Source organism: Oncorhynchus mykiss, chromosome 14 (assembly GCF_013265735.2).
Source record: "Oncorhynchus mykiss isolate Arlee chromosome 14, USDA_OmykA_1.1, whole genome shotgun sequence".
NCBI classification, from domain to species: Eukaryota; Metazoa; Chordata; class Actinopteri; order Salmoniformes; family Salmonidae; genus Oncorhynchus; species Oncorhynchus mykiss.
Window position 1 is genome coordinate 11020497 of NC_048578.1, and position 129504 is coordinate 11150000.

Sequence of the window (129504 nt, forward strand, 5' to 3'; positions counted from 1 at the left end):
CTGTCTGGGAATGTTTTGAGTGGGGAAGGGAAGTTTAAATTAGCTGTTATAGGCAGAAAGGTTTGGAATTCGATTGGTCTATTAACCAATTTACCACATGGTGACATCACCATAGAAGGCCAAAACTCCCTCCCACCAAAAATGGCTGTCATTTCAGGCAGTCTGAAAAACAGCTCTTACACTAAAAGTGCATTATAATTTTCACAGCATTATTCCAACCTCAGTGTGGAAATGTTTATAAAAACACAGGGGGGGGAAAAAAAAATCACGTTTGACTGCACTGGGCCTTTAAGGCTCACCTCTACAAAAAAATGTGGGGCAATCTCAAAATGTAGTTTGACAGATGATTACAGAAACAGCAGCTATTCTGTTTTGAGTTAATCCCTGATCCTAAACTAGCCTCCAAATACATTCAGACATGGAAAACATCACGCACTGTAACCACGTCAATATTAGACATGCACAGCATTGGATCTTATGCAGTAACTAAGGATTGGTTATGTTGGGTTGCAATTAATACTCACAATATCGACATCCCTTTGAGTTGTCATGGCTCTGAAGCTGCTCTGAACAGAGCCGACTGGGCAGTTAGTGTTGCGCTTTGCTGATGGAGACTGGGCCAAACCCCTGGCACAAAGAACACTGTGTGCGTTTCACTACTCTCACCCCCCCACCCCCCTCCTTTCTCTGCTTTCCACAGCCTGGCACCAACTCAAGCGCTCTGACCAACGTGAAACATAAAATTGGTTACAAGATTCGCCTGTTGATGTGATATCTGCGAACGATGGTGGCTAGGTGTCAAGCGTATGTATCAATCAACCACTGCCTAGCAATCATACACTGTCAGACGGAAGCTATTTACTTACATAGCATTTGGCTACACATTAGCTAGTTAGCTAGCTAGCTTCAGTAGCTTGCCAACACTAACGTTACTTAGTTAACAACAGATGGCTATAAACTCGTTGCTTTAACCTCGACAGATTAACTCAAAATCATCCGTATTGCCTGACAAGATCTCCTAACGCTGGCTTGTAACTAGTAGCATGGTTGGCTAGCAAGGAGATGACACCCGAAGAAACGTTAGGTAGCTGTGTTAATTTACAAGGAAGGTAACTAATTTATGTAGGTAGGTAGCTACGTTGCTAAAATGTAACTAAAGTGAACATATGACTGCGGCAGAAAAGAGGAACTGTGGGAGCACAGAAAAGACAACCCGCGATATCACTACCGTTAATCTTACCAACAAAAAAAACCTCACATCTCTAAAGACCGTAACGGTATAAAACAAATACTTAAATATATAAGCATCCCAATGGTTAAACGTATCCCACGTTTGGGTGTCTCTTTCCGTCAAATAACATCGAACCTAACTGCTGCTTGTCGAAGAATAATGGCAGGACATTTAAAGACACCGGAAATCAGCTGTTTGTCAACATAGGAAACGAAAAGTATTTCTGGGAGTTGCAGTCTTGCCATACGATTCCATTTTGATTGAACAAGTGATGAAAGTCGGACACGAAGGAAATCAACAGAAATTGGGATAATTTGCATTTGTTTCAAGCCACCTTGTAAAGTAAAAAAAAACAACAAAAAAAATATATATATTCAGTAAGTCACAAAGACAGTTTATTGGAGGATTCAAATTTACTTAAAAAAAAAACAAACATTGATTATATACAGTCATTTCTCTTGACACATTTACAGATAGTACATGTACTGTTATACTATGCTTTAAAATCAGTAAGCGTACAAATGGACATGAAACAGTTAGTACAACACAATTGTTATTTTCTCAAATACTGTTCTGATGACCAAGGTAGTTTGTAAACATCCTAGTATTGTAACTCACTCCACAAAACCTTGTATGAGACACTGATGTAATGTGCAATACTTTTCTTTGCAACATGATTCTGTAACAAGCTTTGAGCCCCCTGGAAGCATAAAAGAAAATACAAAAATACCATATTGTAGACTTTTACTCACAGCTATTTGTAGTGTGTTTAGGCCATTTTTACACAAGACTGGCCAGTCTTGATCTTAAAATGGTCATTTAAATCGCAATAATATGAAGGGATACCAATTTGTATTGATTATCTGTGATGTGACCATTTCCACATCTCGTAAATAGGCATAGAATACAAATAACAGTTACATACATACCCTTGAAGTGAGCAAATAAATTGAGGCACATAGTTAAAACAGAAAAAAACACAAGTTGATTTGAACACCACAGCAAAGTGTCTAGAAACAAAATTTGACTGAGGCTGGTGGGGTTTTCAGTTCATGTTATTAATACATTCAGTTAGACACTCAGAGTTAAGAGATTAAAACCCAGGCCCATCTATCAATGACACAATTATATACAAAACAGTTATGTACAAACTTATACATGGAATCAATCATGTAAGTAACATGTACCACGAGATTAAGACCTTAAAACAGGAATGAAACCTGTAAGCCTTTTCATACTAGGCTAGTGTATTGTAATCCTTTCTCTGCCTTTCAGTAGTGCCCGTTTTGGGCTCCAAGGAATATCAGCATTTTTTTCAGTGTACCTTCCTATAGACATCTCTCTATTTGGTAGAGTTTGTCGATCATCATGGTACAAAAATAAGTTATTTCTCTCGTCACACAATCTCTACAGTTAAGAGCACAATTTTAAATTGAATAATTATTTGGGCAGCTCTTCCAATATTTAACAAATATAGCATACATATCTATGTATAAATATGAAAACAAAATTCAATGAATGATTGTTAAAAAAATATTCTCTATTCTAAATGATAAATTCTTAAAAAATTACAAATATTACCATCTTTTGGGTAAGGACCAAGTTTTACAAAATTTAATTTCATTGTCAAGCATCTCTCTAAAGTGCAGACAGTGAGTTCTGGGGTGGTTTGACCCTCTCCTTGGTATTGCCTGTCCCCAAAGAACACAAATAATGCCATAGTAATTTACCTATATGGACAGGAGGACACACGACATACCCTGTTGATGTGCTTACTGTACCCAGCAGTAACTCACAGGGCAAAGACAGTGGATATCAGACACCATTTTGGGGGAAATGGCTGAATTCAGGCAGAAACAACCAGGCACTAGAATAACACATTAAAAATGGAGGAACTTTGTGTCATGCCATTTGTACCACCTAAATGACATATTTAATACAAAAAACCCTTTCAAATGGTTAGATATGCAGAATTTTGGCAAGTTCATGTTGATCGAGTATACACTGAGCGTACAAAACGTTAAGAACACCTTCCTAATATTAAGTTGCACGCACCCCTCCCTTTTGCCGTCAGGGCATGGACTCTACAAGGTGTCGAAAGAATTCCACATGGATGCTGGCCCATGTTGACTCTAATGCTTCCCATAGTTGTTTCAAGTTGGCTAGGTGTTCTTTGGGTGGTGGATCATTTTTGTTACACATAGAAACCTGTTGAGCATGAAAAACCCAGCAGTGTGCCTCTTACCTACTACCATAACCTGTTCGAAAGGCACATAAATCTTGTCTTGTCCATTCACCCTCTGAATGGCACACATAGACAATGTCTCAATGCTTAAGAATCCTTCTTTAACCTGTATCCTCCCCTTCATCTACACTGATTGCAGTGTATTTAACAAGTGACATCAATAAGGGACTGTAGCTTTCACCAGGTCAGACTGTCATGGAAATCACAGGTGTTCTTAATGTTTTGTACAATCAGTGTATATCTCAGTGCACATACAGTACCAGTCAAAAGTTAATACACACCTACTCATTCAAGGTTCTTTATTTTTTACTTTGTAGAATAATAGTGAAGGTATCAAAACTATGAAATAACACATGGAATCATGTAGTAACCCAAAAAAGTGTTAGATCAAAATATATTATATATTTGAGATTTTTCAAAGTAGCCAGCCTTTGCCTTGAGGACAGCTTTGCACACTCTCAACCAGCTTCACCTGGAATGCTTTTCCAACAGTCATGAAGGAGTTCCCACATATGCTGAGCACTTGTTGGTTGCTTTTCCTTCAACTGCAGTCTTAACTCATCCCAAACCATCTCAAATTGGGTTAGGTTGGGTGATTGTGGAGGCCAGGTCATCTGATGCAGCACTCCATCACTCTCCTTATTGGTCAAATAGCCCTTACACAGCCTGGAGGTGTGTTTTGGGTCATTGTCCTGTTGAAAAACAAATGATAGTGGGACTAAGCGCAAACCAGATGAGATGGCGTATCGCTGCAGAATGCTGTGGTAGCCATGCTGGTTAAGTGTGCCATGAATTCTAAATAAATCACTGACAGTGCACCAGCAAAGCACCCCCACACCTCCATGCTTCACAGTGGGAACCACAGATCATCCACTCACCTACTCTGCATCTCACAAAGACACGTGGGTTGGAATCAAAAATCTCAAATTTTGATTCATCAGACCAAAGGACAGATTTCCACCGGTCTAATGTCTACAACTCATTTTTCTTAGCCCAAGCAAGTCTCTTCTTATTATAGGTGTCCTTCAGTAGTGTTTTTTGTTATTGCAGTAATTCAACCATGAAGGCATGATTCATGCAGTCTCCTCTGAACAGTTGTTGTTGAGATGTGTCTGTTACCTGAACTCTGAAGCATTTATTTGGGCTGCAGTTTCTGAGGCTGGTAACGGTAATGAACTTATCCTCTGCACCGGAGGTAACTCTGGGTCTTCCTTTCCTGTGGCGGTCCTCATGAGAGCCAGTTTCATCATAGCGCTTGATGTTTTTTGCGACTGCACTTGAAGAAACTTCCAAAGTTCTTGACATTTCCCAGATTGACTGACCTTCATGTCTTAAAGTAATGATGGACCGTCGTTTCATTTAGCTTCTTTTAGCTGTTCTTGACATAATATGGACTTGGTCTTTAACTAAATAGGGCTATATTCTGTATACCACCCCTACCTTATCATAACACAAGTGATTGGCTTAACCACATTAAGAAGGAAAGAAATTCCACAAATTAACTTTTAACAAGGCACACCTGTTAAATGAAATGCATTCCAGGTGAATACCTCATGAAGCTATTTGAGAGAATGCCATAGGTGTGCAAAGCTGTCATCAATGCAAAGGGTGGTTCCATGTGTGTTTTCCATAGGTGTGATGTATTCACTATTATTCTACTATGTAGAAAATAATACAAATAAAGAAAAACCCTTGAATGAGTAGATGTCCAAACTTTTGACTGATAGTGTACATCCAAAATCCATTTAGCATGTGAGGGTCTCTCTACATTATAGGAATGACCAAATATCAACAAAGGAGAAGACAGTCGGTTGTAGCACAATGCTCCGACAGTTGAAAATGAACACGATGAGACTGTGCACCTGTTCGTCTTGCGTGTTATGTTGTTGGGGCGTTCACCATCTACTCCACCACTATTCTCCTCTAAGGTGTCATCCCTTCCACCTCACTGTCATCCTCTGCCAGGTAGATGGGACTCTTTGATCGGAGGACTGTCTCAAATTTACCACGGTTGGGTGTGGCCTCTGAGCTGTTCTTAATCCCATAACCAAAGTAGATGAGAAAACCTAGGAGAAAGAGAAGGAAGAAAAATTGATTTAAACAGTGAAACTGCAGCATGTCAAAGGTGAACCTCACTGAGACACTGTACTTGTGCCCCCGCACCTCTCGGATTCAGAGGGGCTGGGTTAAATGCGGAAGACACATTTCCGTTGAATGCTTTCATTCAATTGTACAACTGACTACGTATCCCCCTTTCCTTTCTTTGAGAAACACAACATTGAGTAATAATACAGATCGGCACAAGAGCAAGAGGCAAAGCAAAAATAAGGGGTGGGGATCTCACTAACCAATAGTCATCCACACTGCAAAGCGACACCATGTTGGCCCATCCAGCTGCATCATGAGGTAAATGTTGACAAAGATACTGACCAATGGCAGCACTGGGAGCAGGGGTACCTGAGGGGATTCACATTTTTTTGTTTCGTTTCGACATTAACCACAATTAGCAAACACTGGACATAATCAAGACTAACAAGTACAACATCTAATGTTAATTTGCTTTTTTAAAGCTAAGAGCTGATGATTCAATGGAAACAAGTACAGACAGTGGTTTCTAGGAGAACGCGGAAACCTACAGTAAATAGGAAATGGTTTCTCAGGATGGATGAAACAACAATGTGAACTGAGTCATGTGATTGACAACTCCCATCATACTTTAAAGGTGAGTGCCTGTCTGCTCGGGGGCTGTCTCCAGATGATGGCCACACACAGGAAGGCGAAGAAGGCCAGTATGGCACATATGGTGACCCACAGGGGGTGGCCACTCACCACCTCTGCCCCCCACACAGCCAGCACTACGCACAGCAGGGTGAATACCACAGCTACAGAGAAAAAGAGAGATTGTGAACTTCAGCATGTATAGTGGAATCTTAATTATACTTTACAGTTCTTGGTCATACATAATGCAAATGAGAGAATGCATTGAAATTATCAGACAGCTGCTTCCATTTCTAACCAGTATGCCAAACTTATCAAAAAAAGTCTCACTTAAATATGTGGAGCTATTCTGGTACACCCAAAACAGCTTTAAACGTCATCAACACGTCACCCTGACAAAAGGGGGAGACTCACAGATGACAGCGGTAGTCATGTACACGATAAGTCCGGAGGTCTTGGTGGGGACGTCACAGCTGGGCACCAGCAGCATCTTGAGGGTGAACCTCTCCCTGAGGGGCCTGGTCTCCCCCTCCTGGTCAAACTCGTCTCCACTGTCCCCCTCCGCCATGGTTGCCCTCTGCAGACCCACCAGCTCCACCAGCTTCTCACTGGCACCGCTGAGGCCCAGGGTACCCGGCTGGTACCTGAGAACAAATACACATAAAGAGTCAACCCTACGTTGACTGAGAACTCTTTTTAGCCAAGATCCTCTGCACTAACCTGAGGATAAGCACACACACTGCCACTAGTGTGTATGCCAGGAGAGTTCCTATCGACATCAGGTCTACCAGGGCTGCCAGATCAAACAGGAATGCCATCAGCGCTGCAGAGAGAAAGAATCCATTTCAATTCTAAGAAACATAGAGTAGCTGCTAAACAGTTGACAGAAAACTAAGTGTTGGTGCACAGTAAAGCAAGGGCTAAGCTTACCTGCTACAATACCCGACACGATGGTGGCTAACAGGGGGGTCTTGGTTTTTATGTTCATCTTTGAGAGGAAGCGGAAGAGCAGACCGTCCTCAGCCATGGCATAGATTACACGGGGCATGGGGAACATTGAGCCCAGTAAACTGGACAGAGAAAAGACAGAGGGACTCAGACACAGGCAAAGTCATCGCCATCGCACAGAAGTCAGCCATGTCTCTGGACAGTCCACAAACACTGACTGGCCATCAACATTTAACACAAGAAACAAAAAAAGTTTGGTTCATATATTCCACATCATAATTGGTTATTTGCAGGCAAATAACAAACAACAACAAAAAGGAACTGAAAGCACAGCATATGATAAGAAACATCTGTTCAGACACAAAAATAAATGAACTAAAAATAGCCTGCCATCTGGGTGCCTTTCTACCTTTGCTAGAAGTGCACACAAGGCCATGAGAAGTCTCTATGGGAAACGGTCTGTGCCAGTCACCTGGTGGAGAGGGCACAGAGGGAGCCCACAGCCACGATGTAGCGGGCAGGGTCCCAGTGCACATAACTGAAGGCCTCTGGCAGTGGGCTCTCTCTGTTCAGCAGGTAGTAGGGCATCATAAGGGTGAGAGCCGCAGACACCCCGAAGTAGGCAAAGAAACAGATGAGCAGAGAAGCCACGATACCGATGGGGATGGAACGCATAGGGTTCTTGGCCTCTTCACCTGTGTAGATAGAGATGGTTTAAATATGACAGTTGTCAACCACAGAAAAAAAAAATACTCTGGTGTCAAGAGACAAGAAGAAATGGCCTACTTGTTGTTGCGATGCAGTCGAACCCCACAAAGGCGTAGAAGCAGGTTGCTGCCCCAGACAGGACTCCACTGAAGCCAAATGGCGCAAAACCCCCGGTGCCAAACTTCTCTTTAATTATCCTGGACAAAGATAGAGAACTTGAAAATACAGAAAAATGCCCAAGAGAAAGAGTAATCGTTTCACATTTACTCTTCAAGAAGAGAACTGCTACCCCTGATGGCTGCAAAAGCTTTGATCCATTTTTGCACACATACTTTCGTACCCTCTCAATTACTGCATAGGGCCCATTTTAAAACACTACCATTCCTGCCTAATAAAGTACTTTTTCAGAGCTCCCCTGCCCGTCTTGTCTTTGGTGACTCACTCTGGATCAGTGATGTTGGTTGTGTTGACAAAGTCCTCCACAGTGAGGTTCCAGTTGGTACGGTCTCCCTTCACCAGGCCTGAGATGATGACGAAGCCCAGCACCACCAGGTTGACCCCCGTGAAGATCTTGTTCACCAGGGCCGACTCGCTAACGCCAAACGCCAGCAGGCCTGTGTGGGTGTTATCAAAGTGTCAGAGCCACAGATGTGGGCAGCGACCAAGCGCGGCCAATCATAATGGTGCACTGAATGGGCACTCTGCCCTTGCTCTAGGGCAGCAATGAAGAGGCAGCCATAGAAACCTCTCTTTAGCAGCTGTAGTTTCGCTGAGGTTGTGTATAATGCTTTCAAATGTGTTCTGAGTTATGTTAATGAGATGTGAGCCACACCAGTGAGCAGCAAGATCAGGATGAAGGCGAAGAGGTCTGGGTATTCAGCAAGAATCTTCCCAGGGACCTTGATGGACATGGAGGCTCTGAAGAAGTCTGAGATCTTCTGTTCAACCAGGTTGTCAAAGGTGGAGCTCCAGGCCCGAGCAACACTGGCTGTGCCTGAAAGAGGGGGAGAGACTTACAATAAGAGGTTGGAGTCATACATTCAAGGGCTCTTCTGTCACGAGGCAATCCTTCTGAAGGACCAGGCACTTGCTCTGCCTGTAAAACCTCTTCAGCTCACGTCCTCGTCAGAATCTTAATCATTCAGTTTAATTATTCAGCTACTCATAATTGCTGATTATCTCAAATGACTGGCTGGGTATAGCAGTAATATCACTGCAGTTTAAGGAGCTTGGAGTTGTGTGCAGTCACATAGATTTATGTTATCCTTGAACCTCATATCCTGCTTTTACCTTTAAAAACATGTTTTTTGCAACTTTACACAACAACAAAAAAATCAAACATTTCCTGACCATTTTTTAAAATCACTTTGGTTCTTAATTTCAAAAATCACTCATTTTTACTAACCCACTTCTGACTTACCTATGACATAGGAGAGGATGAGGTTCCAGCCAGTGATGAAGGCCCAGATTTCCCCCACAGTCACATAGCTGTACATGTAGGCTGAACCAGTCTTGGGTACACGAGCACCAAACTCAGCATAACACAGACCAGCAAGGACGGAGGAGAGCGCTGCGATGAGGAAGCAGAGCACAATGGCTGGGCCGGCCTTCTCCCTGGCCACCTCTCCAGCCAGCACATAGACACCGGCCCCCAGAGTGGCACCCACCCCCAGGGCAATAAGGTCCAGCGTGGTCAGGCAGCGGGCGAAGTGGCTCTCTTCCTGGTTACAGTCCAGCGCCCGTCGCCGGAGCAGCATCTTACCGAAGGACGCTAGCTTTTCAGCCATGATAGGACAGGTCACCAAATCAAGAGGAGGAGATGGAGGATCTTCTTACAGCCAACTGAGGAAGAGGACAATCTACTGTCAAATGAGAGCGAAGAGTGGTTTGGAGGGACAAGTCCAGACACTACAATCATTATTTTGTAATCGACTACTTTCTCAGAAGCGAGGTATCATATAATCAAATGGGGAGTGAAATGTCAGTCAGAAAAACGCTTCTTCACACATGTAGAGTCGATGCCAAAACTGTATCATAATTCTCTGAGGGTCATTCTGTTTGAATTCAGTCACTTTTTGACCACATGCCTTTTGATTTGAACAAAACTTTCTAAACATATTTGCCCATGGTAGAAGTGGTCAAAAAGTGACTGTGGACATGAATGCGGCAGGGTAGCCTAGTGGTTAGAGCGTTGGACTAGTAACCGCAAGGTTGCAAGTTCAAACCCCCGAGCTGACAAGGTACAAATCTGTCGTTCTGCCCCTGAACAGGCAGTTAACCCACTGTTCCGTCATTGAAAATAAGAATTTGTTCTTAACTGACTTGCCTAGTTAAATAAAGGTAAAATAAAAAAATGCCAAAACATTTAGAAGACAGATGTGCTCAAAGTTGACCAATTTTGCATAACACACCCTACCATAAAGACACCCATGTCTTCATCACTGGATAAGATAAACAGTTGAGTTTGATATCACTAAAAAGCTTACAAACTGGGTTTACACATTTTTTAAAAATAAAAATGGTCATTTTTTATTGTAAGTTAGACCCTATTTTACATCATCTGAAGTGTAGGTAAGCACGACATCCCCAATTGCAACATTAGAGATATGCATCCTTCGTCAATCCCCAATCTCTCTGCTGATCTAACACTGACACTACGTTAACAGTGCTGGGCAATCCAACAGTAACAGAATTGCGCTGAGACTCAGATTTTTCACTTAAAATGTATTCCAAACAAAAACCATTGATTTCAAAGTTAAACAAACCATACAACTCCATGCACAATGACTGCTTTTAACAATTTACACAGAACAGTTTACAGAAACATTTACTGGAAGAACTGTGCATATGCAAAGTTTGGTAACAACATTTCGGTAAAATATTACTCAGTTATTAAATATCTGCAAAGAATTAAGATTCAAAGATGTCTGCCAACAGAATGGTATGTCAGCTGTCACAAGGCATCGTGACTCTGAAAAAAATATATTTTGGAACTACAGTAAGTGAAGTGGATTTACACCCGGTGACAATTGCGATTATGGAATTCCATCATGGGTGCCTGATCTGTACTACACAAAAATGCATAACTATGGATATGAATGTCATTCTCTTCATGGTGATGTATCCCCAAGTGGTACACAAAAGGTATAAATATCCTCATTTGCATATTTGGGTATTATTCTACACACTTGCTATTATTTTAACGAGCTCCACCGCCAAACTTGGTTTGGGCTAGACCGGACCAAACCTGAAGCAATCGTATTTGTCTATGTTTCACAATTTTGGATATTAAAGTACAGCACAGTAGAGTACAGTACTGCACAGAACAGTAGAGTTCAGTAAGGGATAGTTCAGTACATTAGCGTACTAAACTCGTGTACAGCACTCTCCTATATGGTACTGTACTGTGCTGTCCAAACTTGTGAAACATAGACGACTATGATTGGTTCAGATTTGGTCCGGTCCAAACCTGAAACAATTATGGACGTCTATAAAAAATGTAAGAAAAAAATAGTGATTTCGTGATATCTAAATTGGTAGTTACAGTCTTGTCCCATTGCTGCAACTCCTACGGACTTGGGACAGGCGAAGGTCGAGCGCCATGCGTCCTCCGAGACACGACCCTGCCAAGCCGCACTGCTATCTTAACCCGGAAGCCAGCTGCACCAATGTGTCAGAGGAAACACCATCCAGCTGGCGACCGACATCAGCTTGCAGGCGCCCAGCCCGCCACAAGGAGTCGCTAGAGCATGATGGGACAAGGAAATCCCGTCCGGTCAAACCCTCCTTCTCAGACGACACTGGGCCATGGACGTCTATGTTTGGGCCAAATGAAGGCCGTACCAGACGTCTGTGGACGTTGAAATCAAGGTCAGGCTGGACCAAATTCCAACTACTTTTCATCATTCATGGACGTCCGGTGTCAGTTGGTGCTCAGTGGGAGAGGATGCTGATTACAGTAAAATGGGAAGAGAGGGGGCTCATGGGTAGGTGTCAATAAGAGCTGGGAGAGGTGACATTAATTGGAGAGACTTTTCACACTCTTGCTTTGACCACCAGACTACAGAAAACGTATCAGATCAACATGACAGTATGCCAGCAGAAGGGAGGACAGTAGCAGGGGACCCAACTGTGGTTTGTGACAACTATGATTTCCCCATTGTAGCCAATTCAATTGCAGAACTTCTGTTACCAATTCACTTAATTCATAAACAAAACTGATATCAGTAAAACACTACAACTAATTGATGTCTACCTTTACTTGTTCTGTGAGCAGTCATTATCCTTCCTCCTCATGAGGGAGAGAAATGAGAAAATATCTCAAGAGATTCTGCAGTTTTGTATACTTTTTTTGCCACTAGTTCTTAAAGTTGTGCTCACAAGCCAAAAGTGGTCCCCGAAAATTGCTACTGTCACATATGTGCAGATATGTACACCACGTCATTGCATGTGCATCTTGCTAGTCTTCACTGAAATGGCGAGGGGTTGAAGCTCATTGGCTAGAACTCAAATTGCTAGGGGGCTGGCCCATGTGGGGGCCAAATGGTGCAGTACAGCTTCCAGAAAACAAGTTGATTTCAAACTAGGGACTTTGTGGTCAATGTAGGTAATTCTGCTCATAGATTATGCATGTATGAAATACACCGACAAATCTAGCCTAAAGCGGAAGGTTTAAAAAATACTTAGTAGTCGCCAAAGGTCCGGATCATGTCTAATGATGTGGGGTTTTGGTAATGGAATTCCAAGGCACGATTTCTTGAACTTACAGAATGCTGACTTTTTCCTCTTATAAACTAAATATATATATAAAAAAGTGTTGATATTAGTTGGCAGGGGTCTTCACTTCAACATTGTTTTTTGGTATATTTCTAACACCTTTTAAGACTTTCTGGTAGATGTTTTCTAAGACCCCTTTTCCATCTGTTTGACAAGAAATCATAGCGTTTGCTTATTCCACATTTTTAGGATGGAAAATGGTTGAAAAATGTATATATGCCTTAATTTCTCAAAAATAGAAACTCTTAGCTTTCATTTGACATGCTCATATGAACTTCAGATGTTGGTGCTCGTAGGTCCTTTTACATGGAATTTACCTGCTTCTAAAAGGCAGTCTGACTGAATAGTGAATCATGTCAGGCAGCCATTTAGGCCCCGATCACTGGCTGGTAGCCGCTCGAGGAAAGAAAGCCCTGCAGTAGTGCATAGTGCTGACCAGTACCCTGACCTTGGCAGAGACCCATATTGAATCTGAAAGACTGAAAGGGAGGGAGTCAACAACCCCATTAATGTGCAGCCAGAAAAACAAAAATAGGAGAATGAAGAAAATAAATGAAAAGAGAACAGGGTGAAAGGGGGGAATAGCAGGAATGGTAGCATAGTTGGCAAATAAAGCTTGGGAGAGAGAGGGGAATGGAAAAACATGATGAAAGGCCTCTGACTTGACACACCAGACCGATTAAATTTTCAAGAAGCAGACAGATGATCCCAATACAAAGCTGGGTAAGAACTAGAATTGCCCTATCCAACTGTGCCCAAAAAAGGAACTATTCAACAGGAAAAAAATTGCTGTCCAAGCCCACCGTGTGGGCACCATGGTTGGACATAAAGCTCTCCTGTCTGGCAATGGGTCCAGGTCGAAGGGTTGATCCTGGCACACACACACACACACACACCGGAGAGGCCATGCAAGTTTAATCAGGCCAGGTCTGGGCAACACACCTCATCAGGAGGGAGAGAGCATCCATGTTAACTCTGTTTGGCTGACAGGAGACCATGTCTACAGGGGACACAGGCAACTGCATTTCCTACACCCAGATATCATACCCTTGTGGCCCTTGTTCTTAAATCTAGTGTACACACTATAGGCCAGGGCTATTCAACCTGCGGCCAGCAGGCCAGATCTGGCCCGTATATTAATTTATACCGGCCCTTAGATAAATTCTGAACAAAAGATCTGAAAAAAAATCCCTGCCCAAATCTGACATTCAGTGCCAAAAAGACAAGCACTATGGTGGCTGTCTATAGTGTGGTTTCTAGCGCCTATGTGGCATGTTGATTATTAAATCTTCATACGAACTTCTCTCTAGCGTTTGAATGGTTTAAGCTATGACCACATTCCTGAAAGCTACGACTCTCAGGAACACGCATGTGCCTTCCATTTCACTCTCTGATGCTCACAAGAAGGGTGTGACAAACATCTAAAGACTGAGAAAAATTCATTCAAAGAATTCTTCCTTCAGACTGGAATTTGGCATATCTTTGTCTTATTTATTGAGATGCTTAATTAAGCTTTTAATTAGTTACTTTTAATTAAGAAGCTTTTAATGGTTGTTTAAATAAAACAAAAATTATGGTGAGCGAGCATTGCGCCTTTTCCTTTCAATGATGATCAATTGTTTTGGTTGCACCTTAACTGGTGTTGGCTGAGCACACTCCAAAGTGCTATATTGGTGGTAATGCATTGCTTTTTTTTAAAATACAGTTCTTCTGAAGAATAATTGCATGTGCAAAACGTCTGGCATCCGTGCAATTAACTTTTTTACATCTGTCCATGTAAGAGTAAGTTGAATGGCCCTGCTATAGGCTATGAGTTCAACAAACAGGCATCTCAGTCACGAGTTACTACACCCACGGCACTTTCAATTTCCTAACAATTTGACCAGTAACATTTCGCTGACTTTAGGCTGATAGAGATGCAGTCAAAATGGGATTGCAAGGTCTGCCTGGCTTCATGCTGTCATCTACTCGGCGCAGTAGACTGACATACTAGCCAGGCTAAGTTGGGACAATCCAGACTCTGGAATAACAACTATATCAAGCACAGTTGGCCTTTCTCCTCCATTAAGAGGATAATCAACAGTGTTGCATAAGCCTGCTAACCTTCTTAGAGGTGAACAAATAATTAGTCATGATTACGTTTGTGTAGCCTAGCATGACCATGGTGAAATGTGTGGGCTAAACTTCACCACAAAGTCTTTGCAATATGATGTGGGAAATTAATTGCATGTTCTGGTAATTTCTAAGAAGTATTAAAAAATAGAACTGTTTTGGGCCCCCGAGTGGCGCAGCTGTATTTTTATGTTTAACTGTAAAGAGGGCCTCAAGTTAACATTTTGGTCCACCAGCCACTGTATATTAAAACAAATGAGCATGCTTTGTAATGTTCCTAAAACAATACATGCATTACTAGTAAGAAATAAATGTGGTATTTTGTTTCATTTCATTAAATTTGGGGGGGGGGACAAATTTTCACTTGCCCCTTTAACATGCTCCTGAGTGGCGCAGCGGTCTAAGGCACCGCATCTCAGTGCTAGAGGCGTCACTACAGACAACCTGGCTCGAATCAAGACTGTATCACAACCGGACGTGATTGGGAGTCCCATAGGGCGGCGCACAATAGGTCCAGCGTCGTCCGGGTTTGGCCAGTGTAGGCCGTCATTGTAAATTTGTTTCTTGTTGTTTGTTCTTAACTGACTTGCCTAGTTAAATAAAAGTGATACAAAAAAATGACAGGAGATTACAGTCACAGACAGAACAATGAGACAGATATATAAATGTGAAGCATCGGATTGGCATTTGGTAGTGATGAGTGGAAAGCCCAGTGGCCGGTGGTGGGAGAAGATGGAACAAGATAGCAGAATGTCGGCCAAAATCAAATTCTCTCATCAATTAAACATTTGAGTGGACAAAGTTTTGTAGACTTCACCAAAGTTGTATTTTTTATATTTAAATGGAGTGCAAAATGTAGTTACTGCACACTCGCACTTCAGAGTAGGCATTCCCTAACCGAAATATGCAAATATGTGCTAGAACGCACCAATAGGATCTCGCTAGCTCGTGCTTGGCTCTGCCCACCTCCTTGCTTGTTCTGCCCACTATGACTAATTTGTTCCAATGTAAAAAAAAAAAAAAAAGGACAAGCTCTGGTCTATCTTGGTTAGGTAATAAAAATCTTTGTTAGTGGTAAGGCGACTCGAGTCATGTTTGTGCTTGTGAGAATGAGTCTGACTAGTAGCCGTGTTGTCTTCTTTTCCCTAGCATTTGAAACTCAAAACATTGTTCACAAGCTGTTTTTCAATGTAAATAGCCTAGAAACAGTGACAAAGTCTCACTTCAGTAGACTTTCGTTTCAACTAAATTAGACCATTATGCCTATGCTCAGCACTTCAAAAAATAATCCTTCACTCAGCTCTTCACGTGCGCACAGCAGCGCGAGGTGGGATAGGCTATAGTATATAATTCGTAGTTCTTTGACTTTGTGCGTTTACCAGCTATGAAACAACACGGCAGAAATACTCTGAAAACAGCTCCTGCAGAATTGATTTAGCTATTAATGTGATCATACTTCGTATTCACAAATGCGAGTGAAATGCTCGCACTGTGGAGCCCTGACCACTCGCCAATGTGGCAGGTGAAATAGTAGACCTCTAACCTGCAAAATTTAAATCCCGACTGTAAACATAGAAGAACCATTGTAAAGCAGAACTTATGACACAGGAAATATGACCTGGGTGCCAGGACATTTCGGAATTCAACAACGCAATACTGCTGTCTTGCCAAACATGACTACAACTAGAACAAGCTGTTCCATGCTCAGAAGTTCTACATTTCAAGAAAAACAAAGGTTCTACTCCCACTCATTGTTATTGTTTGGAAAAACAACAAAAGGGGAACAATGTGGCCTCCATCAAAGTGAGTGAGTGCTCAGGTTTAGTTTGTACAGCTAAATTAAAAAGGTTCATGATTCAGTTCCAACAATTCAAGGAAACAGGCCTCATTCAGAAGACCTGTCATATCATTTGACAATGGAATGAATCATTGCCAACTTTGGCTAAGGAATGAGACACAGGGCATAATGCTCAATTTGTGGGTGTTTCCATGGTTAATTTCACCAAAAGGCTGAAAGGAGTACTGGAGTGCCATGCTATACTTGGAGGTTATATCTCACAGTATATGACATATTTGATTACACAACATGTCCTCCCAGAGAGCTGTTTGCCTCATCACCCACCATACTCTCAGCCCGGGGGCACTCACAGGTCTCAAGCAGATAATGCACTTGCACAGCCTGTGACTGTCTCCTTGGGTGACACGCCTTCAGGCGGGGTTATTAACTTTCCAGTTACCATAAATTACTGAACACTCAAACGATCCTTGGAACCCTGAAAAAAGCTAGGTGTGGTAGTTCGATTGTTGATTACGTTTTTTGGCTGAAAAAAAAAGCCACAGAAATGTGTAACACCTGGAAAAGACAAGCCTCAGCAGGTACTTGAACATAGTTATACAACATCAAACATACATAGACCCAAGCCTTCCACAATAGAAAGTGTCAGTACTCACTTAGCTGATTAAGTAGCAATGGAATATGCACTCTCTTTTATTGAATATATCAGTTAGAGACATTCAGACTGGTCTCATAGACTAGATGTAACATAGTAAACGTAAATCTGGGAAACAAATTAGTATGATATGCTATGGTGACATAAATTGGTATGTTACATAAGACAGGTAATGTCAGGAAAAAAGGAAAAGGAGGTGGAAATTATAGGCAATTAGCAAGACACCACCAATTAAGGAGTGGTTCTGCAGGTGGTGACCTCTCAGTTCCTATGCTTCCTGGCTGATGTTTTGGTCACTTTTGAATGCTGGCGGTGCTTTCACTCTAGTGGTAGCATGAGACGGAGTCTACAATGGCACATCAATGCGAGCTGTGGCAAGAAGGTTTGCTGTGTCTGTCAGCGTAGTGTCCAGAGCATGGAGGCGCTACCAGGAGACAGGCCAGTACATCAGGAGACGTGGAGGAGGCCAACAACCCAGCAGCAGGACCGCTACCTCCGCCTTTGTGCAAGGAGGAGCAGGAGGAGCACTGCCAGAGCCCTGCAAAATGACCCCCAGCAGGCCACAAATGTGCATGTGTCTGCTCAAACGGTCAGAAACAGACTCCATGAGGGTGGTATGAGGGCCCGACGTCCACAGGTGGGGGTTGTGCTTACAGCCCAACACCGTGCAGAACGTTTGGCATTTGCCAGAGAACACCAAGATTGGCAAATTTGCCACTGGCGCACTGTGCTCTTCACAGATGAAAGCAGGTTCACACTGAGCATGTGACAGACGTGACAGAGTCTGGAGACGCCGTGGAGAACGTTCTGCTGCCTGCAACATCCTCCAGCATGACCGGTTTGGCTGGGGTCAGTCATGGTGTGGGGTGGCATTTCTTTGGGGGCCGCACAGACCTCCATGTGCTCGCCAGAGGTAACCTGATTGCCATTAGGTACCGAGATGAGATCCTCAGACCCCTTGTGAGACCATATGCTGGTGCAGTTGGCCCTGGGTTCCTCCTAATGCAAGACAATGCTAGACCTCATGTGGCTGGAGTGTGTCAGCAGTTCCTGCAAGAGGAAGGCATTGATGCTATGGACTGGCCCGCCCGTTCCCCAGACCTGAATCCAATTGAGCACACCTGGGACATCATGTCTCGCTCCATCCACCAACACCACAGACTGTCCAGGAGTTGGCGGATGCTTCAGTCCAGGTCTGGGAGGAGATCCCTCAAGAGACGCCACTTCATCAGGAGCATGCCCAGGCGTTGTAGGGAGGTCATACAGGCACGTGGAGGCCACACACACTACTGAGCCTCATTTTGACTTGTTTTAAAGGACATTACATCAGCCTGTAGTGTGGTTTTCCACTTTAATTTTGAGTGCGACTCCAAATCCAGACCTCCATGGGTTGATAAATTTGATTTCCATTGATAATTTGTGTGTGATTTTGTTGTCAGCACATTCAACTATGTAAAGAAAAAAGTATTTAATAAGAATATTTCATTCATTCAGATCTAGGAAGTGTTATTTTAGTGTTCCCTTTATTTTTTGAGCAGTGTATAAAAACAACATGCAACAATTTAAGTTTACGGAGTTACAATTCATGTAAGGAAATAAGTAAATTGAAATAAATGATTTAGTCCCTAATCTATGGATTTCACATGACTGGGCACAGGTGCACCCACTGGGGAGCCAGGCCTAGCCAATCAGAAGAAAAAAATGTTTTGCACCAAAGGGCTTTATTACATACAGAATTCCCCCCCAGACGATCCCTCAGGTGATGAAGCCGGATGTGGCCCTGGGCTGGCGTAGTTACATGTAGTCTGCGGTTGTGAGGCCAGTTGGACACACAGCCAAATTCTCTAAAATGATGTTGGGGGCTTATGATAGAGAAATTAACATTCAATTCACTGGCAACAGCTCTGGTGGACATTCCTGCAGCAAGCATGCAAATTGCACACTCCCTCAAAACCATGCTGTTTAATGAGCTTCTTGATATGCCACACCTGTCAGGTGGATGGATTTTCTTGATAAATGAGAAATGCTTACTTACAGGGATGCAAACAAATTTGTGCACAAAATTTTAGAGAAATAAGCTTTCTGTGCACTTGGAAAATTTCAGGGATTTTTTTTCAGCTCATGAAACATGGGACAAACACTTTACATGTTGCACTTGCATTTTTGTTCAGCATTTTAACCATTTAACCCAAAGTAACCCCTAGCCTAGCTAACGTTAGCTAGCATTAGCTATAGGTGGCTAACGTTAATGTTTTCCACAACAAAATGGAATTCGTAACATGATAGATTTAGCAAGTGCATAACATATGGTACGAATTTGAATTCGTAAAATATCATACAAAATGGATGATTGACATCCACAAATCAATATACTATATTAAATGTGTACCACATTTATATACAGAATAATACGATATGCTATGAGACCAGGTTGTATTAACTAGCCAGCTAAAATTATTAATACATTTAAAATGGAGAGCTGCAGGCTTGCACACAACAGTCCGTGTTGGACAAGGAAGAAAAATAAACACCAACCGGATTACAAGAGTACATTGATAACGTTAGATCAAATAGAGAAGGAATGTTCGACACGAATTTAGGTTTACATAATTAGGTTTAGGTTTACATTATCGACACGCTCATGGTTTACATTATTACTAAACTCGTTTACGTTTGGCGAGGTTGGTAAACTAGCTAGCTACCTGATTTACAGCAAGATTAAGTAGACGGTCCATTCACGTGCCAGCCAAAATACCTAACGTTAGCAGTCAAGCCCTATGGTTGAGGGAGACTTGCTAAAACCAAAGAACCGACAGCTGAATTGTCTGAAAAGCTAGCTAGATCCAAACACTCCAGCATGTCTGCCAGACTACGCTAGATAGCTACAAAGAGTCTCGTTAATTCATGCTGGGCATCGCGAAAACGTTGTCCAGCTGACCAACTAGTACTGCCACATTCGATTCAGGTGTTGTTATTCACTATAAATCGCCATACATTGAATTACGTTGAGTTAATTAATTCCTATCGATGAGCACTCGCTTTGGTTCAGACACTTTCTTGGAACATATCGCTAGCAAATACAATCTTCATTCGATGTCTTTTGTATAACAAACATTAGTTAGCTACATACCTGAGGAATTGATCGGCCCCAAAATAAATTGCGATCAGCAAGATGAAAACTATCTGTCTTCCGATTGAACTTTACAGTCCGAAAAAAAGGTGTGACTTGTCGGTCTAAAAACTTGATACAACACACGCTAATATACCGTACCAGTCAAAAGTTTGGACACACCTACTGAGTCAATATTTTTTCTATTTTCTACATTGTAGAATAATAGTGAAGACATCAACACTATGTAATAACACATATGGAATCACGGAACCAAATAAAGTGTTAAACAAATCAAAATATAATTTTAGATTCTTCAAAGTAGCCACCCTTTGCCTTTGACAGCTTTGCACACTCTTGACATTCTCTCAACCAGCTTCACCTGGAATGCTTTTCCAATATTCTTGAAGGAGTTCCCACATATGCTGAGCACTTGTTATTTTTCTCCACTCTGCGGTCCAACTCATCCCAAACCATCTCAATTGGGTTGAGGTCAGGTGACTGTGGAGGCCAGGTCATCTGATGCAGCATTCAATCACTCTCCTGCTTGGTCAAATAACCTTTACACAGCCTGGAGGTTGGTTTTGGGTCATAGTCCTGTTGAAAAACAAATGATCGTCCCACTAAGCGCAAACCAGATTGGTTGGCGTATTGCTACAGAATGCTATGGTAGCCATGCTGGTTAAGTGTGCATTGTATTCTAAATAATTCACAAACTGTGCCACCAGCAAAGCACCATCACACCTCCTCCAAGACACTGCCGTGTCTTTGTGAGACGCAAAGTAGGTGAACGAATGTTCTCCAGATGTGTGGTTCCCACCGTGAAGGTGGGAACCACACATCTGGAGAACATTCGTTCACCTACTCTGCGTCTCACAAAGACACGGCAGTTGGAACAAAAAATCTCAAATTTAGACTCATCCACCAGTCTAATGTCCATTGCTTGTGTTTCTTGGCCCAAGCAAGTCTTCTTATTATATGTCCTTTCGTAGTGGTTTCTTTGCAGGATTCGCATAGTCTCTGAACAGTTCATGTCGAGATGTGTTTGTTACTTTAACTCTGTTACTTTTACCCATTTATTTAGGTTGCAATTTCTGAGGCTGGTAACTAATGAACTTATCCTCTGCAACAGAGGTAACTCTGTGTCTTCCTTTCCTGTGACGGTCCTCATGAGAGCCAGTTTCATTATAGCGCTTGATGGTTTTTGCGACTGTACTTGAAGAAACCTTTAAAGTTCTTGAAATATTCCAAATTGACTGACCTTCATGTCTTGAAGTAATGATGGAATTTCCTTTCTCTTAGCTTATTTGAGCTGTTCTTGCCATAATATGGACTTGGTCTTTTACAAAATAGGGCTATCTTTTGTATACCACCCTTACATTGTCACAACACTACTGACTGGCTCAAACGCATTAAGAAGGAAAGAAATTCTACAAATTAACTTTTAACAAGGCACACCTGCTAATTAAAATGCATTCCAGGTGACTACCTCATGAAGCTGGATGAGAGAATACCAAGAGTGTGCAAAGCTGTCATCAAGGCATAGGGTAGCTTCTTTGAAGAATCTGAAATATATTTTTATTTGTTTAACACTTTTTGGGTTATTACATGATTCCATGTGTGTTATTTCATTGTTTTGATGTATTCACTATTAAAGAAGAAAATAGTAAAAAGAAAGAAAAACCCTTGAATGAGTAGGTGTGTCCAAACTTGTGACTGGTACTGGTATCGTCCGGATACTGTTGTGTTGTTCAGAGGAGCTAGCCAACAACACAGCTAACACAATCACTTCAAATTGAAGCTGAAAAGAATGCAAACTAGCTGCACTTCGTTTCGATTTACCTGTATTCTATTGATAGTTTTTTGTATATATCCATAAAATGAAGATGATTCATGATTGTGACTGGCAGAGAAAAGCTGCCTACCTGTCTTCATTAGTATGGGACAGCTGGAGATTGAATTTGAATATTGAAACAACGTTGCAAATGTCAGAGACTGACAGTAAGGTTTATACAAATCAGCGCTGTTGAAAACAAATTGTTAGTCTAAAAGAAATGTGAGATAATGTCTAGATGCTTTTTATAGTGGAGATAAAGTTTATAAATTGCCTGGCTGGGCTGATGAGACAGTGGATTGGCACAGTGAGATGGAACAGAGTAAATAGGCATTTTAATGTCATAGATTTAGCTGGTGGTAACTTGTGGAATAGACACTGGCTGGAATGCGATTTTAACCAATCAGCATTCAGAACTAGACCCACCCGTTGTATAAATGAAAATAATGTGCAGTAGATTCTCTCAATTCCGTAAAAAAACATGGTGAACTTTACTTGAATGTATCTTTAACAAATGGGATATCTGTCTTTATCTCCTACATTGTAATAGTAGTAGTAGTAGTAATATTCCAAATCTTGAATGCTATTACACCAGGTAATCTTTAATCTCTCTTTTCTAGCCCAATATTAAATACATTTTTTTCATGAATAAAGACATTCCATAGTGACAGCATGCAAGATAAGTCATTGTACAATGCCTGTACCTGCTTGCAGCATGTTTCCCACCACATCTGAAGCTACATCTATAATCAGTACACTGTTTCAATTGGATAATCACAGTTTGTGTCGCTGAGCAGAAAACAAGCAACTATTAAATCCAGTTTTTAGATGCTACCCCCTCCCCAAATAAAATGTAATATGGATGGCAATGTTTTGTTCTAGCATTTGCACACGTTTCTTCTACTTCCCATCCGGGGCAGCATGGTGCCCTCATTGGATGGCTGATTACCTAGATAAACAGGTGTGCATGCAAAGTGAGAATACAACATGGAACCCATGTTTGATTGGGGGAGGTAGCATCTAAAAACTGGATTTAATGGGCGCGTTCAACATTGCAGCCGACTTTAAAAACAAGTCAAAACTGACTTATCTATAAATCACCCTGCATCATAAATAACTACTCAGTATTATTTATTGATCAGTCAGCCATCATTTTCCCATGATACATCACCATTTTGATGCTCTTGAACACAGCTAATAGTTTCTTGGTCACTGCTCAGCGAAGCAAACAGTGATTCTCTAATCAGAACAGTCTACTGATTATGAATGTAGCTTGGGACCCGGTACACATGCTGTTAGCAGGTTGTTATTGGACCATGTCACATTCACATGCTAATAGGAACTCAGACATGTCTAACTTGCTGATTCGTTGAATGTGGCACGTGTGTATAAGTTTCCTAGTTCCGACTAGCATGTGAACGCAGCATTAAGTTTACCATATGCTTCCCAGTCTAAACAGTTCTGGCATATATTTGGATAGAATTTGGCAACATTTTTGTTCATTTTAGTCTTCGCTGTTGGTGCACATATTTTTTCTTGAGGTAAGTCGAGTTTGGTAGTGGAAGTCTACACCCCTTCATTGGTGATTGGTCATAAATTCTACTCCTAATAAGACTGAGAAATAGTGTTTGTTGTCCTTCAATGAGAGACGACTAGTTTTCATGCAGTTTTCACTTAAGAAATACTGCACCAAAGATCTGAGGTAGATGTAAAATTGCTCGACTAAGACCTCAGCAAAAATGTAAAAATGAATGACAGATTTCTTGTTTCTGACTATGTTGTTACTACGGTGGCTCAAGATGAACAAACAATAATATTGCCGCTTTTTCCTTGTTTTTCAAATTAAAAGGTTTTTAGGGAGTATAAACACAGACGTTTGCCTAGCCTAGATCTGCCAGGAGCAAACCTAACCTATGTATGCAAACGTCTTTAGACTTTGTCTCATTCATTTAATAATTAGTCAGAGGTTGCATTTACACAGGAAACCCAAGTCTGGATTTTTTCCCACTAATTGGTATTTTGACCAATTACATCAGATCTTAACTCTGCCATATTGGGCTAGGCTCTTTCCCTCCAGTCTGGTCGCTTCCTTGCTTGATAATTGAAAGACTACTAATTGGGGAAAGTCAAATGAGAAAACCAGTGTTGATATATTTTCATAATGGTTTAATAAACTAACATTACACTGTGGCCAATAACGTTAATAAAAAAAAAACAATAAGCAACAATCAGCCTTTATGTATTTGAATGTCGGGAAAATACACATGAACATATAAAACCCCAATTAAATGTTTGGCGAGTAGCCATTCGTTTTGTTGAGGTGAGGCAGAGGATGTCAGAGGAAGGCACAGTACAATCACAGGGCAGCAGGGACTGTCTTTGTTGCTTGATTACCAAAAATGTCCGGCTGCATCAGTGAAAAAAATTGTTGCTCGCTAAATCCAGCAAGAACTAGGACCAGGAAAAAAAAGTTTGCCTGGAGCTTTTCTGAGCGGTTGGCTATGCATGTACATTTAATGCTGATTGGTTTTGGTTTGCCCACTATAGTGCTGTCAGGGTAGATGTTCAGGCCCATACTGAGCACTTGTCTTGTCACCAACACACAGCTGTTTCCATTAGAGATAGTTCTTTATGGTTGTGTGGTTAGGTTCAATGGATGAGCAACACCTTTAAGATAGAACATAATGTGGGAGTCTGTCATTACCATAGATAGATGGACTCATCTCTGTTAGTGTCTTCTGTCACAGCATGGGCAGTTCCATTGAGGCGATCTCCATTTTGAAGATGTCAATTTTCTTCACAATTTAGCTGATCACTCGAGGACCCGGTAAGACATGACTCCAGCAAAGTTACCAAGAGGGATCAGCAAATGAAGTTGGAAGTCCCACCCAATTGACTACATTAAAATGATGGAAGCCCTCAATGGAGCTGCCCATGCGGCCTTTTGGCCACTAGAGGCCCCTATAATTCTGTATAGACATTAGGCAATACTTGCTTCTTCTCGCATCCAAGCGCCGATTGGTTGGATAAACAGTGGTGTGAAGGGTGATTGTCAGGGCTGCAGGGCAATCAGACTGAGAGGGCCGATCTTTGTACAATCAGCCTCACCCCACACATTCAACAGATCAGAGTGAACAGTTTCACCAAAACACTGCATACATTTCCTTCTGAGACACAACCCTGGATCAGCAAGTGTAAAAATATGTATCCTGCTGGACATTCTTTTTTGCCATCGATCAACCTTTATTTCACAAAAAAAAAACTACAATAGTGTTGCAGTAGAGAAGAGATGTTTAGAACGATTATGTGGCCACGGTGGTGAGAAGCTAGGTTGGGAGTTTTCCCAAGAAGATCGGGGTTAACATCCCTGCTATTGCAGCAAGTGCCATGGAAATATTTGATGACAATTGAGATTGTATGAATATTTGTACCCGAAAACTCAATCATAATTCTTCGCAAAAATACAATTCTAGTGTGGAATCATTCCTCAATCAAGATTCACTAATGAATTGTCAAGTACATATACATGAATAAAATAGTATTTTAATGGAACGTAATATAATTGTTTTCTTTGTGTTTGGCAAGTCAGGTGGGCCAGATTTCCCTTTGAAAATCTAGAGATCAATCTCTATAACTAAGAAAAACTAGGGGCTCTCGAATAAGTATTCAGAGCCATTGTCATTTTCACATGAGAAATTTACACCAAATGCTACTTCACCAAGCAAAATTCATGAGTTAGGAAGCAAACTTCTGTTACTGAAACAACGCAGTATTCTCTAATTTGGTGTTAACTATTACTAATCCTTAGCCTTAATGACTCAAGTAGAAAATATGTTCTTGTTTCAAAAGGTAGCTTACTAACTCACTCGTTTCATGAATTCACCTTCTCCACCCTCAAACATCTGCTACAAGTTAAATGCTCTGTATGTAAGTATCCTGACAGCTTCCCCAGACATAGATTACAAATAAGATATGTATATATGTACATCATATTTACATAGCGTTCCAACACAGATGCAGGTGTTAAGGAGGATGTGAGGGTAGGCCCCCTGTGGAAGAGGCAACGTGAGCTCTAGTGATAAAGCCAAACAGCCAGGGGATGTAGGGGTGGGGGGGGGGGGGGGGCTGGGCTGAGTAGATCATCATTTTCATCCCCGGGCTGCTATAGAAAGGAAAACAATTCACAGGTAATTCATGGCCTCATTAGAATCTGAACATTAGCTGCCATTTCTACAGTTACCTTTATAGCCTTGCTACACTTTGTAGACCAAGTCTTTAAAAAGTCTAAACAAAAAAAAGGCACATAGGCTTTACTTGTTGAACAGTAATGTTCTATAACATAGTAGCTACTAGGAAGAGAGAAAAAACAAAAGAGTAGGGTCGGTGTGTGTAGGTTAGTTTTGGGCTCCAATGCTATGGCTGGGTTAACAATCTATCAAAGAAAAATAAGTGATATGATTTTAGGGGTATGTTCCATTTGACCCATTAATGACGAAGTATTGGCCGTTTGAAATCAATACTTAAAAAGAAAAATCACGATTGAAAAACTAGTCAGTGATTCATAGGCTGTATCACAACTGGCCGTGATTGGGAGTCCCATAGGGCGGTGCACAATTGGCCCAGCATCGTCCGGGTTAGGGTTTGGCCAGGATAGGTCGTCATTGTGAATAAGAATGTGTTCTTAACCGACTTGCCTAGTTAAAGATAAAATAGAGCAATTGCGTTACCAGTATCGGTGTACTGTATTAGACGCAGACTTTAGGGTGCTTGAGATAAAAAAAAAAAAAAATATGGGTGAGATACCAACCATGGTTAGCAAAACAATGAAAAGGCCTGCATGATATACAGTATGTTAGATACCGCCCTCTATGTCTCACTTAGTGCCCCCTTGAAAGCTTGCATGACTGGTTTGAGTCAAAAGGGGAAGTAACTAAGTTCTCTACTAAAGATGAATTGTGAAGATCACCCCATGCATGCAACCAGATCATGCCAACAGTTACACTTGCATTTACGCAGAGAAAATGAACAAAGGAGAACATTGGACAGGTGCTGATTGAGAAAGTAGAGGTGAAGCAAAGACAGATACAGTGGGGCAAAAAAGTATTTAGTCAGCCACCAATTGTGCAGGTTCTTCCACTTAAAAAGATGAGGCCTGTAATTTTCATCATAGGTACACTTCAACTATAACAGACAAAATGAGAAGGAAAAAAAATCCAGAAAATCACATTGTAGGATTTTTAATTAATTTATTTGCAAATTATGGTGGAAAATAAGTATTTGGTCAATAACAAAAAAGTTTCTCAATACTTTGTTATATACCCTTTGTTGGCAATGACAGAGGGCAAACATTTTCTGTAAGTCTTCACAAGGTTTTCACACACCGTTTCTGGTATTTTGGCCCATTCCTCCATGCAGATCTCCTCTAGAGCAGTGATGTTTTGGGGCTGTTGCTGGGCAACACGGACTTTCAACTCCCTCCAAAGATTTTCTATGGGGTTGAGATCTGGAGACTGGCTAGGCCACTCCAGGACCTTGAAATGCTTCTTACGAAGCCACTCCTTCGTTGCCCGGGCGATGTGTTTGGGATCATTGTCATGCTGAAAGACCTAGCCACGTTTCATCTTCAATGCCCTTGCTGATGGAAGGAGGTTTTCACTCAAAATCTCACGATACATGGCCCCATTCATTCTTTCCTTTACACGGATCAGTCGTTCTGGTCCCTTTGCAGAGAAACAGCCCCAAAGCATGATGTTTCCACCCCCATGCTTCACAGTAGGTATGTTGTTCTTTGGATGCAACTCAGCATTCTTTGTCCTCCAAACATGACGAGTTGAGTTGTTACCAAAAAGTTATATTTTGGTTTCATCTGACCGGATGACATTCTCTCAGTCTTCTTCTGGATCATCCAACTGCTCTCTAGCAAACTTCAGATGGGCCTGGACATGTACTGGCTTAAGCAGGGGGACACGTCTGGCACTGCAGGATTTGAGTCCCTGGCGGCGTAGTGTGTTACTGATGGTAGGCTTTGTTAATTTGGTCCCAGCTCTCTGCAGGTCATTCACTAGGCCCCCCGTGTGGTTCTGGGATTTTTGCTCACCGTTCTTGTGATCATTTTGACCCCACGGGGTGAGATCTTGCGGGGAGCCCCAGATCCAGGCAGATTATCAGTGGTCTTATATGTCTTCCATTTCCTAATAATTGCTCCCACAGTTGATTTCTTCAAACCAAGCTGCTTACCTATTGCAGATTCAGTCTTCCCAGCCTGGTGCAGGTCTACAATTTTGTTTCTGGTGTCCTTTGACAGCTCTTTGGTCTTGGCCATAGTGGAGTTTGGAGTGTGACTGTTTGAGGTTGTGGACAGGTGTCTTTTATACTGATAAGTTCAAACAGGTGCCATTAATAGAGGTAACGAGTGGAGGACAGAGGAGCCTCTTAAAGAAGAAGTTACAGGTTTGTGAGAGCCAGAAATCTTGCTTGTTTGTAGGTGACCAAATACTTATTTTCCACCCATAATTTGCAAATAAATTCATTAAAAATCCTACAATGTGATTTTCTGGATATTTTTTCTAATGTTGTCTGTCATAGTTGAAGTGTACCTATGATGATTACAGGCCTCTCTCATCCTTTTAAGTGGGAGAACTTGCACAATTGGTGGCTGACTAAATACTTTTGTCCCACTGTATGTGCGTGTAGATAAATGGATGTATTATTGGTAACCCGCTATACCAAATCTGAGTTTTTTGTTTTTTTTTTGGGGGGGGGGGGGGGGGGGGATTATCACAATGGTATTAGTACGAATAAAAAGCAACCTTACCTTATTCACACCTAAGAAAAGGGGAAAGACATTGTAAGACACAAAAACGTGTGACACAGAACAGTGATTTCAGGTACCTTAAACCACTGAAAAATGTAATCTCTGACATTTCAGAACAACCCTTTCATCCCCCTGCTAAATACAGTATTCCTTAATTTTTACATTTAAAATTGATGAAACAAATCACACACATATACACAAGAAATATCATGCAGGTATGTTATGCATAATTATCATATAATTCTACACATTTACACACACACACAAAAGTATGTGGACAACCCTTCAAATGAGTGGATTTGGCTATTTCAGCCACACCGGTTGCTGACAGGTGTATAAAATCAGCATGACAATGCCCCCGTGCACAAACTGAGGTCCATACAGAAATGTTTTGTCAAGATCAGTGTAGAAGAATTTGACTAGCCTGCACAGAGCCCTGGTCTCAACCCCATCAAACAACTCTGCAATGAATTGGAACACCGACTGCGAGCCTGGCCTAATCACCCAACATCAGTACCAGACCTCACTAATGCTCTTGTGGCTAAATGGAAGCAAGTCCCTGCAGCAATGTTGAAAAATCTAGTGGAAAGTCTTCCCAGAAGAGTGGAGGCTGTTACAGCAGCAAAGGGGGGACCGACTCCATATTAATGCCCATGTTCGACAAGCAGGTGTCCACATACTTTTGTATAGATAGATATGTATATACACACATACACTACCGTTCAAAAGTCTGGGGTCACTTAGAAATATCCTTGTTCTCCATTAAAACATACATGAAATTAGTTTCAAAATGTACAGGAAATATAGTCGAGACGTTGACATGGTTATAAATTATTATTTTTAATTTAAATAATAATTGTGTCCTTCAAACTTTGCTTTCGTCAAAGAATTCTCAATTTGCAGCAATTACAGCCTTGCAGACCTTTGGCATTCTAGTTGTCAATTTGTGGAGAGAAGCTTCCTGAAGCACCTCCCACAAGTTGGATTGGCTTGATGGGCACGTCATACGTACCATACGGTCAAGCTGCTCCCACAACAGCTCAATAGGGTTGAGATCCGGTGACTGTGCTGGCCACTCCATGATACAGAATACCAACTGACTGCTTCTTCCCGAAAAAGTTATTGCATAGTTGAGCTGTCATTGTCCTGGTCATTGTCCTGTTGTAGGAGGAAATTGGCTCCAATTAAGCGCCGTCCACAGGGTATGGCATGGCATTGCAAAATGGAGTGATAGCCTTCCTTCTTCAAGATCCCTTTTACCCTGTACAAATCTCCCACTTCACCACCCAAAGACCATCACATTGCCTCCACCATGCTTGACAGATGGCGTCCAGCACTCCTCCAGCATCTTTTCATTTTTTCTGTGTCTCACAAATGTTCTTATTTGTGATCTGAACACCTCAAACTTAGATTTGTCTGTCCATAACACTTTTTTCCCCAATCGTCCTCTGTCCAGTGTCTGTTATTTTGCCCATCTTAATCTTTTATTTTTATTGGCCAGTCTGAGATATGGCTTTTTCTTTGCAACTCCGCCTAGAAGGCCAGCATCCAGGAGTCGCCTTTTTAAATCAAATTTTATAAGTCACATGTGCCGAACACAACAGTGAAATGCTTACTTACGAGCCCCTAACCAACAACGCAGTTCACGGTTGACATTGTGACTGCTGTTTTGTGGGTACTATTTAATGAAGCTGCCAGTTCAGGACTTGTGAGGCGTCCGTTTCTCAAACTAGACACTAATGTACTTGTCCTCTTGCTCAGTTGTGCACCGGGGCCCCCCACTCCTATTCTGGTTAGAGCCAGTTTGCGCTGTTCTGTGAAGGGAGTAGTACACGCCGTTGTACGAGATCTTCAGTTTCTTGGCAATTTCTCAAATGGAACAGCCTTCATTTCTCAGAACAAGAATAGACTGACGAGTTTCAGAAGAAAGGTCTTGTTTCTGGCCATTTTGAGTCTGGAATCGAACCAAATGCTGATGCTCCAGATACTCAACTAGTCTAAAGAAGGACAGTTTTATTTATTCTTTAATGAGAACAGTTTTCAACTGACCTAAGAAAACTGCAAAAGGGTTTTCTAATGATCAATTAGCCTTTTAAAATTATAAACTTGGATTAGCTAACAACATGCCATTGGAACACAGGAGTGATGGTTGCTGATAAATGGGCCTCTCTGTACATCTATGTAGATGTTCCATTAAAAATAAGCGGTTTCCAGCTACAATAGTCATTTACAAGATTAACAATGTCTACGCAATATTTCCGACAAACTTGATATTATTTCAATGGATAATTGTTTTTGCTTTTCTTTTAAAAACTAAGACATTTCTAAGTGACCCCAAACTTATGAACTGTAGTGTAAATACAGTGCCTTGCGAAAGTATTCGGCCCCCTTGAACTTTGCGACCTTTTGCCACATTTCAGGCTTCAAACATAAAGATATAAAACTGTATTTTTTTTAGAATCAACAACAAGTGGGACACAATCATGAAGTGGAACGACATTTATTGGATATTTCAAACTTTTTTAACAAATCAAAAACTGAAAAATTGGGCGTGCAAAATTATTCAGCCCCCTTAAGTTAATACTTTGTAGCGCCACCTTTTGCTGCGATTACAGCTGTAAGTCGCTTGGGGTATGTCTATCAGTTTTGCACATCGAGAGACTGACATTTTTTCCCATTCCTCCTTGCAAAACAGCTCGAGCTCAGTGAGGTTGGATGGAGAGCATTTGTGGGGATGGTGTGTTCAGGGTGATGAGCTGTGTTGCTTTTACGCCAAACATAACGTTTTGCATTGCTGCCAAAAAGTTCAATTTTGGTTTCATCTGACCAGAGCACCTTCTTCCACATGTTTGGTGTGTCTCCCAGGTGGCTTGTGGCAAACTTTAAACAACACTTTTTATGGATATCTTTAAGAAATGGCTTTCTTCTTGCCACTCTTGCATAAAGGCCAGATTTGTGCAATATACGACTGATTGTTGTCCTATGGACAGAGTCTCCCACCTCAGCTGTAGATCTCTGCAGTTCATCCAGAGTGATCATGGGCCTCTTGGCTGCATCTCTGATCAGTCTTCTCCTTGTATGAGCTGAAAGTTTAGAGGGACGGCCAGGTCTTGGTAGATTTGCAGTGGTCTGATACTCCTTCCATTTCAATATTATCGCTTGCACAGTGCTCCTTGGGATGTTTAAAGCTTGGGAAATATTTTTGTATCCAAATCCGGCTTTAAACTTCTTCACAACAGTATCTCGGACCTGCCTGGTGTGTTCCTTGTTCTTCATGATGCTCTCTGCGCTTTTAACGGACCTCTGAGACTATCACAGTGCAGGTGCATTTATACGGAGACTTGATTACACACAGGTGGATTGTATTTATCATCATTAGTCATTTAGGTCAACATTGGATCATTCAGAGATCCTCACTGAACTTCTGGAGAGAGTTTGCTGCACTGAAAGTAAAGGGGCTGAATAATTTTGCACGCCCAATTTCAGTTTTTGATTTGTTAAAAAAGTTTGAAATATCCAATAAATGTCGTTCCACTTCATGATTGTGTCCCACTTGTTGTTGATTCTTCACAAAAAAAATACAGTTTTATATCTTTATGTTTGAAGCCTGAAATGTGGCAAAAGGTCGCAAAGTTCAAGGGGGCCGAATACTTTCGCAAGGCACTGTACATATACTCTGCATTTGGAAAGTATTCAGACCCCTTGACTTTTTTCACATTTTGTTACATCATAGTCTAATTCTATAATTGATTAAATTGTTTTTTCCTTCTTCCTCAATGTACACACAATACCCCATAATGACAAAGCAAAAATGTTGTATATGTTGGCTAATTTATTATAAATAAACTGAAATCACATTTACATAAGTATTCAGACTTTTTACTCAGTACTTTGACGCACCTTTGGCAGCCTCGAGTCTTCTTGGGTATAACGCTACAAGCTTGACACACCTGTATTTGGGGAGTTTCTTCCATTCTTCTCTGCAGATCCTCAAGATCTGTCAGGTTGGATGGGGAGCGTTGCTGCACAGCTATTTTCAGGCCTCTCCAGAGGTTTGATCGGGTTCAAGTCCAGGCTCTGGCAGGGCCACTCAAGGACATTGAGACTTGTCCCATTGCCACTTCTGCGTTGTCTTGGCTGTGTGCTTAGGGTCGTTGTCCTATTGGAAGGTGAACCTTCCTGAGCAGGTTTTCATCAAGGATCTCTCTGTACTTTGCTCCGTTCATCTTCCCCTCGATCCCAGCTAGTCTCCTAGTCCCCGCCACTGAAAAACATGCCCACAGCATGATGTTGCCACCACCATACTTCACCATAGGGATGGTGCCAGGTTTCCTCCAGACGTGACGCTTGGCATTCAGGCCAAATAGTTCAATCTTGGTTTCATCAGACCAGAGAATCTTGTTTCTCATGGTCGGAGACCTTTAGGTGCCTTTAGGCAAACTCCAAGCGGGCTATCATGTGCCTTTTACTGAAGAGTGGCTTCCATCTGGCCACTACCACGAAGGCCTGATTAGTGGAGTGCTGCAGAGATGGTTGTCCTTCTGGAAGGTTCTTCTCCAGAGGAAATCTGGAGCTCTGTCAGTGACCATCGGGTTCTTGGTAACCTCCCTGACCATGGCCCTTCTCCCCTGATTGTTCAGTTTGGCTGGGCGCCCAGCTCTACAAAGAGTCTTAATGGTTCCAAACTTATTCCATTTAAGAATGACGCCACTGTTCTTGGGGACCTTTAATGCTGCAGACATTTTTTGGTACCCTTCTCCAGATCTGTGTCTTTACACAATCCTGTCTCGGAGCTCTACGGACAATTCCTTTGACCTCATGGCTTGTTTTTTACTCTGACATGCATTGCTAACTGTGGGACCTTATATAGACAGATGTGTGCCTTTCCAAATCATGTCCAATCAATTGAATTTAACACAGGTGGACTCCAATAAAGTTGTAGAAACATCTTAAGGATGATCAATGGAAAGAGGATGCACCGGAGCTCAATTTCGAGTCTCAAAGGAAAGAGTATAAATAACTATGTAAATAAGGTATACGTTTTTTTTAATACATCTGCAAAAATGTCTAAAAACCTTTTTTCGATTTGTCATTATGGGCTATTGTCTAAAGATCAATAAGGTTACAATTTTTTTAAATCCATTTTAGAATAAGGCGGTAACTTAACAAAATTTGGAAAAAGTCAAGGGGTCTGAATACTTTTTTTTACATACATATACACACAGTATTTATATTCTTTAATATAAAAAATAAAATGCTATTCCCTTGCCGGGAGAGATTGATAGAAACCGTTAAGGATCAGCCAGTCCCTCCCACCAGCCTCTTCACCACACCCACCCAGTCAGAACCCCAACCATGCTCATCCTACTTGCGTACTTTTCCAGGAATATAGTTCCGGTCAATGGACTCATCTTGAAGGAACATGTGAAGACAGCGCTCATTCTGGGCCAGGGGATGACCTGCAAGTCTGGTGATAGAGGAGAGAGTAGCAGGTTTCAGTTAAATAGCAATCATAGTTGATTATTAGAGGAGTCAAAGGATGGGAGTTAATTTGATAATGGGCTGGGAGTTAATTTGATAATGACCTGAAATGGAGACACAGCGATACAGAGAGAAATAATATAGACAGAAACGATACACACCTGTTGATGAACTGCTCCAAGCCTACCCTCCGCTCCTCAATGAAGGACTCCTCAAAGATACCCTCATCTCCTCGGAAGGGCAGCTGTCTTTTTAAAGCTTTCCCAGGGAGAGGGGGCACCACAATCTTTAGAAAGCACACAACTTATCAGTAACTTAGTCACATACAAACTTTTAATGTATGTACATATGTACATTTGTTTAGATTAGTATTATACCGGTCCGACATGCAAGCAATTAGTTATGCAGTGTGTAACTACCTTACTGTCTCTCTCCAGCTCATTCTTCAGCCACTCAAAATCACTGTACCTTCTCCGCACAACAGAGTCCTTAAGTTTGAAGATGGGAAGATTTGTCTGCATGTGAAAAAGATGTATATTAAATCACTACATTAAATGACAGAAATCCAGGAGTAAATTCAGTACAGAATTCACAGTGACACGGTCAGACATCAGTGCTTACACCAGAACCCTTCACCGATGAATCATTTGATCAGCATCTTGTCTCTGAATCTGTGAAAAACACTTCAGTTTTGTGACACTGGTGTGTGGTGCTGTGTCTAGTGATAATGGATGGTTTATAATGCAACCACATCTTTAGAGTAGGAAAACACAGAGAGATTGTTGCATTAATATGTTGAGATTTGTAGTAGTAAGTAAGGGTATACAGTAGATATTTTTATTTATTTTACTAGGCAAGTCAGTTATGAACAAATTGTTATTTACAATGACGGCCTACACCGGCGAAACCCAGACGACACTGTGCGCCGCACTACAGGACTCCCAATCACGGCCGGCTGTGATACAGCCTGGATTCGAACCAGGTGACACCTCAAGCACTGAGATGCAGTGCCTTAGACCGCTGTGCCATTCGGGAGCCCAGTACACACTGTGCAAATTGTGTCTATCCCTCAGCACATGTAGCCTCTGTTCAGCATGCCCTAGATCTGGGATTTAAGACGAAGCCCATGTACAAACAGATCTTTCTAATACCATGAAGGTTTAACACCCTAGTGGCTAGTTGCCTATCTCATAACTAGAGCGTTAGCTGGCCCAGTATTCTCCAATCTTGGTCCTGGGGATTCCAAGGGTGTGCAGGCTTTTATTCTGGGTTGGAGAAAAAGCTTATATATCCTACAGAAATCAACAGAGTTTAATAAAAGAGCTATAGCACATGCTAGTCACTATGTTATCTGGCAGAAGCACTGCTACCAAACTAACACAGTTATTTCACATGCTGGCTATTTGATGTTGGTGGTAGCCATCTTAGTAACGACTGCATCAGGAATTTGTATATAACGATTATTTCAAATGACAAAGAAGTGAAAGACTAAGCATTTGAACAGCAAAAAACCGTCCCACCCATGTTCCCTCATCATACTAGCGTCACCTAAACCAGGCCCTACTAAAATCACCGGCCCCGATTTCAATACTGCAAGCTAGTACAAACCTAGAACACTCACCCGCATTCGCACTTCATAGGTGGTGAATCTGTTCCGGCCAACTCCAATTGTTTGTGGGTCATAAACGTCGATTTCAAGAAAATTGCTTGGGGGGCCATACGCATCTGTGAGATCCTGTGGTTTAGAGTTTAATCGGCGAGTATCTGCAACAGTGGGGTCCGACATGTTCGGCTTCAGCTGCGGCTGATCTCAAGACGATACAATTGCGAAGGTTCTTGTTCCGCAGCCAATCGAAACAGAGGAAACGCATTCCTCTTTCCCCAAGTATTTACCGGCGTTAACCTTGACCAATTGCAGAAGAGAATGAAACAATTGTGCCAAAATTAAACGAGTGTAAAACAATAATCATACAGACAAAATGTGATTAAAATATTATCAATGAAGAGAACGACTGTTTATAATTTTAAAGTCTTACAAATTTATAGGACGGCCTATTCTGTTGTAAAATAAATAAATAATTGTTTCCAAAATAAAAACATTCAGGAGTTAAATTCAGACCAGATGTATATTTTTGTTGTACATAGGTCTAGCTCTACTGTGTATTATTATTCTGCTTACATCACGCGCTGCATTCGATAAACACTCCCCAAACAAAGTTATACTCTGAAATACACTGGGAATTGTAGTTCTTGTGCACACTGACAGATTATTGTTTAAATAAACACACCGTACCATGCTGATTTAGGCTGATCTTAAAAAAATCAAATGAAACGTGTTGCATAGAACACATCGAACATGCCTATGCTTTTCTAGGTTGGTACCGATATTCTTGAAAAAATAATATCACACTGAAATGAATCATCTTCACAGATCTTTCTGGACACAAATCATTATTTTTGAATGTCACTGTACAACAATGGCAATTTTAAAGTAACCTGACTACGACCTACTTTTTTATGACAGTATACCGATAGACTGGGACTATTGGTGAAAATTTGAGTGTCAAATGAAAGAGGGACGCATGTGCTTCAAGACTAGATTGGAGCTGAATAGATCTGTAGCCTAGAAGTCTGGGCTACTTGGGCAATTGAAATATGATTGACCATTGTTGGGTAATTTTCCAGATTTGGTTTAGGTGTGTAGGTGGAGTGTGTACACTTTAGGAAATGTTACACAATCCTGATTTAGGTATTTTAGCTCTACAGCCGTTCGTTGTTTACGTTCGTGCTTAAGAAGTCACATGACTGACTGCATTTCCCAGCAGTCCTCACCACGCATGCGCAGTACACGTTTTCTGGCAGTGGTAAACAGACGTCAGAAGGGAGTCTTCGCTTCGAGTAAAAAATAAACAAAAAAAGATATACGATGAATGAATATTTGGACATCCAGAATAGCCACAAGTTAAGCGAAACTAACGAATGAAAGGGGGAGAATTCCAAAGGAAGGTACTGAAGCCTTTTTTCCGACTTTTGAAAGGATTTTAAACTCCGAAATAACTGTTAGCCAGCAGCTAACTTTAAGTGGCTATCACGCTATTTTAAAAACTACGTTTGGTGTGTGGAGTCGAGCCGAGGTGGGAGAGCCTAAACTCCAAGAACCCGTGGATTACGAACCGTGCTTTAAATTGGCCACAAGACGCGGACTGATCCAATTTTAGGCACACTCTGAAGGTTTGTGCTCGCGCGAGCATCGTGTGCTGCTGCGTGTCAAGAAACATGGCAGATGGTGACACGCGCTTGCCCGCAATGTGGAGGAGCGTGAAAACTTGAATCAGAAAACCACGGACTTTCTGATCCATTTGTTTCTTCTAATTTTGTTTTGCAGACCACCATGATCAAACTGTTCAGTAAGGTTTTGCGCTCAACATTTTATTTTTGTCAGTCGACTAAAATTACTTAGTACTGTAGCCAAAGAAGCGACAGCCAGCATAACATTACTGTTTTGACATCAGAAGTAAACGTGTCATTGCTTAGATAATCAAATATTGCAGATTTTTTTTTACTTTGAGTATTTTATTGCAAGCTCCATTAATCCAGATTTTGTGTTCACTCTAAGTAATGTTGTTTCACGGGAGCAGTGACAGTTAGATAGATGTATGTTGAAATCAAAAAGTTGTTGTTTACTAAATTGCTTTGAATTTTGATATCAATGTTCAAACTAATATTATATCAACTCCAGTATTCTATTAAAGCGGGAGGTTATTTCTACGTGCGAAGGAGCGAGACAGCACGTTGTTTACAAGTGCAGACGGGGGCACCGCAAACCTAGTCGGCTCTTTTGTAACAGAGACCCACTGGTAATCCTCATTTGTGGGTTATTTGAAAAGTATATGTGTTTGAGGGTAACTTTTATGTTATAATGTTAAAGCTAAAAGCAAGACGCGAAATAAGTCAGTTCAATTTATAGTGTTGTGAGAGCAATACATTTTATAGCTAACGTTACTTTTACCTTCATAAACATCGAATATATTTACATTTTCCACAACAAACTACCGAGACAAACGTTTATATATATATATATATATATATATATATTATTTTTTTTCAAAGTATATACCCCACAGTAACACGTTATGTGGGCCATAAATTGTATTGGTCTCTGATTTCAATCCAGATGTTTTGGTGTGCATTCCTCCCCGAGTTCTCTTTGTTCTTTTATACAAACAAAGGAACCGTCATCCCAGCCCTCCTCTGCTCCATGTAAATCGGAAGGTTTATGATAGTTACTATTAAAGGGATTATTTGGGTCCCCTAATCTCCAATCTCAGGATTAACACCGCTATACTGGTGTATCCAGATTATTGTTTCTCTCTTCTACTAGTCCCCTTAATAGAGAATGGAACATAGCGTTTTTGTGTAGATAGTTGAAGTTTATATAGAACTTTTGGTTATACAATAATTACATTAGACAATATAGTCTAATTTTGAACATAGACCCCTTCTTAGATAAGAATAGGCCTACATTTTGGTGTGCCTATTACAAAAACATGTCCCCAGATTACATTTTACATTAGTCATTTAGCGGATGCACTTATCCAGAGCGGTTTAGAGGAGCAACTAGGGTTAAGTGCCTTGCTCAAGGGCACATCAAAAGATTGTTCACATAGTCGTCTCAGGGATTCAAGCCTTCAGTTACTTGCCCAACGCTCTTCACCACTAGGCTACCTGCGACCCTACAAAAATACAATATTGTTATTTAGATTTTTAAAAACATTTTGTTTCAATATCTGTCTCACTATTATTTACCTTGACAATTTATTTTATGTATCATCTCTTAGTTGTCTACATTTAGGATAGTTGTAGCAAACAAAACTTTACAATGGAGGGTTTGACGGTACCCACGATTGACCCAGATTTTGAGCCGCAAAGCAGACCTAGGTCGTGCACATGGCCGCTCCCCAGACCCGACATCTCAGCTGTCAAACCGGAGGGGGCGGACGGCCCTGAATCTTCTGCGGGAACCCCGCCCGCCGACGACGATAAGCAGGAGCAACAGCAAATCATATCCGAGCCTGAGAAAGTTGTGGTCACAGAGGGAGGAGTCCTAGCCGGAGTAGGTGGAGCCACACCCCGAAAGGGATCATCCCGGCGCAATGCATGGGGGAACCAGTCTTACGCGGACCTGATTAGTCAGGCTATTGAGAACTCTCCAGAGAAGCGTCTAACCTTGGCACAGATATATGACTGGATGGTGAAAACTGTGCCTTACTTCAAAGATAAAGGAGATAGCAACAGCTCAGCAGGGTGGAAGGTAAAAAAACATGCTAATCATTATTGTTATTCACATTGTTAGAACCATGTTATACAGCCAATTTGCTGTGAACACATGATACATTATTACACTGCATTAATTAGTGAATAATGGAAGTTATTGCTTGAAATCTATCGTCAAACCAAGTTGAATGTTTTCTGAAAATTTAACAAGGCACCAATCTTAAAACCCCTTTTCTTGCTCCCACCCTTTCTTCTAACTCAGAATTCAATTCGCCACAACTTATCACTCCACAACAAGTTCCTGCGAGTTCACAATGAGTCCACAGGCAAGAGTTCTTGGTGGATGCTCAACCCAGAGGGGGGCAAGACTGGGAAAGCCCCCCGTCGCCGTGCTGCCTCCATGGACAACAGCAGCAAACTGCTGAAAAGCCGGATGCGAGCCAAGCAGACCAAGAAGGCAGCAGCAGGCCTGGGCGGGACCACTGGGGGAGATGGCGACGGGGGCGCAGACAGTCCCAACTCCTCCCAGCAGTTCCCCAAATGGGGAGTAAACAGCGGCAGCCCCTCATCCCGTGGTAGCCTAGACGAACCTGACATGTGGACCAGCTTCCGTCCACGCACCAGCTCCAATGCCAGCACCCTGAGTGGCCGGCTGTCCCCCATCGGCCCCGGGCAGGAGGATGAGGATGACCTGCCTGAGGAAGGTCTACTGGGCTACTCCACGGGCAACCTGCCCCCCACCCTCACTGAGACACTAATGGAGGAGCTGGACCTGATCGATGGCCTGACACTGATGACCGAGCAGCAGGGAGGGGCTAGTCCCAGCACAGCCCCACCGGCTCCCCCCACCCCTCTGCCCTCTGCCTCAACACTGCTTCCCCGGGGCTCCGGGTTCCCCTCCTTCCGTCAGCTACAGCCATCCAACATCTCCCAGGCCCCCAACCAGACTGGGGGACAGTCCTCAGGCACACAATGTGGCAACAATAACAACTCCAAACCATTAAACTATGGTAACTCTCTCTTTAACCCCATGCCCAGCCCTGGCTCCCGTGTGACTGGTCTCTATGGCACTCATGTTCCCTCCAGCTTGGAGGCGTTGCTCACCTCGGACTCCCCGCCTCCCAGTGATTTCATGATGACCCAGGTGGACCCCCTTATGCCCAGTCCTGGTGTAGTGGGGATGATGGGCATGGGGGGGCCCATGGTGGGAGGGCGGCCCAAACCAAACCAGCTGTTGCTGGGGAAGGGTCTTGAGCCAAACACTGTGGCATCCATGAGGATGCAGTCCCAGCTCCAACAGCAGCACTCTCAGCTGAGCCTGGGCATGATCCTGTCAGGCATGGCCCAAGACTCTCCACAGATCTCAGCTCTCAAAGCTCAGCATGCACAGCTGCCAGGTTTGGGGCCTCACCACGGAGGGGGCCTATCCAATATAGGAGGAGGTCTGCCAGGGATGGGCCAGTTCGGAACGCCGAGCTCCTTCCTACCAAGTCAAGACCGCTTGCCCACCGACTTGGACATTGAGATGTTCACAGAGAACTTGGACTGTGACGTGGACTACATCATCAACAGTGACCTCATGGATGGAGAGGGCATTGATTTCAACTTTGACCCCATAGTACCAGGTGGGCAAAGCTACTCTGGCCCTGCAACTACGCAGAGCGCCGCCCACAACTGGGTACCCAGCTAACTTCTCAGCAACCTTGCAGTGTTAGCCAGGTATGCTGAAATTATACTTTCAGATTCTAACCTCTCAGTAGTTTTGCACTCCACAACTAAACCACCCTTTTCTTTACCCATTGCTTTCTTTATCCTCTTCATGATTACCCTTGTTTCCCTCTCACCCTCACTCACTTCCTGAATCCGCTGCTTTGTTCTGGAGATTAATCAAGGACATCATGAACTACAATTTGAACATTTGTCTTTTACTTGTTGTTGCAGGTAAGGATCCCCAATCACACACAAACTCAACGACACCTTCAACAAAAAACACACCTGGTGCATTCATTCCTAATCCTCATCTCCCTATTGGCTGAAGATCCAATTCCGAAGCAATTTTTTAACTTTTGTGCTTGTACTTTTGATGAAACCAGACCTCAGACATCCATGTCACGGGCCATCCATGTCCCTCCCCCTAGTAACAGTTGCAACTTTTGGGGACTTTGCCGTATTTTTATGAGTATTTGAGAAAAGTATGACAGAATTTATTTGGAGTGAAAAGATGAAGCACAACTAACAACTCTTAAGTTAATATCACAATGACTATTATTACTATACCAAAGTAGTTTTAGGATTGATATGGTACACTTCCCTGATGTCTTTGATATTGAAGGTGAAATGGACAGTGCACACAGGAAGAAATTGCCAGTTTTCATATAAATTGTAGGTGGTTAACTATTACCGCCAACTTGGACATGAAATGACGCTGCTGCATCTTTATCTATGGAGGGAATGAAGTTCCAACACACTCCTCTGGACTTTCCTCAATTCAAGTATTGAGAAGATGACACGAGCAAAGGCTGATGATGTTAAGTCATTGGATGAGACCAAGTTGAAGATATATGATTTCACATTGGACTCCGCATGTTGACCCAACGTAGTCTAACATTTGGTCGCTTGGTGGTACGAAACATGTGCTTCTGTTTCTTTTTCATTGACGAGACCGGAGCTGCAAAGTAACTACGAGTTATGTCAGTAGTCATTTAACAGTACAGGGTATGTGATATGCATTTACCGCTTGGCATTCATGGCTCCGCTCAGTGTGTGCTAAAGGGCAGGGTAGAAAACACTTTGGTGGAGTTTTTTATTTTCTTGATGTGCAGTTACACTAACAATGTGAAGAAAAGTGATTTGTGAGCTTTTTACAGGGGGCATTCAAAGGTAATTGTATTTGCCAACAAATGATTTGGTTGACAAAGTGTTATATCATTGAAAGCAGTTTTTCTCCACTGCTTTAAGGGCCGTTTGAAGGTTTTGCGGAACTGGGTTGTGTTCCAAGGCACTTGGGAGTATTCTTGTCATGTGGCTCCTGTACTCTAATGGCAAAATAAGAGACTAAACCAAGTTCGGTTGAATCATTTCATTAAAGAGAAGAGGCAAGGTTGTATACATGCTATGTAAATAGACATGTCATGCTATGCAGATCAATCAGGAGAATTCAAAAGAAATCTTGAAGGAAATTGTTAAGATCTCCTCTTGAAGGGTTTTGCATGGAATGTTTTCCTGCAATGTTCTATCCCTTAAAGTAAGGGAAACTGGGGCTTCACGTGGAAATAGTTTCTCACTGATAACTTTGTTATACATCTTTTTTTTCATTAAATTAATACAACATGTGAGAAGTAAAATATTTGACTATTTTAATATACAATTTAGATGGAGGTTATATGTGAAATATTAACATATATGAATATATTTCTATTACTAATCGGACGTTATGGAGAAAAACAATTTCAGATCATTTTGAACGGTCATTTTCTATATATTCTTTTATTTTTTGTAAAAGATGAGATGCATGTAGATTTTATACATAACCAAAAGAACACTAATAATTACATGGCAGATAGGGGGTGCTTGGGACAAAAAAAAAACATTTTAGTGTAGATAAGCTTCGCAAGTGGAGCCAAAGAAAGAAAGAAAGAATAATAACTTGATTTTCCAAATTGACTTGCCACTTAGTTAATTTGACTTGATTATTGTGAAATTTAAATCCAAGTGAAAACCTGCACATGTTATTTACACAATGGAGGACATTTTGCTTACAGCAGTGATGCTGAATTCACATCTCAAATGATGTGGCGATCAAATCTCAGGGTCATTCAAAAATAATAATAATGGAAACATCTTCCTTAAGTGAGTCATCAGATAATCATCAGAATTACATTTATTTTAGGTGAATTTATATGTTAAAATACAAGACTGGAAACCAACAGCCCCTCGTGTTTTGCCATTTTCTTGATCGCGAGGCATCCTTGACACAAGGGTCTTTGAACCATACCACTCGCAATTTAACACTTAAAAATATAAATTTGAATTTTACTTTCTAAGATGGAAATAAACAAGATATCTTTAGTCATGCATATCATAACAATAGTCTTGTTTGAGGTTGTTAAACTGCCAATATTGAACACTATAGCATGTTATTCAATAGCAAGATGCACCATGTCATTTTTCATGTTTTTTTTCCTTTTGAAGATGAGTTTTGTGTTAAGAGGAAGTTTGTATTTAAATACTTGATCACGACAGAAGAAAAGGTTTCATTTATTGTAAATGTGTTTTGTGTTGACCAGTTTTTCATCTGAAATGCATCCTAGATGGAGTTTGACATCCATTATTGATAATTTCACTGTAACCATGTGAATACTTTAGCTTTTCATTTGTATAAAGCACTCTCTTTCTCACAGATTTTTCTATTGACCGGTGCTAGTTGTCATTTATGACATACCCTAAGAGGGCCATAATGCAATGGGTGCATATTTAGATTATTTCAGGGCCTTGAATCATTTGTATGCAGCACAAGGATATTTTGAGTGAGGATGTGATTAGTTAAATCTGAAATATGTAACTTTTTGGGTGACCTGACAAAATTGTCGTCATTGTCATTGTAAGCAAGTCTAAGAAGCGGTAGATCTGTTCTATGTGCACTATTTCTATGCTTCTTGTTTTTAAGTTTAATTTTTGTCTTTTACTTTTGATTTTATACACCATCTGAAAATATAATTTTTGGTTATGGAAAATATATTTCACAGTGGTTTAGATGGTACAATAATTCTCTACACTATGCGTGATTGTTTTGTCACATAAACTGAAATTAGGCAAGCTATTAGAATTTTAGCAACCAGGAAATGGCGGAGCGATTTCTGCATAGTGCATCTTTCAAGAAACAAACCTTTTATTTTTCTGTATTGTGATCCCCAAACGTTGTCACTTACAAATAGTTTTGAAATTAAAGTGAATACCATGTAGTTTGAGATATTTTAGTAATGATGTATGAAATGTAAGCAAAAGGCAATTAATTTACTGGTCCCATTGATGTACAACAAATCAACTTGGTTGCTGTGATGGATTCCACAGGGTCATACTATTGTTACCATTATCGTCCGAGTCTTTTGAGACATGTCTTCTGCTTATGCATCTTAGGATGGGTGTGTGTTTGATAGGACTGTATGAAAGTGAATGTGTCAGTGTTGGACAGTAGTGTAACTTGTGTGTTGGTGGCTGTTTGTAAAAGCACAGGGTATAGAGGACATCCTTCTCATAGACTTTATTTGCTCGGTCATGCCTTGAGTAATCTGCTGGAGTTTCAGCCACTGTCACCTACAATTTATGGGCTTTTTACTTTGTATCCCCTAGTCCCTGTAATATTTCCTCTCAACATGTTTCTTACATTTCTTTAATACTAATTTTCTTATAATAAAAGTAGCAGTTAGTAATTTTCTTATTTCTTATAAAAAATGGCCCCACTTTTTGATAGTACAGCATTTTAGTATGTGGACAGGGTTGAGTAAGTATTTTCTTTTTAAGGGGGGGGAAGGGGGTCAGGGGTTGATAAGTTGTGCAAAGCCAATATGGGTTGATTTACTTTGATTAGTTTTGGTCTTATCACTACAGGAGGACATTTGAATAAAATGTTTTTAAAAATCCCATATGTTGATCACAAATGATTTATCTCATGATCACTACATAACAAAAGTTGTTTTGTCGAGATCACGAGATAATCAAAAGTACCACACATCATCCATTCCTTTGTTCAGATGCACGATAACCACCATTGAGGAGCCCTGTGGCTGCATTTAAGCCCTGAACGATGTCTGACAGGCAGCACTGTCTCTAGGCTGCGTGCCACCTCCAAGACCACAGCCAATCGCATGCAAGGAACAACACGGCTAACTTGGCCAGTCTTGTGAGCTAGCTAAGTAGTCTTATTAGCTAGCTAGCTTGTTATCTATGCAGGTTGTTAGCATGCATAACTGATGTGTATCATTTTAAAGGACACATTTACAGTGGGTGAGCTCCATTCCTAACAGGCTGATCAGATGCAATTTCAGCCTCAGAGGCTGATAAGTCAGGATGCTGCCTTGTAGGCTGTTTCATAGGTAAAGCTCCTTGCAGGCAGATTAGCTATCAAGGTGCTTTATAGGCAAATTAATATCTGATCCAGGGGCTGAGCTCTATTCCTGGCAGGCTGATGAGATTCAATAGCAGCCTTAGAGGCTGATAAAACAAGATGTTGCCTTGTAGGCTGTTTCAAAGGAAGGCTCCTTGCAGACAGCCAACAAGGCAGCATCCTGATTTATCACTCTCTGAGGCTGCTATTGAATCTGATCAAGCTCTGAGGCTGAAATTAAATCTGATCAGCCTGTCAGGAATGGAGCTCACCCACTGTAAATGCTTATTATCCATAAAACATGAAGTGTCCCTTTACAATTATACACATCAGTTACGCAAGCTAACAATCAGCATAGATTATTTTTATTTTTTATGAGCTAGCTGGCTCGCTCACAATACTAGCAAAGTTCAGGGCTTAAATGCCCTAAGAAAACTTAAAGGAAAATTCCACCTAAAAACTATATTTTGGTATTTGTTTCATTAGTCCATTGTGGACATAGTCCAAAATGTTTTGCTTGTCAGCAATCGTTTTAAGATATGTAACTTTCAAAATAGAGAAATCATTACATTTTGCATCATACAGGATGATTTCTGCATTTTGAAAGTTACATCTTGAAAATTTCATTGCTGAGAAGCAAAACATTTTTGGGTGTAGTTTTCCTTTAAAACATATGCGCTGATCCACCGTGGGCTCTGCCGCTTCAACCATACTGTCAATCATTAATAGGTCCACTCCTATTTATAGAGTTTCTCGTGATCTCGACAAAACAACCTTTGTTATGTCATGATCATGAGATAAATATGTTGTGATCTCAACATAACGAGGGGAAAAAAATTAATTATTGATATGTCTGCTCTCTGGACATCCATATATTTCTCTCCCAATCGTACTTTACATGTTGTAAAGTCAGCCAGAGATAACGTTGGAACACGGTTCTGGAAAGTGGAAATAAACTTTAAACTCTGTTTAACTCATTTAGCCAATTAATTATTTTATTTCAACATGTCATTGGTTCACTAATATTCACATGTATATTGTTCATGAACTTAATGGTATCAAAGAACATAACATTGGGATGTAATTTTTAAAACGTTTTAACATTGATTCACAATGCTTAATATCTGCCACTAGAGGGAGTACGTGTATAGAAAAAGGATTCTCAGACGCAAGTCCAACACTTCTGTGAGACTAATGGATTAACATATGTTATCCAATAGCAGCTACCATGTTTTAATCATGTCACGAGGGAGGGAGGCCTTTCAAAGTAATTACAGATGTATGTAGGACATTACCTTATGAATTAATTCAGGCCTCTGTTGCAACCTGTTGGCCTATGTCCTAAGAATTAGAGAATGGGAGCAAGTGAGGACTGGTGGGACTGGAATGGAGAATAAGAACAAAAGCTGAACCCAATTCCTTCATCTTTCATGCTGTCATTTATCATAGCTGGAATCAGTTAGCCCCTTAAAATAAATCATACTGACTGTGCTCTATTTTAGTGACAATTTAAATGAAATCAAAGTATTTTTGCCAACTATTAGCAATATGCATGAGCACAACTGCTTGTTTGTTTCATATTGCACAACAACATGATAGGTTAAATGTGGATTTCTCAGTAAAGTGATCACGGGGGTGAGGGATAAGAAGGGAACTTGGCCTACGGTCAGGGATCCGTGATGAGTTGATTGCAGACATGCTCAAATCACCCTGCCATCTGTCTTCGGTCTCAGATGCTGTTATGGATCCAGGCTAGCCTCACCCTTACTCTGCCTCAATGACATAAGACAACCATCTTTTTAACTGCAAGGACCTTCTCCTCCCTTTATTTCATATGTTTGTAAATGTGCTTCAATGATATACAGTGAGTATACAAAATATTAAGAACAGCTGCTATTTCCATGACATAGACTGACCAGGTCAAAGCTATGAACCCTTATTGACATCACTTGTTAAATCCACTTCAAATCAGTGTAGATGAATGGGAGGAGAAAGGTCCCAAGGATTTTTAAGCCTTGAGACATGGACTGTGTATGTGTGCCATTCAGAGGGTGAATGAGCAAGATAAAATATTTAAGTTCCTTTGAACGGGATATGGTAGTAGGTGCCCGGCTCGCCGGTTTGTGTCAAGAACTGTGGATTTTTCACAGTCAACAGTTTCCTGTGTATCAAGAATGGTCCACCACCCAAAACAACATCTTGGGCCAGAATTGCTGTGGGACATTTGACACCACGTAGAGTCCATGCCCTGACTAATTGAGGCTGTTCTGTAGGGAGGGGGGTGCAACTCAATATTAGAAAGGTGTATACTCAGTGTATAATATGTTTCTGAATTGCACTTATTCCAATAGTACTGTGAATGGTTCAACTAAACTGGTTTGCTTGAGAAGGAGTCCCTTAGTTGTACACACTGACAAATTGATTTGGAAATGACTACAGCATATGGCAAATGTGAAAGCACTATTAGGCAACCACAGTAAATAAAACAGTGGAAACACTCACTTGATAGAACATCTTTATAGAAAAAAATAAGTCTTCACATTTCCAAAAAACATATTTTTTTGCTTTTTTTCCACTTACATTTGACATTTTTATTTTATTATATTGTCCATTCATTTACGTGGTAAATATTGAACAACTAACATCCAACTTTGTGTCAGTGGCTCAATCGTTTAGTTCCTTGGCCAGGTGGTCAGAAGCTTCAGACAGACAGGAACACAAAACTCTTTCGCTCCTGCATTTGGAGCCATAACGATGTCATAGAGGTGTTGACAAGGAGCCAATGAGGACTGTAAGTACTTCCAAGTAGAGTAACCGTCCATGTGTCCAGCGGTGATGGCACAGGGAGTTCTATATGGGCCACAGAACACTGTTCCAGAGGAACCAGAGTGGCAGTCTGCTCGAATGAGGCCCACACTCAACCCAGAGTAGACTAGCCTGTCCACTCAAGCACCAGTCCAGTTTGGCCTCAAGGCACCTGCACTAGAAAGCGCTTCTTTTGCATCTATTGATATGCACTTCCTTCTTTCTTAATTTCCCTCTGTCATTTAAAACGGTCGAGCCCATTAAGAGTCGTCAACCTCACTACCTCTGAAATATTCAGGGTGCAGCACAACAGGCAGGATATAGCAGCGAACCCAGCAACTGAACAAAGGGCTCAACAATCATAGTACTGTGATGCAAATATTACAAAAAGTGTCAAAAAAAAAAATTCAATAAGGTAAAAATCTAGTTTTTAGTACCCATATTGTTCTGCTCTGCAAATTTTACCATGCATCAGCATCTTTATTTTAGGTCATAAAGCTCACCAAATAAATAATTGAAAGACAAAACCTACTTTTCACATGCACAAGATCATACACAGACCACTGATAACATTTGATCTGTAGTCTACATCTTCTGTAGCATAGTAGAGTATGTTTAACAGCAATTCAAAACCCAGTGCAGGTCACTTTTGGGGACTTTTTTGGTTGCAATATTCCAGTTCAGAGTGCTGCTGACCAATGCAGTTTTAGGGATGGTTGAAGTTTCCTTGAAATGGAGATTCCTTCATTTGATCTATGCCAGAGCACATCAATATAACAACTGACAGTCATACGGCTGAGCGTCACTCTACAAAACATTACTTTGGCCACCCCTGTGTATATTAAAGTTAAAATCCGTTTTTAAATAGTTGTAGCGATTTCAGATTTATCTAAGATACTGAAGTGAATTGTGATCTCCTTCAGGTCTGGGGCCATGGCCTCTGTTAGGACCCTGTGTAGCCCTGCACTACTCCACCTACACAAGAATGCTCTGGGACTATGTAGTGACTGTAGGAATGGAGATCAGCTGATCTAACTACAGAGAGACCCAAGAAGGATCCTTTCTATCAGACGCCATATATACACACACACACACACACACAAATAAAGTGCTTTTAAAATAAACTATAGTTGTGTGATATCGTCTTGCAGTGTCTTGGTTTTGTTCTTGACCTTACAGTACTAACGCAAAATGTTAAGAGAGCTACAATGAACAACTGTCCATCACCCTCACCAACTACCTACACCAACACTGGCAGGGACTAACAAGACAAATTATGGCAATATCTCCAAAACATCCACTCAATCCAATAAGGATAAACAATTTGTTTAGAACAAATGTAAAGTTCTAAAGACTAATCACAAACCAAGAAATGGGTTATTGTGTTGGCCATGGGTACGTATCTCTTTGCTACAATGCAGAACCAACCGTCTGCTTTCATCCCAGAATTGAGACAAACATGAATAAAAATGAAAATAATTCATATCTATTGTAATAATAGTAATATAATTGCACATTAACCATCAAGAGCAGAGACATTTTGTAAGAGGAAAACACATTAAATGAGAAGTGGACAGACCACCCTTGCACAGTGGAAAATGAGCAGGCAGAGTGAAGGGAAGAGAGGAATTGCGTTGCGTGTTTTGACTTTGGAAAATAGTTTTCCACTAGATCTTAAATGATTGCATTATATTTTTTGTCCCATTTTTAACTGAGAAATAGGACAGATAGTTGCACAACGCTTCCTCCTCAGAATTGCCAGTCTCTTCCCCATATCCCTGCCTGCTGTAAGGGGGTTCCCACCCTGCAGCCTTCTAGCTTGGTCTTTCTGTACCGTTGGTGATGAACTTTGTGCCTCCCTCCCGCCAACCGACCTAAGCTATCATGTACTGGGTGATGGCTCTCAGAGCATACAGAAGCTCAGCCTGTAACCGAGCCTCCATTATAAGCAAGTTCACATGGATCTAAGAGAAGAGAGGAAAAAAAAGGAAAAAAAAAAGAGGATGATATCATAAGAGAGCAAGAGATGGAATGGGGTTGAGGGGGAAACAGAACACAAATGACCACTTTGCATCCCATTTGACCACATTAATTGGACAAAACTATTATTCTCCAGTAGATTTAGTTCCAGTATATAGTTCAGCTTTATATGGATGCAGTATGTATTGGTATGAGGTGGGGTGCGTACCCTCTCGGAAGGTTTGAGCGGTGCCCAGGGCAGGGGACACATCGGGGTCTTGGTGGCGTCAGGGTAGCAGGCCACAGACTTGATATAAAGCTTCATCTCCCTCTCCAGCAACTGGTTTACCTCTCCGTAGTCATAATCGTCGTACCTGCAGACCCACACCACAAGTGTCACATGTCATGCAAACATGAACGCTATCCAAGCGGGGCCTTTGCAGCGAATCCCAAGCGTTGAATCATAGGACTAACCTGGCTGCAATGCATCACGATAGCATCTCACTTTATAAGAACTCAAACTATGTACCCAGTGTTCATACGATTTGTGCTGGTTCCTGTGTATGTATACGTGTGTGTGTGTGTGTGTTTGTGTACAGACCAATAGAATGACCTCACCTAATTCCCAACATACAGTGGATGTAGTTCCAGATGGCTCTCTTCAGGTCAGGACCATGGGACGAGGGGAGCGTCGTGACGCTGCGGAAACGGTCGTCCAGCAGGTGCCCGATGTCCGAGTACAGCCGGTTGACCAGGGAGAAGCCGTGGTCCTCCCAGGAGTAGTCCTGCCCAGACAGACCGCACAAACAAACCTGAAATACTCGCATGGTTCCTGTAACACCTCAGCTAACTATATGCCCACAGACATACGATGCAGCATATGCTACTCACATTCTACAAATCTGATGTATTACTTTACTGACATGGACTCCGGTCACGTATTCCAACATGAACGTAAACCATGTCCTTACCTGCACCCGGAATACTTGGAAGTGGTCTTCCTCCCTGCGGGCAAACTCCTGGTAGCCGAACTCAGGGTCTGTTATGAAACGAGAGGGGTCTGCTGAGTAGATCATCTCCTCCTCATCTTCCACATCTGAGAGGAAACAGTGAGAGGATAAATAAATATAGTCGATCCGTCACTCAACGTTCACGCCAGTGGAGGCTGGTGGGAGGAGCTATAGGAGGACGGGCTCATTGTAAAGGCTGGAATAGAATCAATGGAACAGAGTCAAACATGTGGTTTACATATTTTTGTTATACCGTTCCATTGATTCCATTCCAGCAATTACAAAGGGCCTGTCCTCCTATAGCTCCTCCCACCAGCCTCCACTGGTTCACACATGAGGATAAGTTTAGCCCTCGCAGCTTCACAATGTCAGGTGTGAATGTGAGCGGGGACAGCTGTGTCTGTGTGTGTACCTGTGTGCTGGAGTGTCTGGGTGTGTAGGACGCACTCCCCCCTCTCTTTCTCCTCCTGGGATTTCTGTATCCTCTCTTTCAGACACACCATCTCACAACTGGAGTCCAGAGACTGCCAAGACAGATGAAATGATAAAAGACGTGAAGTTGAACAACATGAAACAATCTGTTGTGGAATAGCGCCGATGTCATATTCAGTCTGATACAGCACACAACCCTTACCCGTCGTCGTGTGGTGTGCTCCGAGGGTGTGGTGAGAGGCGGAGGTGCGCTGACATTGCCGTTGGCAGCGTCACAGAGGCAGTAGCCCGGGGGGGTGCCGTTGGGGGCTATGTGGAGGGGGACGGGGACGGGGTCGGGGTCGACGTCAGTGCCAGAGCCAAACACAAAGCTAGAAAGGGAGTGGCAGTGGGCCAGCAGCACCACAGCCTGAACCAGCTCAGCCAGAGACCAGCACTGCTCCCCCGTCTTCAGCAACGCCTGGTGGGGGAAGGACACAGCAGAGAGTGGGCCTCATGGTGGAGATTAGACAGGGGTGGAGAACTCTACTGATCAGGGATATGACCCTCTAAACCAGCGGTTCCCAAACTTTTTTCACTCAGGTCCCCCTTCCAACATTGGGGAATGTCCCGCTGTTCACACCCCCTCTTGTTGGTGGAGGGAACATTTTGCAGGTTTAAAGTACATTTCCTGCAATTATACACATTTTGTCATGGGTTGCAGAGAAAATGTTGCCGTTTTAAAGCTAATTTTCTTGCAATTCTATACATTTGGCCATATCTGATGTGTATTAATGTGATATTACTACAACATCTAAGGGCTAAAAAAACATTAGCTGACATGGGCTAGTTGATCTGCAACGTCAGCAAGTTATAAATTGCTCTCTAGGTCTGAAATGACAAGAGGAAAACTGATGCACTTCCCAATTTCAAAATTGCACCTTGTGCAATTCTACCATTACGACTTTCAAGAGTAAGCTGAAATCCAGACTGAGTTCCTTACAAAAAGGGGGAACCACTGTTCTAAACCGCAAAGATAAGAATCAATCTAAATCCAAATTTAGGCATCAAAACATTATTTTTTGGCACATTAGATATTTTTATAAGAGCCCATAACTTTTTCAAGGAGCTGGTTCTTGTGGTACCTGTATGTGTGAGCGGGCGGTGAGCCAGGGTTGGTGGGCCAGAACCTTGTTGAGTTGGTCAAGGTGTTGCAGGCGAGGGGGAACGGCCTCCAGCCCCTGTAGCCACAGCGGGTCGCCCCCCACCCTGAGGAACTGGGCCGAGTGCAGAGACACCAGGTAGCCACAGTGATGCTGCGCTGCAGCCTGGGAGAGATGGAGGGAGGGACAGAGACACACACTTCAATACAAGTAGGCTTGACTCCAGGATGTTGACCACGTTTGTGTCAATGTGCGTGGGTGGGTTGTGGCGAGTTTGTGTCAGTGTAAATGTTTATGTACATGAAAGTGGGGTCAGTGCAAGTGTACGCAACTGTGAGTGGGTGATTGGTGCAAATACAATACGCATTTCTGTGCATCGTGCAGTGCGTGTGTGTAACGTGTGTCCAGTGGCCTCACCATAATGGCGATGTAGTGGCGGTACTGCAGGGGCAGGGGGCCGTCCATGTGGAGGATGTAGTGCTGGGTACGGAGGAAGCTCTCCAGGTACTGGGGGTGAGAGGCCATCTGCTGGGACACGGCGTCCACACCCCCCCTGCTGGCCAAAGCCTTCATGCACCGCAGCGACACCCGCTCCTTCTCAGCGTTCACCTTCGTCACCTGGACAGGACCAGAGGAAGAGGATGGTGAGACAGGTGGCAGAGACAATATGTCACTGACAATGCACACAGCAACTAGGTCTATGCAATGATTCATCGCAGGTGAAAATCAATGTTCTATAACAAAATGGGGAATAAATTAAATGCCAGTTTTTCCACAAGCCTTATTTAGTGAGGATTGCTTATGGTAGCAGATATGCTGACAGATAGCCTCTGTTTTGATGGTCCCTGTGGTGTCAGCCTACAGTGAGATCAGTATGTGAATTGCAGGCAGGTCAGGACTGTGGGTTTTGAACCAACCGTCGACAGGAGACTTCTTATAACCGCAGCAGAGATATTTTACCACTACACATTCCTCACAATATTCCCCTGCAAAACACAAACAAGGCCGCTCTGCACACTTTTCAGGCAGAGAGACTTGCTGGTAGGGAAAAGAGCTCAGCATCCAACACATTCACAGTACCAGAGAGTATCAACCAAAAGACAAAACAGATCAATAGTCATAGGAGGATGCAATGAGACTACCCTGAATTAACTGCTCAAAGTCCTCCACTTTACTATGATAGAATGAGTAGAGCAGATACATGTAGAGGAACTTGGGTGCATGGGGGATTGTGAGGCTGGACCTGAATGAGGCCTCATTGAGGGAAGAACCACAGTAAAGAAGTAGAAAAGTCCAAACTGACAGGGAGAAGCTGGCTGGGGAGGAGGAGAGTCACAGGCCAAGAGAAACATGGACTCAGAGAGAAACTGTCTGGGGAAGAGGAGAGCCACAGGCCAAGAGAAACTTGGACTCAGAGAGAGACTGGTCTTCTAAAGGCTAAAGGGATTTATTACCTCACTCTCAACGGCTTCTAGGAAAAGGTGTTGGCACCGGGCTGGAGAGAGCGGGTCTTGACTCAGTTCCCCAGTGTGTGAAATGTGAGAGGCCAGGGCAGCTTACCTAGGATCCAAGTGGCTAAGCAGCCTCTGTTGGCAGAGCCTGGTGTTCTCAGTTAAGGCTAGGGCTGTTGTGGTGAACTTATTACCGCCGCACCGGCGGTCACGAGTGATGAAGCCAGTCAAATTCCACATGACCATTTAAGTCGGGGTAATTAGGCTTCTCCAAGCTCTGATGCTGCTGCTGGTCATTAGTAGCCTACTAAACTTGACAACTGCCTGGTCCTCAGCACTCTATTGTCCCTGTAATCACTCTGATATCAATGCAAATGTATTCGAAAACCTAAATCAGACCCTTCACGAGAGCCCATGAACTCATGTTGCGCAACATTTCTATAGGCTTTGCAAATGCAGGAGAAAACAGAGTGATGGCCTCTATTACAAATATAAGGATCCCACCAGCTTTCTATAGGCTCAGCCTACAAGATCTATTTCTCAACTTTCCTAATATTAAGCACATTGCTTCTTTACAACAGGGGTATAGCCTCACTGGCTGGCATGAAAATAAACCACAGGGAAAAACATCCTCCATTCGCTATTTAAGTACATAGATGACATGTATTTCTTCATGCTCACCCCGTTTTCGACACAGGTGCATGATAATGGTCCATTCTAAATCAAAACAAAATGTCACATTATTTAGTATATGTAAAGACAAGATTAAATCAAGAAGAGTGTGATGGGTGACAATATTAGCTTATCACTTGTGAATTATATATTATCCCTTGTGAATGATGCCCAGCATAAGAAACAATGTGACTCATGTAGCCTAGCCCATAGGCCTATATGTTTTGACAAGGTTTGTTTCACAACTAAAGTGGACAAATAACTTCTTAAAATTAAGTACATTAATCCGCTTTACAAAGGGTGTAGAGCCTAACTGAGCAGCACGTGACTTTCAAGTTTGGGAAAGATCATTTTCACCATAAAAAAATGCCCCTTTATAATAAAAGCATTACATGCATAATCGCATTTGCGGTCACTTGATAATGGTGTTTTCCACTAATGGAACATTTGCACTTATACACCATAATTTGCAAATAAATAAATTACAAATCATACAATGTGATTTTCTGGATTTTTTCTCTCACATTTTGTCTGTCATAGTTGAAGTGTACCTATGATGAAAATTACAGGCCTCTCATCTTTTTAAGTGGGAGAACTTGCACAATTGGTGGCTGACTAAATACTTTTTTGCCCCACTGTAGCCTACCTACTACCATGTATGCATTGCTGCGCTTATGTGAAGAAATGGCCATTTTAAGCTAAACATTCTGATTTGTTGCATCAGCCACATTGCATAAAACATGTTTTGATGCTAGTGGTTGTATTCATTTTGGATCTATCACATCCCACAACTGTCCTAGACTATGTTTGGAATATTTAGTTTACCTATTCTGTGTGAGAAATAATGTACTATGGGGGATAGTAGATTGACATAGGCTAGTGCTTTTGCTGTTTGTTAGGCCTTCTCATCTTGTTGGCTGACGAAAAGTAAACGTGAACAGTTCTTCCAACATGCACCTCTGAATTGGATAAGGACAGAGAGCCATGTGAGTGAGAGGGCACAGCACACTCAGGGAGAAAGGCACAACGCAGCACTCCAGGATGCAAAAAGGCATAGATTCTTTAGGGTGCATTACGGCCACAAAGGGGATGCCACCATGAAATGCAAGGCATTATCAAGTGCTTATCAAATTGTGAATGAGAGACTATTGGAGTGTGTACAAAAGCAGAGCTCATGACTTTATAATCTAATAACGCAGCCTTACAATGTATAAAAATATAAACACATAGGCCAACTTTTGTATAACAATTAAAGTTACATACACTCTTAATTAAGCATACAGGAGTACCCATTTCTTTGTTAACCGCTCAAAACAGAATAGGTGCAGGTGCACACTCCCTCAAATCGCTTGGAGACAATATTTATATTTTATTCAGCCTTGTTCAAATTGTATTCTTCATACTCTAAAAATAATGCCACGGAATTATAAGCAAATCTTGTCTGTTAAATGAAATAGTGTAACCCACAGCCATTTGGCATAACCACATCCGGACAACTCAGAGTACACTATTCTTCTCTTCTGAAATAGACCACATTTTCTTCATGTCATGCTTCTTTAGACCTGTCTAAAATAAATCATGGATTTATTGTGAAGGTGTAGGCTATATTAAATGTAGGCTATATTACATGGACTTTAAAAAAATGGCTTGTATGCTATATGTGGAAGCCAGGAGATCCTAAATGTGTTTTGGTCAATTACCATGAGACTGACAGTTATTTGCTTGACAATCCCCAGCTGACAATTTCGTGACTGCCACAGCCACTAGTTATGGCTCCCCTCATACCAAAGGTATATCTATATCAGCGGGTGTGTGGCAGCGATGGTGATTTGCGATGATCGTTATGTAGCTCTAACACCTCACGTAATAGCTCCGTGGCATTTAGCCACATGTTAGCATATCTCACTGGCTTCTCTGTGGCTCAAAAACGATTCACTTCACACCTTACCCAGCAGGTGGCGCTGCTCTTCCTCCAACATTAGGTACAAAGACTTTCCAATATTAAAATGAGTACACATCTCCTCCAACATTTTGGTGGATGTCAAGAAGGGGAACAGGATAGGCCTAGGGGGTTTAACCACTCAGCTGACAGCCCATGGAATTCATTGCCTAAATGTGACATTTTATTTCTATGGCCTTCCAATACACGAGTCCTCATTCACAATGACTTAAGTCCTTTTTTAAATCACCATGCAACAGCTATCGACTGCAATGTGTCAATGTCATGGTAATCCTATTTTGAGCATGTATGGTCAGGTGTGGCCTTTGGAGAAAAACATGTAAGTGGTTCAGTGACCGAGACCGCAGCAAACAGGAGAGAAAGCTCTAGCCATGCAGACTTGGATCCTGACCCACTTGTCTACTTTCTAGGAACACGGGAGCTCAACTCTACGACACGGGCCTCATTGGTCTAGCATCAAGGTCTTTGACACTGGCATACGTCACTCACACAACCCTACATGTATGCCCCCACAACTCTGTGCCTGCTGACTTGTGGCCCCACATTTTCCATGTTGGAGAGCAATCAAAGTCCCACTCTCCAGGAACTCGGTCTAACCAAGCCTCCATGGGTGTTTTGAGAAACTTTCTGGGAATCAAGATCCATACAAGCGAATTAAACACAAGTTTAAATTTCAGTCAGGGCTCAGTCAGGCTTTAAAGGCTGTATCATAAACATCCTGCTGTGGCCATGACACCACATTATTAGTGTGTGTTATTAACGTGTCAGACCGATGCGTTAAAGCTGGAATGCCAACGCTCCAGACCAGTCAGCCAGATGGTACCCTATTCCCAACCAGGATGCTAAAAGCCTCAGAGGCCATGTCCCACTCGCCCTGTAAATATATAGTAGTTCATCAGGGCCCGATAACCAAGCCCGATGGAAAACAGGCTCAGAGTGGCAGTAAAATACAGACGTGTTCTGCACCTCTCAACAGGCCAGTCACCATTTACCTGATAGCGCTGTAGGGCAACAGAATCAAGCATGCTAGCAGATAGCATAGACCTCCAGTCATAGTGATAACGCTAGTTAACAATGGCTTGCAAAACTACCATTACTTCCTTCATACTAGACAGAAATATGGTATCCACAACTGAATCTGACTCTGGGGAAGAAGATAAAGGGCCTCATTGCCAAAATCCATAAGTATCCCTTTAAGTGACAGTATGAGAGAACCTGTATGGAAGGCGTCACTGGCACACTTACAGGTAGGGTGAGTGACCTGCTTAAGACATGGAACTAGTCATTCTGTTCACCGTTGTTGCAATTGTTCACTAATAATTCAAACCAGACAAGAAAATGTCACACACACTTTAAACTATCACAACGACATACATTTTCTATACGGTACAATTAGTTTCCCCAGACATCTTGACATGCTCAAATAGGGAAATTAATCTCCAACATGTTCCATTATAAGAAGTAGTCTAGTCAAACTAAAACAGGAACCAACATCCTTTCTTCAGTCCCAGGCAGGAAATGACACAATGAGTCACATCAATTCTGCTGACTCTTAACACATTTGTATTTGTGTACGTATAGCCCAACTAACAAGTTGGCACAAAATAAAAATACGTAGCTAATGTACAAACTATAATTTTTTTAAAACAATATAAAACGCAACATGTAAAGTGCTGGTCCCATGTTTCATGAGTTGAAATAAAAGATCCCAGAAAATCAATAGAAATCAGCCAAGACCTCAGAAAAGAAAATTGTACACCTCCACAAGTCTGGTTCATCCTTGGGAGCAATTTCCAAATGCCTAAAGGTACCACGTTCATCTGTAAAAACAATAGTACGCAAGTATAAACACCATGGGACCACGCAGCCGTCACACCGCTCAGGAAGTCTCCTAGAGATGAACGTACCTTGGTGCGAAAAGTGCAAATCAATCCCAGAACAACAGCAAAGGACCCTGTGAAGATGCTGGAGGAAACAGGTACAAAAGTATCGATATCCACAGTAAAACAAGTCCTATATCAACATAACCTGAAAGGCCTCTCAGCAAGGAAGAGGCCACTGCTCCAAAACTGCCATAATAATGCCAGACAACGGTTTGCAACTGCACATGGGGACAAAGACCATACTTTTTGGAGAAATGTCCTCTGGTCTGATGAAACAAAAATAGAACTGTTTGGCTATAATGACCACTGTTATGTTTTGAGGGAAAAGGGGGAGGCTTGCAAGCCGAAGAACACCATCCCAACCGTAAAGCATGGGGTTGGCAGCATCATGTTGTGTGGGTGCTTTGCTGCAGGAGGGACTGGTGCACTTCACAAAATAGATGGCATCATGAGGGAGGAAAAAGGACATGGATATATTGAAGCAAGATCTCAATACATCAGTCAGGAAGTTAAAGCTTGGTACCAAATGGACAATGACCCCAAGCATACTTCCAAAGTTGTGGCAAAATGGCTTAAGGACAACAAAGTCAAGGTATTGGAGCGGCACACACAAAGCCCCGACCTCCAGCCTATCGAACATTTGTGGGCAGAACTGAAAAAGCGTGTGCAAGCAAGGACTACAAACCTGACTCAGTTACACCAGCTCCGTTAGGAGGAATGGGCCAAAATTCACCCAACTTATTGTGGGAAGCTTGTGGAAGGCTACCCGCAACATTAGACCCAAGTTAAAGAATTTAAAGGCAATGCTACCAAATACTAATTGAGTGTATGTCAACTTTTGACCCACTGGGAATGTGATGAAAGAAATAAAAGCTGAAATAAATCACTCGCTACTATTATTCTGACATTTCACATTCTTAAAATAAAAGTGGTGATTCTAACTGACCTAAAACAGGACATTTTTACTAGGATTAAATGTCAGGAATTGAGAAAAACTGAGTTTAAATGTATTTGGCTAAGGTGTATGTAAACTTCCGACTTCAACTGTAGGCCTATATAGAGACATGCATACTGATTGCAGCAGCATATAATATCAAAGTGTAAAGGCTGAGACTAATAACATGCACAGGGATTACTGAGAGTGTTTCCAAGAGCAGACTGCTATATTGTATTAAGTGAGGAAGGTTGAGAGGCTGTAAATCAGCTGAAAGCCTTTCAATAAAGTATTGTCCTGACGAAGGCCTGTAACTCCCTGGGTCTCGGCAGAGGTTAACATGATTTGAAATGCAAAAGCACCATTGATTTACCACATCATCCACCCTGACCCTGGTCCCTGCCTCTCTGCTGCACAGGGAAACTAATTTGTTTATTGATCCGAGAACGTCACAAGGTAAAAACGAGATGCAAAGGATAGTGGCAGTGGTGAGGGAAGGGAAAGAGGGGTAGAAGAAACAAATCAACCCTGAATGCTGATTGGCTGACAGCTATGGTATTCCAGACCGTATACCACGGGTATGACATACTCATTTATTTTTACTGCTCCAATTACATTGGTAACTAGTTTATAATAGCAATAAGGCACCTCGTGGGTTTGTGGTATATGGCCAATATTCCACTGCTAAGGGCTGTATCCAGGCACACTGCGTTGCATCGTGCGTAAGAACAGCCCTTAGACGTGGTATTTTGGCAATACACCACAAACCTCTGAGGTGCCTTATTGCTTAAATAGACAATGGCCTATAAATTGTGGAGTATAAAATAAGAAATGGGAAGTATGCAGAGATGACCAAGCAAAGGAGAACAAAGACTAGAAAAATGATGCAAGTAGTGGTTCAACGGGTAAATGTGACAGGGAGGGAACGAGCGGATAAGGTAGTGCAGGGGGCTGCAAGGGAGGGGGTTAGCTGCAGATGAAGGAGGAGATAAAGGGATATTCTATCTGCATTCCAAGTGAGCCTGAAGGGGTCTGTCCTTGTCATTAGCTGCTCTGCTAGTGTCGAGTCCCGTCTGCGTACCATTAACACACTCGTCCCTCTTCATCGGAAACAAACAGCAAGCTTTGTTTTTGGCTCTGCAAGGGAGGTGTGCTAAACAACCAGCTGCAGCCCACATCAGGGGTAGGGGGTGGGGAGCTGGGCAGGACAGCAGCCATAGACGACCCACACAAACATACCATGCTACATATGGAGACATGCAAACATGCATGTATAACACAACAAAAAAACATGACAGGCAGGTAGAACCAGATTATATGGTGACATGAGACAGACAGCTGAGCATAGACAAGAAGTGCTAATGCACACAAGGTGTTTCAGAATTCAGGTTACATTATTTGCTTGATCCAGTCATCTTTTGTAACCTGGTTAGTTATATTCACAATACCCCCTTTTCAAACTTCTCTGACTCTTTTTCAAACTAGAAGCATGCCTAATATGCTGACTACACCAGCCACAGACAGATGCGCCATCGCGGTGATTGCACGTATGTTGATTTTGTCCATACACACCAGTCTAGAGATCATGACACGCGGGTTAAAATATCAGAACCAACTTTAATCATTTGGGGGCAGGTCGAAACACAAATGATACATTCATGGACATTCAGATAGCTAGTTAGTCTTGGGAGATAAACATTGGGTTGTTATTTTACCCATCATGCACACGGTCCTCTTGTTTGTTGGTTCTTTCGCAGAATTTTGACCCAGTCATACAAAATCGTATGTTTCTACGCCAATTAGATTTGAGCTTCCTTTAATCTCTCCTCCTTTGTCTTTCAAGCATCCAGGGTTTGTAGCTTCCTGATATTCAATCATCAAATAAAACTATTTTTCACATGCGCCGAATACAACAGGAAGGGACTTTCCGTGCATTGCGTGTATCAAAGAGAACCAAGTTCTATTTTAGCGCTGTCCTACGCAGACGTGATCGAGCGGTACAGGTGAAATGATTGAAACACTTGTGTACATTTATTTTGCAACACTCACACACACAACATGTGTGTATGTAAGAATTGCTAATTCATATCAATGCCTGCAGATAAACAACTGACATTTATCTATGGCACTTTTATTGACAGGATATACAGTGGTAAGGGAGCAATAGTCTAGGAGGGGACCCTACTTTGGGTTCTGCACAAAGAACACACAAAAGCATGATGCAACAATATGTCTGTTTTCTAACCAGAGCTGCAACAAATGTCCAAAACTGTAAACCTCAGAAAGGATCTTCTTTATTCAAATTAAAAATATACATCCCATGCTTCTGTCTAGTCAAATCTGCAAACGCCTGGTGCAAATCTTATAAGGATGGCTATTCACATTTATATGTATGACAGGTTTGGTGCAGGCAATAAATGTGACATCTGACATACATAGCATTGAAGAAAGCCTAGGTCTAAACCCCTATATGCAAGTGCAGGTACAAGTCAAATATAATTTTACATCAAATATTAAGGAATGCATGTCACTGACCACATTCCTCTATTGTTCTAGCTACTTCTTTCTGAATATTGAATCGCAGTAAACAAGTTATCCTATCCGCACTGCCCCCTCTCGGCTGTACATTGAAAAACAGCACAGAAATGAGAAAAACAACTTTGATTGGCAGTGCACCCAGCATCACTGCACACAAGGTCTAAATCTTAGTGAAAAAATACACACAAAACAAATATCTTTATCAAACGTTTGACATTATGACAGAGGACAATGCATTAGGCCGACTGAAACAGAACAGGAAAACTGCTCCTTGAACTCTGATTGTCAACGACTGTCTTTGTTCGTTAGCAAGCCAACTAGATTCTTTGCAGCTGGTCAGAACACACTGAGACTGCCAAAATGATGGAATGACATTGCATTAGCAGACACTTTTTCTGTACGTGCAAATCGCTAGAGATGATGTCATTATTGCCTTCTACCACAAAAAGAGAAAATAGTAGGCGGCTGATGGCCATCAAACCTAGGCTGCAAATATAGCTAAAATCATAATGCAAATACATCACGAAGAAAAGTATAGCCTAGTTTGCAGATTAACACGTTCATTTTTAATATCCAGTTAACGTTAGCTAGTTGTCAATCCATTATGGAAACATTCTAGGACTAGGTTACCATTCAACACCGTTAGTTTAGTTGAATAGATGTCTAAACCATTTTTCAACAACAGCAAATGTTCATTCATTGACTGACTGACAAATCAAAATTATTGACAGCTTGTTACCGTCCCTTCAAGAAGCCCCTAGCTATATAAATTAAATGACAATCAATGACAATCGATGACCATTGGCATTGCTTTGTTGGTACTTTGGCTAGTTAGTTAACGTGATTTACCTAGCTATTTCAGAGATGACAAACAATAGTTAGCTAACGTTAGCTGGCCATTTATTTGACCATTTGGCTCAGAATAATCGTTAGATAGCTAGCTAACGTTACTTGCCTTGGCTAGTAAACAAGCTAGCTTGTTAGCTAACTTAATAGCCACCTGTTAGTTAACTTAGCTGCTCACCTGCCCCTTGTCAACTGTCATCTAACGTTAGCTAGCTGGTTATCAAGTCAGTTGTCTGAATGAGTTACCAAGGCAGTTACCGTTAGTTACCTAGCCATTAGAGGGCGACAAACTAGCTCGGACATTAAATTAGTTAGCTAGCTAAAGCAAATCTCGAGACAAAAACAAAACAAAAAACACCATTATCAAGGGATAGAAGTATAAGTAGTTAACGTAGTTCTGGAGCTAACAGTTTCGTGAGAGACAAAACCTGCCACACATTTTTCAGGACAAAATGAATGAACGACAGTCGATGGAACTTTATTAGTAGCCAGCTAACGTTAATCATAAATTGGAACGTTGACTGGCTTTTTAGTAGTTAAGTCAAGACAAATACCTGGTTCTGGACGCGCTGACATTGGTTTCTGAGAGGGAAATCCATTTCTTTCATAAAGATTATCATTTTCCAACTAATTAGTGCATGGATACGGCTCTGTCTCTCCTGATGTCCACCTGACAAAGCGGAGCCACTACAAGTCTGGGCATTTAGCTAGAGGTGAAAAAAACTCGCAGTGGACTGACAGCTCCAGTAACAGTGTGCCCAATCAAATCATAAAGGGGTGGAGTAAAGAGTAGGGGCCGTGCAAATGCTAAAGACCAATCAACTTACAGAGATGGCATTTAAGGCTTCAACTCTTTCACTGAAAGGCTGATATGAAATTCTATTACTGCTAGCTATGGTCTGGTGGGGAAAAAGCCATTTGATCCATTCAACGTTGAGATCAATTTGCAGTGTGTTTTTCTTTATTTTTCCCACAGTCCACAGAGAGGAAAGCCATACAACAAAATGACCTCTTACAGGACTTACTCCAGTACCTACTGGGCCCAAAATACATTTTTCTCATATAGGGCCCTAAAAAAAAAGAAACGCAAGTGATTATGGGTATATTCTTAGCCAAGTGTTTGTAGGTGGGTGCAGTGGTAAAAAAAAGTACCCAATGGTCATACTTGAGTAAAAGTAAAGATACCTTAATTGAAAAATGTCCATCCTGATACTTGATTACTAGTAATTCATCAGAAAAAAATTGTGTCTGTAGGAAACAAAATAGAGGAACAGAAGATTGTACTAAAAAAGGAACATATGCATGCATCAGATAATGTCATACGGAACGATTCCCTGACACTTCTGAGGAAAAGGAAAGCAAACAAGTTATAATCACCAAGTTATAAACACAAGCTCTCCGCTGCATCTGTAACATGTTAACTTGCCTAAATCTGGTTTTAATTTTTCTACAAATTAATATGGAACTATTCAATCATAAGACACATGTCCTTCAAATGTGGATATTTGGTTGTGTTGACAATCAAACACAATTCAATATCAATACATTTGAAATCATCCTGTCACACCCTGATCTGTTCATCTGTCTTTGTGCTTGTATCCACCTCACTCCAAGTGTCACCCATCATTCCTATTATCCCCTGTGTATTTATACCTGAGTTCTCTGTTTGTCTGTTGCCAGTTTGTTTTGTTTTTGAAACATACCAGCATGTTGTTCCCCTGCATGGTTCTTGTTCCTAGTCCTTTGTGGTTTTGAACCTTCGGACTGCCCTGAGCCTGCCTACCGTGTTTGTACCTTACCCCCACCTAACTGGATTATTGACCCGACTGCCTGCCGTTCTGGACCCTTTACACCCTCTCTGGATTATTGACCCCTGCTTGCCTTTGACCTGTCATTTGCCTGCCCCTGTTTTGGAAATAAACTTTTGTTTTTTGGATACTGTTTGCATCTGGGTCATACCTGAAACGTGATACATCCAGAGCTTGAAACCTTAGGCCTATAGTATTGCCTATTTTTAAGTTGCAAATGCTATATAGGCCTGACTAGCATTAATGATATGTTAAATAAAAAGTATGGTCACATTTCATTTGCTCTGTTAAACCTACCCTTTTGAAATGACTTTGATAGCAACAGTGTATATTTGGTTTTTAAGTGGCGAGCTCTCAACAATCATTCTCACGATAGCACATTGGTAATAGTCAGTGACAAATATCAAAGCTGGGCTTGGTTAAAACCCTGATGGGAGACCAAAGGGTAGCTGTAGATAAATCAACTCTCCAGTAGGAGGTGCTGCCTAGACTATTTTTACCCCGACATACATAACTGTGAAGAACTGACATTGTTTCAAAGGTACACATTTTTTATATTTTATACAAGGTTTGTCTGAAATTTGGTTACCATGCTGACATAATCCTGTGGGTGAAATATCACCCTTAAAACAACAGTTGACTTTTTTCAAACCAAAACTATTTTCCACGTCACAGAAACAGACAATGAGCAACACAAAAGTGGTTAAAAAGCAGTAATGAAACACATCTGAGATTGCACTTGTGACAATAGGATATACAGTAACTTGAAAACTACAAGATTCTGATGCTTCAACGTCTAACAGGTTCATTGGTGGTATTTTATTTGGGCAAAGGACCAGGGAACAATGTTACTCTTGTGGGGAATCTGATACCAAACCCCTTTTGCTTGGCTGGAAATCTTATAGACTAATATTGTCTGTAGAAGTTGCCTCATACACACTGACTCAATACAAATGCGCCAGGAAGATCATTATTTATCCTCCTACACAATTTCATATATTCGCGCTATAGAAAAATAACAAACAATCTAACTGACGGTAGAATAGCCTTCATCTGAGGAAACATACAGTATACAATGTACAGAAGCTGAAACATGAAATGGTTCACTCTTGCCCAGAACTCCATAATGGCTGGCATAATTCAAACTCCCAGGAAATGCCTGGAGAAACAAAACAGGCTGAGAAAACAATAGACAGGGTAATCCATTTATTTATTATATTAAGTTATTTCATAAAATCTCACCATTTCATAGCACTGTCAGCAGGGCCCCAGGCGGGACTCAAGCCAAGGAGTGCTCTTTCCTGTCTGTATTTAGTATGTTTGTCTCAGAGCCCAACGTGCTCTCCAACCTGGAGAAAACCAATATCTCAGAGCATCAGTGGGATTATACTATTTGGTCAGACAATAAATTATATCAGTCCCTTAAAAAGAGCCAATCTTTGTCAAACTAGATCAAGATTCTACAGCAGCAAGGTCCTCAATCCATTTAACTGAATGTGAGGCCTAGTATAAAGTGGTTGTTGTGTAAAACAAATCTATGTATATTTACTGTTCAAGTAAACACATTTGAGAGAGAGTGGACCAAGATTCTGGCATATGTCATCAGAGCCACAGAGCTAACACTGACTTAGAACACTTTTTCCCTGCCTCTTCAACTTGGCCAGGAAGTGGGGGAGCCCCATCTGTAAATGCCAGGTTAAATCACAGCCATTCCATTGTTCCCTGCAGTTGGTGTCTGGAAATAAACAAGTATCATTGCTTTCTCCCCAAACATGTGATATCAACTAATGACTATTGCGTTCTGATTTAATTATTATTTTATTGACCTTCTGCCCCCCTGTTGCTTTCAGCTTGGACTAACTCAGTCCACACACAGGTCTTGAATGAATAGTGCTTTTGTCCTAAAACAGTAATCTGGCCATCATTCAATCATGTCCTGCTAAAATGTACAATGTTTTCGTTCCCAAAAGACACCCATTTGTCAGACATACACATGCCCTCCTAATGCACTACCTTCTGTAACATTTGCTGTTGATAAAATACTCTTCCTATTAGATTTCCACAGGCTTAAAGAAAAAGGTGGGCCTTTGAGACAAAAAAAAAGACTACAATTGAGTTTTTGTTTTCTGTTACTGCAATGTTGAAAGGAGAGCTTGCAAGTATGTCATTGTCGCATTTTATTGTACCTTTTACACCTGCTGTATCCTGTGCATAAAAGGAATAAACTCTGATTTAGGTAAATGTAATTCCATCTAAAGATTTTATATGTGGTTTGTTCTATTGCCAAAAGTAGCTTCTCACACTCTTGGCCTCCCTCAGGAGCACTACGTCATAATCAACAAGGCTGAAATAGAGAGGTGAGGTGAGAGACCTACAGGGAGTGTGAGTGTGAAAGGCAACCGTTTACTTCCAAGGGAACATCCAAGGTCTGAATATTTTCCAGGTATGTCACTGCAAGTCATTAGAAATTGTAGTTAGCCCTTTGTTTGGTTTATGTTCTGGAAGGATGAGGCCACCCCATTTCACTGGACCTCTGTTTAACTGTAATTTGTTCATTAGCTGTTACATTAAGGCCTATATTAATTATCCCATAAGGGAACCGATATCAATATCATCAGCGTCCGTCCGCCTGTTTTTCTAGAACAAGGAGTTGATTAAGATCTAGGGCCTTATATAATATTGCCATGGACTGAGTCATCTGTTCAGGGAGTCAATCAAGTGCCAGTGAATGGCAAGGGAGACAGTACCCAATATCCACCCCCATTAATGATGACAGCTTACAGTCATTGTGGCCCCAGTTCCACTGGGAGAGGGGACTGGTGTACAAGCATTATCATTCTACAGCTGGTAAAAACACAAAACAAGCTCAGAGCAATGACAAGTCAGCCTTGTCAGCACACCCCTTAGAGCTATGGTCTGCTGGTTACTGAAATTGCAACAGCCTGAAACATTTATTTCACCTCGCACATGTAAATACCATGACATATTTTATATGGCTTTACTTTTAAAAGTTTGAATATCCTATGAATGTGCTAGATATAACAGTTGTAATTGTTGGAGAAACTCGAGAGGAGAAAAACTGAGCTGCTAGAATCTAACTCCTGAATACATACTAGATTAACACACAGTTATGTCCACAAAAACATCATGTGACAGCCATTTTGGCAGACATGCAAGACCAGTCTGAACCAGATAACTCTAATCTAAATAATCAGAATAAAGCGCAACCTTTCCACAATTGAACTGGAGGGGCAATTTCATATATATTTTTTAAACGTTAGAACATTCCATGATTGGTCAAGTCTAAATGATTGTGATGTGAAAGGGCTGCATAAAGCTGTCATGTGGTCTCAACAAATCTGATAGGAACCTGATCAAGCTGTTTTGCAGCAAAGGGCAAAGACTTTTAAAACTTCTTGGAATAGTTAATAACCCCATGATCTCATCTCCTAAATTCATGAAGTGATGTAACTATTACATGGCATGCTAAATCATGATTTCATACACAATGTTCTGATTTACTATAGCAAGAAAGTAGGCTAATGGAAATATTGAATGGAGATTTGCTGGATAAAAAGTGAAATAGCATATACATTGAGTGTACAAAACATTAAGAACACCTGCTCTTCCATGACATACTGACAAGGTGAATCCACGTGAATCCATGTCACTTATTAAATCCACTTCAAATCTGTGTAGATGAAGGGGAGGAGACAGGTTAAATAAGGATGTTTAAGCCATGAGATATGGATTGTGTATGTGTGCCATTCAGATGGTGAATGAGCAAGACAAGATATATAGTGCCTTTGAATGGGGTATGGTAGTAGGTGCCAGGCGCACCGGTTTGAGTGTGTCAAGAACTGCAACGAGGCTGGGTTTTTCACAGTCAACAGTTCCAGTGTGTATCAAGAATGGTCCACCACCAAAAGGACATCCAGCCAACTTGACACAACTGTGGGAAGCATTGGAGTCAACATGGGCCAGCATCCCTGTGGAATACTTTCAACATCTTGTAGAGTCTATGCCGTAATGAATTGCGGCTGTTCTGAGGGCAAAAGGGGGTGCTCAATATGTTTTTTTTTTTACAATCAGTGTATACTGCTCGTTCTTTTATATACAGTGTAGATGTTCTAGAGATTGGGTAAATCAAATCTCAATCAAAGAGAAGAATCACACAGCAAGCATTCCGAATTAGATAATGGCATGGAAAATTTATTTTTTATGTTGCATTCCACTTTCTAAATGATGTCTAGATTCTCAATGTAACCTTTTACAAGAACAGCTCAGCTGTTTCTCTTTCTTCCCTATTTTCTTCACAGTATTTAGCAAGTGGTTAGGCCATCTGCAAGACACCGTTGTATGGCCTGACACAGTGGCCCTATTCAAATACTTATAACATGCCTCCTTCTTCCTTTTCTTGAGGTAATCACTTTGGAAAGGACCAAACAAGTACGGTACTTGTTTCAGTTTGGGTAAAAACCAGTTGAATGAAATGAAAACTAAACTTCAAATGGAACTTCATCACAAAATCCCGAAGGCCTTTGTTCCTCAAACGTTATTAGGCCTCCCACAGACATACATTAAGAAAATAATCCAGTGATTCTAGGAAGGGAAGTTATCTGTTATTAAAACCATCTGACCCAGGCCTTGTACATAATTTAGAAGATGGTACACCACAAACACTGGGAGGAACCACCTGCTGGCATTTAACCCACAACTTCCTGTTTCAAAGTGCCAGGCCACCCACCAGAGGTGGCTAAATAAACCTTCAGAAAAGAGAATAGAACACTGTCACACCCCTCATTCAGTCCCTCTGGCAGATAGCCCCAACATACCACCCCTAATTTAAGATCCCTCACTGGTCAAGGGAAATTAATTTCAAGATAAATGAAATTCTGATAAAGCCTTCAAAAGTCAATTGTGCATGTTGAACATATTGCAAGACACATAATTATTGCAACAACACCTCAACACCTGTTGAGCAAAGCAAGATTAAAAGACAACATAACATAACTCTTACTCTTGGAAAATAAACACTGATGTCAGAGCTTCAGTCACGATTTCGCACCCTTTCTAAATATATTTATCCCAATTCAGTCATTTCCATCCAATTTTCCCAACTGGTAAAGCTTGGTAAGGAACAGGTATTCATACCCACCAATCACAGAAGCAGAAGGTGACATCATCTATCGCTTAACTTCAAGGGACCATGTTAAAACTCTCTTCCTTTCAGAACATAAAGTGTATTAGACATGGGAGCGTAGCAATTGTATAACAGATTTCTATTTTGATCTACCGTATTATTCAACACTAATGACCATTGGCTGGCGTAGACTTAGATAGATTCAGTGTCCACTTTATTACATTTCAAAATGTATATGCACATCAATTATTGTAAAATTGATAGGTTCTTTCAGTTCCTGCTCCTCCTGCCTCCAGTCCGGCGATTGGAGGGTTCATCATCAGGGGTGTCCATATGTACCGCACGACCCCGGCCCTTAGCCTGTGGGACACAGTACAAAAGTTGGAAATCTTCTAATACTTCTATTTGTCCAAATAATTGGTGGAGTGCACACACACACACACACACACACACACACACACACACACACACACACACACACACACACACACAAACACAAAGCACACACACAGCACACATACTCACGGTTTGTGTGGGTTGGGTCTGAGAGGGCGCCTCCGTGGCTCTGCGGTCCTCCTGAGAGCGGAGCTGTCTGAGACGAGCCCTCTCCAGGCTGTCAGTCTGTGTCTGCAGAGTCTCTGATACACATACAAACAGGAACAACATATGTACACACGCTAAGACAATGGGTAAACAAATCAATCCTCCAGAAGACACACATTAAATACTTTATCTGAATGCACACACATAATTAACAAGCAGAGTTTATTGTTACCCAGAAATGCAGGGTCTGGGTTGGCCACTAAGGGGGTGATGGAAATATAGGCACCATCCTTTGGGTTTCCTGAGAAGATAAACATAAACTTCAAAACAAAGAAGAGCCATGTATAGAAACGTATTTTTGGTAACTAGGAATAGTTTCATAGAGGCCTTGTCCACTCCATTGGTTCGACTTCTATTATGTATAGAACTCACGATTCACAATGCAGAATGTGAGGGAGCAGCGGGGAGGAAGTAGTCGGCTGGCACACTCCTGAGGCTGCTGGGACAGGAAGAGAAGCTTCAGAGCCCCACGGTCATCACACAGATCCACCAGCTCTGAAACACGCACACACACACAAACACACACATTTAAGACAAATCTATCTGTATGTAGAGAAAGAGCCAAAACTGGTTGAATATGTAGCATAACATAAAGATGGCTGATGAGGGGCAGAGCCAGAGTGCAGGATTTACTACTGATAGTCTTGCGGTAGTCAAACCCACTCATCAGCAAGCCCCATTAATCTCAGTGCTAATGAGAGTGGTAATGATAGATAGCTTCATTAGTGCATGGCGCTTGTTCTGGGCTTAGCGGCAACACAGTGGTAAGTGTGGCAGGACCCAGCAGGTGTAAGCAGACACCCTTCGAGTTGAGCAGTGTGAAATATTTAACACCAGCCGGTGAACTCCCACTCACATGCCGCTGGCCCCCCCAACCAAATCCCTGACTCTCACATCAGCGCTCCCCATCCACATTCCCTGCTTTAGTTACAGCAGTGAAACTAAATTTAGGATATACTCAAGACCCCCCTAGTCTGTAAGAGACGATCGGCACAGCAGCATTTCAATCAGGAAGCTGTCATCATCATTAAGGCCCCCCCCCCCCCCCCCCCGAACTCCCACCTGTCTCCGGCAGGCCCATCTTAGCTCTCATGTACTGCAGCAGGAGAACCACAGGGCAGTTGGTGTTGGCCAGAAACTGCTCATTGTCTGTGAGGAGATAGGATGAGAATAAAGAAATGGTGTGAAATACAGTTTCTAACACTGCAAACATCAAATGTGACACTAGCGGAATGCATTTTATAACTTTGGCCTTACCTCCATGTTTAATACAGATGAACATCACTCAGGAAGCTGAGGAACCGGAGTCCCTTGCGATAATGAGAAGCCTAAAGTCACGAAAGCTTTTTGAGAAACATTCCATGGATTGGAATCATTGGATACATGGTTATGAAGTCATAATATGAATTGTGATTTCACAGGAGTGCTCTCTTCTCTTGTTGGCTTCACAACTTTGATCCCATAATTTTGGAGGCTGCTTTCTCCATCTCTGCTAATCTCCATCTGAACAGGATGTGGTGTTTGTTTTCATGTCAGAGTGCAACCCCACTGTTGTCTATGCCAGCCTTATTACAGTGTGCTGACCAGTGTCACGAGGAGTGAAGGAGAAGCTTAATTACACTTCAGACAACAACAACAGTATAATCGAGACAACAGCATATATGAACAGCACACCAAACAGCACACCAAATTATACATATTTTTAAGTTGTTCTGTTCATAACAAATCATAGAAATGAGAGTTACAATACACTGTATCTACATCCGTGAGTGTCTTTCCTATCATTTCAAGTTGAAAACATATCCCTTCCACCATTAAAAAGTCAGCATCTAATGCCTAATCAGCCTGTCTTCAACTAGATGAAATAGAACATGGCCAGACCTTTTAACAGATTCTTAATCTTAAAGTCTTGCATAGACTGACGTCGCATTCTGGCGTTTGCTCTGCATGCTGATAGGAGAACCTAGAAGCCGGGCACATGGGGCCCAGGCTTCCCTCTGTCCAACCCCACCGCCAGTTCATCTCAAAGATGAGGAGAGTTTCAGAGTGCAAACATCTCCAGAGACCATAAAAGAACACAGAGTCGACCTCAGATATTTCCCTGCGCTGGAATCATTGAACACCAAGGGCCTTGTCCAGGAAATTGGCAAAATGATTTGGTTGTCTAGGTAAGAAGGGTGAGAGAACCGAAAGGTCCATCGTCCTCAAGGTCTCAGTGAGATTGCTGTGAAATTTGAGACAAAATGAGATTTATAAGTTGACCCAATGAATTTCAATCAGTTTGACAACTCTGGGACTTCATTAGCAGAAATGTACAATATGTTAGATTGACAAAGTGTGAGTCTCCATGATTAAGTTGCACATGAGGATTTACACTGACCTGGCAGTGAAGTACAGTAGGTCTTGGTGTAGCTGTCTGGCCAGCTCTAGCTGGTGAATGTCCATAAGTTTGCCATTGAACACCACTAACAGTGGCTTGCCTGCACCAAGGGTCTCCAGACAACTACCTTCCCCTGAGAATACAAGAAGAGGCATTTCATTATTATAAATTATCAACACCAGCAAAACTGTTTGGTAGTTTAGCTTTTTATTTCTTCGGACATTGTACATAACAGCATGGCTGATATCCAGGTCGGCACATTTGACATCTTCAGCGGTGGAATCCTTGAATTTAAAGGCCTCTAACGTGAGCTTGTGACAGCTGTCTGAATCTGGGAAGATGGAGCTTCGTCCAACCTGCAGGACCAAATGTTGATAGCCGCGGGCTTTCAAGAAAGATAAGGAAACATTACTATAAATAGAACAATGAAAAGGTATGGCACATCTACACAACTTATCCTTGTCTAGTTTTTGAGGCCAGCTGGCTAGCTCGAGCTCATGAACCCAAGTTGGGTATACCTAGTTTACAACCGGCCCTCCCTTGGGTTCTCAGCGGATGTTACTGATCACAGCTGGCTCCCAAGTGAACTACAAACGCGATGCTATGTTTAATCCCAAAGCTCTGTCTAAACAGAAATACTCCTAATTCGCGATACAGTTTTGCAAACCTTTGGAGCTTAACTTTCATATAAGCGTGAAATAATTTTAAAAATACAAAAAGATGCACTTGCTTGCATCCGGCGGTTTTCACACGCCGCCTTGGCTAAGACACATCCTCTTACGTTGCACTCGCATTTCCACTGGACCATTCCATCCCACATTTCCTGTGTTTCTCTCAAAATACAACTGGGTGCAACTTTCCTAAACTGCTTACAGTAAGTATATTTTGTATTTGAACAAGTATTTCTCACTTATATTAAAGTTAAATTACAATTGTTTCCTAAACTGTATCGTGTGCAGAGTAGAGTGTATTTGTGTTGAGTCAGAGTATTAGAGCCAGTGGTGTAAAGTATTTAAGTTAAAATACTTTAAAGCACTAATTAAGTAGTTGTTTAGGGTATCTGTACTTTACTTGACTATATATATTTTTGACAACTTATATTCCTAAAGAAAATAATGTACTTTTTACTACATACATTTTCCCTGACACCCAAAATGACTTGTTACATTTTGAATGCTTAGCAGGACAGGAAAATTGTCAAATTCATGCAATTATCAAGAGAACATCCATCCCTGGTCATCCCTACTACCTCTGATCTGGTCGAACTCACTAAACATAAATGCTTCATTTGTAAATGATGTCTGAGTGCTGAAAGTGTGCCCCTGGCTATTTGTAAAAAATAAAATAAAAATGATGCCATCTGGTTTGCTAAGCAATTTGAAATGATTTCTACTTTTACAACTTAAGTATATTTTTGCAATTACATTTACTTTTGATATTTAAGTATATTTAACACATTTTCTATAAAGGTATCTTTACTTTTACTCATTTATGACAATTGGGTACTTGGCCGTAGTATATCAAACCATATAGCATGGGTATGAGAAAACATTTATTTTTACTGCTCTAATTACTTTGGTAACCAGTTTATAATAGCAATAAGGCACCTCAGGGGTTTGTGATATATGGCCAATATACCACGGTTATATCCTGGCACTCCACGTTGCGTCGTGCGTTAGAGAAGCACTTAGCTGTAGTATATTGGCCATATACCACACCACCTCGGTCCTTATTGCTTAAATAACATTTACCGTCTATTTGAACGGGCTAGCTTATGTAGCCATTTTCACAGATCATACTCACTTGAACAGCTTCAGGGGAAGTAACACGTTCAAATAGGTCATCAAAGCTCGTTGTTCCTACAGTAACAAATACCCTCTTCATGGTTACGCATGTAACTAATGTTATCAAATGTTACAGTACTTGTACCAAAATATATCGATTGTTTGTTTACATCTGTCAGTAGATTGACGTCACGTTCGCATTTTTTTTATTTACTCACAATAATACATCACTCTGCCACCTAAAGGAGATTTGGAGATTTACCTGCAGCCTCGACATTTTCTCCGCCGAGTAAGAAGTGTGGTATTATTGAAATACTGTAGAAACAGTGGTAGTATCCCTCTGACAATTTAGAAAACTACGCTAGTGATGTGAAAATACTTAAATCGGTTAGACACCTCAAATGCTGAAGAATCTACTATGATGAACATCTGCTTTCAAATAAGATAATGCTGCCCCCTCGTGGCTGATTGTGTGACAGTACTTGGCCTTACTGTGTGTAACACATATAACGTTGTAGATAGAAATACAGTATATTATAGAGAGCTGCCACTATTCTTTCTACATGATAGAAAATCATAACCGTCCTACACCATATTCTAAACGAATATTGAGCAAAGTAAAAGTAAGTAGCCTCGTCTCAGCCAAAATGGCCCAACCTTAAGGCCACTTGAGTGGTTTAATCTGAATATTAAACCAAGTTTCACATTGTAATGCCACGTACACAAGTACAGTGAAATGGCTTTCTTGAAAGCTCTAACCCCAACGATGTAGTAATCCAATAACAAAGTAATACTAAAAATAACATAACGTAGAACAAAAAACAATACAAATAAGAACATGAGAAAGTACTGTAAGTAAGCATAACATACTGTAACGACCCTGGGTTTCTAAGCACGGATATCAACTCTGATGCTTGAGCATGCTCTTGGGACACACCGATGGCGCGCTGGACTTCGGGCTAGAAGGTCGAGGGTTCGAGGCCTGCTCCCTGCCTGTTTCATTACAATACTATATAAAAGGTCAGTTCCAGTGCCATATTTACAATGTGGAGGGATGGTAAATATCCCCCTAGAATCGATGTCCATGCCCCCATCAAAATCGAATTAGCATAATACAAAAGTCCCAATTAAAATTAGTCTGTTTAAGCAGCGTTTTTCAGACAATGAGACATCCTAAAATTCAGTCTTCTCAAGAAATTGTCTGTACTGCCCGAACAGTTCGGCTTACTTACTCTAAGACACTCACCAGCCTCACAAGACTCTTCTGAAGGTAGCCTTGTGCCAGTTGAAACCCCAAAACAGTACCAGTCAAAAGTTTGGACACACCTACTCATTCAAGCGGTTATTATTTGACTATTTTCAACATTGTAGAATAATTGTTGGAAAAGCATTCCAGGTGAAGCTGGTTGAGAGAATGCTAAGCGTGTGCAAAGCTGTCATCAAGGCTACGTTGAAGAGTCTCAAATATTTTTTTGATTTGTTTAACACTTTTTTGGTTACTACATGATTCCACAGTTGATGTCTTCACTATTATTCTTCAATGTAGGAAATAAAAAAAAATAACAACCCTTGAATGAGTAGGTGTCCAACCTTTTGACTGGTACAGTAGATCAGCTGTAATAATGTAACAGTCTAAACCAGAAATGTAAGCGCACGTCCTTACCAATAGTGATTCAGGACACCAAACATGTGACCACTTGATCAGAGGTATCCTTCAGCGAGGTAACCAGTCATGTAAAAATACCTTAGTCAGGTACATTTCTTCATTTTGATTTCAGCACAAATGAAAATGTGTCAGACTTTCCAATCCATTGAGGTTTCAGCAGTCTCAATGAAGAGTTTGGCGTTCGACTAACCACGTGCGACATGCAGTTACGAGCCTGCTAGTTATATCCACTGTCTTAGATGAAGCTGGAATGTGAGGCTTACTGAAGCTGGTTAGCTTTAGAAAACCCTGAGTAGATCTAGCTTGCTTCTTAGGATACCCCTCTGGCCAATGTTCTTCAATCTTGGTATCAGATTTGTACTACATGATGGCAGTAATTACATTGAAAAGTTGTAAGTAAGACAATAACCACACAGAAACCAATGTAAGACTGAAATCATTTAAGGCTCTTAATTCTCATCTTCAAAAACAACACACTGTAAAGTCACAAAAGCAAACCCAAAAGCAAGTATATAAAAAAAAAAAAGTTGATAATTGGCTAACAAAGCAATTAGATATTTTAATAAATATGTTATGAGAAAAGCAAAAATAAAAGTAACAATGTAAGTTAGATCATTTAGGGCAGGGGTGTCAAACTCATTCCATGGAGGGCCTAGTGTGTGCAGGTTTTTCCTTTCAATTAAGACCAAGGCAACCAGTTGAGTGGAGTTCCTTAATAATCATTGACCTTAATTCATCAATAAAGTACAAGAGTGGCATAAAAACCTGCAGACACTGCCCTCAGCACATCGTGTTTGACATGTGGTTCAGGGCAAGTTAGATTGTTTAGGGTCAGAATTTGATCAAACCATGTAACATATTAGTCATTTGCATGACTAAGAGGAAACTGTATCTCCTGTCTTTAAAGCAAACCACACAGCGGCAACCAGAAAACAAACATGCATAGTGCTCAACGTGAATGTCTCATGCTTGGAGACCTGGCTCGACCATGCCCATCGAAAAAAAGAAAGTTGAAGGGTGGTCTGCTTTATAACCACCATACAGTTGGTTGTAGGCCCTATAAACCACAGCAATCATACATTTACCACGGTTTGAATAAATTCTGACCCGAGTCCTCAACCCGCATGTCCATTATTACTTTAAAATTAGATACCAGATTTAATAAATAGATACAAGTAAAAAGTAAAACCAGGGGAACTAATGACGGAGCAGCTTCAAAAAGCTTTGCTGTGGTCCTGAACAGATCGCTGCTCATTGCCCCAGCACTCCCCAACCCCAAATGAGAAAATAGAAATCCATAGACAATCCTTCATCCTCATAAAGGTTATCCTCTACACATTGAAAAGTGGGTCTTCCCTGGGCCGGGTCATCATGAAGGCCAGTGAGTCTGTAGGTGAATGTGTTCCACAGTCAAGATATCAAAGGTTGGGCAGGCTCAAGACTCACTTGAATTGGATTATGGACAGACAAGAATCTGCTCTCTGGTACTGTAGGTAACACTGCCAGCTGGAGAGGTCAAAAGGTGTGATCGAGCTCAAGTTGTTCCTGGGTCATCAAAGCAGGAGCCAGTTGGGAGAGATCCTGCCAAATAATGATGATGGAGAACAAAAAAAGTACTATTTTACTTACTGACAGAGTAAAGGAAAGACTGAAGACACCACTAGGTGTTGAGACAGTATGAAGATATTCATATTTGTGTAATTAAGACCTTTACACAGTTAAGGAAATTAGCATTTCATCAATATGTAAACTGTGAAACCCAGTTAAAAACAACCAATACCTCAATGTGTATGTGTGTCTGCAGTTTGTGTGGGGAAGGCAGGGGGTAGTTCTCACACAGTGCAGAAAATCTGCTTCCTGTTTTGAAACATCAATTTATATTCAGGATGCTGCGTTTTCCTTTGTCTGGGACCTACCCTCTCTGTGGCTCATAAGTCTAGTCCCTCTGCCTTTACACTGCCAGCCTCTTCTCTTACTCTTCTTTACTGCCCTTGTGCTCACTGCTCAGACAGTTGGGTTCTTCACGCCACATTCTTCATCTGATCTAATGATAACAGGCAATCTGAGAAGCAAACCCCCTTCCCTGTCTGCTTTATCAAACAGCTGTAATTTTGTTCCACCCCTGATCCTCTCATCTCCCTTCTTCCGCAAGTACATTTTTTGTACACCCATTATGAACTCTACACTTCTGCTACCCATGTCCATACATCTTTTCACAACCTGTGAATTCTTGCCCGTTGTCAGTGACAAGCCTATTGTGCATTTACACTTCTTTGTCCTACTGTGTGTGTGTGTGTGTGTGTGTGTGGAGGGTAAAGTGTAGTGCTTCAGTCTCTTACCTGGGAGAGAGGTGTAGAGGGGACAGTGTCCCCTACTTCCTCACTGCACCACACAGGCCGTGCAGCACTGCTCCTGTTTCTCTGGCAGCGTGGCATAGTTCATCTGACGGACGATCTCAGCAAACAGCTCGTCCACCATGGTCTTGCTCTTGGCTGAGGTCTCGATGAAGGGGCAGCCCCACTCCTGGGCCAGGGCCCGACCGTCTGCACCCGCCACCTCCCTCTCAGACTCCAGGTCCACCTTGTTCCCCACCAGGATCAGTGGCACCTTCTCAAAGCGCTTGACCCGCACGATCTGGTCTCGCATCGGCCTGATGTCCTGGGGAGCAAAGGGGGGAGGAATTTAGGGATGGATATAAGGATATTCTCTGGAACTGTGGGGAAATGTTTGCGCAACAGTTATTGCTGCCTAGCTCTTCAATGTATATCAATGGGTTAAGTAGCAGCCCTTTAACCTGTTGATCTTAAACTTTCAGTGTGTAGAGGACAGACTTATGGAAATAGGGTAGAAGAGAGGTTTATGGTTTTATATTGTAGAGATTAGGCTGACAACAATGTTTTTTAGGAATGATGCACTCAGAATGATATGAATACAATAGGCATTGCTCAGTAGGCCCATTTAAAACATGGCTACAACTCTATCAAGAGGTTGCAGGCTCCTTGACATGTTGGCAGGTAACACCAGATAAAGGCCCTTTACCTGAAATGACTGTTGATTGACGAGACTGTAGACAAGTATGAAACCTTGGCCGTTCTTGATGTACAGGTCCCTCATGGAGGCGAACTGTTCTGTCCCTGCCGTGTCAAGGATCTCCAGCACCGAAGGCGACGAGTCCACTTCAATCTCTTTCCGATAGAAGTCCTCAATTGTAGGGTCATATTTCTCGATGAATGTGCCCGTGACAAACTGGACAGTCAGCGCGGACTTGCCGACGCCGCCGCTTCCCAGCACAACCACTTTGTACTCCTTCATTAGGGGCACGAGTTTGACCCGGGTTACTTAGCTAACGTTAGCTAGCTGGATTGCTATAGCCCGTGACAACATTAATCAAGTAAACCTTGACAACACAACTCTGTAAACCCGCACAAATCAACCTCCCAGTTAAAATGTTAACATGTATGCGTTTAGTTAAATTTTTTAAAATCTAGTTAAAAGCAGAAGTGTTGCACTGAGCTAACTAGCAAAGTTGGCTAAATCCACAACGCCCCTCCATGCTCGCTCTCGATAAGGAGCCTTCTTATGACAAATCCTTCAGACAGTAAACATAACTACGTTACCTTGACATGAATATGGGCTGTTGCTTCTATCAGTAATCTGCCCCAAAACTGTGCATTACCGGAGTTGGTGGCTAGCTAGTTAAGATGCACAATATTATAATGACTTTTATTGTCTCCATTTTTGGAGAACATGTGAATGTGGCTCGCTCACACCACATCATAAAGCATACCGGTGTCGCAAAAGCCCAATGCCAGCGTCTGCCACTTCCAACACGGCTGGTCCCTGGCCTTATCACGGGCAAGCTGCACTTCAGCAGCCAGATAGCGTTTAGGAACCTCGGGTTGGAGTTCCAATGCTGTCCACAGTACACTGCTTGGTTGCTGTTTAGTACGAGACAGGGAAAGACCTCCCACTCCCTTCCTTAATTTCGTCCTCACGGCCTCTCCCTAGTATCCGTACTGTCTCATCCTCGCGACCACTACTGGGCTGCAATGTCCTGTGGAACCTAGTAAGTAACCAGCTCTTATTTTCTTTCAAAAATCTAATCAAATGACGAGGACCAAATTTGCTAGTGCAAATACTAATATATTTAAGTCCTCAGCAGGGACATTGAATCGCTACATGGTTGTCCAAAATGCAGGCCATATGTCAAAGAAGGACCATCGTGAAAAATCTGCAATGTAATTGGTCACCTTGAATATTTATTGTCATTCCCATTGGTTCAAATATAACTTCAGGCGGGACAGTTGGGCGCAACGTATAGAACGTTGCACATAGAAATATGCTGCATAGAATGGAATTTACAGGATTCAGTTAGCTGCAAGCTGAGGATGGTAATTAAATGAAAACATTCATCTTTATAATGGCTGATAATCGAAGTGTGAACATTAAGTGAGCTATTTACAGAAACTATGTTATAGATTGTTATAGGCAATAAATCATTTGTCTGATTTGTCCTATATTTGTGTGTGTTTTAAGTGTGCTTCAGCTTTTCCATAGCAAGATAAATAGGAGATTCCAAACAAAAGCACTGATGTGAATTTGTGTTTTTTCCCCAGCTTTTTTGGACCTCATATTCTTGTGGATAATTTTTGTTCATATATATCTGATTTGCCATTTATAAATTAAAGCACTTCATAGAGATAGTCCCCCCATTTGAAGATGTAATACGTATTTGGACAAATTTAATTTATAGTTATAGGGTACTGAAGTAGTCAAAAATGTAGTATTTGGTCCCATGTTCCAAGCACACAATGACTACATCAAGCATGTGACTTTTAAAAACTCATTGGATGTATTTGCAGTTTGTTTTGGATGTATTTTGGGTTGTATTTTGTCCAATAGGAACTGAATGGTGAATGATGACTGGAGTAATTCTATTTCTAAGTGAGTAGACAAGATGCTTCTGAAAATTTCAAAATCAATCCATATAATGCCATGATTAAGAAAAATCATGAATGAATCATGAATAGTGATGAGTGAGAAAGTTACAGAGAAAGTTAAATGTTATTTTGGCATTAATATGTGTCACATATTAGTTTGCAAACAATGTAAAAAACAAACAAACATTGAGTTAATAAAGACACATACGAAAATTGTCTCTTTTTTAGTTTTCTTGAGTAAGACAGCTCCAAAAGGAAGGTGTTTCAGCCTAGCTCAGTGCTTTATGTGGTGGTGGGGCAAGCCAGCAGAAAATACGGAGCGTTGTGCCGTGATTTTCTCAGTGTTCTGTCACTCACGGGGACACTACGTCACCGCCAAGTCTAAGGGTAGACCTAGAAAATTCTAACCCTTTGGATGCTGCCATAGAGTTACATTAGAAATGCCCATCCATGAAGGCCCAAGGTCATTGGCCACAGGTAAAATGACGTCAAATTACGTTATATGTACATTAGCTTTGATTGGACTGATCATGTCAACATCATACTTCCAAAATCTTAGCTAGCAGTCATCATCATGAATCAAGTTGACAATCTACTGGCAAATCCTTTTTAATCCTTGTCACATGAAGAGAAATAATGAAAAGAAATGATAGATAAAACATATCGGTGCTCATCGGCCATTGGACATTAACATTACACAGCAAGTTAGAAATCGCAAATTCAACATTGAGTGGTTTGGAAGGAATCAATGACAGTGGCTGTGTGGTCCCAAATCTGGGATAAAGGGGCTCTTTTTCAAGTTTAAAATGATAAACATTCAACATTGGCCATGCTGTCAATGAAGCATGATTTGTACCGCACTCAAAACAACTGTTAACTCGGAATTGCAAAAACTTGACTTCAGTGAGTTCAAGACAACTGGGATGTCGGGAATAAACAAGCTCCGACTAGGAAAATACGTTTTGAACGGTCATCCAACTCGGAATTGTAAATCCGGCCTCTTTCTAGAGCTACGACCTGAAGATCAATGACGTCATCATGATTTGACCTTGTTTTTTTTCAGAGTTCCCAGTTGTTTTGAAAGCACCATAAATCCAGAGAGTGCCAGACTTCGATGACAAAATTTGCCCACGAAACCCGCTGTGCCACCTTCCTGTTCAAGTGAGCACAGCACATCAAGGTGAGTCCAAAAACGTCTTGTATGCTGCTGCATAAATTATGTTATATGCCAGGGAGATATGTATACTGTAACTAAGAAAATAATACTAAGTGTACGTAGCTGTTAGTAGCACATGTGCCTTACCCTAATCATTTGTTCTATTTACCCCTCTTAATTTTTCCTACTGTTCTGACTTGGTGGTGCACATGTAGCCTATAACCTGTTTTAGAGAAATGTAATCATTGAATATTGTAAGGGCTTATATGCCCTTTTTATTTATCCTACGGTCTGACTTGCTGTACATGGAGAACACTGTAACAACTGCCCATGTTCTGAATTCTGTCACTGTACATTTCAAAAGTGCTAAACAAATAGTAGCTCACTCATTAATGTCTTAATCGAAATTACGGGTTGCCTCTAATCCCTTATGCCATAGTTTGTACATCTTAATTGTCAAGCAATTCAGCCATATCAGCTATGTTTTTTTTAAAGGCATTAAATGAGGCTGAATGAACTGTTTTGCTGCCAGACAAGGCTCCACTGATAACCAGGTGTAGAAGTGGATGTTGGGACTGCTGTTGGGATAGCTTGATGTAGGCCCTAACAGTTTGTGGGTACCATTTGTCACCGTTATAGTGCAATTAATGTATTGTATAATGTCGTGTTGTGTACTGGCTTTGCTGGCATGCATTCAACCTTTATTTTTTTTGCCCACCAAGAATCCCATGCTAAAATCGCCAGTGCTCAGGAGGCTTCGCAAATGGGTCACACCCTCCATACGTAACCTCCAACAACATTTTAGGATCAAGCTTAAACAGGCTCTTAGGCATGCCGGTAGGCAATGCGCTGGTAGCCGTTAATAACATTTTTGGCTAAATAGTGTTTTCTACTCTGTACTGCCATTTGTTTTGAGTTTCAGACATATTGCTAAAGCAGTGTTTTATTAGGATTACTTACCATTCGCCATTGACTTGCTTTGGCATTGTATTCTTTTGCAATTATAACACCTTCGTGTACTGCGTTACTGTTCAGTTTCACCACTAGATGGGGAGACCTGCCTATGATAGGATAAATGGAGAGACTGATGAGTAGTGGCAAGTAAGGAGTAAAAAGGACATGCAGCTCATTCAATATAGTCTGCGTGGGTTTCTCGTTTTAACAGTGACATTTTCATTTAAAACGTATATATTATTGCTTTAGGGAACGAATAGAAATACAGGGCATTTTCTATGAAAAACATTTACTTCACTAATTGAATTTCAGTTGCCTAATTTCTCTGAATAGACTTGAAATGAAATGGATGGAATTGAACTATGTCTCTCCTCAGATTTCCATGGGGAGTGCAGGGGCAGCTTGACACAGCAGCTGGGTCACACACACACACACACACACACACATTATCTACTTTGCTTAGTGAAATGTTGTGTTTTTCCATCTCTGACTGAGCTTGCATAGTCAGTCAGTCTGCACTGCAGGTGTATTTAAGAAGGCAAGGAAGGTTCTCTCACAGTCTCTTATACTCTCTCCCTCTTTCTCTCCCCTCTCTCTCTCTACCCCCCCCCCCCCCCTCTCTCTCTCTCTCTCTCTTTCTCTCTCTCTCTCTCTCTCTTCCCCTCTGTCTCTGGGGTATGGGTATGACCGGCTGAGTTTGCTGAGTGGCCTACACGTACATACAGTTAGCAGCAATGCAGTAACAGTTACTAAAATCCACACACGCACACACACTGTAATTCCCCAGAGGTAAGTTGGGGGAGTGCTGCTTCTGAGGTAGACTTTATTATTGCTGTGTAATTAATAAGAAAAACATACCATTAATGTGTTTCTCTCTCTATGTTCTCCCCCTCTTTCTCCCCCTTGCTCCCTCATTCCCTCTCTCTCCCACAGGAGCCATTAACCACAGAGACCCTAAGCTGTGTACTGTGGGAGATATCCTCCTCAGCCTCTGGCCCTCTCCACTCCATCACCCTTTCACTCCTTCTTTCCTTCACTTCCCTTTCTCTCTCTTTTCATTTCTCGGTGGTTTTGTGTGTGCTTGCACGTGCATGTGTGTCTTGATACAGGGCCATAGTGAGTAGGGCAACAGTAAGCATTTAGGGGAGAACCAACCTGAACCCCTCTCTCTCTCTCTCGCTCTCTCGCTCTCTCTCTCTCTCTCTCTCTCTCTCTCTCTCTCTCTCTCTGGGACTGTATTATGTCATGTCTCTGACGGTCCCCCCATCCCTGGTGTTTGTGTGTTTATGTATACATGTGTCAAATCAAATTGTATTTGTCACATCCACATTGTTAGCCGGTGTTATTGCGAGTGTAGCGGAATGTGTATGTGTGTGTGCGTGTGAATGTGTGTGTGTGTGTGCACACGCACATTTGTGTATGAATCAACTGTCGAGGTCACACACTCACTTTCTCATAAACGATTGACAGCCTTCCTCCAGCTGGATGTTGTTAGGTGAGAATGTCAGGGGCTTGTCTCATATGTGACACCATTTTCATATAGAGACAAAGTAGTCGCAGTTCAACGGCTCAGACATGAGAGGTATGTGGCAGGGTCTACAGTCAATCACAGACTACAAAAGAAAAACCAGCTCCGTCGCGGACCACGATGCCCTGCTCCCAGACAAACTAAACAACTTGTTGAAAACAATGTGATTTTCTGGATTTTTTTTCTCATTTTGTCTGTCATAGTTTAAGTGTACCTATGATGAACATTTACAGGCCTCTCTCATCTTTTTAAGTGGGAGAACTTGCACAATTGGTGGCCGACTAAATACTTTTTTGCCCCACTGTCTATGTTGTGGCAGGACTTGAAACGAGCAGTTCATGCTTGAAAACCCACAAATGTCGCTGAGTTAAAGCAGTTCTGCATGGAAGAGTGGGCCAAAATTCCTCCACAGTGACGTGAGAGACTTTCCAACAACTAGAGGAAGTGTTTGTTTGGAGTCATTGTAGCTAACAGTGACACAACCAGTTATTGAGTGTAAGGGGGCAGTTACTTTTTCACACAGGGTAATTGGGTGTTGCATGACTTTGTTTATTAAATACATTAAATATGTAATTTTTGTGTTATTTATTCACTCAAGTTTCCTTTATCTAATATTTGGTTTTGGTTGAAGATCTGATAACATTCATTATCAAAAATATGCAAAAGTGGAAAAAATTAGAAAGGGGGCAACTACTTTTTTATATCACTGTACATCATTCAAGTACAGGAGGACAGACTGTAGGCTCTGATTGCCAAAGATGCGCTCCATTAGGTGCTGAAACATTCCTGGGTCATAACATAGCCCAAATGGCATACGATTGAACTCAAAGATCCCAAATGGGAATCAGAAGGCGGTCTTTGCCTTGTACTTTTTTTTGCCATAGGGACTTGGTGATAACGAATAGCTAAGTCTATGGTGGAAAAACAATGTGCACCTGTGAGGGCATCAAGAAATTCCTCGATGTGGGGTAAGCAGTATGCATTCTTCCTAGTTTTCGAGTTCAGGTGCAGGTAAATGTTTATCTTTTTCACTATGATGATTGACGAGGCATAGGGCTTACTACTCTCCCGGATAACCTTGTTGTTTAACATATTGAGAGGGGGGCGCCTATAGCTTTGTCTTACTGGGACCTCGTCAAGTGAAGGGATCTCATGTGACAATTTTTTTATTTCACCTTTATTTAACTAGGCAAATCTATCAAATTTATTTAACTAGGCAAATCAGTTAAAAAAAATCTTATTTACAATGACAGCCTAGGAACAGTGGGTTAACTGCCTTGTTCATGGGCAGAATGACAGATTTCTATTTCGATGTCAGCTCAGGGATTTGATTTAGCAACCTTCCAGTTACTGGACAAATGCTCTAACCACTAGGCTAACTGCCGTGGTATGGAGATAATACTTGGGATGTGACAATGGTAGGTTCGGGAATGGGGTTCGCCAGAGTTGGATTAGAATAGGTTCTCGTACACGGGGTCTGGGTTCTAAAATAATTCTGCCCACAAATTTCCTAGGGGATTGAGGTCAGGGCTTTGTTATGGCCACTCTGATACCTTGACTTTGTTGTTCTTAAGCCATTTTGCCACAACTTTGGAAGAATACTTGGGGTCATTGTCCATTTGGAAGACCCATTTGCAACCAAGCTTTAACTTCATGACTGATGTAATGAGTTGTTGCTTCAGTATATCCACATAATTTTCCTGCCTCATGATGCCATCTATTTTGTGAAGTGCACCAGTCCCTCCTGCAGCGAAGCACCCCCACAACATGATGCTGTGCTTCACGGTTGGGATGGTGTTCTTCGTCTTGCAAGCCTCACCCTTTTTCCTCAAAACATAACAATGGGCATTATGGCCAAACAGTTCTATTTTTGTTTCATCAGACCAGAGGACATTTCTCCAAAAAGTATGATCTTTGTCTCCATGTGCAGTTGCAAACCGTAGTCTGGCTTTTTTATGGCGGTTTTGGAGCAGTGGTTCTTCCTTGCTGAGCGGCCTTTCAGGTTATGTTGATATAGGACTTGTTTTACTGTGGATATAGATACTTTTGTATCTGTTTCCTCCAGCATCTTCACAAGGTCCTTTGCTGTTGTTCTGGGATTGATTTGCACTTTTCGCACCAAAGTACAGTCATCTCTAGAAGACAGAACGCGTCTCCTTCCTGAGCGGTATGACCGCTACGTGGTCACATGGTGTTTATACTTGCGTACTATTGTTTGTAAAGATGAACATGGTACCTTGAGGCGTTTGGAAATTGCTCCCAAGGATGAACCAGACTTGTGGAGGTCTACAATTTTTTTTAATGAGGTCTTGGCTGATTTCTTTAGATTTTTCCATGATGTCAAGCAAAGAGGCACTGAGTTTGAAGGTAGGCCTTGAAACACATCCACAGGTCCCCCTCCAATTGACTTAAATTATGTCAATTATCCTATCAGAAGCTTCTAAAGCCATGACATAATTTTCTGGAATTGTCCAAGCTGTTTAAAGGCACAGTCAACTTAGTGCATGTAAACTTCTGACCCACTGGAATTGTGATACAGTTAATTATAAGTGAAATAATCTGTCTGTAAACAATTGTTGGAAAAATGACTTGTGTCATGCACAAAGTAGAAAACTATAGTTTGTTAACAAGAAATTTGTGTAGTGGTTGAAAAATTAGTTTGAATGACTCCAACCTACGTGTATGTAAACTTCCGACTTCAACTGTACATGTAGGCAAGGATTAGGAGAAAGTGACTGGTATCGGGATAAGTAATAGGATTTATAGAAGGTAGTGCGTACGGCCCAGTACATCATTGGAGCCAAGCTTCCTGACATCAGAGGAAGCCCCCCCTGTTTTTATACTGTATAAACAAGGGGGGGGGGGGGGGGGGGGCTTCCTCCTCTTTTGTTAACTCTATTTCTTGAACTGCATTGTTGGTTAAGGGCTTGTAAGTAAGCATTTCACGGTAAGTTCTACACCTGTTGTATTCGGCGCATGTGACAAATACAATTTGATTTGATTTGAAACAACAGAGGTAGTTACTCATACACAGTTTGCAGTAAGCCATCATTGTCATGTAAACTGGATGAACAAGTCCAACTTGGTGATGGAGGCAGAGTATGTCACATTGATAAAAGATTTGTTCCGTACAGTCACATTTTTATCAGTGTTCCACACTCATAAGAGGAAGAATATGGAGAGTTTAGAAGAGGACAGAGAGGGTGAAAGACTGCACAAGTAAGAGAGAGAGAGAGAGAGAGATTTTGTGTGTGTGTGTGTGTGTGTGTGTGGCTAGGCACTTGTTTTGTAATTTGAGTTTTCCTGTTTTAAACCCTATCCTAAACCTCAACCCTAACCTTAACCACTCACAATTAATTCCTAAATTTAACCCTAATCCCTAAATTGAACCAACATATCTGAAATAATGCCTAAACTTAACCATCAAGGTTATTCTGAGTTGTTAAGGTTAGAGTTGAGGTTTAGGATAGGGGGTTAAAACAGGATAACTCAAAGCCAACGTACAGTGAAACATGTTATATGAGTTATAACAGCAACACACTTCATAATCTACAGAAGGCATCACACTCCATATAGTCCTTAGTCTAAATGTCACATATTTGTCCACTTTGTGGTGGCAAAGTCTAATGATGATTGTCATTAGGGTCCATGTCTGTGCGTTATATTTTGGTATGATATCCACGTATTGAAGGTAGCTAAATGTTATACGTTATATGTTATGACCCCTATGCTGTTAGCTGGGCCAATAGGATTGAGGGTATGAAATGAAATGTAGTATTATCAGGGAAACAATCTTCTCAAACCTAAGTTAATTTGATATGTTATTAACTTCATAATCTAACACAAATGAAGGTATGAAACAATTTGAATGGTAATGGCATCTCTATGGGCCCACCTTGGGGGGTGGGGGGGTCAAAGGCCATACATGTATGCATTTTGGGGAAAATCGAGCCAGAATGGTGAGTATTAGGATGTGCTCTATTATCTCATGGTACCCTAGATGATACCTACACCAAATTTCACACAGAATTAGGAAACCCATTGGGGAAGTTTCTGTTTGTTTGTTGCTACAGTATACAGAGTCATCATAGATTCTGTCTATATTCATTCCTAGCATCCATTAACTTCAATGTGGCGGAACTGCATTGATTTTGCATGGGCATAACTGAATAAATAATTGGTGTAATAAGACCAATAATGGATTAAAATGTGTGTTACAATGAGGAAAACACAAAACGATGGGACGTCAGTTATATCTATTTAGCTAAATATTACCGGAATAGTGGTCAAATGTAATACATTTGAAGTAGTTTGAAATGTATTACATTAAAACAATTAAAACAATTGCATGTTTGAGGAGCATTCACTGATGTCTATTGATTAAAATAGATATGCAATATTCTATAAATTGTGTAAACATTATTTACATTTTAGCAGACACCTATCCAGAGCGACTTACAATAGTGAGTGCATTCATTTTCGTACTCGTTCCCCGTGGGAATCAAACCCACAACCCTGCAATGCTCGACCAACTGAGCCACACATTATAAAACGTGACATGAAATACATTGCGCCCTATATGAAATCCCATAGGAATGCATTACACCCAGAGGTAAAGGTAATTTTATAAAATGCTTTCCACCAAACTTTCATAAAGCTAGGGAAGTCTAAACAATAATGCATTACTATTATTGATGTAGGGTACACAAATTGTATTCTCCAATATGGCCGCCAACCAGTTCCATTGGTTTAAATTAGATTGGGCTGACATGGCCACAACTCTTTCAATAATAGGTGGAATATTCCTAGTGATAACTAAAGAAGTATCATGAACTCAGCAAAAAAAGAAACGTCCTCTCACTGTCAACTGCGTTTATTTTCAGCAAACTTAACATGTGTAAATATTTGTATGAACATAACAAGATTCGACAACTGAGACATAAACTGAACAAGTTCCACAGACATGTGACTAACAGAAATGGAATGTGTCCCTGAACAAAGGGGTTGTCAAAATCAAAAGTAACATTCAGTATCTGGTGTGGCCACCAGCTGCATTAAGTACTGCAGTGTATCTCCTCCCATGGACTGCACCAGATTCGCCAGTTATTGCTGAGATGTTACCCCACTCTTCCACCAAGGCACCTGCAAGTTCCCGGACATTTCTGGGGGGAATGGCTCTAGTCCTCACCCTCCGATTCAACAGGTCCCAGACGTGCTCAATGGGATTGAGATCCGGGATCTTCGCTGGCCATGGCAGAACACTGACATTCCTGTCTTGCAGGAAATCACACACAGAACGAGCAGTATGGCTGGTGGCATTGTCATGCTGGAGGGTCATGTCAGGATGAGCCTGCAAGAAGGGTACCACATGAGGGAGGAGGATGTCTTCCCTGTAACGCACAGCGTTGAGATTGCCTGCAATGACAACAAGCTCAGTCCGATGATGCTGTGACACATCGCCCCAGACCATGACGGACCCTCCACCTCCAAATCGACCCCGCTCCAGAGTACAGGCCTCGGTGTAACGCTCATTCCTTCGACGATAAATTAGAATCCGACCATAACCCATGGTGAGACAAAACCGCGACTCGTCAGTGAAGAGCACTTTTTGCCAGTTCTGTCTGGTCCTTCGACCCTGGGCGTCTTTCTTTTGGTGTTTTTCAGAATCAGTCTAAAGGCCTCTTTAATGTCCTAAGTTTTCATTACTGTGACTTTAATTGCCTACCATATGTAAGCTGTTAGTCTCTTAATGACAGTTCCACAGGTGCATGTTCATTAATTGTTTATGGTTCATTGAACAAGCATGGGAAACAGTGTTTAAACCCTTTACAATGAAGATCTGTGAAGTTAATTGGATTTTTATGAATTATCTGTGAAAGACAGGGTCCTGAAAAGGGGACGCTTCTTTTTTTGCTGAGTTTAGTTAAACAGAGAACACAACCAATTTAGACAGGTTTGCAATATATATATTACTTGTAAAATATTAGCATCATTGTTCCAGAAGTGTACCAAAAACACTATTCATTCAACTGTTTTTGGTCAGCATGCCATCTGCATGCACCGTCAAAACTTGAGACATCTGTGGCATTGTGTTGCTTGACAAACTGACCATTTTAGTGGCCTTTTATTGTCCCCAGCACAAGGCGCACCTGTGTAATGATCATGCTGTTTAATCAGTTTCTTGATATGTCACACCTGTCAGGTGGATGAGTAGGATAGGTCTCGTCAATAGGTGTTTGGTTTCCAAGGGGATGTGGATCATTCTGTTCAACTGGCGTGACCACATCACAAAGAAACTTGATCTACTAGTCTGTTAGCAAGTCCTGTAGTTATAGGGATACAGAGGGTGGTTTCTGGTAAGCTACTCAGTGACAGGATGGGCTGATCCCCACCCCCCTTTTTTATTTTACCTTTATTTAACCAGGTAAGTCAGTTAAGAACAAATTCTTATTTACAATGATGGCCTAGGAACAGTGGGTTAACTGCCTTGTTCAGGGGCAGAACAACAGATGTTTACCTAGTCAGCTCATGGATTCAATCTAGCATCCCTTAAGTTACTGGCCCAATGCTCTAAACACTAGACTACCTGCCGCCCTTCACCCCATTGATGCATACTATATAGCTTAGTATTTGTATTATATATTTTACAGTCCGTATTATATATTTTACAGTTTGCTGACCTTTATCAAGGGTGCCAATAATTTAGTTATTTCTAACATTGTTGTTTCAATGATAAGACAGTTTAAGTAAATAATTTCATCTGATGGCCAAAATTAACCAAATATCATGTTTTTTAAGATGCGATCCACCCAATAGAATATTCCATTGCTGTTTGATACAGTCATTTTTAAAAATGTATGTTGTATTTTATCCCCTTTTCTCCTCAATTTGGATTTTGTCTCATTGCTGCAACTCCCCAACGAGTCAGGAGGCGAAGGTTGAGTCATGCGTCCTACAAAACATGACCCGTCAAACTGCATTTTTTAACACCCACCCACTTAACCCGGAAGCCAGCCACACCAATGTGTCAGAAACACTGTTCAACTGACAATCAAGGTCAGCCTGCAGGTGCCTAGCCCACCACAGGGAGTTGCTAGAGCACAATGAGCAAGTAAAGCCCACCCGGCCAAACCCTCCCCTAACCCGAACAATGCTGGGCCAATTGTGCGGCACCCTATGAGACTCCCGATCACGGCTGGTTGTGATACAGCCTGGGATTGAACCCAGGTCTAGTTATGATGCCTTAGACCACTGCGCCACTTGGGAGGCCCAATACAGTCATTTTCAATGGGCCTGTGAACATTCCAACTTGTCTCAACATTCCTTAAGCAGCCTGCGAACATTCTATTGCATATATCCCATACAACAACACATAAAGATGTGAAGCTACTTTTTTGGAGAGGGAATCATATATCAATTTGATCAGAGGAATAGGATAAGATAAGACTATTAAACATTTGCCACCACAAAGTGGAGACATTTTTCCACTGGCATAAAAGAGCAAGACATGCCATATCTCTGAATCCTGCAGTTAAGGCCACTTCGGTCATTTTCTTTGGAGGTTGAGTCAACTCATGTCTTTCGGTGTGGCAATTTTTTTTACCAGTTCAAAATAACTGATAATAGCCTGCCCTTGATTCAGTATAACTGTAATGACAGCACTAAGTCATAAATGCATGAGTGAAAGAAGGTCCAGAACCTCTTGTAGAATTCTCAAATTAAACAGTGGATTAGTTATGCACAGTGTAATGTTTGACTGTAGTCCACACCAAAAAAAACAGCTATTTTTAATGTAAGAGTCATAAGAGAGAGAACAATAGCAATGCATTGCAATAACACTGAACTAGCTCCACCAACCATAAGAACACAGAAACATTCCTGCCATTCCTGTAGTTGGCAGATAACAGGCTGACAGTCAGGCTGCACCCGTGATACTTGAGTAACCCTCTCAATTGCATGGCCAACAACAACATAATGGAACGTCCATAAAAACAGGGCCAATACATTTACGAGGGTTGCTACAATACTTACACATTATAAGAACTTTATAGATACTTATGACAAGTCTTAATGCATTGTAACCACATCATAATGCATTTTAAGGTGTATGTCTTATGTCTTAAGTAAAGAGTTAGCCAACACAACACCATAGGCCTACATGATATGAAACATGACACCATACAAAAGGAATGACAAGAAGTCATGTGGTTTCTACAGTATGAAGGAGATAACATTCGGCAAAGAGAAACATTTACAGGGACTTTGTTTTTAACAAGTTCAAGCTTATTTTTTTATTTTTTATTTTTTACTTACCTAGGGTGTTTTTGTTTAATTCAAACAGTTGTTCTTCGTTATATTTAGCAATGCATCTACCATAGAGCATGTTTTGAACTAGCTAAATAATGTTTTGTTGTAAATTAAGAGCAGTTGGTTACACTTCACATGGGGATGCTATAAGACCCTGTCAAATAAAATGCAAATGAATATTCTTAAAATAAACAAACAATATCATTTTTTTACACTCATTATATAGTGTAAAATAGAATTTGAACATATATAAAGTGAATGTGGCTCCTTAAATGAAGACACGCAGGGACGGTTGGGGTCATTGGCAACCCTAGCAGTGATAATCCTACTCATAATGCTACTTTTCCAGCAGTGTGGACCATGGTGCAGAGTGCGGGTTACAGTCAACACTGAAGAAACGTAAGTCTTGATTGCGAGATTTGTGGTGCTAAACGGCTACCTGTCATAATAATGTTAACTGGTCTTGTTCTACTTCATTAGATGCCTGTGAACTCACACTGGACCCAAACACAGCTCACAGAAAGCTCATTCTGTTTGAGGGGAACAGAAAAGTGAGACGAGCGGAAGAGGAACAGTTGTATTCTGATCACCCAGAGAGATTTGAAAAATGGTCACAAGTGCTGTGTAGAGAGGGCCTGTCTGGGCGCTGTTACTGGGAGGTAGAGTGGACTGGGCAAGAGATTCGTATAGGAGTGACATATAAAGGAATCTGCAGGAGAGGATTAGGGTATGAGTGTGGAATTGGACATAATGACATGTCCTGGAGTCTCAGTTGTTATGATGACTACTTCAACGCCAGGCACAACAAGGAGAACATTACCGTACCTGCACCCTCCTCTCGCTCTCACAGAGTAGGAGTGTTTCTGGACTGGCCTGCCGGCACTCTGTCCTTCTACAGTGTCTCCTCTGACACACTGACCCACCTGCATACTTTCCACAACACATTCACCGAGCCCCTCTACCCAGGGTTTAGGATGTGGTATCGTGGGTCTTCAGTTTCCCTGTGCAAGACAACTGCTGGGGAGTGCTGAATACCAGATGTTGTTAGGACCATCAGCATGTATAAATGCTTCTCTTTTTTTAAACAAGTGGGGGTTACAGGCAGAATACAACACAGACACAAAGACAGGCTCTGGCATACACTTATTAAGTGTAACTCAGAGTTTATATTGGTGAGGAATGCCCTTGACTTCCATGTGAGGCTCTTGTAGATGTGTCAGGTGTATACATTTATCTTTACAGTGATAGAAAATGTCAAGTGAGCAATTTCCTTTATATTTCTGAAAATGAAAACATATTGAAAATGTTGTATGCCATGGAATCCTAACTGGTGGTAAATAAAAAAGCATCGCTACAACATTTGATATCAACTGTCTCATTTTCTATGTTCCGTCCTCAAAGTATAAACTGTGAAACACTAGTGCAGTTTCCAACTCTGCCAAGCAGAGCTCAACTTTACCGCCCCAACTAGTAAAGGCAGCCAGTAAACAAGGGTTGTGACCTCGCCCGACTCTAATATGTACAGACAGACTTGTTGTACAGGTTAAACAAGTTCAACCAAAGAATGCTAGGAGCAGTGATGTACGTCACATTAGAGAATTGTTTAGTACATTGGAAAAACAACCACTCTTCTACACCCATCAGAGGAACAAGATGGACAGTTCAGAGGACAAAGGGGAAGAAACACAGCACAAGTAAGAAATTACTCTGTGTGTGTGTGTGTGTGTGTGTGTGTGTGTGTGTGTGTGTGTGTGTGTGTGTGTGTGTGTGTGTGTGTGTGTGTGTGTGTGTGTGTGTGTGTGTGTGTGTGTGTGTGTGTGTGTGTGTGTGTGTGTGTGTGTGTGTGTGTGCATCTGAATATGTACGTCTACATTTTTACATAGGTGCATAGAAATTAAGCTTGTTAGGTTTAGAGTTATTTAAGTGTCTGAAAAGAATAAACAAATTCATTTCCTGGATCGTTAAAATCGCATTGGTGTAATATATTATGGCAGCAGGAAGCCTAGCGGTTAGAGCGTTGGGCCAGTAACCGAACGGCTGCTAGATCATATCCCTGAGCTGACAAGGTAAAAATCTGTTGTTCTGCCCCTGTTCCTAGGCCATCATTGTAAATAAGAATTTGTTCTAAACTGACTTGCCTAGGAAAATAAAACCATATGTATTTTACATGAAGGTGTAGGGGGATACAGTTGGTAACCTTCAGGTAGGACATTTTACAAAGATCCCCATATTAGTTACACTGAAATGTCTCAATTACACTACATTTAACCTTTCTAAATCCACCCTGAATCCCCCCTTCTGATGGGATCAATATCCTCATTTTTGTGGCATTAAAACAATCCTATCGCTACCTCATAAAACCAATTCCAAAATTGATTACCAAATCCAAACTTGAATGATCTTTTGATCTCAAATGATTGTCTTCCTGCTTTGAGATACCAATTTCACCCTAGCACTGTTGCAACGCATTATACACTAGATATACAAAAATATGTGGACACCCCTTCAAATTCAGTGGATTCGGCTATTTCAGAGATGGCGTCTAATGGTAGATTAAGAGACTTGGTAACCCTAAAAGACTAGTTGGAAATACCATTAAGATTTAGAGACATCCCATTTCCTCAAAGGTGAGAATGTCTGTCAGCTCCTATAATCATCCCAAGATGTTTTGTAATTATCACAAATAAAAAATAAGCTCAACTACTGCATTTCTATACAATTTCAATATTCTATAACACAAAACACCCAAAAACGTGTACATGGCACACACAAACGCCTGTAACATATTTCCATTTAAAAATATATATTATTATGAATGTGTACCTGGAAGGGGGGAAATACGATAAATGATTCATCACAGCACCAGCTCCAGTCAGCCTACGCACATGTTACATATTTTGGATACGAAAAGGAGACAAAAATATTCCTGACCTGCGCTGTACTGCAAAGTGTCAAGATGACTGTGAACTGATCAAATCAAATTTGAACAAATCTAATTTTATTTACACATGCGCCAAATACAACAGGTGTAGACCATACAGTGAAATGCTTACTTACGAGCCCCTAACCAACAATGCTTGTTTAAAAAAATACAAATAAGAATAAGAAATAGAAGTAGCAAGTAATTAAAGAGCAGCAGTAAAATAACAATAGCTAGACTACATATAGGGGGTACCGGTACAGAGTCAATGTGCGGGGGAACTGGTTAGTCGAGGTAATTGAGGTAATATGTACACTATCAGTCAAAAGTTTTAGAACACCTACCCATTCAAGGGTTTTTCTTCATTTGTACTATTTTATACATTGTAGAATAATGATGAAGACATCAACACTGTGAAATAACACATGGAATCATGTAGTAACCAAAAAAGTGTTAAACAAATCAAAATATTTTTTACATTTGAGATTCTTCAAATAGCCACCCTTTGCCTTGATGACAGACGTGCACACTCTTGGCATTATCTCAACCAGCTTCATGAGGTAGTCACCTGGAATGCATTTCAATTAACAGGTGTGCCTTCTTAAAAGTTAATTTGTTAGAATTTCTTTCCTTCTTTCCTTCAGTTGTGTTGTGACATGGTAGGGGTGGTATACAGAAAATAGCCTTATTTGGTAAAAGACCAAGTCCATATTATGGCAAGAACAGCTCAAATAAGCGATGAGAAATAACAGTTCATCATTACTTTACATGAAGGTCAGTCTATCGCGAAAATGTCAAGAACTTTGAAAGTCTCTTCAAGTGCAGTCACAAAAAACATCAAGCGCTATGATGAAACTGGCTCTCATGAGGACCACCACAGGAATGGAAGACCCAGAGTTACCTCTGCTGCAGAGGATAAGTTCATTAGAATTACCAGCCTCAGAAATTGCAGCCCAAATAAATGCTTCACAAAGTTCAAGTAACAGACACATCTCAACATCAACTGTTCAGAGGAGACTGTGTGAATCAGGTCTTCACGGTCTAATTGCTACAAAAAACACAACTGATGGACACCAATAATAAGAAGAGACTTGCTTTGGCCAAGAAACATGAGCAATGGACATTAGACCAGTGGAAATGTATCGTTTGGTCTGGAGTCCAAATTGGAGACTTTTATTTCCAACCGCCGTGTCTTTGTGTGGGTAAACGGATGATATCTGCATGTGTATTTCCCACCGTAAAGCATGGAGGAGGAGGTGTGATGGTGTGGGGTTGCTTTGCTGGTGACACTGTCTGTGATTTATTTAGAATTCAAGGCACACTTAACCAGCATGGTTACCACAGCATTCTGCAGTGATACGCCATCCCATCTGGTTTGGGCTTAGTGGTACTATCATTTGTTTTTCAACAGGACAATGATCCAAAACACCTCCAGGCTGTGGAAGGGCTATTTACCAAGAAGGAGAGTGATGGAGTGCTGCATCAGATGACCTGCCCTCCACAATCCCCTGACCTCAACCAAATTGAGATGGTTCGGGATGAGTTGGACCACAGAGTGAAGGAAAAGCCACCAACAAGTGCTAAGCATATGTGGGAACTCCTTCAAGACTGTTGGAAAGCATTCCAGGTGAAGCTGGTTGAGAGAATGCCAAGAGTGTGCAAAGCTGACATCAAGGCAAAGGATGGCTATTTGAAGAATCTCAAATATAAAATATATTTTGATTTAACACTTTTTTGGTTACTACATGATTCCATATGTGCTATTTCATAGTTTTGATGTCTTCACTATTATTCTACAATGTAGAACATAGTCAAAATAAATAAAGACCCTTGAATGAGTTGGTGTCCTAAAACTTTTTACCGGTAGTGTACATGTAGGTAGAGTTATTAAAGTGACTACGCTTAGATAACAACAGAGAGTAGCAGTGGAGTAAAAGAGAGGGGGAGGGGAGGGGGGCAAATGGTCTGAGGGTCTGGGTAGCAATTTGATTAGATGTGTAAGAGTCTTATAGCTTGGCGGTAGAAGCTGTTTAGAAGCCTCTTGGACCTAGACATGGCGCTCGGGTACCGCTTGCCGTGCAGTAGTAGAGAGAACAGTCTATGACTAGGGTGGCTGGAGTGTTTGACCATTTTTAGGGCCTTCCTCTGACACAGCCTTGTATAGAGGTCTTGGATGGCAGGAAGCTTGGCCCCAGTGATGTACTGGACCGTACGCACCACCCTCTGTAGTGCCTTGCGGTCGGAGGCTGAGCAGTTGCCATACCAGGCAGTGATACAACCAGTCAGGATTGACAGATTGACTGGGAAATGATATTTCATCTCAGAGATTGGCTGTAATGTGGTGTTGCCAGGCGGATTAGATATGAGTGTGGCGCAGCAGTAGTTTCACGGTCTCCCTAACACAAGTGGTAAGGGATCAAATCTCACCCCACCTATGACTTTTATGCTGTATCTCCCCCTATAACCCCTTTCAAAATATCAAAATAAATTGAAAGGGAAAATAGACAGAAACAGGGTAACGTTTCCCCCTTTTTATCAAGCATGTAGTGTTCCAAACTTGTTTAGAAATAACAAAGTATTCTTAGTAACTGTTATATCTGTGTGTTAAAGCCCAGTCCACCAGGAGAGAACAGACTCACCTGTACCCAGCTGTACGTCCATGCAGAGTGATCATTCTATGGAATTTCCATTACAATTTAGAGACTTCCCAACTGCTCAAAGGTAAGAATGTCTGACAGCTCCTATAATCCACCCTCCATCTTTCCCACCCCCCACATCTAAACTTTGGAAATGATTTAAGACTCCTCTCTGTCTATGGAATCACAAAGCACACAACTTGGATACTTTTTATCTGAACAAATTGTTGCTGTTGATATTATGCTAATTGTATGAATTAGGAAGTAATTATCAACTATTTCCTCTAGAAAGTTACGCTCTCATTTATTTTTTGTGTCTGTCTGTTTACAATGTCAGGTTGTAATATTCTCTATAGTTTTTTAACCATTAGAAGCATATATGCATGACACACACAATCAATTGGTCTGGAAATTAAAAACAATAGGTCAGTTCCACGTAACTCATGTAACCTATCATATTATGTTATTTTAGTGTTTACAAACTCCATTGGTCAGTGTAACATACAGTCACAATCTATTGGTTGGTCTTTCTACAACTGATTGACCAATCACCCTCAGCAAATCACCAGGGAGTTACATTTGAATCCCTTTTCCCATTCACTGTGTTGGTGGTGCTCATAAAATTGAGTAGTAGCAGCGCACCCACTCTGGAAATGTGATGTACTTGTCGTAAAAGGATATCTCTAAAAATGAACAAACTCAAAATGGGTACTTTGTTTAATGAATAAATTCATGTGAATTTTTGTATTTCAGAATGTAGGCATACTTCATATTTTATAGCACATAATAGGGAGATTAATGATACCAAGATGTTGAGCAATGGACATTGGGTCTTACAGGAGGTATATACCTTATATACTGTACCTTATAGGTCTAAAAAGGGCCTAAAATGGTTTGTGATAAAAATGTCAAAAGCCTATCAAACATCCTTCCTCCCAATGAAGTTTATATGTAAGAATTGGCAGATCCATTTTTGGGCCTTTCTGGCGTGGAATTGCCCAGGAGATTTACTAGGGCGTCGAGAAAACAGTAGGGTTTTTACATGCTACGACACTGGAAGCCTAAGTCTTTGCTGGTGTGAGCAGAGTACAAGCCCCTGTTCTACTTTACTCTATACCTTTCAGACCATCAGTACGGTTGAAAGTATGAATTATAGTTTATCACAACATCATCTAGCGGCAACCAGAGGTTACTGACGTAACCCCGGTTCTATGAACCAGACACACATTTTCTCTTGCCACCCCTAGTTCGGGAAACCCTGGTTTGGATACAAGCATTATGAAACCTCTAACACAATAAATTAATTTGACTTGGTGTTTTATTCTGTCAGACTGCCAGCTTTAATTTGAGGGTATTTTCCTCCATATCGGGTGAACCGTTTAGAAATTACAGCACTTTCTGTACATAGCCCCCCCCCCCCCCCCCCCCCCCCCCATTTTAGGGGACTACAAGTATTTAGACAAATTCACTTCTGTGTATTAAAGTACTCAAAAGTTGAGTATTTGTTCACATATTCCGAGCACAAAATGATTATACCAAGCTTGTGACTACAAGCTTGTTGGATGCTTTTGCTGTTTGTTTTGGTTGTGTTAGGGATTATTTCGACCCAATAGAAATGAATGGTAAATAATGTACTGTGTCATTCTGGAGTCAATTTGATTGTGAATAAGAATATGTTTCTAAGTACTTCTACATGAATGTGGATGATAACAGGATTACGGATAATGCTTAATGAATCATGAATAATGATGAGTGAGAAAGTTACTGTAATGGTGAGAGGGTGGCATGTCTGGTGTGATATTTGTGCATCTATAACTTTCTCACTCGTCATTATCCAAGGTTAATTCAGGACTATTTTAACACTCATATAAGTGAATTTGGCCCAATACTTTTGGTCCCCTAAAATGGGGGGACTGTGTGCAAAAAGTGCTGTAATTTTAAAATGGTTCACCATATATGGATGAATACACCCTCAAATTAAAGATGACAGCCTGGACATTAACCTCATAGTCTTTGTATCATTTCAAATCCCAAGCGCAGGAGGACAGAGCCAAAACAACAACGACAAATCCTCACTGTCCCAATACTTTTGGAGCTCACTGTATTTGGTGAAATTATTCATTTTGTGTGTGGTTTCCTTTAAACAAGGGTGGCCCAACTTAGCCCTTTGGCTCAATTTACTCCAATCTCCCTGCGCCTAGTTTCATTGAAATTCTTTGGCACGTATCATGCTCTTTGTGTCCGGCATAGTTTGTCAAAATGAACGTAATGTTTTTCTTCCAGATATCAACAGGAGAGATTAAAGTCAGAGATTCCCAGTTATCAGAGTCAAACAGATCTGTCCTTCATATTTAAGGTGAGTTGGCTTCTTTCTTTGCACATACTGTGGTGGTTCCAACTCCTGTCATCTCTGATATTAAATCTTGGTTGGGAGTTGTCGTGACGTGACTATCATTAATGTAATGAATGCTATTCATCGAATAATTACCTACTACATTTAATTATTACTCTATTAAATGAATCATGTGACAATGAACTCATTAGGAATTTGGGGCACCACAGGAAGAGTTTATTCAATGAGTTACTTTTTCCCGAATTAACTCAAGAACATATTGATTTCATACCAGTCATCAATTAATCATTTTCTCATATCAATCTCATTCTGAATGTCGTTGACTTCATGAATCTGCACAAACCCTAACCCGAATCTAATCTAGATGAATCTAGTTAAAAAAACGAGTTAAAAACAAGTTTATTTACTAACTAACGAAATATTCACACAGAAATACATAAACACACACACACGGTATAGGATATTGATTACTAACATAATGCAATGAAAATGCAATGAAAACAGTCCCTAGTGGACTAACCCAATATGATGGCTTGTTACACAATGGAAAGGTGTGGGGAAAGATAAAGAGCGAGAGAGACAAAGACTTTTGGACATTTGGAAACGACGCTTCCTGTAAATAGGAATATTTAGCACCCTAACAACTGCTCATTCGCATTAGAAATGCTACATACATTTACGCGTAGATGTCTTTCTCTGTCGTCTCTCTGTTGAAACCACTCGATCCGTCTATGGGAAGTAGCTCGATGTAAGTCTCTCAATGCAAGTCTCTGGCAAGTCTCACCATGAGATCATGGCGCCGACAGAGATGGTCGCCTCACTTTGCGTTCTTAGGAAACGATGCAGTATTTTGTTTTTTTATGTATTATTTCTTACACTGTTACCCCAGGAAATCTTAAGTCTTATTACATACAGCCGGGAAGAACTATTGGATATAAGAGCAACGTCAACTTACCAACATTACGACCAGGAATATGACTTTCCCGAAGTGGATCCTCTGTTTGGACCACCACCAGGTTATATAAATCAAAATATGTGACCTTAATGAACCTCTATAGGATGACTGGAAACAGTCGCTTTTTGGTCAACTCTGTTCCATTCTATGCAATTACACATGCTGCGCTGTTCATTAGTCTCTTCATTCACAGGACAATTGATAATATCGTCAAACATCAGACTATTGTTAATGTAACATTGTCTTTAGGCTTTGTCTCTACTATTATAGGCCTATGTGTGAAATTTGTTTCGATATAGTTTAGGTTTCGATGTGCCATTGCCAGATGGCAGACAACTGTCGGGTGAAGGCAGGGGTAAAAAAAAATGACATGTCCACGTAAATCTGCTTATAACACAAACTCTATGATATCGAAATGAAAACAACGTTAGTGTGTTAATTAAAAATGGACTTATTTAGAAAAGGTCGAGGACGGAGGGAGACATGCCTTTAAAAAATGGAACAGATGTTGTCATTTTAAATTCCTATGATGTCAAAATTAGGGTTTAACATATTTTTTAAACTTTTATTTAACCTTTATTTAACTAGGCAAGTCAGTTAAGAACAAATTCTCATTTACAATGACGGCCTACCCCGGCCAAGCTTGGACAATGCTGGGCCAATTGTGCGCCACCCTATGGGACTCCCAATCACAGCCGGATGTGTTACAGGGTGATCAAATTAAGATCGTACATACGGAGAGTTCGCGGTTTCTAAAAGGATGTTTTTGACTGTTTTTGTAGCCTTCCCACTGGGAAAACCATGCCATTTCCACATGGAGAATTTGTAAATATTTGCTACATCAATGAGATTCCAACCTATTTTCCACTCAAAAAGACAGCCAAAAGTTTGTTGAATTCCCAGTTCTTTCAACCACCTAAAAGCTCAACCAAATTCCAATGGAAAATGTATGTCTGTTTTTTAGTTTTCACCTAAATGTCTGATCACTGCACTTTCAACCATTTAAAAGCCCAGCGAAGTTCAAATAGGAATAAGTCAGATATTTTATTTATACAACAGCTTAATGTATTATCACTGCGCTTCATCTAATAGCACAACCAAATGACCTGGATTGCTGTTCAGATTACATTAAAGAACATTGCTGTTTGAAATTCTGTGCAGATTATTGTAGCGATTGTGAAGATTTCCACAGACCTGCGACCCTGAACATGCACCCTTTCTATGATTACATAAGAAGACATTCATTGTTACAGTAACCTCAAAATTTGGACATGGATGTGTTACTAATTTTAAGGTTGAATAAATACTGTTACATTAGTTTGTAAGATATCCTTAACATTAAGCTCTATATTGCCTTACAAAAGTTATATTGAATTGTGTTTGGTTGTCAACGAAACCAAATATCAACATTTGAAGGACCTGTTACTTCTGCTTGGACAGCTCCATCTGTGTCACTGAGTCTTGCTTTAAATCCAGTTTGTCTACAAATTAATAATTTATATATTGGATTCACATCTCCATTTCAACCAAAACTATAAGTTAAAGAACAGGACTAAATCAAACCAAATCAAACTTTAAAATAAATAAATACAGTTTGATTTGTTTTAATCCTATTCTTTGGTTGAGATGGAGATGTGAATCCGACATATTTATTATTAACTTGTAGATTCCATTTGGAATAAACAAAAGCTTGAAACCCTAGGCCTATATGTATCATCTGTTTTTAGTTGAATCCTGGGCTGAATTGAATTGAATTGCTGAATTGAAACAATAGTGTTAATAAAGGAAATCTGAGGAAAACACTACTGAAATTCTATCAACACACCTCCTGTGCTACACTCGCAACACAGACCCTGGATCATTGCTTCTCTCCCTTCTGGGACGGCTACAAGGCCCTCCCTCGCCCTCCCTTTGGCAAATCAGATCATTCCTTCATTCTGCTCCTCCCCACCTATAGGCAGAAACTTAAACAGGATGCTTTAAGATTGTTTTAATCACATTTGAATGTTCCGGGTCCCCTCTGAGAATAGTATCGATGTAGATACTGACTCAGTGGCTGGGTTCATCAGGAAGTGGATGGAGGATGTTGTTCCCACTGTGACGATTAGAACTTATCCAAACCAAAAACTGTGGATAGATGGCAGTATTCATGCAAATCTGATAGTTGGAACCACCTCATTTAACCATCGCAAGGTGACTGAAAGTGTGCAAACAGCTACGACCTCCGTAAGGACATCAAAGAGGCAAAACGACAGTACTCAGACACGAGACATATGGGACTCCAGAGAATCACGGATTATAAAGACTTCCTGTTTCACTGTGGTATTATGAGATGACACACAGACTAAAGTCCCTTAATCATCCATCAAAATGGGAAAGGTCAGAGAACACACAAATGAAGACACAACATTTTGTTGACCTTCTCAAATCAGGCAATGGCTATATAAAGATAGCTACATGCCTGTAACTACCCATCTCCACTATTAGGGCAATTATTAAGAAATTGTAAACAACTGGAGCTGTGAAGAACCTGCCTGGAAGAGGAGGCAAGTGTTTTTTGCCCCCACGCACAGATTGTTCAAGTGGTAAAAAAATCTCCAAGGATCATAGTTGGAGGATTGCAGAAGTTGGTTACATCTTGGGGTCACCAAGTCTCCAAAACTACAATTAGACACCAACTCCATGCCAACATGTTATTTGGAAGGGTAGCCATAAGAATGACTCTGCCGTCACCAAACCACAAATGTAAGCACATGGAGTTTGCTAAATGTCATTGGAACTTGGATTGGAACCAGGTACTATGGTCTGGTGGGACTAAAATATAGCTTTTTAGCAACAAACAACCGGTAGATATGGTGTAAAAAGACCCATGGTCATGCTGAAAATAACCTAATCCCCACTGTGAAGTATGGTAGTGGATCTGTGATGTTGTGGAGCTGTTTTACTTCCAAAGGCCTTGTGAACATCGTTAGGATAGATTGCATCATGGACTCCATCAAGTACCAGGAGAGTTTAGGCCAAAACCTGTCTGCCTCTACAAGGAGGCTAAAACTGGGTCGTTGTTGGATCTTCCAGCAGGACAAAGTACCAAAGTAATACCTCCAAATCTATACTTAAAATTGTTCACTGACCATAGAATCAAGCTTTTGCAATGTCCATCCCAGGACCATGACTTAAACCCCATTGAAAACCTGTGGGGTGAGCTGAAGAGTTCACAAGCGAGGAACAAGGACTCTGAAGGATCTGGAGAGTTTCTGTATGGAGGAATGGTCTCAGATCCCTTCCTATGGATTCTCCCACCTCATCAAACATTAAAGGAGACGACAGAGATTTTATCTTGGCAAAGGGAGGATGCACAAAGTACTAAATGCAGAGGTGCCAATAATTGTGACATGCATGTTCTTTTTTTTCTCCCCAATTTCGTGGTATCCAATTGGTAGTAGTTACAGTTTTGTCTCATCGCTGCAACTCCCGTACCGAATCGGAAGAGGCGAAGGTTGAGAGCCATGCGTCCTCCAAAACAAAACCCAACTTAGCCGCACTGCTTCTTGACACAACGCACATTCAACCCTGAAGCCAGCCGCACCAATGTGTCAGAGGATACACTGTACACCTGGCGACCTGGTCAGCGTACACTGTGCCCGGCCTGCCACAGGAGTCGCTAGTGTGCGATGAGACAAGGATATCCCTGCCGGCCAAACCCTCCCTAACCCGGACGACGCTGAGCCAATTGTGCGTCACCCCATGGACCTCCCGGTCACGGCCGGCTGCGACAGAGCCTGGGCTCGAACCCAGAATCTCTGGTGGCACAGCCTTAGACCACTGCGCCACCTGGGAGGCGACATGCATGTTTTTGGATAAAATTATTTAACTCAATTAAAGTTTAGGTTCATATGATATTTTGAGTGTAATATCAAGCTGATAAACAACAGCCTTTTTTGTTCATATTTAACTAGGGTTCCATTAATTCAGCAGGGCACTGTACTGTCTTTACACACCATTATATTGTATGTATATTTATATACATTATATGTATAAAGTATATATTTATATTCCGGTCTCTGACATTGCCTGTGCTGATATTTCTTAATTTTTCTGGATTGTGTGTATTGTTTAAACATATATTTATTGATAGGTACAGTTTTACTGATATATAATTGCTAACGTATGTTTACATTTCATTTGCTCTGTTGAACCTACCCTTTGGAATGACTTCGATACCAACAGTGAATCTATTAAGTAAAGACTTTTCAACAATCATTCTCAGGATAGAACATTGATTATAGACAGTGACAAATATCAAAGGGACTTGGTTCAAAACCCTGGATGGGAGACGGAAGGAATAGCTGTAGATAGATCAACTCTCCAGTAGGAGGTGCTGCCCACATTGAAGATCTGATGTTGTTTCAACGGTACAAATTCACCATATTTTACGTTAGTCTATGTTAAAAATTGGTTACCATGAAGACATAACCCTCAAAACAGGTTGATTACTTTGAAAAAAATCGGATGTATTTTGAACATAGATTTCAATACATCAACAAATTACGTTGAAACGACGTTGATATAGCCAGTTTATGCCCAGTGGGTTAGTTCATGTTTTATCCATGCCCCCATTCTGCAGAATGCTCCTGAGGAAGTATATTGCTGGTGGGGTTCATTTAAAAATGAAATAATAATCTGGACACTTCTATAACATAGAGATTTGGTTTTTAAAAAAGCATTGTCCTTTGAATTTTTTCTTGATAATTATTTTGGGTAATTTTGGATGCTGATTTCAAACGTATGCCTAACATCCTTCCCCAAAGGACCTTTCTATGGATTTCAGTTGAGGAAGATCCAAAACATCACAATTATATATTTTTTTAACAAATTCAAATGGAATGCCCCAATATTTAAAACAGTTATTGTCTTCTCTTTTCTATTTAGTCATTCTAGCTAGTCATTCTAATTTTGGGCAACTTTTCTCACTGTTTTGTATTGCATAGCGAAAATATCACCCTTAGTGTTGGTTATAATGAAACAATTATTGTCTGTTTCAGTCGCTTGAAGACAACATCATCACTTTTGTGAAGAGAGAACTGAAGAGATTCAAGAACATTTTGAGTCCAGATCTTCCAGAATGCATTGAGAATCAGGAGGATGAAGAATTAGTGGATGCCAAAGAAGTGAGGCAGGACAGCAGTGCCAGAGAGGGGGCTCTGAAGATCACACTGCAAATTCTGAGGAACATGGACCAGCAGGAGCTCGCTGACACACTGGAGAAAAGTAAGGGTTCTCTGATAATCTTTACAATCTTTTATGCCCACAGGGCAGACACTTTCATTACAGGAATCATGAGGATAATGCACTTAACTATTTGACCAAATTATGGTTTTAGCTGTCCAAACATATTAAGTTTTGATTGAGGTGACAATGTAGAATGTGCTCTTTATAAGTTTATAGGCACCCTTTAAAAAAATGTACGATCCATGATCTTGGCTGTCTAACTGATGACTGTGGCCGTTGACTTCTGATTAGCCAAAGGATCATTATAGATAGGTATAACAGAGAAATTGTGCAAAAATCTAAAGAATCTAATTTTATCAGGCCCATGGGTTGCCGGTTATGTCACCATTTTCATTGTTTTATTTTATGTAAAAAATTATATATTTTTGTGTGGGTCAATTCTGACCAGCCCACCCAACAAAAAATGGTCTAGCCCATTTGGCAATTTCCAGAATTGCCAGATGGTCAATCCGCCCCTGCTTTTGATACAGGATGCAGGGATGCTTATTAAAACTATCACCTGTGATAAAGTGAAGGGAGCTATGGTAGACGGCATCCAAAAGTTTAAGAGTAGTGGCTACACCATTCCGATAAACGGTGTCACTGTAGTCAAGAACTGGCAGGAAAGTTGAATGTACAATCTTCCTCATGCTGTTCAGGGAGAGGCATGATATATTTCTATAAAAGAAGCCCACTTTAAATCCCAGCTCCTTAACTAGCTCTGTACTGGTTTTAAACTGCAAATTATTATCAATCCAAAAGCACAGATATTTACTGTATAGGTGGGAATCTGCTCAATGAAAGAACCATCCAATGCATAAATGCGTAAGCCTTCTGAAATATTTCTATGAGAATTCGAGAACAGCATACATTTAGTTTTTCCCGCATTAAGTACCAATTTTAAATCAACAAGGACTTTCTGCAAGGCAACAAAATCAGATTGCAGCTCCAACATAGCCTTGTCAGCCTGGTTGAGGTCCATTTTTTGAAAACTTCTGAATGAGTAGAGATTGAGACAGCATACAGGAGATCAGCAAGACAAGAGACACCAATCAAATGTAATGACATATTTCAACCCTTACCTGGACAAGACAAAGGTATCAGAACTGTGCTGACAAAGGGAGTTGCTGGCATTGGAAAAACAGTCTCTGTGCAGAAGTTCATTCTAGATTGGGCTGAAGGAAAAGGACACCAGGATGTCGAGTTGATATTCTCACTGCCTTTCAGGGAGCTAAATTTGATGACGTCGAAAAAATGGAGTTTGATGGAACTTCTTCATCACGTTTTCACAGAAACCAAAGAATCTGGAATAACAGATTATGAAATGTACAACGTTCTGTTTGTTTTTGATGGTCTGGATGAGTGCCGACTTCCTCTAGACTTCCAAAACAATAACAACTGCTGTGATGTCACAGAGTCAACCTCAGTGGACGTGTTGCTGACAAACCTCATCAAGGGGAATCTGCTCCCATCTGCACAACTGTGAATAATTCAGATTTAGCATAGATAGACAGCAATTCAGACAATTTGCTAAGAGCAATTGGGAGGGCTGAGGGATAGCGACAAACTCCCACTAACGTTAGTTGGGCATTATTACCAAGGCCCACATTTAGGACAAGACATTTAAAAGCCTAGGCGTCCCGCTAGCGGGATAACTTCCGGTGAAACTGGAGGGCGCGCATTTCAAATAAAAACAATTATGGATCTTAAACATTTAGGTACATATAAGTGTCTTATATTGGTTGAAATCTTAAATTCTAACTGCACTGTCCGATTTACAGTAGCTATTGCAGCGAAAACATGCCATGCGATTGTTTGAGGACGTCGCCCCGCATCAAAATATTTTTCCACCAGCATAGGTTTCATAAATTCACAAATAGCGATTAAATATTCACTTACTTTTCTTCCTCTGATTTGTCATCTGAAGGGTATAATGGTCCAATTCAGAGGATGGTCTCTCAAAGAAAAACAATTCCGGTTGGTTTTTCTTTGGATTTTCTCCTATCATATCTATTGTGTTATATTCTCCTACATTATTTTAACATTTCTACAAAATTCAAAGTGTTTACTTTCCAATGGTACCAATTATATGCATATCCTGGCTTCAAGGGCCTGAGCAACAGGCAGTTTACTTTGGGCACGTCATTCAGGTGGAGATTGAGAAAAAAAGGGGCCTTCCCCTAAGAAGTTAAATTGCTTGTGGACATAGGTGGTAATACACACAGCAACATTCAAGTTGTCCTTTATGAATATGGCGACACCCCCACCTCTGCTGTCTCTGTCAAATAAATAAACATTATATCCATTTAGAGACATATCAGAGTCTGGCACATACTTTTTTTAACCAAGTCTCAGTAATTATCAAAATGTCCACTTTAATTTGAGAAGCCAGAATTCCAAAAAGTTACATTTTCGAAATCAAACTTCTGACATTTACATGAATCAGTCCAAGGCCACAGCTTGCGGGATTTCAGATCCGCTGAGTTTCTAACACAAACATGCTATGTTCAGTAGGCAGTGGTGTAAAGTACTTAAGTAACATACTTTAAACTACTACTTAAGGTGTTTTTTGGGGTATCGGTACTTTACTTTACTATTTATATTTTTGACAACTTTTACTTTTACTTCACTACATTCCTTAAGAAAATACTTTTTACTCCATACATTTTTCCCTGACACCCAAAAGTACTCGTTACATTTTGAATGCGTAGCAGCACAGGAAAATGGTCCAATTCACACACTTATCAACAGAACGTCCCTGGTCAACCCTACTGCCTCTGATCTGACGGACTCATTAAACACACCTGCCTTTCTCCATAAACGTAAAAAATTATTAAATGGTGCCGTCTGGTTTGCTTAATATAACGAATTTGAATTTATTTATAATTTTACTTTTACTTTTGATACTTAAGTATATTTTAGCAATTAAATTTACTTTTGATACTTAAGTATATTTACAACCAAATACTTTTAGACTTTTACTCAAGTAGTATTTTACTGGGTGACTTTTACTTGAGTCCTTTTCTATTAAGGTATCTTTACTTTTGCTCAAGTATGACAATTGGATTGATACCCCATCACTTTTGATCTACTTTTTTCATGTTAGCACTCAGAATCCAAGCCCCTCTCCTGTTTGGGTGCAGGCCGTCTCTTTTTAGGAACTGTGGTCGCTCCCAAAACAAATAGAAATTGTCAATAAAATTCAACACTTTTTCAGAGATGAGTCCTGATTTTATCCAAGGTACAGTACATTAATACATATACTTGTGTATTTTGCATTTTCAGGTGTTTTGGGTGAACTTGCTCTGTGTCAACATAAACTCAAATCTAACCTGAAGAAGAAGTGTGAGGATGTGTTTGAGGGAATAGCAAAACAAGGAAACCAGACACCTCTCAATAGGATCTATACAGAGCTCTACATCACAGAGGGTGGAAGTGGAGAGATCAATAATGAACATGAGGTGAGAAAGATTGAGACAGCATACAGGAGATCAGCAAGACAAGAGACACCAATCAAATGTAATGACATATTTCAACCCTTACCTGGACAAGACAAAGGTATCAGAACTGTGCTGACAAAGGGAGTCGCTGGCATTGGAAAAACAGTCTCTGTGCAGAAGTTCATTCTAGATTGGGCTGAAGGAAAAGAACACCAGGATGTCGAGTTGATATTCTCACTGCCTTTCAGGGAGCTAAATTTGATGAAGTCGAAAAAAACGTAGTTTGATGGAACTTCTTCATCACGTTTTCATGGAAACCAAAGAATCTGGAATAACAGATTATGAAAAGTACAACGTTCTGTTTGTTTTTGATGGTCTGGATGAGTGCCGACTTCCTCTAGACTTCCAAAACAATAACAACTGCTGTGATGTCACAGAGTCAACCTCAGTGGACGTGTTGCTGACAAACCTCATCAAGGGGAATCTGCTCCCATCTGCACAACTGTGGATAACCTCCCGACCTGCAGCTGCCAATAACATCCCTCCTGAGTGTGTTGACAGGGTGACAGAGGTACGAGGGTTCAAAAACACACAGAAAGAGGAATACTTCAGGAAGAGAATCAATGATCAGAACCTGGCCAGCAAAATCATCTCACACATTAAGTCATCAAGGAGCCTCTATATCATGTGCCACATACCAGTGTTCAGTTGTATTTCAGCCACTGTTCTAGAGAGAATACTTGGTCAATCTCAAAGTGGAGAGATGCCCAAGACACTGACCCAAATGTACTCACACTTCATGGTCTTCAACAAGCTAATCAAAAACCTGAAATATTCTAAAGATGCAGAGAAAAGTGAGACATCTGATGAAGAGATCATTATGAACCTGGGGAGGCTGGCCTATGAACAACTGGAAAAGGGCAATCTGATCTTCTATGAAGAAGACCTAAGAGAGTGTGGCATTGATGTCACAGAAGCTTCAGTGTACTCAGGAGTGTGTACACAGATCTTCAGAGAGGAGTGTGGGTTGTACCAGAAGAAGGTGTACTGCTTTGTACATCTGAGCATTCAGGAGTTTCTGTCAGCGTTGTATGTGTTTCTCACATTCACCAATAACAATGTTAATCTTATGGACAAACAGCAAACCACCTCCAAAGAACCTCAGATATGTAAAGATACACCTGCAACCATCCTGCACAAGAGTGCAGTGGACAAGGCCTTACAGAGTGACAATGGACACCTGGACCTGTTCCTCCGCTTCCTTCTTGGTCTCTCAATGGAGTCCAATCAGTCTCTCCTACGAGGCCTACTGACACAGACAGGAAGCTGCTCACAGACCAATGAAGAAACAGTTGAGTACATTAAAGAGAAGATCAAGGAAAATCCCTCTCCAGAGAGATGCATCAATCTGTTCCACTGTCTAAACGAGCTAAATGATCAATCTCTAGTTAAGGAGATCCAAGCTTACCTGAGTTCAGGAAGCATGTCCAAACAAGAACTCTCACCTGCACAGTGGTCAGCTCTGGTCTTTGTGTTGCTGACCTCAGAAGAGGAGTTAGATGTGTTTGACCTGAGGAAATACTCTAGATCAGAGGAAGGTCTCCTGAGATTGCTGCCAGTGGTCAAAGCCTCCACAACAGCGCTGTAAGAATTTACCTCTTTTGTCAAACAGAAAAGACTTATACCAAAAAATAATTTTATTGGCCATGGTTTTATTTATGTCAGCTTAAAAATGAATTATATTCACTGAAGTATGCTACATGTATTAATGAGGAAGTTACACAAAACATACATTTGGCTATTTAGAAGTAACATTTACATTAACTATTCTTAATGTATACTATTATTAGCTATTATTAGCCTATAGTCACTATAACCTTGACACTAACTTTGTTTTGTTAATCTAACATTTTTTGGATCTTGTATAAGTTGCCACAGTAAAACATACAGAAGAGCAAAACTTCTTATATGTTTTATATATATTATATTTTAGGCTAAATGGGTGCAACCTGACAGAGAGATGTTGTAATGCATTGGCTTTAGCTCTCAGCTCGAACTCCTCACACCTGAGAGAGTTGGACCTGAGTAGCAATGACCTGCAGGATTCAGGAGTGAAGCTGCTCTCTGCTGGACTGGGGAGTCCACACTGTAAACTGGAGACACTAAGGTGAGTCCCTACAGGGTGTGGGAAATATTTTCAAACGGGGACATGTTTTATGATTTTTAGATGAACTGCTTCGGGCTTAACAATACGAAACTTCATCTTAAGAGACCAAATGTTGAGTAATATCTGAGAGGAAAGTTTCTGCCTCATCAGGTTGTCATTCTGTGGAGTCACAGAGGAAGGTTGTGCTTCACTGGCATCAGCTCTGAGGTCAAACCCTTCACACCTGGTAGAGCTGGACCTCAGCTACAATCACCCAGGAGACTTAGGTGTGGAATCGTTGTCTGCTGAACTGGAGGATACACACTGCAAACTGGAAAAACTCAGGTATAAGGCAGCAAAATAATTACTTTTTTAGTGTTCACCATGGATAAGGTTTGATACCAGTTTGATATGTGGAGAGTTTGTTTCTCTTATGATCTCAGAGCTCTTACCATGATTGTCATGACATTTTTTCTTTCCTACAGTGTGGACAATGATGCAGAGTACTGGCTAAAATCTGGCCTGAAGAAATGTAAGTCAGTCACTTTTAAGAATAGGCCACATTTTTTGTATGAAGGGCCCTATACAGTTTGAAGATTGTTCAGCTTGATGACATTGCTATATTGCTTTTTTTTCTATACAAGGCTCTGGATTCCTCAAATCCTTTCTAACAACCAGTGGATAATTAAGTGACAATGCCAGATAAGCTGTGGTTTATAGAATATATTGCCACAAGTGTTGCAAACCATACCAATATATCCTATAAACCAATGCTTTGAGGGCATTATACTTTTTATACAGTGGTTACCAACACATTCAAATAATGATTTCGATATTTTCGTGAAAAACATTATTTTGATAAATGTATTCATACTATTACATCCTTCCACGAGGATATAGTCCCGACACATCTGGTCATCCATTCTATTTCTGAGGTTGCTAGCCAAGCCCTACAGGTTCCCCTCTTTCTCAATGTTAGAGACCATTAATTGAATATTTAAGTAATATAAAATGCATGTGGATGAGGTTCGTTTCCCATCCATTGTGGACTACCCTGTCAAGCAGCAGACGGTTGATTTTGCCAACGTAGTTAGCTAGAAAAGGTCAGCAAGCTAGCTAGAAACTGTGTAAAGTTGCATAGACAAACATAGATTGTGAACTTCGTTTCTAGCTAACACTATCCCCCTATTCAACGTGGTTTTAACCAATCACCATCCAGGATTAGACCCACCCTTTGTATAACCACTGCCTAGAGATAAAGGTTAAATACAATAACGGTCCATTGCAGCTTTTTTAAAATCTCAATATCAAATCCTGTTGGGGTAACGCCTAAGACCTTACTGTGATTGTCTTCAATTAAAATGGTCAACAAGAAACATAAATAGCTTCTTAGCAAAGAACAATTTCTCAAGCAAGATTTTTGCTAGGACTGTCTGGGAGATGTCTGAGTGGGAAGGGGAAAACTGAAAACTAGCTGTTATTGGCAGAGAGGTTTGGAACTCTCTTATTGGTCTATTAACTGATGTCACCAGGCTTGCCAAAACTCCATCCCACTGAAAGAGACTGGAATTGCAGGTGGTGTTTTCAAACAGCTCTTACACTAAAATGGCTCGATCATCAGTTTCACAATTTCACAATATTATTCTAACCTCATAGTGTGGAAATATACACTGAGTGTACAAAACATTAGAAACACCTGGTCTTTCCATGATATAGACTGACCAGGTGAATCCAGATGAAAGCTATGATCCATTGATTTCCCTTGTTAAATCCACTTGGTGTCCCTAATGTTTTGTACACTCAGTATATATAAAACACAGAAAATCACGTGTTTGACTGCACTGGGCCTTTAATTGAGTTTAAAGTGAAAGAACACAGAATGAAAACTACATCTGGATTTTTTAAACCTTCCGTTCTCGACTCGACGTGTCATACATGAATAATACACCATATATAGGCATAATCTTTTCCTGGCAGAGAAACTAATCCTTACATTCTATGCATGAAAAATGTTGTTTATGTTAGCTGTGGGACACAATTTTGTGAGTCTGTGTATTGCGATATTGTGCTGTATTGAGATGTATCCCTTAGTTGTGGATTATTCTGGTGGGTGGCAACGGAAAATAACCCTAACCATGTGTCCTGCATCACCAAATACATTTTCCCCATCAACAAAGGCATATCTAGTATATCTATAATCTCTAGGAACACCATTTACCAGTCGTAAGGTTACATGTGTTCCTCGCTACCAGATAAACGTTTGAATCTAGCTGTTGTCCTAACCGCACTATAGTCCTGCTGTGTAGACTAGATTACGTGGTAGAAAGTGCGTCGTAAAATGTGCATGGCCTAATGGGAGCGCACTGTCTAATTTAGCAGGCATTAGTGATGGGAAGTTCAACTCTTTTTATTGAAACAGATTTTTTTAATTTAAATTAAACATTTTTAAAACAACGAAACTTTCAAATTATTTAATTCAGTAATGCCCAGAGCGCGCAGGACCCCCTGCCCGCGAACGATTAACTAAAACCTCAAAAGAGTCATGATACTACAAGACTCTCGTTCGCCATAGGTGATCTATTGGAGCTGTAATTTGTGAATGAGACTAACAAAAGTGTGCTTCAGACAATGTACATTTGTGATGACTAAGCCTACAAATAAGAGTATTTCTTGATACCTTTGAAACGAAGTCTATTTGCGGCCGCAATAGGACTAGATTGTGAACGAACCTTGGCGGAATGACTTGACTGCTGCGATGGAGAGAAGCAGATATCGTTTGCGAACTGCAGCAGCCCAACCAAACAATTTGTTCTCGAGTTCGAGTTTGTTGAGCAGACGCGGGCTTTGTAGACTATGTTTTGGTTGTACAAAGTTGTGTCCATCGATAACATTCAATAATCAATTAACTATACTGAACAAAAATATAAACGTAACATGTAAATTGTTGGATCCATGAGCTGAAATGAAAGATCCCAGAAATGTTTCATATGCACAAAAAGCTTATTTCTCTCAAATGTTAAGCACAAATTTGCTAACATCCAGGTTAGTGAGCATTTCTCCTTTGTCAATATAATCCATCCACCTGACACGTGTGGCATATCAAGAAGCTGATTAAACAGCATGATCATTACACAGGTGCACCTTGTCCTGGGGACAATAAAATACCACTTTAAAATGTGCAGTTTTGTCACACAACACAATGCCACAGATGTCTCACGTTTTGAGCCTCCTCCATAAGGGCCTCCAACGTCGTTTTAGAGAATTTGGCAGTACGTCCAACCGGCCTCACAACCGCAGACCACGTGTAACTATGCCAGCCCAGGACCTCCACATCCATCGTCTTCACCTGCGGCATCGTCTGAGACCAGCCAACCGGACAGCTGTTGAAACTGTGGGTTTAAACAACCAAAGAATTTCTGCTGTCAGAAACCGGCTCAGGAAGCTCATCTGCGTGCTCGTCGTCCTCATCAGGGTCTAGACCTGACTGCAGTTCAGCATAACTGACTTCAGTGGAAGAATTCTCACCTTCGATGTCCACTGCCTTGCTCGAGAAGTGTGCTCTTCACAGATGAATCCTGGTTACCACTGGACCGGGCAGATGGCAGACGTGTGCATGGGGTTGTGTGGGCAAGTGGTTTGCTGATGACAACTTTGTAAACAGAGTGCCCCATGGTGGCGGTTGGGAAATGGTAAGGGCAGGCATTAGCTAGTGGGCGGCAGGTAGCCTAATGGGTGGAAGGTAGCCTAGTGGCCAATAACTGGAAGGTTGCTGGATCAAATCCCTGAGCTGACAAGGTCAAATCTGTCATTCTGCCTCTGAACAAGGCAGTTAACCAACTGTTCCCCGATAGGCTGTTATTGTAAATACGATTTTGTTCTTAACTGACTTTCTTAGTTAAATAAATAAAAGCTACAGACAACAAATACAATTACATATCAATGGGAATTTGAATGCACAGAGATCCTGAGGCCCATTGTCGTTCCATTCATCCGCCACAATCACCTCATATTGCAGCATGATAATGCACGGCCCGATGTCGCAAGGATCTGTACGCAAATCCTGGAATCTGAAAATGTCCCAGTTCTTCCATGGCCTGCATACTCACCAGACACGTCATCCATTGAGCATGTTTGGGATGCTTTGTGTCGACGTGTACGACAGCGTGTTCCAGTTCCCGCCAATATCCATCAACTGCACACAGCCATTGAAGAGGAGTGGGACAACATTATACAGGCCACAATCAACAGCCTGATCAACTCTTTGCAAAGGAGATGTATCACACTGCACGAGGCAAATGGTGGTCACACCAGATACTGACTGTTTTTCTGATCCACGCCCTACCTTCTTTTTTTAAGATGTCTGTAACCAATAGATGCATATCTGTATTCCCATTCATGTGAAATCCATAGATTAGGATGAATAAATAACAAATGTATTTAAATTGAATTTATTTAAATTGACTGATTTCCTTATATGAACTGTAACTCAGTAAAAGCTTAGAAATTGTTGCATGTTGCATTTATATCTTTGTTCAGTGTACAAATGATTTACAAATTAGTATGGCAAGCTTCTAACTTACTGTTGTGAATGTGAATAAATGAAAGCAGTGCATTGCATTCTGTTTGGGGTGCATTCTGTTCAAAGGAATTTAGAACTTGATCAATGCTGCTTGCTGTGTCAGGTTACCATGACAACAGTCACAACAACAGGGTCAAAGTTGAATGTCTCTTGCTTAGTTGCCGGCAAATCAATGGCAATATAAACGGTGAATGCCGACAAGAAAGAGGTTAAGATGGAGCGGTTTGAAAAGAGTGCATTCCAACATTGGCCAATTGTTTTTACAGGCAACATACTGTGAATCCTATGTGAAATAAGTATTGGTTTGCCTTAGAAGACTTGTTCCTTATGAGCAGAAATACTTTTTGATGGGGTTCAAAGAGTTGGTGTTAAGAAGGTTCATCTTGTGATATTTTTGTCTCCCTCATCAGATACATGTGAGCTGACACTGGAACCGAACACAGCACACAAACTGTTAACTCTATCCAAGGGGAACAGAAAGATTACATGGGGGAAAGAGCAGCCGTATCCTGATCACCCAGCGAGATTTGAGTGTTACCCGCAGGTTCTGTGTTGAGAGGGTCTGACTGGGCGCTGTTACTGGGAGGTAGAGTGGAGTGGGTTTGGGGCTTATATTGGAGTGGCATACAAAGGAATCTGCAGGAAAGGAACGGAAAATGATTCTATCCTAGGCCATAACCGTATGTCCTGGACAATGCGGTGCGCTGAAGATCATTACATTGCCCGGCATAGTAATAAGACCATTACAATACCCGTTCCCTCAGTCTACTCATACAGAGTAGGGGTATATCTGGACTGGCCGGCCGGCACTCTGTCCTTCTACAGTGTCTGCTCTGGCACACTGACCCACCTGTATACATTCCACGCTACATTCACTGAGGCCCTCTACCCAGGATTTAGGGTTTGGAATGGTGAATCTTCTCTTTCAATTTAGCAGATGAAATACCCAGCAAGGGTTTTTGGGGGATTTCGAACTACAGTACCAGTCAAAAGTTTGGACACACCTACTCATTCAACGGGTTTTCTTTATTTTTACTATTTCCTACAGAATAATAGTGAAGACATGAAAACTATGAGATAACATACAGTGTATATTGTCACGTCTACTCCCGCACCTCTTCTCCGGCGCTCTAAGTCGCCAGGTTATTCATTATTACGCACACCTGCCACCATCGTTACCCGCACCTGAGGCTCATGAGACTCACCTGGACTCCATCACCTTCCTGATGACCTCCCCTATATCTGTCACTCCCTTTGGTTCTTTCCCCAGATGTTATTGACTCTGTTTCTTTGTTTCATGTCTGTGTGCTACTGTAAGAGTAATATATATATATATATATATATATATATATATATATATATATATATATATATATATATATATATATATATATATATATATATATATCTATATCTATATATATATATATATATATATATATGCATATATGCCTATATTAATAGGCATATATTAATATATTAATTATATTAATGTCCCCTATTAACACTTTTTAAACTTCTGGTGCCAGAGAGAATGACATAAGAATGTAGTCAAGACGACTAGCTTGATTGAGCCTCTGCCATGTATATCTCACTGGGTCTGGGTATTTAAGCCTTCATATATCCACTAGTTTCAAAATTTCCATGACATTTGTGAATTCCTGAAGTGCCTGAGGGTGATAGTTTGTAGTGTGATTTCCTTTATGGTCCATATAGGTATTTAAAACTGTATTATAATCTCCTACCATAATAATAGAGTCTTGTATTGCTTGTAGGGTTGATCAATTATTATATATATTCTAAAAGAATCGTGGATCATTATTATTTAGACTGTAAAGGTTAATGAGCCATATCTGTTTATTAATGAGCCATATCTGTTTATTAATGAGCTATATCTGTTTATTAATGAGCTATATCTGTTTATTAATGAGCCATATCTGTTTATTAATGAGCCATATCTGTTTATTAATGAGCCATATCTGTTTTTTAATGAGCCATATCTGTTTATTAATGAGCCATATCTGTTTATTAATGAGCCATATCTGTTTTTTAATGAGCCATATCTGTTTATTAATGAGCCATATCTGTTTATTAATGAGCCATATCTGTTTATTAATGAGCTATATCTGTTTATTAATGAGCCATATCTGTTTATGGTCCAATAACATCTACCTTGAGGATCTGTTTGGACAATTTGCACATTCGGATAAAAATGACTGTTGATACATATCATCACCCCTTTAGAGTTTCCTTTTGTGTTTATTTAACCCCCAGTCATTTCCCACACAACTTCATCTAAAATTGTTGACTGAGTTTCCTGTAAATAATAGATATTATATTCCTTATAATCAAGCCAGGTACATACTGATTGTCTTTTCTTATTATCTGCCAAGCCATTACAATTATAACTAGCTATACTTATTTCACCATTTACCATAATGATATACACGTTTCAAATGTATTTATCACAATATATGTTTGTACATTTACCATTAAAAAGTACCATAGTGATTGAGTGTCCATAAAGCTGTACCATGATATTTCCATTGGTACTAAGTAACCCTCCGATCCTGTAGAGGTTAACCAGTGTCAAGTTCTAGGTGATGGAGATCAGATCCACCCCCTTCCCCTGAAACACAAACACACTGGTCCCCCTTTGTGACCATTTTCCAAAGCATCTGTGTGCAGTCAGACCTTTGATTATTTTGTGCCACCAAGATGGCGTAGCAGTGTAGTCGTGTTTTGTTTGTCCTCTCGTGTACTTTTGTATTTTTCGTATTTTTTGTATATAAAAAAATATATATATTTTCGATTTTTAATTCGATTATACCTTCCGGTATAATCTGCATCTGGTTTGGATTCTCTGTCGACGTGGCGCCCCGCCGCACCACCACGTCTGGTCTGCCGATGAATACTCCATCCGCTGTGCCTTCAACCGGCCTCCGTCTGAGAAGACCCCCGGGCTACTAACTTTAAACGCCATGTCGCCCCGTGCTAGTGTAGTGGCGGCTTCCCTGTTCGATCTACTGCTGCCCCCTGGACACTATGATCACTTGTCTACCTGGCTGATTCCTGCTGGACTGTCCATTAATCACGGTACTCCATTCTGTTTATTTATGTTTTATCTGTCGGCCCCAGCCGCGAATTCAGGCTCTCTGTGTAGTTAATCCTCTGCCTAGTCATCGCCATTTTACCTGCTGTTGTTGTGTTAGCTGACTAGCTGTTGTTGTCTCACCTGTTGTTTTAGCTAGCTCTCCCAATCAAGACCTGAGATTACTTTATGCCTTGCTGTATGTCTCTCTCAAATATCAATATGCCTTGTATACCGTTGTTCAGGTTAGTTATCATTGTTTTAGTTTACAATGGAGCCCGTAGTTCCACTCCTCATACCTCTGATACCTCCTTTGTCTCACTTCCCACAAATGCGGTGACCTCACCCATTATAACCAGCATATCCAGAGATACAACCTCTCTTATCATCACCCAGTGCCTGGGCTTACCTCCGCTGTACCCGCACCCCACCATACCTCTGTCTGCACATTATGCCCTGAATATATTCTACCACGCCCATAAATCTGCTCCTTTTATTCCTTGTCCCCAACGCTCTAGGCGACCAGTTTTGATAGCTTTTAGCCGCACCCTCATCCTACTCCTTCTCTGTTCCTCAGGTGATGTGGAGGTAAACCCAGGCTCTGCATGTCCCCAGGCACCCTCATTTGTTGACTTCTGTGATTGGTTTCATGCATGTCAACATCAGAAGCCTCCTCCCTAAGTTTGTTTTACTCACTGCTTTAGCACACTCTGCCAACCCTGATGTCCTTGCCGTGTCTGAATACTGGCTTAGGAAGGCCACCAAAAATTCTGAGATTTCCATACCCAACTATAACACTTTCCGTCAAGATAGAACTGCCAAAGGTGGAGGAGTTGCAATCTACTGCAGAGATAGCCTGCAAAGTTCTGTCATACTTTCCAGGTCTATGCCCAAACAGTTCAAACTTCTAATTTAAAAAATTCATCTCTCCAGAAATAAGTCTCTCACTGTTGCCGCCTGCTACAGACCCCCCTCAGCTCCCAGCTGTGTACTGGACACCATCTGTGAATTGATCGCCCCCCATCTAGTTTCAGAGTTTGTTCTGTTAGGTGACCTAAACTGGGATATGCTTAACACCCCGGCAGTCCTACAATCTAAACTAGATGCCCTCAATCTCACACAAATCATCAAGGAACCCACCAGGTACAATCCTAAATCCGTAAACATGGGCACTCTAATAGACATTATCCTGACCAACTTGCCCTCCAATACGATTCTGCTGTCTTCAATCAGGATCTCAGCGATCACTGCCTCATTGCCTGTATCCGCTATGGGTCCGCGGTCAAACGACCACCCCTCATCACTGTCAAACGCTCCCTAAATCACTTCTGCGAGCAGGCCTTTCTAATCGACCTGGCCTGGGTATCCTGGAAGGATATTGACCTCATCCCGTCAGTTGAGGATGCCTGGTCATTCTTTAAAAGTAACTTCCTCACCATCTTAGACAAGCATGCTCCGTTCAAAAAATGCAGAACTAAGAACAGATATAGCCCTTGGTTCACTCCAGACCTGACTGCCCTCGACCAGCACAAAAACATCCTGTGGCGGACCGCGATATGCAACTGTTCAGGGAAGTCAGGAACCAAAACACGCAGTCAGTCAGGAAAGCAAAGGCCAGCTTTTTCAAGCAGATATTTGCATCCTGTAGCTCTAACTCCAAAAAATTCTGGGACACTGTAAAGTCCATGGAGAACAAGAGCACCTCCTCCCAGCTGCCCACTGCACTGAGGCTAGGTAACACGGTCACCACAGAAAAATCCATGATAATCGAAAACCTCAACAAGCATTTCTCAACGGCTGGCCATGCCTTCCTCCTGGCTACTCCAACCTCGGCCAACAGCTCAGCCCCCCCCCCCTCCCCGCAGCTACTCGACTAAGCCTCCTTTACCCAAATCCAGATAGCAGATGTTCTGAAAGAGCTGCAAAACCTGGACCCATACAAATCAGCTGGACTTGACAATCTGGACCCTCTATTTCTGAAACTGTCCGCCGCCATTGTCGCAACCCCTATTACCAGCCTGTTCAACCTCTCCTTCGTATCATCTGAGTTCCCCAAGGATTGGAAAGCTGCCGCGGTCATCTCCCTCTTCAAAGGGGGATACACCCTGGACCCAAACTGTTACAGACCTATGTCAATCCTGCCCTGCATATCTAAGGTCTTCGAAAGCCAAGTCAACAAACAGATCACTGACCATCTCGAATCCCACCGTACCTTCTCCGCTGTGCAATCCGGTTTCCTAGCCGGTCTCGGGTGCACTTCAGCCACGCTCAAGGTACTAAACGATTTCATAACCGCCATCGGTAAAAGACAGTACTGTGCAGCCGTCTTCATCTACCTGGCCAAGGCTTTCGACTCTGTCAATCACCATATTCTTATCGGCAGACTCAGTAGCCTCGGTTTTTCTAATGACTGCCTTGCCTGGTTCACCAACTACTTTGCAGACAGAGTTCAGTGTGTCAACTCGGAGGGCATGTTGTCCGGTCCTCTGGCAGTCTCTATGGGGGTACCACAGGGTTAAATTCTCGGGCCGACTCTCTTCTCTGTATATATCAATGATGTTGCTCTTGCTGCGGGCGATTCCCTGATCCACCTCTACGCAGACGACACCATTCTGTATACGTCTGGCCCTTCCTTGGACACTGTAATATCTAACCTCCAAACGAGCTTCAATGCCATACAACACTCCTTCCGTGGCCTCCACCTGCTCTTAAACGCTAGTAAAACCAAATGCATGCTTTTCAACCGTTCGCTGCCTGCACCCGCACGCCCGACTAGCATCACCACCCTGGATGGTTCCGACCTAGAATATGTGGACATCTATAAGTACCTAGGTGTCTGGCTAGACTGCAAACTCTCCTTCCAGACTCATATCAAACATCTCCAATCCAAAATCAAATCTAGAGTCGGCTTTCTATTTCGCAAAAAAAAAAGCCTCCTTCACTCACGCCGCCAAACCCTAGTAAAACTGACTATCCTACCGATCCTCGACTTTGGCGATGTCATCTACAAAATAGCTTCCAATACTTTACTCAGCAAACTGGATGCAGTTTATCACAGTGCCATCCGTTTTGTTACTAAAGCACCTTATACCACCCACCACTGCGACCTGTATGCTCTAGTCATCTGGCCCTCGCTACATGTTCGTTGCCAGACCCACTGGCTCCAGGTCATCTACAAGTCTATGCTAGGTAAAGCTCTGCCTTATCTCAGTTCACTGGTCACGATGGCAACACCCACCTGTAACACGCACTCCAGCAGGTGTATCTCACTGATCATCCCTAAAGCCAAAACCTCATTTGGCCGCCTTTCCTTCCAGTTCTCTGCTGCCTGCGAATGGAACGAATTGCGAAATCTCTGAAGTTGGAGACTTTTATCTCCCTCACCAACTTTAAACATCTGCTATCTGAGCAGCTAACCGATCGCTGCAGCTGTACATAGTCCATCGGTATATAGTCCACCCAATTTACCTACCTCAGCTCCATACTGTTTTTATTTCATTTACTTTTCTGCTCTTTTGCACACCAGTATCTCTACCTGCACATGTTCATCTGATCATTTATCACTCCAGTGTTAATCTGCTAATTGTAATTATTCCCTCCTATGGTCTATTTATTGCCTACCTCCTCATGCCTTTTGCACACAATGTATATAGATTTTTTTTTCTACTATGTTATTGACTTGTTTATTGTTTACTCCATGTGCAACTCTGTGTTGTTGTCTGTTCACACTGCTATGCTTTATCTTGGCCAGGTCGCAGTTGCAAATGAGAACTTGTTCTCAACTAGCCTACCTGGTGAAATAAAAATAAATAAATAATATGCCCCCTCTCTGATTGTCCAAGTGTGACAGACTCCCCATGGTTTACTGCAGCCAATGTTTCCAGCACTGCCTCTATTATTTTCCAACATTCCCTATCTAGAATGGTATAGTGTAGCTATAGTTTATTTCTTTAACAATTGTTGTATTTTATTGCTTTCTATAAAATGTATTTTATTACAATCCCTACCATGGCTAGTATTGGGTGTTCCATTATTCAACTCATCCATGGGAACTCTAAAATCTAAAATCTAAAATATATTTAAATTTGTTTAACACTTTGTTGCCTATTACATGATTCCATATGTGTTATTTCATATTTTTAATGTCTTCACTATCTACTATGTAGAAAATAGTAAAAAAATAAAGAAAAACTTGTACTATACATTCCTAGGGTGTGAGGAACATGTTTGCTGGCCAGCTAGCTAATATTGTGTTTGGCTAGAGATGCTAGCAATCCCTTTAGCTTTGTTAGCTAGCTTGCTGGCTATCTATAGAGGTTAGCTGGCTAGTTAGCTACTGTACAGTAGTTAGCTACTGCCATCAAGTTGTTGTTGTGTTATTATCATATTTTTTCCTATTCCACCATTTCCAGAATATTGCATTTAAATATAATGCAGTACTTCTGAAAAATGTGCATGAAAACTAGTAGTACACTGCATATAGAGGGCCTAGCTGCTGCTGCGCTTTCTCATCTCTTGTTGAATGATAGCAAACACTTAATTGAAGAATCCCGTCCGTAGATCCCACCCCTAAATGTTGACAGCGAAGTGGGGAATATAAAAAAATCATGTTGAATAAGAGAGAAAAACACATCAAAGTTATAGTATATTCAATTCATTGGATTTCTTTAATCATATCAGCTTATTTTGTTTTCTGCTTCCAGTCATCCAAAGAGAATGTAGGAGAGAGGGGTATGTTTAGCCATTTTTTACTTTCAGCATCACTACATCAAGGGAAATAGTTTGTTCTTTCTGACAGAGATATCTAAATATATTTCAGGATGTTGTGTATCCCAGGAAATAATCAGAATTAATGTAAACATTACAGTTTTGAAAACATAGTGGGTCCATACTTGCGAACATTAGAAACAGTTTAAGTTTAAGCATCAGCCAAATTGTTGATGTAGTTGCACATGATCAAAGGCTACATGTTACATAACCTGGCACGTTTATCCCTATGCTAACCTACCCAGGTGGCCATGAGGATATCCGGTTCAAATTCCATATCAACGCATTCAAATAGTCTACATAGTTGTACGTGATCCAACACTTGCAGAAGTAGAATGGCACGTTCTGATATCAAATCAACTAGAATGGCTGGTCAAATAGCTCTCTGTGTATAGTACCAAGCTTCATGTAATTGTTACAGATTGTGGCAATGGTTCGAAATGTAGAATTACACTAATTGTGTTAATGTGTTGTGAAGAGAAGTGCCGCAAACAGATTATTATTTTTTTTACTAGGCAAGTCAGTTAAGAACAAATTCTTATTTTCAATGACGGCCTAGGAACAGTGGGTTAACTGCCTGTTCAGGGGCAGAACGACAGATTTGTACCTTGTCAGCTCTGGGATTTGAACTTGCAACCTTTCAACTGCTAGTCCAACGCTCTAACCACTAGGCTACCCTGCCGCACAAATTCATTTCATAATGAGCTACATTTTAAGCCTTGCAGACAAACACACTGCTATGGCCTAATTATCATATAGGCTATATTACATGGACGTGTACACCTAAATGTAGGCCTTCAACATTTATATGCATTTTTATAATCATCTGCATTATGTCATGGAATATTCAAATAAAGTGAGATACTTTGTCATTTCTTCAATCAATCATCTTTATTTAATATTGATTACTTGTTGCAATAATGAAACTGTCGACCCCACGCTCTTGAGTGTGTTGCCGAGAGCTTAACTGATAATGAAAAAACAGAGATCTCATATAGGAGACCTGAAAATGCTATGTCAGGGCTGGTTCCACCCCCTCCCATGATGATCAGGGGGCATCATAAGCCACAATGGGTTCATCTTCTGGTTATCTGCACAAGATGTTGTTTTACCCCCAACCCGGCGTAGTTTCCCAGATGCCAGGATGAAGATGGGATAATGAGGGATTGTTCTAACTTTTCCAGGCTATCTCTATCTCAGGTCACACACACCACATTTTGTCTATGGAATGCCGGCTGTAGGTTTTTATCACCAAGTCATTGCCAGCTCAAGCTATTTTTAGCAAAACCCATTTCCTTGACCATACGCTCAGACTAACTGCAGGAAGCTAGATTGGAGACCATAAAAACACAGCATTAGTAGAGCAGAAATGTCTTCCTGTTTGTTAAGTATTAATAGCTAACTATTAATATCAAACAAATCAGGTAAATACATCATTTTTATCTCACAATTATTGATTATTTGTTACATTGAATTGTTTTCATTTGGACAGGGTTCACATGTCAAACGAACTACAATACCTAAACAAAACCATGTGTTCATGCAAGTCATTTGTAATTTGGCAAAAAAGCTGAAGTTAGGCTGCGTTCAAAACAACTGTGAAGTCGGAAAAATGGAGAGATAGAGAGACACCTGTGTTAGACCCAGCGGGGAGGTTGGGAAGGTGGACGGAAAAAGAAGCGAGACGGAAGTGAGACAAGTGGGATGCACTGTTGAGCTCTACATCCTGAGGGGTTTGTGTTGATTGTACGGAGATTGTGACAGCCAATTAAAATGTGTCTCTTGAGAAGGAAAGAACAAGATGTATGTCAGGAGATGTGCAGTATTATCATAAGGAGAAGGAGGAGGAATGGAGGGAAAAAGAGAGGCAGAAGAGGTCTAAGAGAGAGAGGGAGGAAGAGGGTGAGCTTGAGTCGGTTAAAAATGACAGAAAAAAGGGAGATGGTTTGTTAAAGAAGAATGGTAGAAAGTGTAAGCAGAGTGAGCTGAAGACAGAAGGAGAAATGGAAGTGTAACTGAGGTGGTAGGTATGATGAAGTTCTCGAAGTCCGAGGCTTTCATCAAGGGTCAGGATTAAAATGACAGTAGGAGTGAAGTTTTTTGAAAAAGTGGACCCTTTCCTTTTGGCTGATCCATTTGTGGTTTTCGAGTTGGGTTAAAACAGAGTTGGGTGCTGTGGAATCGTTGAGGGTAACCATGAGTGGTCTTGTGGTTATTGTGTGTTTCTGCTGGTCAGAGGGAGCAGGCGCTCCGTGTTAAACGAATGGGGCAAGAAATGTGAATTGTTTTGCTCTCAATAAAAGGGCGCCATTAAAAGGAGTGATTACTGGGGTAGTGGTAAATGCGAAAGTTGACCAACTGTAGGGGAAGATTCCCGGTGTTTGTGATGCTCGTGGTTTGGTGCGACGCAGACAGGGTGGTGTGAGTGGTAAAAGAGAAGAGTCGCTGTCTGTTCTTTTGAGTTTTGATGTTCTTTGCCCGACAAAGTAATGTTAGGATACTTAAGTTATCCTATACAAGCTTTAGTGCCGAATACATTACGTTGTTACAGGTGTCAAGCTTATCAGGCATGTGGCAGCAGTGTAGGAGTGAGGTTCCTAGGTGTGAGAAGTGTGCAGAAGGGCATGAGACAAAGGAATATGTAACATTAGGGAAAGTAGTGATGTGTATTAATTGTAGGGGTGCCCATGGGGCTGGGGATCAGGAATGTCCGGTGCGAGAGAGGCAGGTTGAGGTTTCCAGGGATAGAGTAGTGCAGAGGTTGTCGTATGCTGAGGCAGTGAAGAAAGTAGAATAAGATGGAGGGATCCTGAGAGGAGTGGTGTGAGTAGTAGATCTGTACCAGTACAGAGGGATATGCCAATAAGTGATTTGTTTCAGTAAGATTGGATTTTTAGCATTAATAGCAATGGTTATCAACTGTACTGCAGGGATGGAATGTAAGTCACAGAAAATTGAGGTTGTGGTGGCAGCTGCAGAGAGTTATTGGGTGTGTGAGACTTGAAGTCAGAAGAGTTACAGGGTGTGTTAAGTGGTGGTGTTCCATCCCTTCAGGTTGTTGACCTGAGGTAGGACAAAAAATATTTAAATAGAGGCATAGGGTGGTGTTATTAATTATTTTTTGTTTCAATTTTCAATTTTTATTTTCATTTAGTGAGTGTAGTGTTAGATGGTAGGGTATTTGTTTAAAAAAAATTAAGTATAAGGGAGATATACTCCAGTGTAGTAGGTGGCAACACTGTCTGCATCTGGATTTTCTCCTGAAAGGTGATAAAGGTCCAGGGTCATAACAAAAATAAATAGCTGTGAAATGGTTGTTTGTGATGATCAACACTTTACTGATCATTTTCTCAATATATCCCACCCACAACTGAAATACCAATCATTTCTGCATTACTTTTGTAACGATTCTCTTCTATCTCCTCCTCTGATGAAGAGGTGGAACAAGGATCGGACCAAAATGCAGCGTGATGATGATTCATGATATTTTAATGAAGGAAAAAAACTATACATGAAGAAACTACAAAATAATGACATGTGAAAACTGAAGCAGCCCTATCTGGTGCAAACACAAAGACAGGAACAATCACCCACAAAACCCAACATAAAAACAGGCTACTTAAATATGGTTCCCAAACAGAGACA

The 129504-nt window shown here is 41.2% G+C and overlaps 9 protein-coding genes and 1 long non-coding RNA gene across 16 annotated transcripts in view; 3 read left to right on the plus strand and 7 right to left on the minus strand.

Annotated features, from left to right (window-relative positions):
• Positions 1–1431, minus strand: part of ubl3b (ubiquitin-like 3b) — a 7000-nt gene extending 5569 nt beyond the window's left edge. Inside the window, exon 1 of the mRNA XM_021561170.2 lies at positions 525–1431. Within this exon, the coding sequence (XP_021416845.1) occupies positions 525–551 (27 nt within the window). The 5' untranslated portion in view covers positions 552–1431. The remainder of the gene's footprint in view (positions 1–524) is intronic.
• Positions 1432–4701: 3270 nt separating this feature from the next.
• LOC110488786 (cationic amino acid transporter 3) lies at positions 4702–20475 on the minus strand. The gene is made up of 12 exons (XM_021561171.2): positions 20319–20475; positions 9271–9692; positions 8683–8844; positions 8293–8464; positions 7929–8047; positions 7615–7837; positions 7125–7264; positions 6915–7017; positions 6609–6838; positions 6192–6358; positions 5825–5933; positions 4702–5542 (listed from the first exon to the last, which is right to left on the minus strand). Exons 2-12 carry the CDS (start codon positions 9635–9637, stop codon positions 5400–5402), a joined length of 1935 nt encoding a protein of 644 aa, XP_021416846.1. The 5' UTR covers positions 9638–9692; positions 20319–20475; the 3' UTR covers positions 4702–5399.
• Positions 20476–24280: 3805 nt separating this feature from the next.
• LOC110488788 (sorting nexin-12) lies at positions 24281–36592 on the minus strand. 4 transcript variants are annotated; one of them, XM_036942941.1, is made up of 7 exons: positions 36463–36592; positions 36048–36329; positions 34846–34941; positions 34588–34712; positions 34314–34412; positions 28946–28956; positions 24281–26290 (listed from the first exon to the last, which is right to left on the minus strand). In XM_036942941.1, the coding sequence occupies exons 2-6, from the start codon at positions 36210–36212 to the stop codon at positions 28947–28949; spliced, it is 495 nt and encodes a 164-aa protein (XP_036798836.1). In that variant the 5' UTR covers positions 36213–36329; positions 36463–36592; the 3' UTR covers positions 24281–26290; position 28946. The 4 variants fall into 4 exon arrangements, with proteins under 4 accessions (XP_036798836.1, XP_036798835.1, XP_036798838.1 ...); XM_036942940.1 differs by having other exon boundaries at positions 24281–26293; XM_036942943.1 differs by having other exon boundaries at positions 34322–34412; positions 36463–36591.
• A 678-nt stretch (positions 36593–37270) lies between these two features.
• Positions 37271–46769, plus strand: LOC110488789 (forkhead box protein O4). The gene is made up of 3 exons (XM_021561176.2): positions 37271–39737; positions 39963–41419; positions 41642–46769. The coding sequence occupies exons 1-2, from the start codon at positions 39306–39308 to the stop codon at positions 41388–41390; spliced, it is 1860 nt and encodes a 619-aa protein (XP_021416851.2). The 5' UTR covers positions 37271–39305; the 3' UTR covers positions 41391–41419; positions 41642–46769.
• A 1532-nt stretch (positions 46770–48301) lies between these two features.
• LOC110488790 (sestrin-3) lies at positions 48302–64203 on the minus strand. 2 transcript variants are annotated; one of them, XM_021561178.2, is made up of 9 exons: positions 63990–64203; positions 53569–53769; positions 53134–53316; positions 52212–52469; positions 51990–52101; positions 51539–51663; positions 51186–51352; positions 50797–50941; positions 48302–50572 (listed from the first exon to the last, which is right to left on the minus strand). In XM_021561178.2, exons 1-9 carry the CDS (start codon positions 64053–64055, stop codon positions 50483–50485), a joined length of 1347 nt encoding a protein of 448 aa, XP_021416853.1. In that variant the 5' UTR covers positions 64056–64203; the 3' UTR covers positions 48302–50482. The 2 variants fall into 2 exon arrangements, with proteins under 2 accessions (XP_021416853.1, XP_036798839.1); XM_036942944.1 differs by lacking the exon at positions 63990–64203 and adding an exon at positions 55284–55311.
• Positions 64204–69441: 5238 nt separating this feature from the next.
• c14hxorf65 (chromosome 14 CXorf65 homolog) lies at positions 69442–72915 on the minus strand. 2 transcript variants are annotated; one of them, XM_021561180.2, is made up of 6 exons: positions 72247–72915; positions 72052–72138; positions 71362–71484; positions 71162–71230; positions 70912–71024; positions 69442–70746 (listed from the first exon to the last, which is right to left on the minus strand). In XM_021561180.2, exons 1-6 carry the CDS (start codon positions 72269–72271, stop codon positions 70657–70659), a joined length of 507 nt encoding a protein of 168 aa, XP_021416855.1. In that variant the 5' UTR covers positions 72272–72915; the 3' UTR covers positions 69442–70656. The 2 variants fall into 2 exon arrangements, with proteins under 2 accessions (XP_021416855.1, XP_021416854.1); XM_021561179.2 differs by having other exon boundaries at positions 72052–72915.
• Positions 72916–72922: 7 nt separating this feature from the next.
• LOC110487731 lies at positions 72923–75398 on the minus strand. Its single transcript, XR_005035923.1, has 3 exons — positions 75173–75398; positions 73370–73502; positions 72923–73213 (listed from the first exon to the last, which is right to left on the minus strand). It is a non-coding gene; the product is annotated as an uncharacterized LOC110487731 (long non-coding RNA).
• Positions 75399–77244: 1846 nt separating this feature from the next.
• Positions 77245–81060, minus strand: LOC110488794 (RAP2C, member of RAS oncogene family). Of its 2 annotated transcripts, XR_005035924.1 has the most exons (4): positions 79859–81060; positions 79159–79477; positions 78600–78676; positions 77245–78400 (listed from the first exon to the last, which is right to left on the minus strand). XR_005035924.1 is itself a non-coding variant. In XM_021561183.2 (3 exons), exons 1-2 carry the CDS (start codon positions 80129–80131, stop codon positions 79199–79201), a joined length of 552 nt encoding a protein of 183 aa, XP_021416858.1. In that variant the 5' UTR covers positions 80132–81057; the 3' UTR covers positions 77245–78400; positions 79159–79198. The 2 variants fall into 2 exon arrangements, 1 of the variants encoding a protein (XP_021416858.1); XM_021561183.2 differs by lacking the exon at positions 78600–78676 and having other exon boundaries at positions 79859–81057.
• A 7338-nt stretch (positions 81061–88398) lies between these two features.
• LOC110488793 (stonustoxin subunit beta) lies at positions 88399–95068 on the plus strand. The gene is made up of 3 exons (XM_021561182.2): positions 88399–88616; positions 94054–94103; positions 94185–95068. Exons 1-3 carry the CDS (start codon positions 88465–88467, stop codon positions 94733–94735), a joined length of 753 nt encoding a protein of 250 aa, XP_021416857.2. The 5' UTR covers positions 88399–88464; the 3' UTR covers positions 94736–95068.
• A 208-nt stretch (positions 95069–95276) lies between these two features.
• Positions 95277–119264, plus strand: LOC110488792 (NLR family CARD domain-containing protein 3). Its single transcript, XM_021561181.2, is given in 10 exon segments — positions 95277–95398; positions 99235–99345; positions 101544–101616; positions 107611–107836; positions 111122–111554; positions 111556–112920; positions 113270–113443; positions 113594–113767; positions 113908–113954; positions 118412–119264. Coding segments are annotated over 10 exon segments (2790 nt in total). The 5' UTR covers positions 95277–95357; the 3' UTR covers positions 118558–119264.
• Positions 119265–129504: the final 10240 nt, after the last annotated feature.

Bases quoted from the DNA above. Each gene is read 5' to 3' on its own strand.
- LOC110488790 (XM_021561178.2), bottom strand. From the start codon at position 64,055: ATGATAATCTTTATGAAAGAAATGGATTTCCCTCTCAGAAACCAATGT. The intron at 53,317-53,568 runs GTGAGGCCACTG...CATCTCTCCCAG, and splicing joins GCCACTACATCGCCATTATG to GCTGCAGCGCAGCATCACTG. The intron at 52,470-53,133 runs GTACCACAAGAA...TTCCCCCACCAG, and splicing joins CCGCCCGCTCACACATACAG to GCGTTGCTGAAGACGGGGGA.
- LOC110488786 (XM_021561171.2), bottom strand. From the start codon at position 9,637: ATGGCTGAAAAGCTAGCGTCCTTCGGTAAGATGCTGCTCCGGCGACGG. The intron at 7,265-7,614 runs GTGACTGGCACA...TTCTCTGTCCAG, and splicing joins CTCTGTGCCCTCTCCACCAG to TTTACTGGGCTCAATGTTCC. The intron at 5,934-6,191 runs GTATGATGGGAG...GAATCCCCTCAG, and splicing joins GACAGGCACTCACCTTTAAA to GTACCCCTGCTCCCAGTGCT.
- LOC110488788 (XM_036942941.1), bottom strand. From the start codon at position 36,212: ATGTCGGACCCCACTGTTGCAGATACTCGCCGATTAAACTCTAAACCA. The intron at 34,942-36,047 runs GTGAGTGTTCTA...TTTCACATGCAG, and splicing joins CCTATGAAGTGCGAATGCGG to ACAAATCTTCCCATCTTCAA. The intron at 34,713-34,845 runs GTAGTTACACAC...TGCTTTCTAAAG, and splicing joins AGCTGGAGAGAGACAGTAAG to ATTGTGGTGCCCCCTCTCCC.
- c14hxorf65 (XM_021561179.2), bottom strand. From the start codon at position 72,271: ATGTTCATCTGTATTAAACATGGAGGTAAGGCCAAAGTTATAAAATGC. The intron at 71,025-71,161 runs GTAACAATAAAC...TATGTGTATCAG, and splicing joins CCCAGACCCTGCATTTCTGG to AGACTCTGCAGACACAGACT. The intron at 70,747-70,911 runs GTGAGTATGTGT...TGTGTCCCACAG, and splicing joins AGACCCAACCCACACAAACC to GCTAAGGGCCGGGGTCGTGC.
- LOC110488794 (XM_021561183.2), bottom strand. From the start codon at position 80,131: ATGAAGGAGTACAAAGTGGTTGTGCTGGGAAGCGGCGGCGTCGGCAAG. The intron at 79,478-79,858 runs GTAAAGGGCCTT...TTTGCTCCCCAG, and splicing joins TCAATCAACAGTCATTTCAG to GACATCAGGCCGATGCGAGA.
- LOC110488793 (XM_021561182.2), top strand. From the start codon at position 88,465: ATGAACAAGTCCAACTTGGTGATGGAGGCAGAGTATGTCACATTGATA. The intron at 88,617-94,053 runs GTAAGAGAGAGA...CTACTTTTCCAG, and splicing joins GAGGGTGAAAGACTGCACAA to CAGTGTGGACCATGGTGCAG. The intron at 94,104-94,184 runs GTAAGTCTTGAT...CTACTTCATTAG, and splicing joins ACAGTCAACACTGAAGAAAC to ATGCCTGTGAACTCACACTG.
- LOC110488789 (XM_021561176.2), top strand. From the start codon at position 39,306: ATGGAGGGTTTGACGGTACCCACGATTGACCCAGATTTTGAGCCGCAA. The intron at 39,738-39,962 runs GTAAAAAAACAT...CTTCTAACTCAG, and splicing joins ACAGCTCAGCAGGGTGGAAG to AATTCAATTCGCCACAACTT.